Source organism: Ptychodera flava, chromosome 5 (genome assembly GCF_041260155.1).
Source record: "Ptychodera flava strain L36383 chromosome 5, AS_Pfla_20210202, whole genome shotgun sequence".
Classification (NCBI taxonomy): Eukaryota; Metazoa; Hemichordata; class Enteropneusta; family Ptychoderidae; genus Ptychodera; species Ptychodera flava.
The window spans coordinates 41,451,992-41,596,170 of NC_091932.1; the positions used below are offsets into that span (position 1 = coordinate 41,451,992).

Sequence of the window (144,179 nt, forward strand, 5' to 3'; positions counted from 1 at the left end):
TTTGTACAGGAACTGATCATCTGCATTGAATACCTGGATGCGGTTATTCTCACAGTCTGCAACAAATAACAGCCCTCGTTTGTCATGAACCATCATCCATGATCCTTTGAATTCACCATTCTCTTCACCAAATTTACCAAATGATTTGATGTACTGGCCATCCTGTGTGTACTTCCTGATACAGTGTCCTTCCTTGTCAGTTTCATCTCCCAAAATTCCATCCCAGTCTGACACATAAACAGTGCCATTTAGTGGGCTGATGCTGATACCAAGTGGGCATTGCAGTTCATTTTGTCCAAAGGTTGTGATGACCTTCCCATCCTCATTACTTACAACCACTTGATTGTTGTACCAATCTGTTGTGAAGTAAGTTAAACTGTCATCTGCTGATATTGCTACATCAACCGGAGAAAAGTTCTTAAACTCTTTAAATCCAAAAGCTTTCTTCAAATTTCCATCAATGTCAATAACTTGTATTCTGTTGTTCATGAAGTCAGTAACAACCAAATCTCCTTTTTTGTTTATTACTAAACTATATGGTTGGTTAAACTCTCCTTCATTGTTTCCTTGCTTTCCCAATGTTTTCACCAATCCTTTGATGACAGGAATTTCAAATGGTGATCTTGGTACTTCCTGATCTCCTATTGTCATGGCAACTTGATATTTACCATCCATGTCAGTGTTAGCAGTCACAGTGTGTGTGCCATCTCTGTTGTCTGTCACATTAAGGTTTGTCTTTGATCCTTTGGGTTTTGTCAATATCACTTCCACTGCTTGTTTTGGAATCACTGGTTTTCCAGATCTATCCTTGGTTGTGATCTGTAGATTTATGGATTCACCTTTCAGCAGACACTTTGGAATGTTGTCAACTGTACACTGTGAGATACAGACATCAGATCTCAGCAAACCCAGGATTCCATCTGTTGTGATGTCATCAGAAGGGAAGAATTCTATTACTTCATGTTCCATACTTGGTTTGGTATCTATGAAATCCATCTTTACCAGTTTAGGCATCACACTGGTACTTTTGGACACAAGCTGAACTGGATTCCCATGATGCATCAGTGTTTCAGTGTAACTACAAATACTGATAAGATTTTCGTATTTCAACTCAAGGTCACCGATGTCACTTTCAAGACCTTTGATCTGCAGACTACAGTGAGTGTCTAACTTTTCTATCAGCTTTCTTTCTTCTTTCTCTATCTTGTCAATGAGGGCGTCTTTCTGTTTCCTGACTTTCTGTTTGTTCACTATACACTGTTCTGTCACTTTCTTACATGCATCCTTGACCTCTGCTCTGCTTTGGTCCACTTCTCTTGCTTTCACTTTCAACTTCCCAACCAGCACTGACAACTCCTTGTCACATTCATCTGCCACTTCTTGAAGATATCGATGACTATGGTCAGGAATGCGATGGTCAATGATGGTACACTCGCTGCAGATAGGAATCCTGCACGTATCACAGTAATATTTCATTTCGTTGTTTGGATGAACTTTGCACTTTTCAGTTCCTTTTGCAGATTGTCTTTTGCTTTTACCTTTCTCATATTCTTGTACAGTCAATATTTCATGCATGGCTGCTCTTTTCATTTTCTTGTGAATTTTTTCACTGCACACCTCACAGTAATACTGCTCACAATCCACACAAAACACTGAAGCTTCAGTTTCTTCACAAAACTCACATTTTCTGTCACTTTGGTCCGAGACCTTTCCTGTTCTCTTCTTCACAACTTCTAACATTGAGTTCATAAAGAAATTATTATCAAGACCAGCCACTCCATTACTAGGAAGTTGTACTGACTTCTGACAATTAGGACAGTTCAAAGTCCCTGTTTTGCTCACCAGTTTTTCCAAACACAGTTGACAGAAGGAATGGTGACACGGCAAAACTTTCGGATTTTGATATTCCTCCAGACAGATAGGACAAGTTAAAAAATCCTCACCGATTTCATCGAGAATATCTTCGGGTGTTGCTAGTGTCGGAGTCGCCATAGTTTGTTGCTTTTTGTCGGACTCGGCCGTACAGAGACTATCGATGTCAGGTGATACAATGCATGTAAAGGCATGGCTGGTTAGACCTGAAACGCAGTCCATATATGGTCAAGTCACATGATACGCAATTCGTAGAAAAGCTTAACCCGACCCTCATTCCCTCCGTAGCTGGCATGATAGTACTTTCATGACCCGACCCATATGAATGAGAGCATCTGAACCCTGAACCCTAAACTCATTGTAGGCCTAAGGCTGCGTTCGTAAAAAAGGGTGGGGTGGGGGAGGGGTGAAAAATGTTTGGTGTAGAAGGGGAGGACTTGAGAGTTTTGCTCTACCAGTCGGGGAACCTTACATTTTTTTTTACTTTTAACATTTTCCGATTCCAAGTTTTGGTAGGTAATTCAATGCAAAATTACTAACATTTTAATGTCATCCGATTTTTCTAATGTTAATAATAATTTTAACAACAATTTTTGTCACATTTCATGAACTTTATCTCAAAAAATCTAAACGTGTATGATTTTTTGTAAGAAATCAAACATGTGGGCCTAGTAACGGTGCAGAAGCTGAAACTGTTAATAATTTTTTCGACATATCTATACAGTATATCATATACATAAAGCTCCATCACTTTTTGATAAAGCTCTATCACTTAAACACCACAAAGTTATAACTGGTTTAATGAAAACAAATTTAACAAACAATTATGAAGTCTTTTGGAAAAATTTGATCACTGATGAAAATAGTAAACTAAGAATGTATGCCAAAATAAAACGTAATTTTAGATGAGAACCCTACTTAACACAGTTACAAGGTGAGAAAAGAAAATTGCTCACCAAACTTCGCATTAGCAATCATGATCTAGCAATTGAAAAGGGAGACACACTATTCCAAAAACCCCAATTACTGAAAGATACTGCAATCAGTGTAACACCAACAGTATTGAAGATGAAACACACTTTTTATTAGTCTGTCAGAAATACAAAGTCCAAAGAAAGTACTTTTTCAGTAAAATCAATTTCCCAAACGACGATACTGAAAATCAGCTTATTTCTCTACTAACAAAACAAGAGTTATCTTTTAATGAACAACTTGCAGATTATATTTTTACTTTATATAAACAAAGAAATACCTAGTTATATTTATTATTAGCTACTATTATTATACTGTAATACTTTATCTTTATTGAAGAAAATTTAAACTTATTTTTGTATCATACATTTATTGCCACAAATGTGATGTAAATCCTATATTTACAAGCAAGCAATAAAAATATTATTATTATTATTATTATTATTATTATTATTATTATACAGTTATTCAGTTTCTCGCTGTCTCCCTACAGAATGCTGAAACATACCATTCAGTTTGTCAACATAGCCTTTATATATGAATTTGTATTGGATGGTAATTGAATTAGAGTCCAGACTGAAATTCATGTTATTGTAAATGATATAAATGCATGGGAATGATATACAGGCAGTGTCGGCAAGCTGAATACTGGGCAATTTAACATGCTGTAGGGAGTAAAACAAAACGCAGTTGTATAAACTGAACAAAAATATTGTCAGATTATCAAAGTCAATAAGCTCACAGCTGCACTGCTACTGCAGTGTCACTGACACTGCACACCGGCAGTGACAGAGATAGCTCTGACTCTGATCAGTGATATAGTTGAAGAAAACTTTTAGTCAGATGACGCAAATGACAGTGAAATATTCTTGTACGCAAGATCAGGCCAGAGAGCAACGCATAAGCCTATATGGAAGAACAGGAGACTTGGAGTATCGGGAATATTTGAATTCTAGCATATGAGAATGATCAAATATTAGAGAAAAGATGGGGTCACCATGCTTGACTTTCTAAATTTTCATATTCTCATCGTAAATTAACACAAAAGTAAAAATTTGAACAGTAAAGATTCTGATTAAAATGAAAAAAATGTGCGACTAAATGGAATTATTTATTTTTTACCGAATTTGCCAAAGTAAAACCAAAATTTAAGAGATTAAAACGTTTATTTTATGGAATATTTTAACCTTCCCCTGAGTATTGTCAATTTTGAGCACCATCTAAGTCATATATGCCTTGTACTTTTGAAAAAAATATTTTTTTGTTAAGTCACTGTGATCAGTTTTTCACGATTTGGCAAAATGTACCCAGGAATTCACAATTTGCATACTCTCTCATGGTCGTCATTTTGTATGCTCTTCAGCAGGTGTCATTGACCTGGCAGGAGTTGGATGAACTCAAATCGACTTAGACTGATAATTCAAAAATGTCCACTGATGCGTTTAAAAATGAATCAATTTAAGAACTTGCCTTAGGAATATGGCTCTCCAAACTGCTAATAACAAGTAGTGTTGAACATCTGCAAGTAGGACTTCCCAATACATGTTTATTTTTACTTTGCGTGCATCCTTAATAAATATGCGGCTATATGATATTTGGAGGGGGGACTTCGAAAATTTTGATCATATAGACGGGGAGACTTAAAATCTTTTGAGGGTATTTGAGGGATAGACGTCTGTATATGGAGTTTTGTCGAACGCACTGAAATTACTTCTTTGAAAACTCTGCTTCAGTAAGCTTTTGAATTTTTACATGCAATGAAATAGAGGTTATACATCTAAAACTGGTAGTTGTGTATTGTGACCCATAAACCGAGGAACCTGATACCGTAACATTGATCAGCCGAAGTACAAAACAAAACAAATATTCATCATTATTTTTCCTCGCATGGTAGTTTTTTTAACAAAATTAAGTCTAATCTGACCTGACAGCATGGATTTATGCTTTAAAACGTCACGGGCGTTTACATGCAGAAATTGCATTTTCCTATCGTATTCATGGCAAGTTTACAATTTCGGAGGGAAAGTTGAAAACTGTTCGCCCTTCAGTTATTTTTTGGGAAAAAGCCATCCGACATATAAGGTTTCTCCATCCCCATCTCAACCTGGAAAACACAGCTGAATCGCTTCTCTTGAAAGCTTTCCACTGCTCCCTCCCACCTCTACCTCCTCCTCTGCAAACTACTCAAAACAACGGACAAATACATGACCCCTTGAAGTAGAAAAAGAAATCTTTTCATAACCTGTGCTAAGGGAACGAGCACAATTAATGGCAGAGGGTCTGGAATAGAAAATTTTTCGTCATTTTTTTCCGTGGTACCCCAAAACACCGGCAAGCACTTTACGAGCCCCCACTGCCCACACAAAAGTTGTTGAGGCCCCCCAAATATAAATTCATAAAAATGGGTGCTGACTGATTCCAGAAGCTTCAACGGAGACAGTCTGTGTTCATTTTCTATTCATCCATCAACCTGTGTACACTATCTTTAATATATGAACACACACACAGACACAGACACATACAGACACACACACACATATATTCATTGACAGATACACAAACACATACACACAGACACGTGTAGACAATTGTTTGCACACACAGAGGAAGCTATTATTAAGAGGCTATACAAGTCATGAAATTTCTTTACATATATTGTGAAAAACTAAAATTTAAAATGTAATCACTAAAGTTGTTGTAGATAAATAACAAAAACATATAATAAAATATCAGGTATCATAAATATTGCCTTCATCCCTGCAACACTGATGACTGGATGTTAAGTGAATATTGCTGTGAGAATTGCCATTATAAATATGTAAATATGTATTGTGTCATTGGGGAGAGAGTAAATGTTTCACTGTAGAACAATTAAGAAAGCGTGGTTGCCCTGTGAAAAATCATCAGAAGTTGAGACTGAATGTGTTTCTGAAAAATTGAGCCTTTTGAGACTGAATGTTTTGATATGTTTTCAATGGAATATCAAGGCTTTAGTAGATACAAAAGAGAAACACTAAAAAGAAACGCGAAAAAAGAAACGCTAAAAACATATCAAAATTATGCTACTACCCTATTGCATATTCTAAGATGTGAACTCTATTCAGATTCACTATCTGATATTCACTGTTGTGTGTTTTGCTTTCATCCTTTCATCCTTTGTGCTTACAAGCACAAGCTGTTGTCAATGAGAACATTGACTCATGCAAAGATGAAGTGATGCCCCATCATTGAATACTTCTGCTCGTCAGTCATTGTTAACTATAGAAAACAGGTTTCTGAAAACAAAACAAAACAGAAAACTATTATCTGTCCAATTAACATCAATATGATTTGCACACAACTTTAAGAACTTGGAGCTCCCTCACTGTTCCCTAGAATTTTCAAGGTCGATCCCCTTGAACACTCACATTTTTTTCGTGCCCCCACCCCGTTTCTCTTCCGGCCCTCTGCCGTTTACTTTGCTCGTTTACTGAGATAAGACCAGGACACCCAAGGTTGGTAGTGTAATGCTTTGTTAGCAATATCATCTTCCGAAGTATTAAAATAAAAAATAGTAACAAGAAACCTGTGCCGAGACCAAGACACCTCTACCCCCGCCTATCCCTTGGAACGGACGTGTAAGCGTTTCCCTATGATAAAACCTCAGTTCCCTGAATATTAGGCCACAATGGTCAGGGGGAAAAATACAGACTATTTTCCGTTAGGGTTACGATGGCTTGTTATATCCCTGTCACTTGTATTCCAAGAAGATCACAATGTCAACTAAAAGGAAATATAATTTACCCATTATAGGCAACAAAAAATCCTCTGTGTTTTTGGTTTTTCATATCATCACAAAATTACACTATCGCTGTAATTATGTTGTCACCAGACTGATATCTTTAACAGCCCAGATCACAAACAAATGCTCGAGATCGAACTATCAAATGACCACGCAATTTTTCAAAACAACTTTAAACAGTCATGAAAAACTAGCCATCATAAATATCCGACAAAGATGGCGCTTTGGTCAAGCCTCGTTTCCAAGTATTGGATTTTGCATTCTGAATTTTTGATTAAGAAGAACTCTCTTTACTATCATTACAAACGTTTTCTGTGGACTCATTGGCTGCTAGTGGAATAACACATCGTGTACAAGATACTTCTTGTAGTACGTGCAAGCTCTCTTTGTTCATGGTTTCAGTGGAGTACAGGTGTGCATTCTCTATTGTGCATCAGGTGTTTGCCTTTTGTGCAGGTGTTCGGCTGAATGTTCAAGTTGCTTCTTCCTTTATTTAGCAGAGTTTGAATTTTGGCAATGACACAGTTCAGTTCAACTCTATAAACTTGCTTGTATGACCGTCTCTGTTGTACACTGTGTACGGTGTCCAAGATTTCAGTTTTTTGCTGTTCTAGCACAAATGGTTATCGTCCCCTGAAAGTGTCACAATCCGAGGTAAGTATTTTTTTTCCGTGTATCAAAACTTTTCTTCGTCAAGTGTGCAGATCAACGGACATTGTTGCATGTTCTGTTCGATCACGTGATATATATGTACACTCAGTGTGACAGTTTTCGGACGACCTCAGTTTTCGGACGTTTTATAGTGACATGCTGTCAGTTACACTCGCTTCGCTCGATAGCGTTTTACAGGTCTTGTGACCTCGTATTAAGTCAGGTGACAATGTTGTCCCGTTTTCGATAGTTTTTTTTTTGGTAGAAGCTATTGAGGACGCTACGAGCGGCGGTCACAAATTGTCGTCTCACACCGCGTCGGTGATACTGTGTACATACTGCCGTCAGGTCGAAGTAACGGAAATTTTGACTAAAGTCCTGCTTTAGCATTGAATTTTGAATGTGGGGGAGAATAATGATTTTGAAAATATTCTTTCCATTGTTCGCTACCATTGCATGTAGTTTTAACGAAAACTGCGCAGTTGTTTCGAGAAAAAAAGTACATTTAATGAACGTAAGAAGTGTACAAGTTTTCGGACAGACAATATTTAGCATAATCGTGTGAACGTAGTAAGTGACTTACCGCGTAAAAACTTGACAGGTAAATACTTCCATATGATGAAATATACTCGCTATTTTTATTAAATAATGCCTGTGTGATTCTAACACAAACAAAATATGCAATGGAAACAATTATAAGTACTACTCACTAAACAAACTTAGCGAAGTTAGCCACACCGTACGATACAAGGTGCTGAATACACCACGCACAGACAGCCCATGCACCGTACAGTAAAGTAAGCGCCACACACGTCCAAATATGGTCGAGTCGTCGATGGATTAAATTTAAACATAACTAATTATCAAGAAATATTCTTATATACAGCTTTCTAAACACATCGAAATTAAAAATCGGCGGTTTGAAGTATCAAATTATCAATAGCTCCTAATCGCATTCCAAACACGACGTCCGATTTCTGGGATTGCAGTCCGATTACTACGCCCTCAACATGGGGTCAAAACTTTGGCAACTTTGACCCCGAAATACCACTCCTGTCGTGTCAATTGAGTTTGAGGATAACCATAATAAAGTTTCGAAAAGTATGGTAATAAGATTTCGTATTGCTGGTCATTTACGAAACGACCTTGGGCGAAATTCACTACCCTGTCTAAAAACTGTCACACTGAGTGTACTTAAAAAATGGCCCGGCCAATTGATTAGCCACAAGGAATTTAACAAGGGGAACGAATTCAACATAAGGAATATTCTGTTCTGCTACGGAACCTGCTTAAGACGTAATGTCAATCCACCGCCCCGTAAAAGTTCATTCCCGGACATATTGAAGATCGAACTCGATCTAATTCTACATCTGTGACAAATTCCCTGGATAACTACACTCACATTCACGTCGTACTAAACATCCATCGTTGTACAACAGATTGTGATCTCATTATAAGCTGCTCTCAGAAAGTTTAATCACAAAATAGTTCCAGGAACAAAATGTCCCATTGGCATGTTACATTACGGAAAAATCGACAATAGTAAACAATGCCAGCAGGCTAAATAAGTTGCAATGCTGTACATGAATTGCAAATTTATGAAATTTCCAGCGGCATGAAAGACTATATAGGTAGCAGATGAATACAGTTAGTCAATCATTAGTCGGCGATGAGGATCCGAGTCCACAGCTTTGTCAGGAAAAAAGCAAATTAATACAAAGTGCTCTGCAACAAGTATCATCATGACCAACGAATGACAGAAACCTGGAATATGGCAAGTAAAAGGCGATAGGACTAGACAGAGGAAGTTCAAAGAAAGGAAGAAAGAAAATCCAATCACATGCAAACTAAAAAAGCACCCAGCTAAAAAAGACATACTTCTCTCTAAAATGTTAATTCTGCGGCAAAACCAAATTGACAGAAATAGTTGATGATGATGTGCTTTCATTAATACTTTCCAAGGAAAATTTATGTATTCTCAGCCTTGAGATCCGCAAATGCAATCAATTTTAGAGGTTATTTGTGATATTTTCGTTATGAATTTGATTTCAAGATGATGTATTTCACACAACCAATGCTTATCCAGTTACTTTAATACCACATTTCCTGTCGAACCCACGGTAACATTAACGTAGGACTACTTGCTGAGTCGGTCTAAAAGGCTAGTCGGCGGGAAAATCATTGTCCATTAATATACCGTGTATCGATCCCACAGACACAACACGTACTTATTTTTATGGCATCCCACACATACTTTTGTTTCGTCTTCGACCAAACCAAAGCCTTGGTCCAGGACTTTTTTTCCATGCATCGTGAAGAAAACCTGAAGAAAAAGAGGAGTTATAATAAGAGTGGAGTCTATTCCCATTTTCAAGGGCAAGTAGCCGTGACTTTAACTTTATCAAGTTCTTGTTCTACTTCCCGGAACATGCTAAAACACTAGCTGCAGTAACTGTAACCCTGGGGCCAGCGTAACAACAGCCAACACGAATGAAGCCGACGCATGGCCAGAGGGCTACAATTATTGCAACTAGTTGAAGCACCAACTATTTACCTTGTAAACATTGCGTCTATATGTGTTAAATACACTATTATTTAATATGTTTGAATTCTTGTCCTGACCGGAATTCACTCGTTAACAATAACAATTCGGTTTACACATGTACAGGCGTAGTTGACAAGCTGTATACTGTGTCTCTCAATGTGCTTTAGGGAGAAGAAAAAATGTGAAGAATAAAAATAGAGAAAAGAAATCATAAAAAGTTACAGCTAGTGGCTCTTTAATCCTCAATCCGAATATCAATTACAAAGGATCATAGCATTTAACAATTGTCTTGTGACCTCGCGCAATTTTTGTTATGCTCCTTTTGTTATGGGTACGAATAAGTTTTTATATAAAAATTGAACAGATAATAAAATTTTTAGTTTTTCAAAGAAATCACAGATTTCATGAGTATTCTACACAACAACTGGCTGTTATCTCATTTGCCATAAGAAATTATTCTACTCCAGTTATAATTGAAAGCTAGCTTACATGTACTAGTTTTGTAATTGCTTGTTCTATCACGAGTATTTGCCAGTGAAGCGAAGCGTGAAGCGTATGCAACGTTGCCCACTGGTGATGGCTGTCCCTCGGGCGGCCCTCTGGAGGTAGAGTAATCAAGGTTACCTCGGCGAGACGTGTCATACTCTCGCGACAATTCCGATCACACCTCTACTGGACTCCAAAGGAAAAGGAGGAAAAGCCGTGCGAATACTCACGTGCTATCGATACCAGAACAGGATACAGATCTGAGACCACCGCGTTCACACTCCGTGATGTAGAACTTTTGGCCAGGCTGTTTCAGTTTGACTTCCTCGCCTCTCATATTAATTCCAGAGGCTATCTCTCTGACCTCGGGCACCTTACTTCTGCACACTGTGTGGAATGGGGGATCACGTTTATTCTGATGGAAAACAAAATATTAAACGAACCAAAAATTCAATGAATAACTAGAGTGGATAATTATTGAAGCAACAATATAATATTTCTTATAAATGTTATTTATCACCGATATTCTTGCAACTTCCATAAGGCCTTGCACATTCACAGGTGAATAGGAAGTCAAAATAGTAATTCTCTTCCAGCATTTAAATTGCTAGTTTAATTTTGTTGTCATCTACAGTTTCTTGTTCTATTACGAAAAAAAAAAATTAGATACATGTGTTTTGAGCTTGTCAACTTGGCCTGTACACATTTAGACTTCATTCTTTTGTTGATAAGCGAACTCTGGCCTGGATTAGAATTCAAATGTAAACAACAACCACAAATGTATTTTACTTATATATAGATGCGGTGCTGACAAGATATACAGTGGGTATTTCAATATGCTTTTAGGGAGTAGAACAAGAACTTGCAATTGACATAGGGAACAAAAATTATGAAAAAATCATCAAAATTTACACAGTTACAGGCCCGATAGAAAGAAATGCTTTATCAGAATTCTAGTAGATAAGTGATTCAATTTACAAATCTTCAACTCTGATCACTAATATTGCCTGATGACATTAATTTGCTCTCTATTCCGGTTTGTATAATTATTTCCTCATTGGACTCGGTTTGTTTCATAGCGATTGTTGTGCGCACGCGTCAGAATATCAACGTCATATTTCATCATCCGCAAGATAGGCGCGATCACACTTACCATGTTGAATTCTTCACTACTGTCGATGACGTCACTCTGGTCTTCATCAAACACACCAGATTTGAGATTTTCTGGTTCGAAGTCAGATTTCTTTGAAGAAAATACAACGCGATCTGACAGTATGGCAGGATGCTCCTCGAGGGTGTCATAGAAGCCGTTAATACTACGCCTCATGTCTTCGGTTTGCATGTCAGTTGACTTTGTATTTCTGCTACTTGTCATGTCTTTGATCACACGTTCAGTTAAATCTGTGCAGATGAAAGAGTAAACGGCCAGAAAACACACAAGAATATTTATTGTCTGTGTCCATATATTGTTCTGCTTAGTACTTAAAGGGAAACCGTCGTCGGAACTGCGCCTGTGCGAGTTTCTTGTTTACAAACAATGTATTTCTCACACGATATCTAGATGCACCTCATCATCATAGCTGCAACATTTAAATTATACCATGTAGATTATGACAGACATGTTCGAACTTTCATCAAACACCATTTTTCCTTGGATACAGTATTTAATTTGGTCGTATGGGTCCCATACGACATTTGAGCGAAGTTCCGACGACTGTATCCCTTTAATACATAATTTCAAAAGTAAACTAACGGCTTTTTTTTACTGTGAAAGCGTACAGTACTAAAAATAGCCTCCCCCCGCCCATGTGCCCGAGGGCAGGTGAATTTGTCATACATTATTGCCTTCCTTGAGGTTACACTGTTCCTTTTGAGGGCAATAATATCTTTTTACATGCCTCTCCTACATAATTTCATTCTTTTTGTTTTACACCCAATTCAGTCATATGCTTGATTTCCATGACAGAAGAAACTGTACTATAGTCGTTGAACGACGTATGGGTACATTTGAATCTTGGTTATTACGCGTTTTATGGACGTTTTCTTGCATAGTTTTGTAAAACCGGATTTCTCATGTAAAAGATCTAATTTGATCAATTTAAACCCTGAACTCGCCAAGTTGAAAACGGTTTCGGGTCATTTTCAGTCAAATGATGACTATACGGCCAGCTACATCATCAACTAGTTACCATTACATTAGTACATTCGTACGTACAGCCAGACATAGATACACATGCATACATACATACATACATACATACATACATACATACATACATACATACATACATACATACAGACAGACATACATACATACATACATACATACAGACAGACAGACAGACAGACAGACAGACAGACAGACAGGCAGGCAGGCAGGCAGATAGACAGACAGACAGACAGACAGACAGACAGACAGATATGCAAAGGCGCCATTAGACTTACCGTGAAGTACCAACTTTAGCATGCCATTGTCCAACGTAGAACGTCGATTCATGTTGGTCGAAGACACAGATTGGTTTTGAAAACCGACATCTGTGACGAAGTGTAGTTAACGGAAAATTGAATGGTCAGCAAAAATCGAAACGATGTGACACACCACATATATTCACAATTAAAAGACATCCTTGCTTAGAGCTGTTAGATTACTGAAATCTTTTATATCAGTATTTGAAATGACAGTTCTATAGCGTTGACCATCCAAACACTTTTTCGAGTGTCTCTGATCGAATTCGTTAATTTGTTGGAGGTAACATGCGCGTTGAAATGAAAGAAAACCTTAGCCCAATTTCCTATGGGAAACTTTCAATCATTCTCCTCTAGGGTCAAGAATAACAACCGGAGGTCACGGTTCAAATTTCGGTACTATGGAAACAAATTACCTTGTATAACTTTACGATATTTGAAATTCAAAATGGCCGCCATCCTCATGTTAACTCCATCGTGAAAAGATTAGTTTTGGATTGTCACAAAAATAAGACTTCGAAAATGTTATTTACTTAAATAAGGGTTTTACAATGACCCTGTACAATTGGTAGATCAGAGAAGTCTTTGTAGGAAATTCAGAGTCAGAGTATCTGTCCCCAGGACGCATTCTACCTTAAACACGATTGGAACTAATTTGGGATAATTTGATAGTGAATAAGGTCATTTTAATCTACAAACGTAAGCTCGTCTGGTTTTATTTGTAGGTAACACACTTGTTTTTATGAGTAATTTTACGACTGATTGGACCACTCTTTTTGAGAGTGGGGATTTGGCCGAGCGGTTCTGTCTGTTGCTTCTCCGCTAGGTGACTGGGTGCCGTATGTTGTGAGTTCGAACCCCGAATGAAGACACTGTATGGCACCTAACAGTATCCAAAAATTTGAAAAATATGAAAATCCAATTGTCCCAAATTAGTTCCAATTGTGTTCTTAACAGAATTGGTACAGTCAATCACTTAATTGATGCGATCATACAACTCCTATAAATGTAATAGGCATTGGAATCTATCATGGAAATGTGTTGAAACATACAATAAAGTAATTCTATTTATTCCAAAAGGTGTTTGATGTCCGGGTGAATAAAAAAATTAAGAGACAAACAAAGTCTTACCGTATTCAGTTGGTGCTGTGAATACCACATCTAAAAAGTGAGAAAAATCATAAAATTAAGGCATGAAAGAGAAAGTATTTTTAAAGTTTCAGGAAAATTTGTTTCTTATCGGGAACAGAGTACAAAGTGTGATGTTACGAACTTTATTGCTAGCAGAAAGAAAGAAAGAAAGAATGCAACTTTTCGTTTTGCACCTTGGTAATCTTTAAAAATGTGTCAAAAGTTGATCCTCAATTGCAATTTTTTCTCCGGAGTAACTCCCGAATATGCTCATTTTGGGTTGTATTAAAATTAGAAACACTGTTCCTCTGATCTTTAAATATAGACATCACATGACACAGTTGAAGGTGACATTGTATCGTTAATTAAACCAATATTGGCTCCGAGTCATCGCATGATAGCTATCAAATGTTAATGTTTTCAGGCAGTTTATTGATTAATGATTATTATCATGAAGTCAACAGGAAATTAACAGTGAAATCAATCGTAATAAATTCAGTATTCCGAAAGAGAATCAGTCAAAGTAAAAGTGAAGTTGTCAATGGAGCGTGAGAGGCCACTATAAAACTAATCATATTAGTTGGTGAAGAAAAAACGTCGATGGCAATCGAAAGCTTAAATTTCAAAACTTTATCGATAAAATGCTGAAGTTTCGGCAACTCACATGGTTGCCTTCTTAAGAGTGACAGCTGGTTGAAAAGGTACTGAGAAACTGAATAAACATAGCTGAAAAATTAACAAGGAAAGACAATACTTGAACATGAGTGAAAAAGACCTCTCCCTTTGTCTAAAACGAGTGTTACTACTTTGTCATGAGAAAGTACAAACTTAGTTGAAAAAGTTGAAAGTAGTGTCAGAAAACAGGTTGAATCTAGTGAGCTGTAAAAAAAAAAAAACGTGGAAGGGGAACCAACTGTTATAACTGCAACTTACAATGTTAGTTATATAGCCTGTAGATAGTGGATATATATATCAATGCTAATAGTGCTTCCCCTAGGTAAGGGACAAATGAGGCGAAAAGACACCCCTAGGCGCGAAGAGAAAAGTTAAATGTAAATGACGAGAACAGGAAGATACATGGAGGACAGACAACGTGAGAGAAAAAAAAAAACACAGGAAGGAGAGAATAATAACCATGCCGTTTGTTTATACAGTGGATTGTAAGTTTGTTAACAGTGTTTAAGTTCACAAAGTCATCTTTTGCGGGTACTGTTTCTTGTAGATACCACTATATCGAACCACTGTATCGATAGCATGTCGGTTGGTGAAGTGTTGTGAGACAGGGGTTGGTTTGTGACTACGAAAGGTGTGTATATGTTCATATGATCCGCTTTTGTTTCACGTTTGGTTTTTCCAACATATTGTTCGGAGCGCTTTTTACAGTCTATGATGTAGATTAGATTACAGGTGTGAGATGAAATATTACCGATGATATTATGTGCATTTCCAATGGATGAACCTGTTATTGCGTAATATTGTCTGTGATGAATCAACTGCTGTTGCCATAGCAACCATTGACTTGCCGTACCTTCGGTATCCTATCAAAAAGTTTGGAAGTTTGAGCTCCCGGTTGCAGCCGCCTTTTGTCCTACACCCACAGTAATAAACTGTCAAAATTGGGATTTCTTCAGATCAACTTTGCTCTCTGAACATTCATAGTTTTTATCGATTTTTTTTTAATTTTGGACCGTTGAATGCCAACGAGAGCGTTTTGTGACGTTTACTCGGCATTTGTATCTGGGTATCTGAAGCTGCGAACTTTTACGAATACGCGAACAAATCATGTTGATATGGCCAACGACATACTGTGAACACTGACTGAACCGTATTTTTGCTTCAGGCGATTGGAAATTAAAGCTGATGGTGGCATTAGAATGTCACGTGACACGTGTGTATTCTCAAGGCACACCGTTCAGTCAACTCTGAAGCCAAGATAATCATTACGAGCGAAAGGACATGCGTCTGAACGGAAGCAAAGGAAGTCCTATCGATGAAAATTATAATGCAGGTTCCAGACGTTATCATTCCATGTCTGCTGGGCCTAGATACGAATAAGTCGGGATAGTTGAATGGCAGTATCGAGGCAAAATGCTCGGCTCAAGCTTATTTGTAGATTATAAATAATGTATTTCTTAGAATCAACAAACACAATTTTTACCGGCAAATTGGTGCACAAATATCATAGTCTAAACATATTCAAAATTGTGAGTTCTAGAAATGGGCATTTATACATATGATTGACTTATGTCGAATTCCTTCCTCGAACAGGAATTTCTCGAAAAACTTGTGGCATCTCTTGCTCAATATATTGGTTGTTACCTTTCAGATGACATCATGTAGCGCTTTATATCGTGAATGTCTGACAACTCTTGTTGATTTTATTCCTATAGTTAAGAAGCTCCACATGTGCATGTCTTAGTTTAGTTTCGACATAATTTTGATCAGATAAATCCATGCCTAATCCCGACGAAACATCCCGAACATTGTCGAGTTTATCGGTTTTCCATTTTGAATACTACGATGGGAAGATTATATTTCTATCTATGCAGGGATACTAAGGATTTAAGTTCACATTAAAATATAACACTTTTTTCAATGTATATTTTCTGAAGAAGGAGTTCATAAAGTGAGATAATAATAACAGAATTGTGATCGCCTCTACTTTTGAAATTTTTTTCCGAAATGGCGTCCCCTTGCAATTTCTCATCTAAACACTATTGGAACTAATTTGGGATAACTGAATTTTCATATTTTTCAAAATTCTCAAGAGTGTTAGGTGCCCTATAGCTGAATGTTGCAATATTACAAATTACTCATAAAAACAAGTATTTAACTTAAAAAGGAAAACAGATGAGATTACATTTGTACATTAAATAGACATTACTTCACCATCCAATTATCCCAAATTAGTTCCAATCGTGTTTCTAGTTCATTCAGCACTAATACTTGATTTCGTTTCCAAAATTTCGTTCTGTCTGTAAGACACAGTTCATGCATCGTCTCAAGAAGTCGTGTCTGAATGTTTATCTGTTCAGCTTGACAGCACAGTCCGTATATGCGTTGCATGGTAAGAGTTATTGTTGACAACTGAATTCTAGTCCGGACTAGAAATCATGAATAACGTTTTATTGTATACAATGCATTGTTTTGGCAAGACTAATACTCGGTCTAGCTAGAAGAAAAATATAATTTACCCATTTCTTGGAACACAAACAATAAAAGTGTTATCAAAAGTTACAGCTAGATTAAACATTGGACTCTTATTGCTAAAGCATCTTCAAAATGTGGATTCGTGGATTCGAAAAATTGTAGTTTACGGCGAACTTTTGGTTCAGATTGTGCTAACGCAATTGACTAACAGTCTTCAAATCGGTACACGCTGATATGAGCACAGACTTCAGCAGAATTGTCCATTTATCAACTGTTGAAGAACACAGATCAACAGACATGTTTATAATTGCCAGGTGACACAGACGGTTCTTGCGTTTCAAATATTTCGGAATGGTAGTCGCAGAAACGTTCTAAAAACTGGTTAAATGATTTGAAAACCTCATGTTGTTAGTATGGGAAGGCAAATAATACTTAGCTGTATAATCTGCCATCGTCATTGTGAAATTGTTTGTATATGCAAGGAAAAAGAAATCATTATCATACTGGGAGGTAGAGTCTCTTATTTTGAATCGAACATTTACATGCGTTTTGCATCCATTCAAACGTCTCTTCCGTGACAGGGAAATAGAAAACGTGACACAGTTGCTTAGTAGGACAAAAAGGTAGTAAAGGGTTATTCAATATTGTTACCTTCTTCAGAAGACAGGGACCAACATACTTCTGTTTCAAGAAGACACACTCTATTTAACATGATCGCTCTTTCTACTCCGTAAAGAAGTTTACTTCAGTCACGTCAATTGCAAACTAAAGATTTACGTTTTTTCTGAAGCAGAAAAAATGTCCGACTACACAAAGAAATCGAAGTTATTACGAAATCGGGTGTAAAACGATGATTATAAAGAACAAAAGAACAGAGTGGATATTTTAGGTAAAGATTATCATCGATGATTTTGTTAACGCAGGAGACTGCCACACATCATTCGCAAGACAAGAATGTTGTCATGTCGCTAACGTCTTGAAAATAAAATGTCTTGTCGGGAATATAAGGTTGTATTGACAGTGTTTTAAATTAATGCAGTATGATTTATTTTAGGATGCAACGAAAAAACTCCATCCCGTTCTCTGCAGTTTTTCACAGTATTATTTTGTCTTCCAAACTCAATGACCAACTCATTGGTAACCAGCCTATAGTTTTTCCTTATTTGAAAGACACTCGTGGAGGAACGTTCCAGAACTTTCCGCTAGGAAGAAGAGACAGTATTTCATTATTTGTGAGCTCGCCACTTCGCTGAATCCTGAGATTTGTCGTAATCTCACATGAGCTGCATAAATATGAGATACGTACGTTTGGAAGAACAGTACTTTCATCACTTTTATTGCCAGTTCACTTTTACCTACTCATTAGCAGTCACAGAAAATTACCATACTTCTCGATTTTTGTTAGCTCGCCATGTAATCGATCGAATGTAACTTACCTCTTTCAAGGATGAAAATATATGGCCGTATATATGACTTGGTGAACAGCTTATTGGTGACGAATACATGAAAAGTGTATCAGGTAATTAAAGTACCTTACCTATATGTAAAGTCAGAACAACTGTACAGGATGCCAGTAAAACGCAACTTCGCCAACAGTCCATACTCAGCAAGACAAAATGAAATGCGATCCACTGTGAACCAAGTCTGACTTAAATACCGTCGCCGTGTTCTCAGGAAGTCGTATTTGCATACAGTTTGATTTTCTATGCGATCACTTCTCGTACATGTAAGTTGACTGGGACTTCAATGTTAATTTATTGCCAGCAGTAACTCTTCCTCTGAAGATCACGTTCGCTCCAAAAGCCATCGATAAGAAGTGATGCTTTCACTTTTACAAGAACAAATTGATTTTAATTAGAGATTGCAATCGGAGATTGTGGTAAGATAGAAGAGGTGTCCTTACCGCTGCCCTTGAGTGATATCACGTGACTGCAAAGCGTGTGGCATTATTAATGTTTTTTCACATCTGTTTCCTTCTTTTTGTGATTGACACATGTCCATCATCTGTTGGAGTTTGGACTTTTTCCCCTGCAGAATTATATTAAAACAAAAGTTAAAGCATAAGTATGTAATGACGTGAATGTAAAATATTGCTTTTCTGATAAAAATGCTAACTCTTTAATTTTGGAGTGGGGGTTATCCCCAAAAAGGTTTTCCATCCTACGGAACGATATTCTACTTCGGTTTAGTAAAGATTTCTTTAAAATGGTGTAATAATTACGTGTTTTCGCTCCCTTTATGCCAAAGTCGATCGAGACCCGGAACAACTGTAAACGAGGTCGTGTGCCAAAGAGCGCATGCCATTTGTTAACGAGATTGTTTTTAACAGTTGGTCGAAAAGGGCATCTTAACAGTTGGTCGAAAAGGGCATCGCAGCCAGTAGGTACAGTGCGACTGAAATTCCACCATGATTCTCCTAACACTGTATAAAAATCCTTCATAGTGAGTTACTTTAACTTACCATCGAAAATGTCGCCCCATAATGCATATGTAATGAGTGAAGCCGAGGTACGTGAACAACCGCTATCCTTCAGAAAGCACCTCGAGGACAGATATTTAAACTATCAAACTTCTACTATTCTTTTCTGATCTACCACTTGTGGGGGTTCATTTTAAAGCTCTTGTTGTGAACAAAACTTTTTACCGTCTTAGTTTTTCGAAAATCGAACATTTTATCTTTCTCCATAGTGTTAACACAGGAATGGCGACCATTTTGTATTTCAGATATCGGTAAATCTTGGGTAATTTGTTTCTCTAGTACCAAACTTTGGACGGTGACCCCCGATTTTTATTCTTGAATTTGAAAGCGAATGGTGGAAATATTCCTTGAGAAAAGTTTGAGCGTTGAAGTTTTTTTCACTTTCGGGGCGCATACTACTCTAATATCGAATGACGTTGGCGGACGATCGGCGACAAGCACACGGCTTGCCATGGCTGTTATTACAACTAAGAAAGTTGTTTTGTTGTTGTTCGAAGGCGATATCATATTATTAGTGTTTATATTTATAGTGCCCGCTATCTTACCAATAGCAGACATAAATATTTTTCATATGAATATTATTGTTATCTACAATTTCTCACATTCCTGGCCGCTGGGAGTTGGGATCGACGGTGTGGGAAAAATCTATCTCACACTCTCAGAAATCATCCCACACTCTGCAGTAAATATTACATGATTGACTGATTGATTGATTGATAAGCACCCTTTCGTTCCACGCGCAAAATATTATCCAATGGCACGATGAGTAACACAAGGACGGGAAATACAAAGAATCAGACTATAACAATAGTTTGGGGTAAGGGAGCAAAACTTAAATAACTAAACTTAAATAAACTAAGTTTTCTATCACACATTAAACCTTTGACGTCGCCCCTTATGCATTCAGGGTTACAGGAAAACTAATCCCATGTTGCTATAGACTGATTATATGCTGAACGGACTATGTGTCCTTATTTTTCGGAGACATCACAAATATGTTCAAAATATCAGTCAGGTATTATAAAAATTAGAAATGATTTGTCAGGTCCGGAAGAAGTTTCTGGAAAGCAGTCACACGTTTGTCGAGTCTTTGATGTTTCAAATATATACCCTTGTACGTGCGCATCGATATATTGTTCAAAGATGAGACGCATAAAGTTACGATACTTTGAGTTGTTAATCTTATTATTCATATTCACGGGCATGTGTATTTGTGGTCAGTCACGTGGTTCAGCTCGACCAATCAAAATGCGACGGGCAGGGCATGGTAATATAATAAATAATAATATGAATGAGTAAAATGACATCATCATTACGTAAAACATATTTCACGTCGGGTACTTAGTTCAACGATAAATAATGAACGTTCCGCAAATTATCAACATCATTTGTTTTCAAACAAAAGGAAAAAATGTTTATTCTGTGCCGCAAACGAAATTTTACTGATCAGTCTGAATGAATGAATGGAGTGAGTCATGACAAGACCGGCGACGATCATTATCTCGATGATGACCTTTATGATAGTGATGGTAAATGGTAAAATAAAAAAGTGAGATGTGGTCTGTGTGTAATCACTACAAATGCACCTGGGGGACACATAGTCGGACTCTCAAATTTCTACAATTCTTTTCTGATCTACCACTTGTGGTGGCTCATTTTAAAGCTCTTGGAGAAAGAAAAACTTTCACCGGGTTAGTTTTTCGAAAATCAAAAATTGAATTTTACCTCACACAGGGATGGCGGCCGTTTTGAATTTCAAATATCGCAAAATGTTGAGTAATTTGTTTCGCTAGTTCCAAACTTTACACGGTGATCCCGATTTTTATTGGCGATTTATTAAGTGAATGGTTGAAAGTTTCATTAAGGAAAGTTTGAGCAAAAGTTAAAAGTCTCACTTTTGAGGCGCATATTACCTTAAGCAACCCTACCATGTCCCTCCGTTTTGTCACAGACAAACATAGACAGTCTATATTTTGTACACAGCAAAAAATGTCGCCCCTTTCTCTTGCCTTGTGCAGACTCCGGCACAAACCAGTCGTGCAGATCTCTGTCAGGAAAGACATTGCATTGCTGTGCGGGTGGTTGATATATAGATTTTTATCCAGCCCAGCGAGGGACATGACAGCATACAGTGTTGTAATTTAAGTAATGTGATAAGGTCTGATACATACATACATACATACATACATACATACATACATACATACTACATACATACATACATACATACATACACACACACACACACACACACACACGGTACACAAATAGTAACATACCTAAAGTATCATGTTGAATTCATATGTGAAGAGTCAAAATACCAAACATTCTTCAGGAAATTACAACAATCAGAAATCAGATTTATATTGGAGAATGGCACAAAATCAATTGCCATTTACAATTTTTCTCTCTGGGCTTTTAAAGTTTGGCAGCCGTTGATATGCATCGAAATCCTACGAAACCATAAATTGTACAATCGAAGGTAAACGAACATTCTCTTTGATAGAAGTCCATGACAAGGCCGCGGCTTTTCATACAAAGGCCTGGATCCTTTATATAAAAAGCCCAAGGGCTAGAATATTAAAATCATTCAAATGAACCCGGATATTCAAATTGGAGACAAAAGAGTTTTTTATTTTAAAATTCACGACCTTCATTTTTCGACTCGCGGTTGAAGCCTTAATCTTAAACGTGCATCTTTTCGTCATTCCATCGAAAATTCGCAAACTTGTAGTGAAAGCCGTCTAAAGAAGAAATTAGAACCCCCAAATCGTCTCGTAAATGCCGTAAGAGTCCACATGCCTTGTGGAAAGTGCATTAGGACACATTTCGATGGACCAAGGCAAAGTAAGAAACTGTTGCAATTGGCACACACAAAGTTTACAACAACATGCGGCCAGGTACATCAAAATTAGTGATAAAATCTACCACACTAAAGTGATATGACATTAAAACAAATCCAATAATCCAAATAGTACGTACGAGTTAATATAAAATTACCAGGTCGCAGAAGCACAAATATTTACAATTTCAGAACGGACCATCTTGAACCAGGTGTCCTGTTGAAAAGGTTTCCTCTTGCAATATTGCATTGCATGTAATCAATATTTGGTAATTCATCAGCCAGTAATATTTAGAAAACATCTATTTCTGCCTCGGAGGCCTTTGGATGTTTTTCTATACAAATCATCACCAACATGTAATATGCAATCTAAGTCTTAAGATGTCAGTGTGTCATCTCTATTTTAGATATACATAGGTAAGCAAGTCTATGTTTAAGATGTGCACTGCCTTAGTGGATGCTACCTTAACCCTTGCACAATACTATTTAATCTGTATCTTTCCCAGTTTAAAGTCTGCCGTTATTTACGACACACAGTACATAATACTGATTCTCATTACTGTTTTGGAGCCTGTAGCATCAGATATGTACATCTATTTTACGGGCCTGCTACCAAATTTAAATGCATTAAACTAGAGCTTTCTAAAAAAGAAATTTTGTCATTTTTTGTCCTCTTTCGTTTGGTATTTGAATTATATTACATCAAATTGTACAACCAAGGCAACCCCTAGGAATATGCATAACCAAGTTTCAAAATAATTCAATACACGGTTTCAGAGGTGATTTTTTGACCAAAAATGGGGAAAAATTGCCCCTCCATACAAATATGAAAATTTCACCATAGGTGAACAAACCTGGGTAAAGAAAACCCTAGGATCATGCATACCAAGTTTCAAATCAGTTGAACAAGTAGTGTTAGAGTAGAAGACTTTATCGTCTAGGAAAAAATGCCCCAAAAGTATACAAAAATGAAAATTTCACCACAATTTGAACAAATCTAACAAAATTCACCTGAAGAAACCTGTATACAAAATTTCAACCAAATCTGGTCTGTAATTACAGTACTTTAGCAATTTGAAGGATTTTACGTTTTTTTAACCCATATGCATATTTTTGACAAAAACATTTTCATTTGAACAAATTCACATCTCCACTCCTTGGTGCAGCTGAAAACCTAATACTAAGACGGTTGGTGCTGTGGTTTTTGAGTTTTGATGTAGACAGACATACATGCTTACATACATACAGATGCAACCAACTTACCATGTAGCTCTCTATGTGGACTTGTTCCGAGTCATTTGGCATATAAATATCAAAACAGAATAAATTGAAGGGATAAACTTCAGCAGGCTGTCCTGCTAATTGGTAGGCTGTTGCATACATCAATGGATGAACGTCCCAGCCAGATACTGCTGCCGACAAAAACCAAGCTACTGGGGGCCAGTCTACTCTCTATGGTATATACACATATACCTACCGTGAGCCAAAAATAGAACCCAATTGCACGCAATGACTCCGTGAAATAAGGGGGTTAGCGCCCTCAACAATGGACATTTGATGCCTTTGTTTTCATTGTAGACGTGCTGATTACTACTGAGGGGTTTCATGGAAATCGTTTCCTCGAGATGTTTGAGGGAAAGTGACAGTTAACAAAAAGAGTGAGGTTAAAAAGGACCCTGCACCATCTGCAACAAAATCTCTTACCATGCGTGCAACAGATATCAATGTATACTACATGTAAATAAAGTTATCGCTCATTGTCCATGTAAAAGTGAGGACCTCAGAATCACAGTTATTTATTGGCTACAAGTCCGCTGTGCGCCTACGTGGCTTATAAACGAGTGTATATACACATCAAATGTTTATGAGCAGCGTAGGGGCAGAGCGGACTTGCAGCCAACAAGTAACTGTGCTCAGAATGTATATAATCTAAGTCACCGGTACTACACTACAATGGAGCAGTAATCATTTGATACAATTCCACCAATGACTACCAGTAGTAAGAAAGTCTTTCAACAACAAAAATTTGACCTGAACTATCTCAACATTGTCCTTGAAGATATCAATATTCATTTGTGGAAAATTGTAAACTGGGGAAATATCACAGAAATATACAGCAAACTTTTGCTCAATTTCATTAGAAGACTGTTCGATTTGATTGCTGATTACAATACAGGTTTTCAAGATTTTAAAAATGTAACCATGGAGGTAGGAGCAAGAATTTGCCCATTTCTGTATGAAGACCGCCACAATGATTGCGAACGATGGATCGACGATGTGAATTACAGTTGAGGAGTCTTTGTTGGTATTTGCGGCCTCTAAAGAACATTTGTCAGGCACTGTCAACTGATAAATTCAGTCAATTTTATGAAGTCATCATAAAACATGTTGATTTTGTATATTTTTGACCTTGACATTATTTGGCGGGGAAATTGAAGCTGTTCATAGCCGAATTCTTCAGAAAACCACATACCTACAATCTACTCTTACCCTTGTCACATATGTCAAGTACATAGTCATTATTATTGAACATTTCTATCAACATTAGATAAGTCTTGATACATCATTACGAAATGTATATGTACACAAAGTACAATTCTTGTTTGTCGTTACACAGAGTGAAGTAAATCTTGAATGATCTTGACATTGCAATCACAATGAAAAAAATACATTTATTCAGTATTGTTACTATTGTGCTTTCATAATGATAGATTTTTATTATTACCTGATTAAATTAAATTTACTTTCTTTCCAAACGGAGTGATAGATGCCAAATGTCTTGTCATTTTTCTGTGATTACCTTACAGAACAAGAATAGATACTGCTGAGCCATGCAAAACTAAAAAGTTTTGTTAAAAGAATGCTTTCCCCTTTCAAATGAAAAAATCTGAAAAAGGCCTAGATTATAAGACAGGTTGATTTTCATACAGTATGGAGTCAAACCTTCAAAATGTCTCAACTGCTAACAGGTTGACCCTTGTACTAAAAGAGGAGCAAAATCCACCTGTAAGAATAACATGATATTACATAGAGACTAAAGACTCTCATTGCACTGCCATGGCATTTCTCCAAGACAATAGGGTCCGTGAATTCTCAGACTAGGGTGGCCAAGCCATTTTTTCTCTTGTTTATACACACAGTTTAAATGGATTTTTAGCAAGAATGGGGTAAAAGAAGAAAAATAAAAAAAAATTATGCAAATAGCTGTATCCAATCAAAAGTTATGAATTTTTAAAGCAATAAAAATGCCATTTTTTCGCGGACAATTTTCGGCAAATTTTAAAATTATTTCAATGAATGCCTATTCCTTCAAGTTTGGAAACCCATAATTTTTTATTTACTTCACATGGAATCATTAAACTATGTGTCTTGTGCACAGATTTACCCAATATTACGGAAAAATCAAGATTTGATTGATGCACAGTCTTGGATTTTGAAACTGTGAGTGTTGAAAATTAAAAATATTTTGTCTGACTTAGTCAAAATTGCGGCGGCACCGTACCATCGAAAAATGGATTTTTATGTTTTTATGAATTTTGAATTCACATAACTTAAAACCTAGAGCTCACAATACTATGAAATTTTGTCACAATGTTATTTAATAACACTCAATTCTAAAAAATCAATTTAAACTGCCAATTGTCTTTTAATGCAGTTCATTTTCAGCCATGAAATTGTAAGAAATAGCTGTCCCTAACTTCAGCCTCAGGCAGGCTGTAAATGGTGTGTCAGTGTGACTGCCTTCCGCCGCCATCTTGAGTCACACTGTACTGAGGTCTATGAATGAACACGATTTTGTTTTTATGATTCGTACTTGTGCTCGTGGACAGATTTTCGTCATATTTCACAGAAATGTTGGAATGATGTTTAAAAAGAGCATGCTACAAGTTTTATGGCAAAAATATGTATCTAAATGGGAAAAATCTACACCAAATTTACCGTACTCACTTTACCTCGTGTTTGCTGGCTAAAATTCCCAGAATATAACAAAAACTCACCACTACATGTAAATGGGATGGTCTGCCACTTCCTGGCCAAGTTTCACAGTTCTATGACAGCGTGCACAGGGCCCGAAAGCAGTTCCGTTGCGAAATAGGTATTGACTGGATTTAGAAGTGCGTGCCATGAGCGGCGACCGCTCGAGCGCTGTGGCCAGTCAGTACAAAGTGGCATTTTTGGAGAGGAAAAACACTATTTTTCTATCGTTTTTTCTTCAGTTTTTAATGAAATCTGCCTCATACATCGATTTTAATTGGAAATATCCATTTTTTCAGTAACTGAGCTACTTATTTTCAGAAAAAATGGCGTTTAAAATTTCACGAAAATCAAATTTCACTTTCAGTGTGCGTGAGTTGCGTATAATGTCGCAACATTTTAGCTTAACTTTGGCCACCCTACTCAGACCTATAATCATCCATATAAGAGGGCACTAGCTTAAAATTTTGAAGGGAAGTTTTATTCCATCATTGATAAACTGTTTCAAGCTATGCTTTCAAACTTTACCTCTCTAAAAACATACACATGAGATTGTACTAATGTCATTGGAGGCCAAACCATAAGATGTTATTGGCCTTTCTTTTGGATGTGTACACTGCATGTCATATACATCACCTAAGCAGAATGACAAGCAAAATTTTTGTTTCCCTGAGAGAGTTATATCATTTGAAACATCAGCAAATTCAAAAGTCCACACACTTGAGTCACTGTCACATACATGGACAGGTACTTTTGCTGCCATATTGTTACTCTGTGTTCAGGGTCTATACCAGGTTCAGTATGCAATTACGGTAACTTTTTCGGGGCAGATTTCAGCTTCAAAGGCACATTTTGCGCAATCGTGCAGTTGAGAGAAAACATTGTCAAATGCAAATGGCAAATGGGATTGTTCGAAAGTGTACTTCTGAAATCAAACGGCAACCACAGGAATCTACTCACACTCCTAGTGGACTTGGCTCCCAATGGGATATGATTGTAAAGAAAATGCTATTAAGATTATCAACATTGGGTAAAATCCTGTATTCAGTACATTGAGAAATAATTATTTAAACAACTGTATTTGACCAAATATATATCTCTGCTAACGTACCGTATAAGCCCCTCTAGTGCGGTTTTGTCTTATATTTTGTTTTTGTCTTATACAAGTCCCTTGTCACAAGAAGCACAAATAAAGAAATCTAAATTCTGCGATGATACAATGGAGATGATTGGTCAGGCAGAGTTTGTCAGAAGAAATCAAATGCAGAGTCTGAAGATGTTATTTGCTTGGGCCGTGTTCTAGGATAATTTCACAACCATGAGTGAATGAAAGTCAATGTTGTGGACGGTGATCAATACAATGAGTATACATGGTTTTGTTCCAGTATTTTCACCCATAGAAATCAAGTGTCAATAAACTCTATCCAATAGACGTAGATGCTGATATGTTTTACTTCAATGGTCTATTACATCTCGGTTCATCCTCCAAAGTTGTGAGGTGGGACTCCTTTCACTCCAAGATTAGTCACTTTGAACACCGAACCCGCCAGAGGTTCTTGTTTTAATTGTTCCTCTGTGAAATATTGATGTGTTGATGTGATGTACAGTTCATCATAGTCAGGTCCACCGAAGCAACATGAAGTTGGACATGACACAGGTAACTCCAGGAGCTTTAGTATGTCACCTGTAACAAATAAAAATACCAAAACTTGTATTTATTTAAATCAAATAGTTCGACCTTAACCAAGAGGAGATATATATTTTTGGTGTCTTTCAATTGTACTAATAATGTCAGCATATCCATAATATAACCTCTGGTCACCAAATATTTCATTAGGGAATTTTTCAACAAATGGCCTTTCTGTTGTTTTACTAAATTTTCTATGTTGAAGAAATTATATTGATCTGGAAATCCTATTGCATTGTGATGACTGAACTGAATGATCTTTAAACCCTTTCACCGCAATGGTTTGGTCCAAACTCAATGGTGACTCTGGACCTGTTTGCAGGGCGTTTGGGTATATACTGTAGGTTAAGAAGAACATGATGTTAGTTATTTCAACCAAAAGATATTCGTGTAGACTATTTGTCTGAACCCATAGAAAGCACTATACTTGTCAAAAATATTTTTCTATCATATATGTGTGAGTGTACATAGCAGAGAGAGAGAGAGAGAGAGAGAGAGAGAGAATAATATGTAATATTGTACCCATACATTATCAATTTTGTGGTTTAGTGATCCATTTTAAGATTAAAACTCAGAATTTTTTTCCCAAACTTCTCGTACTCCTGACAAATTTGTTCCCATTCATGAAGAAAGATGACATATTGGTGAAGCAAAGAACAGAAATTCATTCTTTATTGTAGATCATACATTCATCTCATACTCTTTGATCAGCAAATTTCTTGATCAATCTAGTCTGCCTACTGATTTCCAACAGTGCGCCCTCTCAGCCCATTGGACCAAGTCATTGACTCTAGAATGTTCTCGTGGACTCAAGATAATTGTATAGCTGTAGATGTTGAGTCAACAAAATTTGACGAAATTTCTCAGTTCACGAGAAGAGTTCAGAAATCTTTCAAGTCAACAAGCACACTGGCATACCAAGATTAAATCTTAGTGAATGCTTCACAGCTTTATTCAAATTGCTCACCTGTTTGTGGATCAACTCTGACTACGCTTGTACCAAAATACAATGCAATCCATAGTTTACCTTCTTCATCAATACACATACCATCTGCATATCCTTTGTTTTCAGGCACTTTAAATATCGACCTGCGATTACCTGTATGGGATTGAATTACAGTTGGCTTAAAAAGAAGTTTCAATGGCTTAAACTTTATACTTTTATGTTCGAAAAAAACAAACAGAAAAATTATATATCTGGTGGTTGCCAATTGAGATATTTTATAGGATACCCTAAATATTTTGACAACTGTGTCAGGCACTTCCCTTAATCATCAAAGCATAGTAAGCTGGTAATTAAATTCTTATGTGGTGCACTGTGTTGAGCATAGGAAAAATACTTTGATGGTCTCAATAGAAATATCAGTGGCCACTACTAATTACTGATTAGGATCATAATCTGTTACCTGTAAACATTACTTTTACAGTCAGACTTGTTATTAACTTTGAAAATATTTGCCGATTTAGCTTATTGCCGATTAGCTAAATTGAAATTGAATTCAGTTTTAATGATCAAGGTTTTCCTAAGTAGTGATAGCATGGATAGGGACTTTAGTTCAATTGTCCGCTGTGAACATTCTGTGACATGGGCCACAGACATTTGGATTTGATGGTAAATAATAAAACTGTTTTCAGATTAAAAAAGTGCATCAACTTCAAACCCTGTTCTCCCTTTCAATATGAAGATTACAGTATTCCACTGACTGAACAAATCAAAATTTTGAAAATGACCACCATCAACACAACTGATCTTCAGAAGTTCAAGTTGAATCAAAGATTCTACACAGACAGTTAACTAAACACTTACTAATCCGGCCACCTTCTAAATCAAAGTCAAAGGCATCAACTTGTTTGGTTACAGTATCAATGTAGTACATCGTTCTGTTATCAGAAGACCAAGCCATGCCATTGGAAATACCAATTTTACTCAGGTGACAGATAACATTACAATCTTTATCAAGTGAATACAAGGTTCCAAGCTCTGGCTCTACTTTGGTGGGAACTTTCTCTGGACCCATGGTGCCTGAAAGACAAGACAATACCCTGAGAAGATTAAAGCACAGCTACCAGTTTTTAAATAGATATGCAATTATGCAGAGTCTTTATGTTTTGGAGGAAATTTAGTAGGTCCAAATTAACTAAAAATATGGTTTTAAATCACAGGAGTGGACCTACGGTATGTACATGGAAATGGGGATCAAAGGGTAAAATAAAAGTTTTCCAATTAACAACTCACCTGCCCAATATCTGCCCATTGCATCACATTTCCCATCATTCATTCTTGTTTCAGGATTATGTCTATCAACTTTGGCAAGTGACTTCAGCTCTCCACTTTCAAAATCAAGAGTTGCATATTCTTGGTCCACGGTCACAGCAAGCCCTCCTTGTTTCCTACCTACCACAGATGTCACTGTCTTCACTGAAACAAAACATAAAGTGAAGTAAACCATTAGCAAATTTTGTTTCAAAAGTATGCTGTGTACAGCGCTGGGCATGTTTGCTTACTAAATTTGTGTCTTGCTCTGGATTTTAATTGCCTGTATTCTCAACAAACTGTTGTAGCCAAGTTTCATCTTTGGCGTTTGATGTCTATGATTTGCCCTCTGCAAAAGACAATGGTCCAGTCCTGGGAGCTGAATTTCCATATAACATTGGTTACTCAATTTAACCCTTTCGCCCCCAGTTCCCTGTATACAGGTCCAACTTTACCATAGAAAACAATGGATTTGGGACAAACCATGGTGGTGAAAGGTTAAAAAACTGCTTTCTTCATTTTAAATGCTAAAATTAAAGACAAAATTACTTTTAAACTCAGAAAGAAAAATGTTAATATAATAGAATCTGAATACATTGACCACCTCTGATTTAAGGCAGGTGTATTTCCTCACAATTTGCTCCACATAGCACTCACTTTATAATAATAATAATGGTTTATTTGCCTCAAAATGGTGACCTTTAGGTCAAATTATAAGAGGTACAATTCTAAGATTTATAAAAATACAGAGTCGTACTCTAGCAAAAAATAAACGCATCATCAACAATGACAAACAACAATTGATAAAACGCATTCAATTACGTAATAAATTACCGTACTCGTCCGAGTATAAGCCCCTGCTCGTGTATAAGCCCCCCCCCTACTGATTTTAGAGGATTTTAGAAAATGCATTACATCCGTGTATAAGCCCCTACCCTAGTGTAACTCAAATACAGAAAGGTTAGGAGAGTATATTTGGTCATTTAACTTGGTAAAATTAATTTTAGATAATAAAGAAACCATTAAAAGATGTTAAAACAATGGGAATCTGGAGTTCCCTTGACAATATCGTAAGGAAAATGACACGTTTTTCCAGTACTATCTTGATTCTTTGACCCTACTCACCCCCGTCGCCTAAATAGAATAGTCTCACTCACGTCCGCCATTGTTTATTTTCATTCACGGCCACGATGTTTTCATGCTTGAAACATGCAGTTTCTTTTGTTTGAAGCAATTATCCTTTCATTTGTGAAGACTTTTCCTGGTGACTATTACAATTTTCACTGCTATGTTGTTGTTTTCACAAGATGTAGACAGTTTGATATTGGAATATTGAGTTGCCTTTCCGTGTGGGCAATGCATGCCTGTTCACATTACTGTTGATCAGCAGCATACATGACGTCTTTGTTTCAAGTTTGGGTTTTTTTTCGACGCTGAAATTTCACCAAAATGTCACTTCTGTATTCAGAGATTGTACAATCAATTTCTTTGGATGTGTAAGTCGATTTTGAAAGCGATAGAAAGATCGAGTGGTGTTGAAAAAAATCGTGCATAAAATTAGCATAAATTAAGCGTCCATGCCAGATAACATGGGGTTGCTCGAGTATAAGCCCCTCCCCTAGTTTTACCGCTGTTTAGTGTTGCCGAACCGGGGGCTTATACTCGGACGAGTACGGTAACACTATAAACAACTGGGCTGGAATCTTTACGCTTGGTTTTTGATTGAAAACTTCTAATGCTACAGTTTCTCGTTGGATATCTATGGTTAATTTTAGGTTGAACAAGGTGATTTAATTTGTGGTCTGGCTTTAGAATACTCTCACCAAATTTCTTACAAATATCTTGTCTTCTTTCTTCTAATGATTTTAGTTGAAGCATATTTTGTGCTTCCCTATATGAAGCAAATGGGTAAATAATTTTGAAGGCCCTCTTCTGAAGTTTTTCTAACTGTTGTTTTTGTTTTTCCGTTAACCCTCCCTGCCAGACCACACAAGCATATTCTAATGTTGACCTTACAAGTGAGACATAAATGCTTTTCAGATCTTGCACAGATGCACCGAATCTACTTAATACACGTAAGATATGCAACCTTTGTGAGGCCTTGCTAATCAATTCGCTGACATGTCTATCCCACTTCAACTTATTATTTATAGTCAACCCTAGACATTTAAAATTGTCAACTTCACCCAGCTCAATATTAGATAATGTGAGGGGCTGAGGTTTGGTGAACTGTTTTGCGAAACATATCATGATTTCTTTGCATTTTTTTGGATTTAATTTCATATTATTTTTATCTGCCCATGTACTTACATCATCTAAAACTGATTGCATAGAAGAATGAATAGGTGTTCTTGAATGAAAACTCTCAGACAATGTAGTATCATCCATAAAAATATAGTGAGAGCATTTGATACTCTCTTGGATGTCATTAATCATTATTGTAAAAAGTAGGGGTCCTAATTTTGTACCCTGGGGAACACCCGCCCGAATACCTTGCCAGCTAGACAAACAGTCACCAACCTTAACCCGTTGGTTACGATTGTACAAGAAGTGTGCTACCCATTTAACTAAGTTGGTATTTATGCCAAGTTTCAGTAGTTTTGACATCAAGATATTATGATCTATTTTGTCAAATGCTTTACTAAAGTCTAAAAAGCACACTCTAACCAAATTTCCCTGCCCTTCTAATTCTTCTATCCAATTTTGCAACATATCTACAAGCGCAAATGATGATGATGATCTTTTTACCGATGCATATTGTTTTTCATCAATTTTACCTTTTATTTCATATTTTATCCACTTCCCAATGATGCATTCAAATACCTTTGCGATACTGTTTGTTAGTGAAATTGGCCTAAAGTCATCCAGCGATGTTGGGTTACTGGTCTTTGGAAGGGGGATTATGATTGCTTCCTTCAGTTGTTATGGCTGGTGTTGTTGCACTATACGCTAATCTCAATGGACCTGCCTGCAGCAAGGGTTATTGCTTAATTGACTACACTGTGATTAATTTTTGTCAATACCTATGTAGTGCTGCCTAACCAGCTGGTCCAATTGCTTGAATCTCATGTAGAGCAATTCTCATTGCTGTGAACTGATACAATAAATGCATAAAATGAACTGTATTTTTAATTCTTGTCTGTGATAACTTGCCTCGGCAGGTAATTTTCAAAGAATATTTTATATAATCAGATACAAAGCAGGTTATATTGTACTCATAGTTATGTGGATAAAGTGTTTAAGCATTGTCAAACCGACAATTTGTTTAAATAATGACAACAGTTTACTGGGAGTGAAATCTTAATTTTCATCAAGAGATAAGTACTCTAGTAACCCAGAATGAGTATTAGATAAAGTGTGTATGTGCGATGTATGATAGTGAGCATGCGTGCGTGAGTGCTTCACGAACTCTACAACGTGTTGAAAGGTCTCAGTCAGAAAAATGTAACAACTTAGCCGGCTATTGAACCACTCTTTTTGGGAGTGGAGATTTAGCCGACTGGTTCTGTCTCAGGCCTCTCAGCTAGGCGACTGATGCCGTATGTTGTGGGTTCGAATCCGATTGAAAACTATCCGTATTCACAAATTGTTGATCAATGTATGGAAATATAAACTTTGTTAATCAATGGTGAAATTCATCACAGGAATGCGTTTACCGTTTTGTAACACGACCTTCTTGTGTTCATCAGTGGTTCGATTCCATTGGTGTACAACAGGTGTCTTGATATCGATGAAGTATAAGCACTGAGATTTTTCATCCCAGTGAGGACCTTCCAACAGCTCACCAACTCTCTGCAGTACCACAGATACTGACATCTTGACTGTTGTGACTGTATGGATAGGAAAGTGGAATGCTCTGTTATGGTTTAACATTTCAATGGTCCAGATTATTGAATTATAACAAGAATTGTACATTGAAGTTAGAATGTCCCTCGGGCACAGCTATTTGGTTCTGTTGGGGTGATGGCAACTTGGAAAGTCTTGATATAATAATGATGAAAAGAACGGGATTTGGTTGATAATAGGAGAGTGGGCAGCTCTTTTTGTGAGTCCAAGAGGGGCAGTGGGAAAGTTATAATTTTCTAATGGAGGGAGGACCATAGGGTGTATTCCGTTGGGGGGGGGGGGGGTTAATGATAGGGAGGACCATAGGGTGTATTCCAGTGGGGGGGGGGGGTTTAATGATAGGGAGGACCATAGGATGTATTCTGTGGGGTGGGGGTGGACAATGATAGGGTCAGCAGGATAATTTTAAAAACTGAGCTGAAGGAAAGTTTCAAACAGCTTTCACTTTCCTCTCTAAATTTTGATTTTAGTTCAAAATATCCATAAATAGTATAAATAAACCACCTGTCGTGTGCGACTCTCTTACAAAACACTCTCATGAAATGGACAAGTAAAAGCTCCCTCTGCACACTGGATCATTGATATTACCATATTTTAATACTGGTTCTCAAGAGCACCACCATGCAAAAAATGCATTAACCATCGGATAGACCATTCGATTTGGGAGGGGTGATCAGAATGCTATGCTGCAATGCTTTTCCCACTCAAAAATGTGACGTCATTTTTTTTTTTGCATTTGCCAAAATTTACAAAATTTATTGCCCAACATTCACGTGGACATTTTTTTCCAAAATCACTATGAATGGAAAAAAAATTCCGCAATTTTTTGTGATGCAGATTTTCTCCTCTCCTCTTTTGACAATACCCCCTAAAATGTAATGGTCTCTCCCTAACCCCTTGTATATATGCCTGAAATTGCAATATGCTGTAAAATTGTTATGGAAGGACTGCGGTGTGTACCATACACTTGAGCACAGTCAGTTCGGTAATGCTTGTTGTAAAAAAATATTGAATTCCATTGTCCTGGAAATCAACCAATTTTTGTGTTACTCTGGTGAACCTTTAAAAAGAGATCTATTCTTCAGTGTAGATCATTTGAACAAATGTTTTATACACATATACTCCAAGCAGTGGATAAAATAATAAAATGGTCATGTTGCTATTTTGACAGCTCTCATCGACAAACCAGCTAACTATAATTACAACGAGATAAAAGAAAGTTTTTGTTTTAAAGTGAAAATTACTGGTGCCCAACAGAGAGATGAACCAAGTGCCTGTGGTCTTAAGAATACCAAGACTACATTGTAATGCTGGCTTATTGGTGGTACCTGCTTTGCTTCATGGAAAAATCTATGATAATAAGGGACTGGTCAGTTTCTTCGGCCTGGGGGGGGCCGGTGGATTATTTTTTGCCGACGTCAAAAAGTGGCTGACCCCCCCTATTCCAAATTTTTAAAACAGGGTGACCCCCCTATTCCAAATTTTGAAAACAGGGTGACCCCCCCCCCCCGCACGCAACAACTGTAATATGATAATATATATATATATATATATATATATATATATATATATATATATATATATATATATATATATATATATATATATATATATATATATATATATATGTAATATTAATATATATATATTATATATATATATATATATATATATATATATATATATATATATATATATATTATATTTTACATACATTTATATTTTAACTGTCATTCTGTGTTTTAATGAAATTGTTGGCATGTCAGTTGTAAGATAGGAATTTCAAAGTGTCAATCTTAAAGTTTGAATACAGTACATTTTGAATGAGCTGTGAATGTATTTCACACTTTCTATGCTTAACCAGATGTCCTGAACTGTTGTACAGAAATGGATGTCAATCATTAATATCAAACAGGAAAAGCAGTAAATCAAAAACTTTGATGGGTGTTAAGACTTGCCAGCCATCCAATTATATCTCCTGAGGAACCATAGAGAGGCATTTTAGCCAAATCTGATGTGTGCAGAGTCTGGGATGACCTTTTCTTGTAACATTGATATTTGTGCATGTTGCTTTTTCATACTGAATTCTCAAAGAGAGAACAGAAAAGTTTTCAGGAATTTGTCATGCTTTTCATATGAAATGCAGATTTCATAATAGTACACTTTCACTTAGCAAACATCAAGATATCTCTGGCATATATCTCTGATTTACTAAAGTATGGCACCTGAAGGGCGCGGAGAAAAATATGAAACATCCTGATATCTCTGATATATATGTCTGATATATTAAAGTAATGCGCTCGAAGAGCATGCTGAAAAATATTGAACATACATATATCTCTGATATATGTATGCCTGATATGTTAAAGTTGGGCGTGACGAAAAATATGTCTGATTATTAAAGTTACGCGCCCAAAGGGCGCGCCGAAAATGCAACTGGATGAAATTTGTGGCTGACACGATGCATTTTAGGCAATGATGAGCCTGTGTCGAATTCAAAAACACACTGACCCCCCGTATTGGGCATTTCAAAAACATGGTGACCCCCCCTATCACCAAAGTCAAAACAGGGTGACCCCCCACATGAATCCACCGCCCCCCCCCCCCCCAGGCCGAAGAAACTGACCAGTCCCTTAGGTTGACAAGGTTCACCTCGATCACCAGTCCCAGAATACAACTACAACAACAGTCTAGACTATAGGCAAGGTCACAAACTGTAACCTTTGTCTGATCATCACATACGAGTAGTGATCGAGTTTGACAACAAAACATGAGTCCACTTTCAAGATATCTCAGTATTTCCCAGCAAAACGTCCTTGAGGCCATCCCCTCCAATCCCCAAAACCTGAAATCAGTTCGAGGTTTATATGACAATATGCCAATAAAAACATAATTTGTAATCTTATCCAAAAACAGGTGGAGGCCAGGAGAAACCTTAGGAAAGTCTTTCCTGTTAGTATAGGTTATCCTTCTGACATTTGGTGGATGTTAGATTTTAAATATCATTACGTCATGTGCAGTGTCTGCATGGTTGATATATGAACAAAGTGGGTTCAGTTTGTGTGCTCTGCCGTCAACTTGAAATGCAACTGCGTAAAAGCAAACACACAGGACGATTACATGTTTGGATCCCTACAAAACCCCTGTATGAACAGTTCTGTACATACATATCCATTTAAATAAAAAGTCTTTGAAAATAATCTACGAAGAAGCACAAAGCGAATCAGTTTACTTTGTGTCATGCTCGCGCGGGGCATCATGAGCCTGGGGTCGTTTGATGCGGTATTCGCCCACCGTACGGGCACGGGAAAAGTTCAATCGTTTCCTAGCTTCAGACGAGTGGTCGGAAAGTACTGGGAAAGTTATATCGTGGCGGTAGACTCGGGTATATTTCAGGTAGCGGTTGATATGGCACGTACCTTACTGCAACACCGTCCAACTGAGGATTAGCTGTATGAGGTTGGCGTCTTCCAAAACGATGAGGTAGAACTAGAAAGGGGCGTTTTTGTGTACCAGAAATTCATGAACTTGCATAAACAACAATCATCCACTATGCAAACCAGACACAATTAACGCAACCTGACCGGCCAAAGTATTCTCCAGGAAGAATTCGTGATCGTTGTAACGTTTCTAGACTACGTTTGTCCAGCTGACGGCAGCTTTTGGCTGTGCCAGCAGTGCGAGGTCATATCGGGTCATGGGTCATTACGAGGTCACACTCGCCAGTACTGCAATGGTGATACTGCCCCCAGGAGGACGATCCGTGCACCGTAACAGATGTGGTAGGGATAGGATCACTTCATCTTGGGAAGGGGTGGTCATAAGGAAGATTAAGGTAAGCAGAATTATTCATTTTTTAATTCAAGTTCACCATGCGAACGTTTTTCAAGATTTCTCACATTTTTCTTTTTTGCTTTGTAAGTATTTCAGCAATGCCAGAAATATTTTCTTTATTTCACCTCAATCACTCTCAAGTTACAAGAGCTGGATCAATAACAACTCACACAGAGGGCGCTGCCACAATGCACCACCTGTAAAATATCCATGAGAAGATGAGGGCTGTTAGTCCGACTGATTGTCTGCTGGCAGCCCGACTTGCAGAATCGGCATTCTTTAAGGAATGTGTTTGCACCCATGGGACTATGATACCGTTCATTGAAAGAAAGTTACCAGATTTTTACTCTAAAATGTAGTTTTTTACAATCTTCAACTTTTCATATTTCTCAACATTTTTATATTTGTTGCATATATTGATACTTGCTTGTTGTAAATCATATTGATGAAAAAAAAATTAGGGGTCAGTAACATACTACTTTCTGCTAAAAAACATGTTAAGAGGTATACACCAATGTGTATAACCCTGCCCATTGTTTTCTTCATTTGAGCAATATAAATTAGCAGTGATTTTTCTTAATTTTAAACCAGAATAACTTTTATTTGATACTGTACTAATCCTATAAGCTGCATATATCATTCTTAAGTCCCAAGAAGATAAATCGCAGAATCGCATTGTCTAAACATACTTTTCCTTCGTACCAGCATAGAAAATTCCCATGATGCATTGCAACATGCTATATATTTCCTATGAGAAATACTGCTGTTCACTCTAACAAAGGAAAATAGGAACATGTTGCTTTCCACTATATGTAAATGTTTATCTAAGCATCTAAATCTCGATTGCCACAAGATTGCATATTATTTTTCCGATGACTTATCACTTGTATATTTTTTCTAATATTTTTGTTGATCAAAATGCTTTTCTCTTTCTGTTGTATCTGTGCTTGTTGAACATTAAGCAATTGCATTCTTTGTACTCATGTGATGATCAACATATGTTGTCTCCCATGGAATAGCAATGACACAACGGTGGTTGTCATGTCTGGAAAGATGTTTGAAAAATTTGCTCCCTATCTCTGATACCACTATACCCTCTCTTCAGGGATGAAATAGTTTTGTCAAGGAGTTCACTGTTTATCTTTTTTCTCTTAGTTTCAAAGTGTTTGCTTGCATTTTGAAATTTCCTTTATGGAAAAAGTGTGACACAGGGCCTCCATTTTCGATCACAATCTACTGATATTAATTATGAAATGTATCCAACTCATATCATACTGGTCTTCTAAAAAGTTCTAATTTTGTTTCTCTTATCATAATCTGAAAAGTACATGTAATTGTACCTACTATTCCAAGGAATCTTCATGCCAAGTTTAAAAGGGGGAGGGAAGTAGTTCTTGTAAAAAGAATTTTACAAACTTGACCTAAAAAAAATTCATTATGATTTGAATATATGTTGAGAACATCTGTTGGAACTGCAAACTAAATTTCCAATTGATGTGGTAAACTATTTTGACAAAATAACATTTTTCCCAAAAATTGAATAAAGAAGAAAAAATTCACAAAATAAACAAAATTGAATATACACATTTGAAAATTTTGAAATTTTCATAACCCTACTATGGGTAGCTACAAACTAAAATGAGAGAAATTTAAACAGTACTTTCTGAGTTCTAAGCTTTTAACCATTTTCACCTTTTTTCCTTCTAATTTGCATATTTTTGACTCGAACATGTTCATTTGAATGAATTCACATGTCTGCCTCATGATACATCAGCACACCAAATAGTAAGATGGTTGGTGCTGAGCTGCAGTTCTGAAGTTTTTTATATGGACGGACTTTCATACAGACAAAGATATATACATACATACAGATCAGATCAAAAGTTTTAATATTCTGTAACATTCATATTAATAATTTATTAATATTCATAATTATTTTTTATGACAATAATAGGAAAAAATCATCACAAATTATGCCTACTGACCTGTGAGCAAGCATGTACAATGAAATGTTAATGATGTTCCTAGTGTTTATGTAACTACATGTACAAGTGAGAACAACTGGCAGGCAAATCAAGACTTTTTGTCCGTCAGACTTGCTTTTATCAAAATATCTCAATTTGAAAGGTCAACTTTCATAGGAAATTGTTTGAATTCCAAAAGCTGGCTTATCTGTTAGTGAAGAACCCATGAATTAAGATTTGCTCCAAGTCTGTGGGCATATAAGTATCAAAATGTATAATAAATTGAAGGACTATAAACATCAGCAGACCGTCGCGCTAATGGTAGGCTGTTGCATAGATCGTGGGGTGAATGCCTTCGCCAGTAACTCTGCTGCCAAGAAAAGCCAGGCGACTGGGGGCCAGTCTACCATGAATTGTGAAATCAAACATTCCACCAAACAGGTCATAGGTCAATGGAAACAAGGGCTTTTGGACAGAGAGAAAGAAACTCTGTTGAGGCACTGTTAGTGGGTAGGGTAACCATGGTTGAGCCATAAATATTTACCTCCTAGATGCATGAGCACTAAGGCTTGTGATTTTTGATTTTTGATATATCTATTAAACGATTTACCTTGTTAGTGTGACAGGTTATAATGAGTGAAATCCAAATCCAAAGTGTATCATACTTCATGCTCAGTCAGATTGCATATTATAAACTCAACAAAACAACACAAGGATGTTGCACACAGAATTATTTATTTAGTATTTGTTCAATTGCAGTATTCAAGATCACAGGAGTCAAGGTCTTACTGAAAGTAAGAGTCCCGTATCAAAATCTCCTGGCATGTGAATTATTCAAAAGACTGCCATGGATGTCAGAAAAAGTTATTGTAGAACTTTTATCATCATTATTAATTTACAAAGTGTTATGTAAGGCCAGTGAGGGCAGTGTTGCACATGTGTCAAGGAGATAGCAATAAAACTATTACAAGATATTGCTATGCTTATGTATTTTATTTTATTTTATTGTTGGAGAGAATAAATTAAATTACTAGTGTGTGATATTGTATATGTTGGTGATGAAATTTTCACAAACTAATGAATGGTGTTTGCCTGTGTATCGACCACTGGCTGAGTCATGGGATGTGTCAATGTGAAAATACATGTACAAACATGCATCAAATGCTGAATTCTTTCACATTTGCTCAACATTCATCACCAATTTCTGGGGAGATGCAATCTTTATCAACAAGGAAGTTGTGCAGCTGAAGATGGGACGACAATCTTTGTGCCGTCATGAAACATAAATAGTCTGTCTGTGTATATCATCGCATTCAAAAGTCCTAATGTGAACACAAAATTGACATTTTAGTTGGTGTCCATAGGTCAAAAAATTTAAATTTTATCTGTTAATCAATATTTATATATTTATGACATCAATTTTTGAAGCCAATACAAGCAGCAAACTTTCTAAAAATTTTATGGTAAAAAGCAAAGTCACATACCGGTATGTCACACACCGAAACTCCCAATAATCAAGGAACAGTGAGAATATAAAATATGATATTGGTCATGATAAAGCCTATTTCAAATATCTTGTTAAACTGATCTGCATTTCCAATTATTCAGGGAAAAGACATTTTGACACCCGAGAATTGTTTTTCAAATAAATTGTAGACATATTTTGGGGAAAATTCAATGAAGGACAGTAACATTGAGTAAACACCTCTATGCCAAGACAGCAAAAAAGTACCATTTCATAACATTGAGTTTTGCATGGATTTTGATATCTTAACTTACACTCAAATAGAATGACAAAGGTAGAATCCAGCCTAAAAAACAACTGTAAAAGCTATCTCTCTCTTGATCTCCGTGTCCTATAATTTCCCATTATATCCATCAAATCTAGTCATAATGATACAATTTTGTTCCTACATTTTCCCTCTAACCATATAATATTCGAAAACTGAAAAGTACGCTTCGTTACAATGTATTATTGCAGATTATCAATACGGCATTGATAAAAAAGCCTGTATATAGGGCTTTTCATCCAAAACGAAAGTAGTTATAAAAACTTAACTCTAGAGGGCGGTAATCACAACAAAATACTGACACGATTTCAACGTCTGAGACTTCGCGCAGTACGCTCATGAATGCGAGCATGAATATTATTCTAGTTGCTTTACTGTAGATTAATTTTAACAAATCTTCCACATACTGTACAGCGAAAGATAAAAAAGACGGCCACTAAAACACAAGAAGACAGACAAAATTAGAAAAACACATGTAATGCAACCGTGACAGATCGCCAGTGACATTGTAGGCCTAACCCAGAAAAGTAAATGTCGGACACACATAACGCATTTTTAATACAGTTCTGTTAATAACAACTCGTTTTCTGTGTTTAAGCTTCAGTCGGTTAAAAAAGGCAACAAACAGCCCTTCTTCTTAAGACTGGAAAATATTGACACTGATTAAGACAAATGAAGATGTAATAGGTCTACAGGCCTACTCATAATTCGTGAAAGCCCGCCCTAACAATCTGCCGAGTGCATCATGATATCTTAGTAAATTTGCACCATAATTGTACACCTTACCTAATTCTAAAACTCTGTCTAATTTACTACTCTGATGCATGGTAAGAGTATTATAGGTGTATGAATCTCTTCTATCGATTATTTATTGTGACAATACTTTTTCAGAAAAGCGGGCACTTTCTGGCTTTCAACAAAAATTCACCTTACAACTTTCAGAAGAGGGATTCGGACTTAAGATTTCAAAACAAGATTAGTTCTAGACTAGGAACCTACTGACAAGACGTTACGCAAAAAAACACATGTATTGAGTCATTCAGATGGATGGCTATGCACTTTTCTTCATTAGTATTAGGCCCATATGTAAAGGCTAGACACGGTCCCTCTGGAGGGACCGTGGCGTGGGCTAGAAAATTTGGCGAAACGTTCACCGAACTATAGTAAACACCTATTGCCTGGTCATGAGGGCTATAGCGCCCGCCTATTACCCCGAGGGGCCGTGCGTTACCAGAAACACATCGCTATTCCGGAGGCCGTAGGCCGAGGGGTATAGCGATGTGTTTCTGGTAACACACGGCCACGAGGGTTAATAGACGAGCGCAATATAGCCCGGATAAAGACCAGGCTATAGGTGTTTTATAACACACCACATGCTCATGTTGTATTGTTATATAGTTTTTAATGTGTTTTGATATTTTGCACGGCAACAATCCATTGTGACAAGTTTACCGGGCGATGTTTCCACAGCGGTTTCAGTTGTACGTACGTGGTACCACTATCTTTCAAAAAATATTCTAAGCATACCTAGCGACATCCTTAGTTGCACTTTAATCTTTTGCATTGATGAGCTGTTCAAGTTCCTACGCTGTTGGAATGTTGGAAAATGTTGGAAAATCTGTTTCAGAGAATGTGTCGTCACCTATCCCGGACGCACATCACGTTCTAGTCACCCGCCATTGTTGCAAAAGCTGCAGACGACACTACGGTCACGTGACCGGGCACTTTTCCAAATTTGGGCAGCAGAACTATTTCCCTAGGGTAATAGCTTTTCAAAAAATGCCCTCTGACGTCACTTTTGTCGATCGGATGGGGACTAGCCGTATCTATTTTCTCGTCACGTGACGTATTCTGGCGAATCGCGACATGGAATGAGCATGTGGTGTGTTATAATAAACACCTATTGCCTGGTCATGAGGGCTATAGTGCCCGTCTATTACCCCGAGGGGCCGTGTGTTACCAGAAACACATCGCTATTCCCCGAAGCCGTAGGCCGAGGGGTATAGCGATGTGTTTCTGGTAACACACGGCCACGAGGGGTAATAGACGAGCGCTATAGCCCGAATAAAGACCAGGCTATAGGTGTTTTATAACACACCACATGCTCATGTTGTATTGTTATATAGTTTTTAATGTGTTTTGATATTTTGCACCGCAACAATCCATTGTGACAAGTTTACCGGGCGATGTTTCCACAGCGGTTTCAGTTGTACATACGTGGTACCACTATCTTTCAAAAAATATTCTAAGCATACCTAGCGACATCCTTAGTTGCACTTTAATCTTTTCCGTCGATGAGCTGTTCAAGTTCCTACGCTGTTGGAGTGTTGGAAAACGTTGGAAAATCTGTTTCAGAGAATGTGTCGTCACCTATCCCGGACGCACATCACGTTCTAGTCACCCGCCATTGTTGCAAAGCTGCAGACGACACTACGGTCACCGTGACCGGGCACTTTCCAAAATTCCAAAACTGAATTCGAACTACCTTACCCACAATTCAATGCGAAGTCCAATTACGTCAGTATGGCGGATACAGGGCAAGTGTGCGGAATCCCCAGGAAGTGAATATTACCAAATTTCGGCACATGTAACGTTTCTAGGCCGGCCATACTGGAGCAATAAACATTTGAGGTATTTGCGATAGTCGAGGATCATTTATTTGACGCCAGATTGTTTCTTTTGTTTCTTTCTGGCTGCTTGTCTGAAATCGGTGTCTGACCTTTCTTTTTTTTCCAAGTAAACGGCGACCTGCGGCCGCCCGCCTCGAACGACTATCCAAGCAACGTTACGATAACCTGTGGTTTCACACTGTTTCATTGTACGCCATCGCATCGCGCTGGCTGTCCAGTGGGCTATGGTTGCAACTTGTGTGAGACCCTTTTGTCAAAGTTCCTAAATTTTCTGAATGAAAATTGTCAAAAAACAACTTCATTTGGGTTGATGTTTACTCTAGACATGAGGCGACATCAACATTGAATAATATTTTCCGAAAACTATCTTTCTAAATTTGAGAAAAAGATGGTTTTTGGAATGTAAACAACATGTAAACGGTACGATTCGTTCGTCGTCACGCTTGAGTGATAATCGGAAATTGAGTTCGCGCCGAAAGTTTTGACAAAAATCCAATATTTTGATGAAATTTAGACATACACATCATCTTGGTGTTTCAGTCTACTTAGAAAATACATAGATTTCATTGGTGGATGGTCCATTAACAGCAATTCTATCACCGTCGGTGGTCACTGCCATGAAGTAGGGGCAGCTCATTTGACGATGGAAAAGATGACCAATCCAAGTCCCATCTCGACTCCAAATCGTAATCCTATCATTGCCGTGATCACAAACATAAACATGATCAGCGCCATCAACGGCAATGCTGCCTGGGTGGTACAGCTGACTATCGCCAGTACCGCGGTGACCGTATTTGTACAAGTAATTCAAGTCGGTGTCAAAACACTTGATGCAGTGATTGAAATGGTCAGACACCATGATGACATCCTTACTGTTGACAGCGACAAAGTAGGGGTAGCTGAAAGGTCTTTTGCCACCAACTTGGTCATTAACTTCTGCAATGTATTGACCAGTTACAGTGTACTTGAGTAACCTATGACCCTTGACATCAGTGACCAAAACAAACCCTTTCAAGAGAGCTATGCAGTAGGGATTTATATTTGCAGGTAAAGTAATTATTCTGATAACTTTATTATTTTGATCACAAACAATAATTTGTTTATTATTGACATCAAGTATGAAGTAATGGTTGTCCTTAGAGACAGCTACGGACTGTGGCTTGAATGGCTTGGCAAACTGACCGCTGAAACTTCCTAGCACCTTTCCACATGTGTAGTCTTGGTTCAGTATCTGAACAATGTTGTTGTCCTTGTCACACACCAGAAGTCGATCATTGTGGAAGGTCAAACCACATGGATCCTTGAACTTCTGTCCTGGACTAGGACCTTGACCCTCCAGTATGAATTTTGACCAGCCACCTGAAAGGTCAAAGGTTAAAACAAGCACATCAATAGCATGGAATTTCAATACATTTGCCGTGTAACAAGTTGTTCTCACAAACACAGCTTGAAATTGAGACTAGATATCGATACCAATCAAACTTCATCAAAATTACAATTAATCAGAGTAAATTCTCAACTTTTTTCATTTTTGTAATTTCACATTTTAATGTCCTTTTACCATGGTAACCTTGTAAATTTTGCTTCATAAAACTTGCTTTTCACATGTATTGTTGGTCTAGGAATATATAGAAATGATGTAGTTCTATAGCTTGTATTAGTGATGGATTTGTTCCATATTTTGTGGAATTCTAAACCAGTTGGAATTTTTTTGTCCTGAATTTGGACCTTGACCCAACAAACCCAATTAATCCAACTGACCACAAGTCAGAGAGGTCAAAGGTCAAACAAGCAAATAAGTGATTTAAAGTGTAATTTTCACCTAACATGAAGCTATGTCTGCTGATATAGCTTGAAATTGGAAATAGATATTGACGAACATCAAAGTGCATCAAAATGACAGTTCATCAGAGTGAAGTCTTTTATATTTATTTCATATTTTATTGTTCCTTTACCATTTCTATTAAATATCTTTTTTCAAAATGTATTGTTTTTGTATAGAAATGCTCAGTGGTCTTCATATACATGTAAAGATTTTTGTAAAACACATGCACCATGCATGACCTCATTTGACATGTTGTAGAATTAAGGCTAAACCTTTTACACCTCTTTAAATTCTTTCCAGAATTTAACTGACATGCAAAACTAAATTTTTGACCAGCTGACCACAGGGGTGCAAAGGTCAAAGGTCAAAAGTAAATAAATGGTATGAAATTGAAATGTTGTAACAGCTGTTTGTCGATGTAGCTCAAAATTGAGAACAGTTATTGATATAAATCAAACAGCCACACAATGACCATTCAATAGGGCATTTTTTAAAAGTATGCTATTTTTGTAATTTTGATATTTTAATGTCATTTTACCATGGCAACAGTAAAAATCTTTAGTAAAACTAACTTTACAAAGCATAAGAAATGGTTTTAGACTTCATTTGTTTTTTTAAACTATACTAACGTAAATACATGTGTTATGCAAACATTTGTTTACTTTAGTGAAGGCTGTTACCATGGCAACACTTTTGTAGATTTCAGTTCAAAATTCATCGTTTGCTCATATTTCTCTCGTTTGCAGTGATCAAGTCAAAATTCTTTCATTAACCTTTATGAATGACAGCAAACACTGGATTTCATGAACAGATTCATGCATTTGCTAACAACAAAATTGAATAGGAACAATATTTCAAAACATTCTGTAAAAATGTCTTTTCTGGTATGCTGGCCAATAAACTGGTAAAAATTCAAGATATGGTAGTGTGACAATGTGAATTTATCAGGTCAGCTTTTACTGTCATGAATAAAATAAACCTTTCTTTAAGTAATCAGAATCACAACACCAAAAGAATAGTGGCAGTTCAACATTTTCATTTAATGATTTACTGTGAAATACTTTATTTTCGCTGGAATTTATTTTCGCCTAATTGAAAGAAGTGACAGCTTCACGGGAATGTTTTCATACATTGATCATATCATAGCTGTCTATGACCACTGATACCATTGGTCAACCCCTTGAAAGCCATAGTACATCCTATCAATCTTGGGATCGCCTTCTCTTTTGTATGCACTGTTCTCGGCAACCAATGCTACAGCTAACAAACTTCCCCAGAATAATAGTGAATGTAAAACCGAACAAATCGTGAGTTTGATGCATGTTTTTTTTTTCAAAATATAATAATGGTAATCAGACATACGGTGTGAATAACATTTGTGGTATTTTTTTTCAGGGGTCACTAGTTTGTCGGTACAAACAGAATGATGACAAAGCTGATAAAGTGTTAATTTCTGCTGCAGGTATGGTGAACAAGCGGTACAATGTTTTGTGAAAACTATAATAAAGCCCAAGAGTTTACCATTGAATTCATTGGAAACAAATCACAGCTTGCCGCCAAGATCAAAGGATTTGAAGCCACATGTTAAGCGTGGAATGAATTTTCACAGAAAATTTGCCCCTGCAAAAATAGCGAAAATAAATTCCACATGAAAATAAAGTACTCCACAGTATTTACTAAGGATTTATTATGGTATATTTTCTGTGGACTTGCTAAAAGTTCAACTCAATTTGACTAGATAGACCCTTTGAGTGCCAAGGTCAACTTTTGTCAGCTTTATAAAATGTACCCAGCCAAATGTTTTCAGAGTTTTGCCCAAATTTTGATGAAAACTGTAGGCAATGAAATGTGATGTTCGTATGGTCCAAAATAATAAAAAATACAGAAAAATTTATAAAAATTGGTAAAATGTTGCACTAAAATTTGGTGGGAAAGATTTCAGCACGCAAAGGGTTAAATTTAGCTAGGGTCAAAATTAACTGTACATAGATCCCAATAGAAATGGTATCAGTCATTCACAAAGCATCATTAAGTCCAGTGATTCAATCATCTGTTCAATCTATATGTCAATGACTTGTAAACAAATCTAGACAAAGTAAATACTGAACCACCAGTGTTGAATAATACTCCAATTAACTCATTATTTTACGCTGTGTCCTTGTCTTAATCTCTACTTCAAAAGAAGGTTTGTGGAGGTAGTTAAATACACTACACACATTTTGCTCAAATTGGAAACTTGATGTTAATTTACAGAAAACCCAAGCAATTAATTTTAGTAAATCTCCTTTGATAGATAAACACTTATTTAACTATGGTAATACATGCATCAAATCTGTTATGAGCTATACATACTTAGGACTGACAATTAAATCAAATGGTAGTTTCAGTGACACAATTACAAATTTGGCTGATAAAGCAGCAAAATCTTTGTATAGTTTAAAAAGGGCTTTATTGCACAACAGAAAGATAAAATTTCCCCATACTTATTCAATGTTCAATTATTAAACCTGTTTTACTGTGTGGCTCAGAGATTTGGGGAAAAGATTTCATGGATTACAAGAAGTGGGATACATCAGCAATTGAAAAAAACGCACCTCAAATATTGTAAGAACATTTTACAGTGTAATAGACAAGCTTGTAATGCCACTGTGAGGGGTGAACTAGGACAATTTCCACTTCTACTTGAGGTCAAACTTAACATTGTTAAATACTGGCTTCATATTGTACAACTACCACATTATAATCTTGCTAAAGAAGCTTTTCTGGAGCAAATGGTAAACAACACTAACAATAGATACTGGTTTAACTGTTTAAGTGCTTTAATTAAAGACAATGGAATGGACTTTCTCCTTGATAAAGCTCCATCACTTAAACACCACAAAGTTATAACTGGATTAATGAAACAAATTTAACAAATAATTATGAAGTCTTTTGGAAAAATTTGATCACTGATGAAAATGGTAAACTAAGAATGTACGCCAAAATAAAACATATTTTAGATTAGAACCCTACTTTAATAACACAGTTACAAGGTGAGAAAAGAAAATTACTCACCAAACTTCGCATTAGCAATCATGATCTAGCAATTGAAAAAGGGAGACACACTGTTCCAAAAACCCCAATTACTGAAAGATACTGCAATCAGTGTAACACCAACAGTATTGAAGATGAAACACACTTTTTATTAGTCTGTCAGAAATACAAAGTCCAAAGAAAGAACTTTTTCAGTAAAATCAATTTCCCAAACGATACAAATGAAAATCAGCTTATTTCTCTACTAACAAAACAAGAGTTGCCATAAATGTGATGTAAATCCTATATTTACAAGCAAGCGATAAAATATTATTATTATTGTTATTATCATCATGTCAGTAAAATATTTATATGACTTAACTGAACAAATCATGGATGTGACAATGTTAATTTCTACTGAAAAGAATTCATAGTTTTGGTACCAGTAGGGTCTTCAAGTTGGTTTTGACATTCTCACAGTTGAGTGTACGAATTAGGGGTCATGTAGAGCCAAATTTTAACCCCAAAGTTTCAAAGTAAAAACCTTACTTTTGCATACTGTACAGGTCTCACAAATGAGGTAATGTGTGTTAAGAAGTTTTTTTGTTCAAACTCTTTGATTTTCAGACAAACAAAGAAATATTTATTTTATTGTCATTTGAGATTTACTGAGCTTACTGAAGGAAACAAAATATATAAATTGCATGAGAAAATATTTTATTATTTTGTCCAGTTTGAGGATCATAGTTTGTGTGATATCAAAAATATCACGTGATTTATAGGGTAGATTTGCATTTTAGTAAATTTGTATAGAGGTGATGTAGTGTATAAAAATGGACAAAAATGTCAAACTTTATCCAACTCAGTGTCTTAGGATTGACGCATCATATGAATGCAAGGATTTGGATTGTTTTTGCTGCTACACGTTTCTAATTGTACAAGTTTCCACTTCACAGTCTGACTTTGGTCATGATCAACTTAAAATGAATTAAACCTACACTTGTTTTATGCCATTTGGTTTAATCTGTATAGCTAATCTGCTTCTGCACAATAAATTTTCAGCTAGTGATGGTATTGTCAACTTCTATTTTAGAATACCATATACACAGCAGAACAACAAATGTAACGAGTTAATTCCATAACTTTAAAGGCCTGTGTCAGGCGTCAGATTGACTGGCCAGGAAATTTACTGACTAGATTACAATTTCAATTGAAAACAAAAAGCTATGACACCCCATAATTCTCTTACAGACAAGAACAAACTTAATCCTGGAGACCTGGCCTGTAAGTGAGAGACAGTTTCTTTCAGTCTGTTCAATTTTATCTTTATGAATCCCAGAACAAACTTCATCCCGGAGATCTGGCCTTTAGATGAGAAACATTTTTCTTCCAGTCTGTTCAATTTTATCCTTATGAATCCCAGAGATGAACATTCAATATGCCTTTTCAAAGTACAAAATATTAAAAAGCCTGTCAAAGTATCAAAATTTAGGTCTTGTACCGAATAATTGTTTACTTAAGACAGTTCACTCACCTGATGAACCTTTCATAGCACAAGGTCTGAGATTTGATTGCTTGGTTTTAGTAGCCTTTGTAGTATCTCTTCTGTTAACTGGACTGCTTTTGTCAGCTGATCTTGTTTGGCTTTCACTACCAGAGGCTCAGGCTTTGTCTGTTTCTTTTCAACATCACCAAGTTCACTTCCTTCAATCACTTCAAGTCCAGTGTTACTAGTCTGCTTTGTCATATTTTCCCCTTTTCTCTCCACCTGGAGTTGTGTATGTGTGATTGTCTCCATCCTATCTCCATCTTTCTTCCCTACTTCAGACTGTATTGGTTTACCTGCAGACACATTTATAAGGAAGTTTTGAATTTCATTAATTTGCATAGATGTCATGTAGGGAGTAAAAATAAACAAAAATGTCAAACTAAATAAAGTGTCCAACATTGAACAGAACACTTTGCTAAAGGTGAAGTGTGCATATTATGTCTTGACCCAATTATGTGTGTCAGCATTGACCATATTCAAGGTTGTGAATAACATAAACATGGTTACTCTGAACAATAGCCTGTGTATTATGCTAGAGTTTTGGTTATTTTTACTGCTACTCTCTGTTTCTAATGCATTACTTAAGGCACAAGTTTACACTTCACTTTTAGTCTAACTTTGATGATGATGGACTTAAAATGAGTTACAAACATACATGTACACTTGTTTTTGGTTTGACTCAACCAAGAAAATTATAATTGGCGTCAATACATTTCCAGTTAGTGATCATGGTGTTGTCAACTTCTATTTTAGAATGCCATACACACAGCAGAACAACAAATGTAACTTCATGGAAACAAACTCATCAAAATATATAAGCAATGTACATTTTTCTTCCAGTTTGTTCAATTTTTAGTTTATAAATCTCAGAGATGAATATTCAGCAGGCCCTATCAAATTGTTTCAAGGTACAGTCAAAGTATCAAAATTTAGGTCTGAATAAATGTACTGAATAAATTATAATTGTTTACTTAAGACAGTTCACTCACCTGATGAATCTTCCCTTTCACATGTTGTAAGATTTGATCGCTTGGTTTTAGTAGACTTTGTAGTATCTCCTTCTGTCAACTGGACTGCTTTTATTGGCTGATCTTGTTTGGCTTTCACTACCAGAGGCTCAGGCTGTGTCTGTTTCTTTTCAACATCACCAAGTTCATTTCCTTCGATCACTTCAAGTCCAGTGTTACTAGTCTGCTTTGTCATATTTTCCTCTTTCCTCTGCACCTGGAGTTGTGTATGTGTGATTGTCTCCATCCTATCTCCATCTTTCTTCCCTACTTCAGACTGTATTGGTTTACCTGCACACATACATCAAATTAATTCATTCCTACAACAGATCATGTAGACAGCTTTAAAGTTTAGCTGCTTGTATGTCACATTAAACAATTTAAAACTATGCTTAACGTTGTTCACCTGTGGCAATTATTGTATGCGTAAATTTCTTATTATTCAAGAAAAACACACCTTCGAAAGAATCTCTGTTTTCAGAGGTCTTCAAATTTTCACTTTTTTGTTAAAATACACCATATGGGACATGTTGTGCTTCATTTAAGTTTTAGCCAATGTGACATGATGGTGAAATATGAACTTTGTCGAATAAGGGTTAACAACATACCTGGTTTAGTCAGATTTTTTCCTTTGACAACACCAAGATTAATCCGTAAACACTCAGAATTTTCTGTAAATACCAGGTCACTGTCAATGTCAGCATAAGGTACATTGGTCAAATTATCATAGTGCTGCTGTTGATCTTTCATCTGTTTTTGTGCCGTCATGATGTCCACAGCTCCACCAAAAGTCAAGAGATGGTTCAGATATGAAAGCATACTTTCTGCACTGGCAATTTTATGTTCCAGAAGTTCTATATTGGCATCACTTTGTTTACATTTTGATATGTAGATATCATCAACTTGACCCAACATTTTCATTTGTTGCTGTTTAATTTCATCAATTAACTTTTGATACAGTGTGTTAATTTGTTGGTCAGCTGTAGACCTGTTTGCATCCAAGTCTTTTCGAAGATCATGTGCTCCGTCCTTCCTGAGTTTTAAATTGGTGACTTTCTGAGCAATATTCTGGGAGTGTGCTTTCATTTCTGGCATGTACTTCTCCATCGCTGACTCTAGTGACAACATCTTATGATCAGGTGCTGGGTGGTCAACCACTGTACATTTATAACATATTGGCACTTGACAAGTATCACAGTAGAATTCTAATTTAGTACTGTGGTGTGTAGGACAGAATCTGGCTTTAGTCATTCTGAAGTGTTGTGTTGACATCTTTTCATTGTATTCTTTCATTGTCATTGGTTCATGATCTTGACAGACTTTCATTGCTGTATGAGTTTTTATGCAGGCTTCACAATAAAATTGTCCTCCGCAGTCACCACACCAATACTTAGCCTCTTTCTTACATCCATCACAGACTGCCTCATTGACCCTTCCAGGATTGACATCACCGATAACCTCCAAAAGGTCATTCAAAAATCGATTGCTGGTGATAGCTGGTACCCCTCCAGAGGGTAAAGGCCATTGATTCTTACATGTTGGACATATCAGCTGACCGTTGTTTGCTTTGACCCATTTTGTGAGACAATGTTCACAAAATGTGTGATGACAAGGCAGTATTTTCGGTGACTTGAAACGCTCCATACAAATGGCACACAGCAATACCTTGTCATCAATGTCAGTCAGCAGTTTTTCACCAAAGTCAGATGATGAATTCGAAGCCATGCCTCTATTCAGTCACAGTTCACTGAAAGTAACCAGATATGAACTGTAAATGCTCACGTGTTTCATTATATATTGAAGTTATGTGTAAATTTGAACCTTTGCCACATGTTTGCAACTTCATTGAAATTATTATGATCAACATAATGAACAATAATCACCGCCGATTAATTCTAAAAGGTCATGAAGTATACAAATATGTAATTAGCTGAAATAAAAATATTAAAGTAATTTTACTGCTCTTATTGTATCACCACTTTATCTAGCAAGTGTAATTACCGTTGGCCAAGTCCTTCAAGCCATATATGCCGAGCTGTGAAAGCTCATTAGATATGCAAATTATAAATAAGCTGACATGAAAATGTGAAATGACTTTCGATATTGTTTTGATCTAGTACCTGGTATAATCATCAATGTACATAGCATGTTTTGCCAACTTTGATCAAGTAAATCCCGGTATATATCCCTAATAAGCAAAGTTAATTAAATATGTAAATTAGGAAGTGGCTTTAGTAAAAATGCTTAGTGATTGTCAGTAATGTTGTATCATGGTATCTGCAATAAGTGTAGCAAATTTTGTCAACTTTGGTCAAGTCAATGCAAGTTTCATCAACTTTGGTCCAGTCATTTCAAATATATATCCCTAATTAACAAAGTTCATGAAATATGCAAATTAGGAATTGGCTGAAGTTAAAACGCTTAATGACTTTCAATAATGTTAAATCATAGTATCTTTAATATACATACCAAGTTTGGTTAATTTTGATCAAGTCAAATCAGACATATATTCCTTGTTAGGAAAGTTCATTAAATATGCAAATTAGCATTTATCTTTCATGTCACCCCTTAATGGTTCCCACTGCTGATATATCTTGGTGTGATCAACATTTGTAGCAAATCTCATCAAATTGTGTGTAGTCGTTTTATTACCTCGCGTGCGCATGCGCGCAGCGAGGTTATGTCGCAGCGATGTCTGTCTGTCTGTCTGTCTGTCTGTCTGTCTGTTGGTCCATTTTCTCAAAAACGGCTGAACGTATTTCAGTCAAATTTGGTAGACATCTTCAGAATTCAAATGGCTAGAACTGAAAAGGTTTTGGTGGGCGTGGCTTGGATATTAATGAAGTTATGAAAGTTTTAATTTTTCTGTTACGCCGCGTATGACAAGTGAAAACAATCGACTGTTTGAGGGCGCTGTGAAATGTGCTTGTCCAGGTTGGCTACAGCTGGATAGCTCTGGTTTCAACCACGGTCCCTCCGTGTTTCAACCTCGTATTGAACATTAAAAATATGATATTTTATTACTCATTCAACTCACTATTCAAGATAAAATATCGTTTAGCAAATTAGCTTCATCCTTGGTAATTGATTGTTTCCCTCGCTGCTCGATCGCCAGAAATGAGTACATACGTTCTTAGCCCTGCGTACGATGCTGTGTGTTCCGCTACAGCTATTAATAGCCCCGCTCACCACAGCCCTGCAAAGACCCGTACGTAGAGTTGGTGACTTCAAATCCATTTTTGGACTTGACGTAAAAAGCCAAATTACTGCCGAAATTCAGCGTTCTTGGGCCCAAGTCGTATCCCTGCCTACCGCAGCTACTCGATCGCTTCCAAAAATGCCAGTCTTTTATTCTTTTTTCGTAAATAACCGTCGATGTCGGCAACTCTCTCGCTAGCCCTGCGTACGTACGCAGTGTACGCTGTGCATTCCCTGTGTGCGTTCCTAACACACAGCGTACACTGCGTACGTAATACGTTCTCTACCTAGCCTCATGGCATGGAAGTGCTGATGAATAATAACTTTGGGTCAAAGGTATTGAAGTGTCCAATCAGGTTCGTGCACAGAGTCCAAGGCCATGACCTACTTCATGTACTGCTGCACTGTTTTGATTTTGCTTCGCCAAGAAACGTATTCGTCATTGTCCATAGAAGTATGTTTGCTCTCCTTTGAGGTTGTTTGTGAAACAAATTCCGGGATAGGCCTTGGAATGCATACGATCGGCATCGCGGCAGTGCATGTAGCTAGCCGTACGAGTATGGCGAGAGTGTCCGGCTTTGGCCACGCCGCCTCCCACCTCCGGTAGGCGGCGTAGCCCCGGCGTAGCCAAAGCCGGACACTGTCGCCATACTCGTAGGGCTATGCATGTAGCGTACCATGCTTGTGTAACTGCCGAGCTCAACGTGCATTCACGGTTGATAACTCGTGTACAATCATGATGTGTTCAATTCTGATGAAGATTCATAAGTCTTAGTTTTGCAGTCTTTTTTCCGTACGATAATCCTGACAATACGTGTTACTGTTAGACGAGGTGGCCATTTATGATAAGTTTCAATACTGCACAGCTACATAGCGTCACTATCGTGTGATCGAGGTACAGCGTTGTTGAACGGGATACAGAAACTCTGCAGAGGGAGAAACGATCGTTGACATGAACAGTCAATGTACTTCAGCACGTAGTCCGCAGATAGCGGATCGAGAAAATAAACGTGTCCCAGTAATAACGGAATATTTATGTACATTAACTCGATATTAATCAAATTTCCAGCTCATCGCAAAAAAATGTATTGCAAAGATTAATTTGTCACTGACAAATACTGCACTGTATGGAAAAAACAGTCTGTAGAATAGTTCAACTTCAACTGGTAGGCATAGTATTACCCGAGACAAACACTTGTGTTGTCAATTTGATTTCATTTCATAAACTTCATACTTCATCGAGTATCGTGTATTTCAGCCTTTGTGAAGCCATTTTATTGATATTTTCAATTTTTGTCTTGGCTTTGTTGTTGAACATGTTGAATCGTCTCCGTGGACATGTACGCAAAAGTGTGACGGGGTCGAAGTGACTTGGGTACCTGGGGCCGACCAAAACCAGTGTGAATTACTGGGGTCAAAGCGGACAGCGGCCGGGATGACGTGTTCCCCAAGCGAGCTACCTTCAGAAGTCTGTTTCATCGCAACTTTAAAACCCGTCATTTATTTACTGATGTTATTCTCAGCATCACAAACATATACGCCTCTGCTATGTATCACAGCAAATAGTTATATTTGAGCGCCCCGTAAATGGGATCCTCGTTTTTTTGCGAACCCGGAAGTGTGTCTTGCTCAATGCATTTCCTACCCATAGCGAGGGAAACTGCCCGCGTTCCCATGCTCCCATGCACCCTTTTTCAATGCCAGTGCAACGCCATCTGTGCAAAATTTGCGGCTGACTCGCAGCGTGTTTGCAAGGTTATATCTGATTGGTCGATTGTCACTATTCACAGCCACTTAGGGAGTCTATTTGTATTGTTTTCATTATATTGGTAAGATTCAGCCACCCAATTGGATAACAGCTTCGAAATCGCTGCGAGTCGGCCCAAAATTTGTGGTGGTATGGTCCCGTTTGATGGAAAACCTCTCTTATTCTAACAATGACGTAGTTGACTTTGGACTTCGATTTCGTAAATGTGATGTCCATGCAGTGAGTTTGGGTTGGCGCGCTTATAATGTAGCTCTGCATGGCAGGGCTGTGTGTTACCGGCGTTACACGGCCTCCCACCATGTTACCGGCGTTACACGGCCTCCCACCACAGGTGGGAGGCCGTGTAACGCCGGTAACACACAGCCCTGCCATGCAGAGCTAGCTTATAATGCAATCTTCGCCCGCCTGCGGTCCGATATCCCGCATTTATTAGCGATATTTATCTGTTTTGACTTGACCAAAGTTGGCAAAACTTGCTATGTACGTTAAAGATACTATGATACAAGATTATTGAAAGTCATTTGACATTTTTTTCAGCCAATTCCCAATATGCCTATTTAATGAACCTTCCAAATTAGGGATATATACTGGCATTTACTTGATAAAATTTGGCGAAACATGCTGTGTACATTGATCATTATACCAGGTTATAACAGTATTGAAAGTCATTTTGCATTTTCATGTCAGCTAATTCATAATTTGCATAAATAGCTAACAAGCTTTCACGGTTTGGCATATAGAGCTTGAAGGACTTGACCAAAGGTAATTACACAGGTAATTACACATGCTATATTGTGATACAATGACAGTACTCAAAGAAATTAATTATTTTTATTTCAGCTAATTACATATTTGAATACTTAATGACCTTTAGAATTGATCTGTGGTGAAATTCATTGTGTTGATCATAACACTTTAAATGTAGCAAAGCATGTAGCAAGGTTCAAACTTGCACATAAATGCAATATATAATGAAACACGTGAGCATTTTCAGTTCATATCTGGTTGTATAATAGCGTGTAGAACAAAGATGTTATCTGTAGTACAATGGTTCTTTCTGAAGCCAGCCTGACAATCTGAAATGATATTTACGTTATCAGACCACTTAGTTAATCTGTCATTCAGGATCGCAGTAAATATTTTTCCTAATGCGTTGAGAAGAGAAATACCCCTATAATTGTTCACATCTTTTCTGTCACCCTTTTTAAAGAGCGGGATAACAATAGCGATAGTCCATTCTGACGGGAAAATTCCAGACTCAAAATACAATTAAAAAGCTCAACAAGTAAAGGTAGAATAATGTCTGAGGCATACTTGTAGAACTCATTTGGAAGGCCATCTGGACCTGGGGCTTTACCTGATTTTAATTTTTTCAGACATTTTAACACTCATTTTTACCTCGCGTGCGCATGCGCGCAGCGAGGTTATGGTTTAGGCATTTCTGTGTGTGTGTCTGTCTGTCTGTCTGTTAGCACGATATCTCAAAACGGCTTGGCAGATTCCGATCACATTTCGCACACAATTTGTTCTTCAAATTTGCAACAACTGATTAGTTTTTGGTGGTTGTGCTTTGCGAATTTATCAAGTTATGAGTAAAAGAAAATTTGTGGCCTGTATAAGTCTATCGGAGGCTAAATAAATATGTTTGAGGGCGCTATACTAAAACATTTTACACAAAGTGATTTCTGAATTCAGTCACTCGGCCGCGCTGATCGCTAATCTTGAGTTTTGACTGTTGATGTCGTCGTGTCGACGTTTGACTTTAAGAATCGTGTGGGTTACTCTGGACATAGCGAACCAAAAGCTAGATTATCGAAGGTTAGCGTCATAATATTTGATCAATGCATTTTTCTCTGAGAATGAGATGTAGAGTGACACTTTTCAATCTTGTGTGTGTGTCAGCGAATTTATATTCCGGCATGGTTCCGCTGAGATCAGCATAATATTATGGCGACGTATTGACAGTCTGTGTCTTTTAAGTTGCTTTTCAAGATTGTATTAGCTACAGAACCAACAATGACAAATTTTTCATGAGATTTCCATGTTGGCATTGATGTTAAATCAGGAGCAGTAGGCTAGCTCCTGCCATGCTCCTGCGTACAATAGGTCTGCGTTTCCCGGCGGTACGGTGGTAGGCCGACGGCTTGTACCACACTGTCCACAGGACAGCACGTGGTAGAGGCCGTGTGCACAACCTGTACGCAGAGCTTCGAATACACTAGACAGAGTTCGTGTTTCCGTAAATTAGGCATTGAACTTGACAATATAGGCAATAACCAGAATCATCGACCATCGCCTGACAAGTGCACCATAGTCAGCTGTACATGAGTTGCGTGGCGTGGTGAGCAGGTTCCCATGGGTATTTATTTTTTGAAATGCGTACTTCAAAGGTCACGAACTCATTTTGCTGCTACACGGCGCGGCACAGATGATTGTATCGTTTTTGGGCGCATTGAGATACTGTGAAGTAGGTCAACTCGTTCTACATGGCAATTATATGTGAAATATGCAGAATTTATACGCAAACGCGACCTCTGCCAGTTAAGAGCCTGCTCAGCCATTTGCACTTGCATCGACAGATATTGTTGGATCATAATTTTTCAAATGGTTTCTTTTCTTTTTTTTCATTGCGTAATACAGTGGGGATAATGTCAAATTTAGATAGATTGGATTAATTTCGGGAATAAAAACAATGTAATGTCATAAAAGCCAATACCCCAAGAAGTACTTTACAAAATGTGCACGCGAGGCAATTCAGTTCATATCTGGTTAATGTATATCTGTTTTTTCTAAAATCATTAATTATGCAAATGAGCAAAAAGTATGCAAGTCACACCCACCAAAAACTAATCAGTTCTTGCCATTTGCTTACTGAATATATGTACCACATTTGATTTTAATCTGATGAGCCGTTTTTGAGATATCGGACCAACAGACAGACAGACAGACAGGCAGACGGACAGACAGACAGACAGACATCGCTGCTGTAGTGACCTGTACATTCTATACATATGTTAATTTGTTGCATCTAGTCCCCTTATGAAAATTGTCTGTAGAAATTCTATTGAAATTGATGACAAAATTCAATTTAAGTGATATAGAACTTCTACAGAAATTCTACTGAAGCTATATCGAAATTAACGGAGTTTAATGGAGTTTTGGCCCCCTTTTTCTGTAGAAATTCAACAGAATTTCTGTATCCTTTCTGTAGAATTTACAGAATTTCTATGTAAATTCAATACACGTTCTACAGTTTATCTGTAGCACTATATTGAATTTGTACCACATTCTACAGAATTTTTATGTAGAATTTCTGTAAAACTATACTTAATTTCTGCACTCTTTTACAGAAGTTTGTTTGTCTTATACGAGTTCAAACTCTTAGAAAGTATGACAACAATATGTGTTAAACGTTTATTCAGTAAGGAATACCACCTTATGATATTGCCATAGATACCAATGCAATGAATTACTGCAAAACTCACAAAAAATCAGTCAGCAAGTAAATTATAAACATGTAGTTTATTTCTAAAAGAATTATGATTAACAATCGATCAAAACTTGATGAAACATACAGGGACTACAAAATATAAAGCAACCTACACATATGAATGCATGAATGCAAGGCCTACCTCTCCAGTCTAGCAGTTTTGACCGCAGCCAACTTGCATAATTAAAGTGTTGTGTACGTATCTCAGTTGATGCTGCAATGTGGATCCTTACAGATGTGACATATTAGTGAGCTCCTTTCTCCATAACACTGTTAGAATCTTGCTAATGGACCTTGGATCCTCATATTCCATGCAATTTGGAGTTGAACTTTAGTACTTTTCATAACAGCCATGTGCACTGTGGACTGCCTCAAGTCCAAATGAATAATGCGTGGCTACACTATTATATAATCAGCCCATTGTAAAGGCAGGAAACTATTTGCATAACAAAGCAATGGCACAGGTCAGCTCACTTGACCTAGGATCGAACAAAGATAGTCTGGTTGGTCTGTGTACAGTCATGAAATGTACAAAAGCAATGGCAAAAGGAAATTGTACAATTGAAACTTTATACATTTTCCTGGCATGTGTGTGTAAATGAAAATAGCTTTTAAGAAAGGGTATACGAAAATGTGTTAATTCTCCATAGGTAAATGTCACTGACTTTTCCATATTGAAACCAGCTATATATATGTCACTGAGTTCTTATCAAAGCTCATGCCAACATGCAAAAACATGAACTTAAGTCTGAAACATTGTAAACTGTGGGGAAAAACAGAAAAAAATTTCCACAAAAGCTATGGAACCGAAAAATTCCATAAAAAATATGTTTAATTTCTGCAGATTTTCTACAGAAAATTATCAGCAAACTTCAATAGAATTTAAAGTTTCTATACATATTAAAATTCTATAAAATTTAAATTTTTCTACAGAATTGTATTGAAAATTTTCAATTGAATTTCAATGGAAGCATATTTCCATCAGATTTCCATAAAATATATAGAATTTCTATAGAATATCAGAGTTCAATAGAATATCTACAGACTATTTTCGTAAGGGTATTGGCACTGCACCTGTGTATTTTGCACCTGCATCTGTATTTTGTGTATTTAAAAGAGAAAATGAATAAATCGGACAGTCAGTGCTCTGTCATCGTCGTGTTAGCTCCCGTTACTGTATGTATGATGGGTGTATGCCTTTCAACTTGGCCATTCTGAACATTACATTGGCGACGAGGATTTTGCCGAGTCATAGCAAGACTCCAACCCTATAGTTTATGAAGTAGACACTCTCGTTAGTTCAAAATGGCAGGTGCGAGGCTAGTTTTCTTTTTCACAAATGTCTCTGTTGGATATCCACACTGACTCTGCTACATTAGCACCAAGATGGAAGCGTTGGTTGGCCCGTTTTGAAAAAGCTGCACTGCATGGAAGATTACGGACCCTGACCAAAAGAAAGCATTACTTCTAGACAGAGGTGGTGAAGATTATTCGATATTTCTGAAACCCTTGTAATGCCTACTGATGCCCAATATGATGATAACTATAAAAAGATAGTGAAGGCTTTGGATGACTACTTTCTACCTAAAAAGAATACTGAATACGAAATTTTTCAATTTCGACGCACTGTACAACATGACACTGAAACCATTGACCAATTTGTGACTCGTGTGAAGAAACTGGCTGTTAATTGTAGCTTCACTTAAACCAAGCTATGACGGATGCTGAAATAAAGCACCAAATTATCCAAGGGGGAAGAAACAAGAAGGTTTGCAGAAAAGCTCTACAACAAGACATGACTCTCGACCAAATTGTATCACTGGCAAGGTCATTGGAAATCTCTGAACGGGAAGCACATGGTATAGAACATTTGCAATTGCCGGACACTGCCCACACTCCATCCAGCCGACAACGTCAGACACAACGTGGTGGTTATAAGAAAAATCGACAAGCTCAAGATTTGAAAAAAACCTCTTCAAGTTGTTACTTTTGTGGCGGTAAATATCCACATCAAGGTGTCTGCCCAGCAAAGGGTAAGCAATGCCACTATTGTCATAAGAGTGGACATTTCAAATCTTGTTGCCGTAAACTGAAAAACATTAATGAAAAGAAAAGTAGTAAGCTTCCATACAAGCGAAATGTTGTCGATACAGTGTGTGTTAAAAATGTCAAAGATGATAGTTCAGATACCAGTAGTGATTTCCTGTTTAATATCCAAGTTTATGAAAGATATGGTGGCAAGCTTCCATTTGCAAATCTTTCCATAAATGGTAAATGTATAGATTTGATGTTAGATTCAGGTGCTACTTGTAATGTTTTGAATAAGAGTGATTTTCAAGCATTAAGTAATTCTGTAATCTTGAACCAATCAATAAGAATTTATTCACCTATGGCAAACAACAAAAGGTTAATGTAATGGGTCTTGTAAAAGCCAAGATTGACATGGGAAATCGTTTCGAAACTTTGGATTTCATTGTTGCCGATACTAAAGACTCGATTTTAGGATATCCTTCCGCAAGTCTTCTTGGTTTTATACAAATTAACTCCCATCAGTCGAATAGTGTTTCAGTATCTGAGAGGGTTCCAAACACAAGTCACACACAACCACACGAACAAACCAATTTATCAGACACAGACCAGTCAGCTGTTATGAAAGATTCAAAATCGGCTGCTCTAGAAATGCCAAATTGTCCAGAAACTGTACAAAAAATAGTACGTGATCACGCCCAAGTTTTCACAGGTATGGGAAAATATAATGGCAACCAAATTAAACTTTATATTGATGAAAATGTCAAACCTATTGCCCAGAATCATAGACGTGTTCCATACCATTTGCGCAAAAAAGTTGAAGCAGAGATAAAATCATTGGAAGATTCTGATATTTTGGAAAAAATTGATGGCCCAACACCCTGGGTGAGTCCCATTGTTATCGTTCCAAAATCTGGCACTGATAAAGTAAGAATATGCTGTGATTATCGAGCTCCAAATATGGCTATCCAAAGGGAACGCCATGTTACTCCAACTGTACAAGAAATTCGTACAAAACTTCATGGTTCCACTGTATTCAGTAAATTGGATGCTAATAAGCACTATTTACAATTTGTACTTGATCAAGAATCTCGGAATATTACGACAATCAGTACTCATGTTGGGCTTCGACGATATAAACGTCTTCCCTTTGGTATCAATTTGGCAGCTGAAATTTGCCAAAACGAAATGTCACTAATTTTACAAGACATTCCAGGTGTTGAAAGTATTGCTGATGACATAATTATTCATGGTGTAGATCAGGAGGCGCATGACAAAGCACTCCATGCATGTTTGTCTCGTTTGGCTGAATATGGCTTGACTCTTGGTTTGTCAAAATGCATGTTTTCAGTTCCAGAAATAGAGTTCTTTGGATTCACATTCGATAGAAACTGGAATGCATTGTAATGAAAAACGAATCAAAACAATCCGTGAACTAAAACGCCCCGAGAACGTTTCCGAAGTTCGTTCATTTCTGGGTATGTTGGGTTTGCCTTCTATGATGGTGCCCCAATTTAGCACTCTGTCAGAGCCAATTAGACGCCTTACAAAAAAAGGTGTTCCATTCATTTGGGTGATGCTCAAGAAACTTCGTTTGGAAAGTATAAAGAATGCAATATGCTCTGACACAACCTTAGGTTATTTTGATATAAATAAACCCACAACTCTTACCGTTGATGCAAGTCCTGTCGGTATTAGTGCTATTTTGCATCAGGGTGATACGCTTATCAGTTGTGCTAGTAGGTCATTATCAGAAACCGAAAAACGTTATAGCCAACTGGAACGAGAAGCCTTAGCAATTTCCTGGGGTTTAGATTATCATCGTTTATATTTGGATGGATCGCCTGAATTTGTTGTGGAAACAGATCACAAACCACTTGTTCGAATATTTAATAGTCAAGAATACCATAAAATGTCAACGCGTATTGAAAGGTGGGTAATTAAAGCCCAAAGATTTAGATTCAAAGTTTCAATATATAGAGGGAATGAAAAATCCTAGTGATTATCTATCTCGCCACCCTGGTGAATTTAAATCTCGTGACGCAACCTATACTGATCAGTATATTTCGTTTGTGAAACATCACTCAAACCTCGTGCTGTAACCTTAGATGAAATACGTAACGCTACTCAGAATGATGAAATACTAATGTTTGTTGCCCAATGTTTGCAAAATAATGCTTGGCACAAAATACCCCTTACCGAAAATTATTTCTACTGCAAATTTGCCGTAAGTTTGCAGCAAATATGCAGGAAGCATATAGCTTGCAGGAAGGAGTTGCAGAAGTTTGCAGGTAGATGTGACCCTCCTGCAAACCCTTAAGTCAGTTTGCAGCAAATTTGCGGTAAACGACTAAGTTGCTGCAAATTTGCGGCAAACCAGATTATTGCTGCAAATATGCAGCAACACATGATTGACATATTTCCCACTATTTCATTACCAGGGAGTACACACTACACACTGAGTACTGTTGCACTTCGTGACCAGTCATGTGTAAGCAACATAAAATTGATCTTTAATTTATATTTTTTGTTCCTTTATTTCATAACAGACAATCCACTTTTTAAATTATAATAACTGGTAATGCTAGATAATGAACAGCTTCAGTTATGCTGGTGAAAGCATTGCATGGATATAGAGTGCATCTATAGTATATGCTGTAGTGACATGATGTAATAAAAGTGCCCTTTGACAATCTGGTTGGGTAAATTATGGTTGGATCGAAAACTGAATTTTTAGGGAAACAAATTTTTGAAACAGGGACTTGTCTGTCTTGCAAGTTACACCCTGTATTTTCTGCGAATGATACCAACATGCAAACAGTTTCGAACGAAATGTGCGTTTGATGATGGTCTGTAAGGACACATCGTAGACTTTTGTTACTGCAAATCTGTACAGTAATGTTTCCGCTACTACCTCCAAGCAGAGTAGTGGCTGTGCTCCAAGCTATTCATCCCATCAATATAGTACATGTATACGGTACGTACAATGCACTGCAGCTTACAGTCTGTCCCATCGATGCCGCTGACAAAATCTCGCCTTCTGATAACATGGGTCGAGGTAAAAGGCTTTTGTCCATGTTTCAGCGTTAGAGTTGAATTGCCGAGCACAAATTTGAGATTTAGGATTACACTCCATCCCGAGTCGCTGTACGAAAATTCAAAGCGCCGCTGCACCAACGTCCAACACGTCCTGTGTATCAGCTGCGAACAGCCGACATGTTTACACTCTCCGGTCACGGTTCATCAAGGTCAATTCGCGCATTGATATTGATTCTTCGTGCTGAAAGAATTTTTACTCTCTTTTTAGTCTTTCTATGATAAAAATAACCATTTTCATTAAACTAATAAATCAAATGCTATATAAGTATGAAATATAACGGATTGGTGCAGATGTAGAGTCAATTCCAGCATTTAAAAACGGGACTACATTATCAATCGCGTAATGATTTATAGATCGCACTTCCGTTATCGTCATGAGGCTTGATCGGCGCGAAGTTAGATTTTAGTACAGCCATTGTCGGCTGCGTACTTGTGAGCAGGGAGTTTTCTAGTGGACAATTTCGTGATCTTTCTATGGAATCGCCAGCCAAATGATATAACATAGTTGCAAAAACGTGTATACAGTACCAGGGACAGGCGGAGTTCTAAATTTGTGAACGCGAGCGGCAGTAAAGATGCCGACTATATTTTCTGAGTACGGTATTTACACACAGCACGGTGAGACCTGCAACCGGACCGAGAATCGTCCAGCGTCTGCGAGCCGTTCAGAAATGTAAGTCAATGTACCGTTCGTCTGTACATCGATCGCTATAATTATGTTCTGTAATCGTTGTATTGCAATCTTTACCTAAAGATAAATTTTCGTTGAGTACTGATTCATACTGAATTCACTTTCGTTTCACAACAGTTACTTACAGTAAGTGCTGAGATTTTTGCAGATTGTCGCCGTCGTGTATGTAAACAACATACGGCGAGTTGTCCGCTGTCGGACATTTTAATCATTATTAATTTAATTTCGATCATGAATATTTATGCATTTTCTGCTTCAATTTTTCAACTTGATTTTGTCTCATTTTCAAATAATTATCGATTTCTTTCATGAAATTTACAATGTTTGGTCAAACGGTAAAGACTTACACTCTTCCCTGAACGATTTATATTTTTCAGAATCCATTGCTGGTACACTAAAGGGACAAGAAATTCAGAGAACAGAAAGCCAAATTGCAGCCTTTGACAGTAATGTAAATGTTACATGAAACTTCTCAAGTCAAAAGAAAATCTTGACATGATCATGACACTTATGTGGCATGAAATGAACATTGCATATAAAATAAATTGTACCACAATTGAATTTAACCCTTTTTTCTCTGTCATCTTTTTGTTATATAATAACTTTATTTGCGCTGACCATTGTTTCTCGTGAAACTGGTATTTCAGAGTTAAGTTGGATAAATAATATTTATATATTGGCCGACTGTGGACAGCACAAGATGTGTTTTATCCAACTAAACTCTGAAATACCAGTTTCACGAGAAACAATGGTCAGCGCAAATAAATAATTTGCTGTATGGAGTTTGCGGCAAATTTTCAGTAACATTCAAATTAATTTGCCGCAAGTTTGCTGCAAGGATTGTGGCCGCAAATTTGCTGCAAAGAGTTTGCAGCAACGTTGCGGCAGGGAGTTTGCTGCATATTTTGCAGCAAGTTCACAAGAAACCTAATTTGCATCTGAAAAATGAACCACCCGCATATTTGCGGCAAATAGTTTGCTGCAAATTTACTGCAAAGCTTGCGGCAAATTTGCAGTAACAGTTTGCGGGAGGCCTAAAATTTCGGTAAGCGACCTGCTAATGTAAATAAAGAATCTGTGACGATATATAAACAGATCAAAGATGAGCTATCTTTTTCCGACGGAATACTTTTGAGGGGATCTAAAATTGTTGTCCCTTTATCACTTCAATCTCAAATGGTTTCAACTGCGCATGAAGGCCATTTAGGATCATCTAAAACTACAGCACTTATGAGAGAAAAAGTTTGGTTTCCCGCAATGAAATCTCTTGTAAAATCGGTGATATCTGATTGCTATGCTTGCCAACTTAATGTTGACACAACTATACAAGAACCATTGAAACCAACAAAACTACCAAGCGAAGTTTGGTCATCTCTTGCTACAGATATGTATGGTCCTTTACCCAACGGCGAATATCTTGTTGTAGTTATAGATGAGTATTCACGTTTTCCTGAAGTTGAAGTTACTAACTCGACAAGTTCCGCGTCAGTCATACCAAAACTTGACCGTATTTTCACATCTTACGGATACCCTTCTAAACTCAAAAGTGACAATGGGCCCCCTTTCAATTCGAATGAATTTGCGTCTTACTCCAAAAATTCTGGTTTCAAACATCAGAAAATTACCCCTGAATATGCAAGGGCAAATGGTCTAGCAGAAAACTTCATGAAAAATTTGGGCAAGGTAATTCGTTGTTCTCTAATTGAACGGAAAAATTGGAAGATTGAAATGCGGAAATTCCTACTTAATTACCGTTCAACTCCTCATCCCTCAACTGGCAGAAACCCTGCTGAGGTAATGTTCAGTCGTAAAATTAAGAGCAAATTACCTTTTATTGATAACTCAGAACATAAACATGATGCAATTATCCAAAACAAACATAATCGCAGCATGGATAAAAACAAACTGTATCATGATAAACAAGGCAGAGTGAAACACAGATCGTTTTCAGAAGGGGAGAAGGTGTTAGTGAGAAACTCGAAACGTACAAAATATGCACCAAGGTACAGGAAAGATGTATTTCGTGTTTCACGTTCTAAAGGTAGTATGGTGACAGCTACAAATAAGCATGGCAAAAGTGTAACTAGAGATAAATCTTTCTTCAAAGTGTACCATGGTCCAGAAATTGAAAATTCTGATACAAACGAATATGACGAAGATGAAGAATTAGAAATGCTCATGAATGAAATGAAAATGAAGCAACACACACAGACACTTCACAAAGTGATACACACAGTGTTGACACAGATTCTTCACAAACTGCACACAGCAAGCAACCACAGACACTGAGGAGATCAACACGTACGAGGAAACCTAATATCAGAGAAGATTTCCTCTATTATTAAAATGCCCGAATATGAACTGATATGTTGATTAGAGTATGAATTTGTGTCTGTTTATTCAAATCTTGGATTGCAATGGCATCTGCTGATTGTTTGTTAGGTCATATATAATTTAAGCTGGATTGTTTTGTATGTTTTATTCTAAGGTAGGAAGGAATGTAGTGACCTGTACATTCTATACATATGTTAATTTGTTGCATCTAGTATTGGCACTGCACCTGTGTATTTTGCACCTGCATCTGTATTTTGTGTATTTAAAAGAGAAAATGAATAAATCGGACAGTCAGTGCTCTGTCATCGTCGTGTTAGCTCCCGTTACTGTATGTATGGGTGTATGCCTTTCAACTTGGCCATTCTGAACATTACAGCTGCGACATATGCCCACGTGTGTAAACACGTGAGCAAATAAAACATAAAATAATTTGTTTCATATCATATATAAACTATGTTGCATTTACCATTATATCTAAGAGTTTGTTTTGCTGAACAATTTTTTCATGCCACTTGTACTGCTAAATATTTCTCTATCAACATTCAGCTGCTGGTTTCCAACACGCTGTGGCTATCAACTATAAGCATACCTAGATTACACAAAACTCCAGTAATGGTTACCCTGCATCATCAATCTGATTAAAATCAGATGTAGAGACTACGGCGACGTCTGTACTTGCGCGGTATTCTCTTGCTGTCGCCTCTATCTGCAGGCGACAGCAAGAGAATACCGCGTAAGTATAAAAGACGCTGCCATACTCTACATCTGATTTTTTGCTCACGTGTTCACACACGTGAGCACATGTCGCAGCGATGTCTGTCTGTCTGTGTGTCCGTGTGTCTGTCTGTCTGTCTGTCTGTCTGTCTGTCTGTTGGTCCGATATCTCAAAAACGGCCGATCAGATCAGAATCAAATCTGGTACATAGATTGAGTTTGCAAATGGCAAGAACTGATTAGTTTTTGGTGGGTCTGGCTTGCATACTTTTTGCTCATTTGCATAATTAATGATTTTAGAAAAAACGAATATACATTAAAAACGACTGCACACAATTTGATGAGATTTGCTACAAATGTTGATCACACCAAGATATATCAGCAGTGGGAAGCATTAAGGGGTGACATGAAAGATAGTTGCTAATTTGCATATTTAATGAACTTTCCTAATCAGGGATATATATCTGATTTGACTGGATCAAAATTGACCAAACTTGGTATGTACATTGAAGATACTATGATTTAACATTATTGAAAGTCGTTAAGCATTTTAACTTCACCCAATTCCCAATTTGCATATTTAATGAACTTTGCTAATTAGGGATATATATTTGAATTGACTGGACCATTGTTGATGAAACTTGCTACATGTATTGAAGCTACTATGATACAACATTCTTGAAAGTCATTAAGCATTTTTACTTCAGCCAATTCCGAATTTGCATATTTAATGAACTTTCCTAATTAGGGATATATATCTGAATTAACTTGATTTTAGTTATTGAAACTTGCTATATACATCAAAGATACTGTGATATAACATTATTGAAAGTCAAAAGACATTTTTACTTCAGCCAATTCCTAATTTGCATATTAAAGGAATTTTCATAATTAGGGATATATATCTGAATTGACTAGATCAAAATTGATGAAACTTGCTATGTACATTAAAGACACTATAATACAATATTAATAAGACACAAATACAATATTATTGAAAGTCATTAAAGCATTTTCTCTTCAGCCAATTCCTAATTTGCATATTTAATGAACTTTCCTAATTAGGGATATATATCTGAATTGACTTGACCAAAGTTGACAAAACTTGCTACATGTATTGAAGATACTATGATACAACATTATTGAAAGTCATTAAGCATTTTTACTTCAGCCAATTCCTTATTTACATATTTAATGAACTTTGCTAATTAGGGATATATATCTGCATTGACCGACCAAAGTCGATGAACCTTGCTATATACATTAAGTTACTATGATACAATATTATTGAAAGTCATTTCAGAAATGTTAAAAATCTTTTCAATTTTAGCTCTGTTTTTTGTCTCTATAGCATGCATTTACTGGTCCGTTTAGTGAGAATTTTTTCAATCTATTTCCTGGTACCTGTGCCTGGCAAAGTTGGCATACACACCGTAACAACAAAGCATCCTGTATAGTTTACTTACTGTACCGTATACCCATATCTCTGCTTTAAAACACTCATAATGAAAGTTCAGTTTAAGATCTGTTGAAAGTCTTTTCATGTTTTAGTGTTCCAATATGGCTTGGTCTTTACAGGTGATTATAGTCATTACAGAGGTATACCTCTCTCCCCATGTAACACCACTGTAACATATCTCTTCAGTAGGGCATTGTCGCTCTGACAAAGGCAAAACATGTGTGGCCTTTTCTGTATATGCTTTTCTAGAGACGAAGTTACGTAACTGAGGAAGCTAATAGCGTGGAGGAGGCAAAAGTGACGTCACTTCCGTCAACAGCTTCCGTAAAACTATTTTGTCACACCACGTGATCACACTGTCAACAGCTTCCGTAAAACTATTTTGTCACACCACGTGATCACACTGTGCTACGTATATTTATTGCCACCACGAAATTACCTCGAGAAGGAAACGCGAGAGTGTTGTGTACATGAAATAATAATAAAATGAAAGTTAGAGCGTACGTGTGTGTGTGTATTGGCCTACATGGAAATGCGATAGACAATAATGCATTCACGTTAGAACGTCTATGCTCGATCAATTTTGAAGTGTTTTTGTCGTCAGTGTAGTGGACCTGTGAAAACTATCGATCTTGCGTTTGTGGTGAGGAAGTCCTCTCGGGGATACAGATACCGTGCACTGTGCAGGTTGAACCCGGAGGTCGAAGCAAATGCGATAGACAATGCTCGATCAATTTTGAAGCTTTTTGAACTGTCAGTGTAAAAAACTACTGATCTTGCGTTTGTGGTGAGAATGCCTTCTCGGTGATATAGTTACCGTGCACCGTGGAGGTAGAACCCGGAAGTCGATGCCCCACCGGCCTGCCGACTGCGTACCGTTACGCTGTTTGCAAGAAGACGCGATAGACTATCGGCTAGACCCTCCACAGAATGGTGCATTTACGTTAGAACGTCCATGCCATATCAATTTTGAAGTTTTTTGTCCCGTCAGTGTAAATTACGACATTGCTGGACATGTGAAAACTATTGATCTTGCGTTTTTAAGGACTGTGGTTTGTTGTTAGAATACCGTCTCGAGGATATAGATACCGTGCACTGCACCGTGCAGGTCGAAGCCCCACCGGCCGGCCAACTGCTGAGTAGGTTATGCTGCTACAATCGTAAAATCGTGGATAAATTGTTTCCAAATTTAGGATGATATTGTTGAACGATGTCAAAGTTTGGTGGATATCTTGAGGTGGGCGTGTAATGCTTTTTGCCTTCGTGTACGGAAGGGCAGTGATATACGCGGGTGTCGATCGACGCTCATAAGCTGATAATGTCATTGTGAAATCGGGCCGGTTTGACTTTTAAATAGGGGTCGTGTTTTTCTGGTGGTTGGAAAGGCGAGGCTGAAGTTGTGTTATACGCAGAAAGAAAACCAAAGATAGCATAATATTATTATAATATGATGAATTTAATCATTGAGTATGCCTTGTTATAATAATAGAGGTATGGACAATTTGTTTTTTGTCCTGTCAGTGTAAATTACGAGATTGGTGGACGGACATGTGAAAACTATTGGGTTTGTTTGTGGTCTTTGTCTAACAAGCCGTTCCGATCTCCTTTATACTGTGCAGGGGAGAATGAATTATGTTCCTCATGGGTTTACATGTGTCAAAAATACGAATTTTTGAGTGGATTTACAATTTTTTAATGCCAGTTAGTAAAATTACGAGCGAAAATTTCAGCTTCCCATTTCATCGGCGCGATCGTGCAAGAAACCTCAGTCTGTATGCTGAAAACGCTCAGTGTGTAAGCGTGTGGGAATTTTCGTAGTGTTTTTTCTCGCTTAATTTGGCAAATTATCAGCAAATACCTCAATAATTCAAGGTAACCCTTTCTTCTCAGTCGTTTCCTGGAGTTTCAAAGTCATACGAACGAAAATGAATGAAAAATTGCGATGCAAAAATCGTGCATCGGCGAGAGTGGCCGCCGTGTTTTTACCTCGCTATTTTTAGCCCACTGGGCCTGTGTATACACAGCGTACACGTTCCTTCAAGTTCGCATTAGAGTGTAAGTGTAAAGAGACTGAGAGTATTCATACAGAAATAGCCCATGATTCGAGCGTGGTTTTCGTGTTTTTCGTTTGAATTTTGGCCAAATAGTCGCTTTTTAGCGGGTTTTGAATTTTTTTAAAGCATCTAAAAACATTAAAATGACTTTTAATTAACAAACGAAATAAAAAATAAGAAATGTAATTAATTTATCTACAAAAGAAAAATATTTTTGACAAGCTGAATCAATGTTTTGGACGAGTGTGAGCTATTTTCGCGGGGATTCCCCGGACCTATCATTCATAGCTGTAGCGCTCGAAAACGCAGTCAGTTTCTGTGAAACGGGATGAAATTTTCTTTCAGGCGAGGCGTTTCAAGTTACTCTTGAGGAAAGTTACTTATTTATCAGTTACGGTGGCCCAAACTACCTGTTCTCCGCATTCAAAGTCTGCGTCCCATTCAATTTTTTTCTCTCACATATGTCTCCGCATTCAAAGTCTGCGTCGCATTCAATTTTTTTTCTCTCACATATGTCTCCGCATTCAAAGTCTGCGTCGCATTCATTTTTTTTTTCTCTCACATAAGCTTATGTCTCCGCATTCAAAGTCTGCGTCGCAATCAAATGTTTTTCTCTCACATATGTCTCCGCATTCAAAGTCTGCGTCGCAATCAAATGTTTTTCTCTCACATATGTCTCCGCATTCAAAGTCTGCGTCGCAATCAAATGTTTTTCTCTCACATATGTCTCCGCATTCAAAGTCTGCGTCGCAATCAAATGTTTTTCTCTCACATATGTCTCCGCATTCAAAGTCTGCGTCGCAATCAAATTTTTTTCTCTCACATATGTCTCCGCATTCAAAGTCTGCGTCGCAATCAAATGATTTTCTCTCACATATGTCTCCGCATTCAAGTCTGCGTCGCAATCAAATGTTTTTCTCTCACATATGTCTCCGCATTCAAAGTCTGCTTCGCAATCAAATGTTTTTCTCTCACATATGTCTCCGCATTCAAAGTCTGCGTCGCAATCAAATGATTTTTTCTCACATATGTCTCCGCATTCAAAGTCTGCGTCGCAATCAAATGTTTTTCTCTCACATATGTCTCCGCATTCAAAGTCTGCGTCGCAATCAAATGTTTTTCTCTCACATATGTCTCCGCATTCAAAGTCTGCGTCGCAATCAAATGTTTTTCTCTCACATATGTCTCCGCATTCAAAGTCTGCGTCGCAATCAAATGTTTTTCTCTCACATATGTCTCCGCATTCAAAGTCTGCGTCGCATTCAATTGTTTTTCTCTCACATATGTCTCGGCATTCAAAGTCTGCGTCGCATTCAATTGTTTCTCTCCTAGATGGGCGTCGCAGTCAGTGATTTTGTCACCAACACATGAGGGCGCTGGCAAGTTTTTGTGAGCATGACCCTCGCTCCATGACCCATGATTGCATCCGGAAAAAGTATCACTCTTTCAGTGTTCGTGATCGCGAAAAGCTCATTGATTTCGAAGGTAAGTGACAAAGTTATTCATTGTATTGTAAGCTTATGGGGTTAATGATCTAGCCACCGTCTAGCCCTGGATGTATTGGCAGTTGTGGGACGGGCTGCCGTTTTACATTCGGACGCTCATGTGGGACCCATTATGATGCGCCCATACTGGTGAGCAGCGTACCCCCTTGGCTAGATCATTAACCCCATAAGCTTTAATACAATACAATAAATTACTTTGTCACTTACCTTCAAAAATGATCTTTTCGCGATCACGAACACTGAAAGAGTGATACTTTTTCCGGATGCAATCATGGGTCATGGAGCTAGGGTCACGCTCACCAAAACTTGCCAACGCCTTCATGTGTTGGTGACAAAATCATTGACTGCGACGACCATCCACAGGCGGCCCAATCACTATTAATAAAGCTTATTATTGAGTTTTTCTCAGTTTTCTCTGTCACTATCAGTCCCTCTCCTTTTCTTCATGCTCTGACTGATCGTAGTAAATAAAATAAATGACTATATAGCCTAACCTAGCCTCTTGACTCGTTATTTTACACCCCAATACAAGGATGTTTATCTCTCATATACACATCTTGTAATTAATTAGTCAACACAACTAATTATGCTAATCGGTGGACTTATCAAGGGTTGGTCAACGTTGGAAAGATAGAGATGTAAATGAAAAAGGAGTTTTAGTAACCTTTCCTATCTTTCGCGATGTTGACTAACCTATAAAATCCCTGATAAGTCCACGGATTAGCATAATTAGTCATGTTGACTAATTAATTACAAGATGTGTGTATATGAGAGATAAACGTCCTTGTAATGGGGTGTAAAATAAATAAAGAGTCAAGAGGCTAGGTTAGGCTATAAAGTAATTTCTTTTTATTTCCTACGATCAGTCAGAGCGTGAAGAAAGGGAGAAGAACTGATAGAGAAAACTGAGAAAAACTCAATAATAAGCTTATTAATAGTGTTTGGGCCGCCTGTGGCCCATCTAGGAGAGGAACAATTAACTGCGACGCAGACTTTGAATGCGGAGACATATGTGAGAGAAAAACAGTTGAATGCGACGCAGACTTTGAATGCGGAGACATATGTGAGAGAAAAACATTTGATTGCGACGCAGACTTTGAATGCGGAGACATATGTGAGAGAAAAACATTTGATTGCGACGCAGACTTTGAATGCGGAGACATAGCTTATGTGAGAGAAAAACATTTGATTGCGACGCAGACTTTGAATGCGGAGACATATGTGAAAAAAAAACATTTGATTGCGACGCAGACTTTGAATGCGGAGACATAAGCTTATGTGAGAGAAAAAAATTTGATTGCGACGCAGACTTTGAATGCGGAGACATATGTGAGAGAAAAACAATTGAATGCGACGCAGACTTTGAATGCGGAGAACAGGTAGTTTTGGGCCACCGTAATCAGTTGTTGCTTACCATTTCGTGACACATTTTTTTATTCAATCACTTGTTGACCTGAAAAACAACGATATTTAGCACTCTTTTTCAACAGATATTTAGTAAGTAGCCGCGGTACGGCTGTCAAAATACTACACTCAGTGTGACAGTTTTCGGACGACTTCAGTTTTCGGACAAACTTACAGTATATGAGCCATGTAAGACCCCCTAGACTCAGCCACGATAGAAAATTGCCATTGTTTCGTAACATCAAATTTGATTGGTCAGGAGTGGATTTCTTGAAGTATTTTGGCCAATAGAAAATGCCCAAACAAAACTACTATTCCTCAGTAAGTTTTATCAAGCATGCAAGTACATAAGGATCGGCTGGCCATTTTCTGTTGGAATTTTCCAAACGTAGACGGACTACAACTGTGTATACCAAGTAAGACGAGAGTGGAAAGAAAGCAGATAGCTTAGAAAACAAGATAACAGACACAAAGAAGCCCTAAGAGGATACAGAAACGGAACTGAACATTGAAGGTCAGTACACAAAGTTGTACCTATATGCATACTGTACATGTCAGCAGCGACTTTGAAAATCAAGCGGCTCAAATAGGTCACTCATCAAAGGTATCTGGGACATATAGTGAGCTATGTTATGAGACTGTGTAACGTGAACACCATGGTTGAACTAACACCGAGTATATAGTATTGAAAGTGCATTGTAAATCAAAGTATGATAGGAACACGAAATCATTTCTGACAAAGTCAATCAAAATTTTATTTATAATTTGTACCATAATTTGGCGATGTCAGTGAATTCATATGAAACTTCTGCAGTCATCCATATTTAGTAATAGTAAATACAGTATTTTTTGGCTTGGCATATTACTACTTATCACTGTTTATGACCACTGTAAATGTTCACTTATTACTTCTGAATGTTCGTGAGAGTGTGGGACAAGACTGGCACTTTCTACAACGAATAACTTTAATGAGTTTGCTAATTCATCTCTACAAGCTTTGTATTTCTATGTCTCATATTTTCAAGACTGTTGACTTGAATTGATAAAGTTTATTTTGACATGTCATGTCTACTTTTCATGTTATATTGTTTGCTAAAATCAGATTTAATTTCTCTTTCAGATAACTCTAATGTGGCATTAGCATGACAGAGAACGACATGTCATGATGTATGAATGGTGCAAAAGGAGAGACATGATTATATAGGTTGCACCTCTATCGCAAAAGACAACAGTTAGTGTTGAAACATGCTCAAATGAAGGAGAATGGCAACTGCTGTCTTGCTTCAGCTAGAGACAGTGCACATTTGTAGATTTGTCTGAAACTTGTGAAAGCTCTGTTTGAACCTGAGATCTGATCGAAGGATGACAATAAAGGTGTTATTAAATGAAGTATTAATTTGTGTTTGTACCATCATTCAATGTAGTCCATATAAAATAGATGTTGCTTTTTGCTTGTACAGTGTCTCACTTTGCAAATTCCCAGTTTACTAACAAATTTAGAAATTTACTTAAGCTTTTGAGACTGAATTTGTAAATTTACTAAGTTTCGGAAGCCAGAGGGGAAACAGGCATACCAGTGTGATGGGCGACCAGAAAGTCCATGGAAATCAAGCAGGTTCTTACATGAATATCGCTGTTTGGTGTGTTGATTTGTGACACACTATGCTAACATGTTTCAACATCCAAAGAAACATTTGGAACTTTATAGCAACATATTAATCAATATTTTAATTTTGTATCGGGATATCACAAAACAATGTTGTGATCATCGCGGTCCAGCTGTTATGAGTAAGCATGTGTACTTGGCTGGACCGATCAAGTTTCTGCAAAAAATCAATTCACTGTCATTGACAAGCTAAAGTGACGTCTTTAATAAATGTGTCCATTCAATATCCAAAGAAAATCAAGGCTATCAATGACACGAAGAAAGTATATTTTGTTTGTTTTAAACTACAGTTCTAGTGCTGTCGTCCAATCATCCATCATCACGGCAGATGTAGTGCATGCAATACACAGTCCACTTGTCCAGTTATGCGTGCATGTTTTCCTGTTATAATTCAATCGGGTCAGAATTTTGTAGTAAAACATACCAAATCTTGCAGATAAATCAATTTGGATGATCTATGTTGATCTATGCAAATTCCAAGTTTGGTGGACATGTGAAAATTATGTTTTTTGCCTTCATGTACGAGATGGCACGTTTACCAAGCTAGACGCTCACTGCTAAAAAACAATAGGTTTTATTAGTTTCACATATTCAACCCTTTCTTTGCATCTTTCTCAGCAACATTCCCAAATTCTCTCTCCTTGCATTCCTGCTGCTAAATGCACGAGGAGCACAGTGTCATCATTGACGCTATTTTTCTATAGTGGAAGACTGAGTTATGACTGGAATGCAGGTATGTCATACAACTGGGTTATATGCTGTCTTCCTATAGGTGACCCTTATAAGACATATCTTTCTCTGTCTTCAGTGAACCTTATTCAATGTACAAAGAATGTAATTGTAAAATTTACCTGAATTTTTCCAATTTAAGTCACACTTACGTATGAAAAAGACCAAGTTTTGGAATAGCACAAGTGACCACCCAATCTTCCACAGTGTCAGAAGTCTGCAGTGACTGGCACAGACGTGAATGTACCAGCAGAACCTGTATGACCTTAACTGACCTTTACATTATATATTCTTTTCATGACAACTTCCCTGGCAACAATAGATAAGCTAGCCGGCAACTGCCAGCTGTACTAACCTTACTGTATGCTATATCCTCAACCCTTACACCACAATGGTTTGACCCAAACCGATTGTTATCAATGGTAAGCATGGACCTGCTTACAGGAAATCAGGGGTGAGCAGGTAACATTTTCGGAAATTTGCAATCTTCAAGTTTTCTATGATAGATATATAATACCAGTACTTTAGCCTGTCTTTTTAATGAGCAAATATATAAATGTTTGATATAAATATTTTCACAAATAACAGAATATCATTATATAAGCCATTTTCAATCATAATGGTATGGTAAGTTTGACATTTTGAGTTTCAAATTGCAAAATAATAGACTCTAATTATTTGAAAACTATTCTATGGCACCAAAGTGGAAGTCTAGTGAGAAGGGGTTCATAAATTGCTATTGAAGTTTCACAGGTTTGGCACAATTCCAATAATAGACAAATAAGTGAGGCTGCGTTCAAAATCAAAGTGAGACTTGAGTGGACACCGTGGGTCACCAGTATGTATTAGGGAGATGGTGCAGTGGCAAAGAATGTGAAATTTTCAGAAGAGTTGCTTTCAGAATGTGCTTAGGAATACAATTCAGAATAACATTCAGACACTATGTGAGATAATATTCTGTATATTCCAGAAGAGTCCTTTCAGAATGTGCTTTGGAATACAATTCAGAATAATATTCAGACACTCACTATGTGAGATAATATTCTGTATAGAAGTAACAAGTCATTGACATTGACATAGTCCCCACTTGTAATAGGAGTATTAGTCTTGATGGGGCAGGGAAATGAGGTCATTAAGAAGTATCACTGGAGTGTATATGTTTAGATCTATGAAGTTATGCATATATATGCATATTCAAGGTCAAAGGTCATCAAGGTCACGTGACATTTTGAAAAAAAACCCCATTGTATTGCTAATTAATCCATATATGCCAAATTCAGACCTCTAGCTCTATTGGCTTGCCCACAATTATATATGGGCATAATTAACGAGGTAAAGCATGTGTTGTCATAAGGTCTCCCATCCTACTAAATATAAAGGACATAGCACTTGTGGTTACTTATTTATTAACATAATCGTGTATTTTACGTAAAAGGTTATCGAGGTCACATGACATTTTGTCAAAAAATTCTATCCTATAGTCTGTCCCTATATACTAAAAATCATACATTACCTCTATTGGCTTGCTCAAAATTAGATATGCACATAATTAATGAGGTACAATATGTGGCGTCATAAGGTGTCCCATCATACCAAATATGAAGGGTGTAGCACTTGTGGTTCCTGAGTTATGGACAAATATGTATATTTGAGGTCAAAGGTCATTGAGGTCACGTGACATTTTGTCAAAAAAAATTGTATTGCTAAGTTATCCCTACATACCAAAAATCAGACCTCTTGCTCTATTAGCTCGCTCAAAATTAGATATGTGCATAATTAATGAGGTACAATATGTGGCGTCATAAGGTGTCCCATCATACCAAATATGAAGGGTGTAGCATTAGTGATTACTGAGTTATGGACAAATATGTATATTTGAGGTCAAAGGTCACCAAGGTCACATGACATTTTTGTCAAAAAAAATTGTTTTGCTAAGTTATCCATATATACCAAAAATCAGACCTCTAGCTCTATTGGCTTGCTCAAAATAGATATGCACATAATTATGAGGTACAATATGTGGCATCATAGGGTGTCCCATCATACCATATATGAAAGGTTTAGCACTTGTGGTTACCGAGTTATGGACAAATATGTATATTTGAGGTCAAAGGTCATGTGACATTTTGTCAAAGCGTCTGAGATATCTGCGTGAACGGATGGACTCACATGGATGGACTGACGGACTGACATGACCCAATCTATGAGCCCCCTGGACTTTATCTGTGGGGACTAAAAACTGTGTCACTGCATCCTTTTTGCAATATGAATACGATGAGAAACTAAATTTTTATTTTTCTTGGCCTTATACATGGGAGTCTATGGACTGCCTTATACATGGGAGTCTATGGACTGCCTTATACATGGGAGTCTATGGACTGCCTTATACATGGGAGTCTATGGACTGCCTTATACATGGGAGTCTATGGACTGCCTTATACATGGGAGTCTATGGACTGCCTTATACATGGGAGTCTATGGACTGCCTTATATACATGGGAGTCTATGGACTGCCTTATACATGGGAGTCTATGGATTGCCTTATACATGGAGTCTATGGATTGCCTTATACATGGGAGTCTATGTATTGCCTTATACAGGGGAGTCTATGGAGGCGAAAACTAAAAAGTCCTTTAACACGGCCAAATTTGATCGCATTGTGAAACAAATCAACATGCATCTGTATGAGGTAGAGTACTATCCTTTTACCAAGTTTGAACGAAATCGCTCCAGGCGTCTCTGAGATATCTGCGTGAACGAAAAAAAGTCATAAAATATGCAAATGAGCAATTAATTAATAAGCCACACCCACCAAAATCTAATCAGATCTAAGTCTCATCATGATAATACCAAATACCAAATTGCATGACATTGGACCTAAGGGTTCTTAAGTTATGAGTGGAACAAAATCTGTCTACAGACGGACGGACGGACAGACGGACACACACACAGACATTGTGGCGACATAGGACACCTTTGGTGCTTCGCACCACGGTGTCCAAAAAAATGGGGGGCTGGAGGAATTCAGGGGGATTTTCGAAAATTCTTGGGGTAGTCGAGGCAGGGGGACTTGAAAGTTTTACTCTACCTATAGGGGGACCTGAAAATATTTTGGCTCACAGCATTTTGATGTAGTCCAATGGTTAAGGCAATACGAAAGGATTCAAAGCGTGCATTGGTTGCTATCGCTGGCAACGTTCCAACGTGCACTTTTGCACGTGCAAAGTTTTACCGTTCTGTTGTTTTCTATGGATTTTTGATTCCTGATAATTTGAAAATACTGATAATCTTTCAACTCTCTCAATTGTAAGCGAACTTAGCTGACTTTTGGTAGGATTATTGAAGTCATAGTTGAGAATATAGATAAGCATGCGTTTCTAAAAATTCCGGACCATTTATGAGATATCACTGTCAAACCGTCCAAAATTTCACAAAATGACACAGTAGATATTTTCCGGTTTAAAAATCGTTTGTACTTGAACAAATAACCTAATCCATGCTAGGGGCTCTAAATAGGTATCTCCTGTACGTGTTACATTCTGAAATTTTTGAAAATTTCGTGCAAATTTGTAGGAGCTGAAAAGTTTTAAAATAGAGCTGTGAAAATTTGTATATGTGTGACGTCACTGACCAATCGCATGACAAAGCTGCGTCTTTTGGAATTGTATGGTTCTGAAAATCTTTATTATGCAAAGAGACCATGAAAACTTTGCATTTTGATTGATTTTGGAAATTACCCTTAGCAACTGTTGCCTAGCAATTTGAATTCTTCAGTATCGCCTTAAATATTAGTAATAATTAAATAAATTCTAGAACTGTTTTGTAGCTCTTTGAGACTTTAATCTTGAAAATTTCTAAAAATGAGTAAATGCCATAAAATATTCGTAAAAACAACAAGTTGGCTTGCAACGGGACAGGAGCTGCAACTGTTGATAATGTTTTCAATATTTCTATGCAATGTATCAAATGCAGTTTCTTGATGTCTCTCTACAGCATTCTGAAAAACACAATATTCAGTTTGTCAACAAAGCCCGTTTGTCTAAATATTGGTGATAATTGAATTAGAGTTCAGACTGAAAGTTATTTGTCAATGATACAAATGCACGGTACACGTAGGCTGTGTTGGCAAGCTGAATACTGGACAGCTCAACATGCTGTAGGGAGTAGAACAAGAACGCAGTTGTATAAACTGAACAAAAATATTGACAAAATACAAAGTTAATACAGCTACTGCCCTGCTACTGCCTAAGGGCAGTGTCACTGTCACTGCATACCGGCAGTGACAGTGATAGCTCTGATGTCTGATGTAGTTTAAGAAGAGTTTGGGTCATAGGACACTCAATTGACAGTGATATATACGTATCTTGTACACAAGATCAGACCAGAAAGCAACACCTAGAAGACTAGAAGACTTAACAGTAACCTTGGATTTTTGGTATATGAGAATAATCAAATATTAGAGAAAAAAAATGGGGTCACCATGCTTGATTTTATACGAATGTAGGATGATAAGTCACATTTTCTCAAAAATCACTGAAAATTAATATATAAAACCATTCATTTCAAGTTCATGCAGTGAATGTTATTTTCACATCTCATTATACAATAACACAAAAGTAAAATTTTGAACAGTAAAGACTCTAATTTAAATGAAAAAATGTGTGACTAAATGGAATCATTTATTTTTTACAAAATTTGCCATTATAAAACCTAAAATTTCTTAGATTAAAACATTTATTTGATTGAATATTTTAACCTTCCAGTATTGTAAATTTTGTAAAATATTTATATGTAGCATCTAAATTGTATATGTCTTGTACTTTTGAAAAAAAATATATTTTTGCTGGGTCACTGTGCTCAGTCTTTACAATTTAGCAAAATGTAGCCAGGAATTCACAATTTGTACACTCTCTCAGTGATTGTCATGTTGTTCAGCTGATATGCCGTTGACCTGACCAGAGTTGGATAACCTCAAGTGGGCTCAGACTGATAAATCCAAAAAGTCCACGGATGCATTTAAAAAACTTGCCCTAGGAATAATGTTCATAAGCGATTTGAGTTTAAACTTTTATGTTTAACCTACAAAGTTTTACATGACATTGCTCCTCTGTATTTGAAAGAACTTTTAAATATCCGTGTTCCTGGTCGCACCCTTCGGTCGACTGCTGAGGGTGCACTAAGTTTGCATCAGCCATTTGGTAAAACCTCTTTTTATGGTTATAGGTCATTTGCTATTTCAGCGCCACGGTTGTGGAATAAGCTTCCATCTGAGTTCCGCTGTTTTAACGACTATGATGTTTTTAAATCTCATGTTAAAACTTACCTTTTTAAAGATTATTTTTATTAGTATTTTAAATCTGTAACTTTTTAAACTGTAGCTTGGTATGTTCTGCGCCTTGAGGTGTTGTTTTTTACATGGAAGGCGTTTTTTAAGAAAAATAATATTATTATTATTATTATTATGGCTCTAAAACCTGCTGATAAGAGGTAGTGTCAAACATCTGCGTGCAGAATTATTTTTACTCTGTGTGCATTCCTGATAGATATGCGGCTATATGATAATAGGGCCGGGGCTTGAAAATTTTTGATCATATAGACGGGGACTTGTAAATTTTTGAGGGTATTGAGGAGGGGATCTGGAAAAAAAAAGATTTCAATTGCAAGTCCTGAGCCCCCCCCCCCATTTTTTTTTGTGAACGCAGCCTAAATTCTTTGTCTTGCATCAACATAGGTTTTCAAAGTGTTATTAAAAATGATTCACACAGTGTGTAAACCAAAGTAGACAGCATTCTGAAATGACTGATTGGTGATTGTTTGATGAAGGGGCGTATTAATCACTATAAACAGACTCTGAGGAAAATTCAACTAATGTACCAGATGCTAAAGTCTGCTCTGCAACCTCTGACCCACTGCACCACATACAGGGTGTATTTTTAAGAACATCAGTACTTGAGTGCCAGGGTGCGTATACACAGTTTAATCTATCAGTCACATAAATCATGTACCTGCGGGACCATAAAATTTGTTTGATTGTAATCAAAATTTCACTTTGAACCTTTCTGCTACACATATTGCATGTATTGTGTTTGATTTCCAGATCTTCCAAGGAGAAGTACACTATCAGACCTGGAATATATCAAAGTCTAAGACTTGATCAATTGAATTAGAACAAAGTCTAAGACTTGATCAAATCATCATAGAACAATGGCAGAGACTGACAAACTGAAGCATTGAGACACTGCTTGAGGAGCTATGGCCAGTAGTTGGTAAAAATGCACGTTTCACATTGTTGAAGCTATCGTGCTATGGGGAGTTGTATGCCATTGTACATTATAGAACCCAAACGTGTAAGGCAAACGTGCATGACTAAACACTGTAAAAGTCTGCACGTTAGACATTTTAGACACGTTAGGTCCGTACACGTTAGGTCTGCACGATACAAGATAGGTCGCATGATTGGCATACACCGACATGCACATTAGACATTTTAGACACGTTAGGTTGCGTACACGTTAGGTCTGCACGATACAAGATAGGTTTGCACGATTGGCATGATAGAGTTAGACCTTACCGTGTTTGTAGGCCATCACGTGAATCTTGAGAAATATCGTATAACGTGCCGACCTAAGATTCACGGAGCTAACGTGTCTAAAATGTCTAACGTGTATGTCATTTTAGGTTGTCCACGAGTCAAAATCTATCATGGCAATCATGCAAAGCTATCGTGTATCGTGCAAACCTAACGGGTACGGATCTAACGTGTCTAAAATGTCTAACAAGTATGTCATTTTAGGGTCTCCAGATAAGTTGAATGGTACAGTCATGATATACACGTTAGACATTTTAGACACGTTAGGTCCGTACACGTTAGGTTTGCACGATACACGATAGGTTTGCACGATTGGCATGATAGATTTTGACCCATGTCGAGAACCTAAAATGACATACACGTTAGACATTTTAGACACGTTAGGTGCGTACACGTTAGGTTTGCACGATAGGTTTGCACGATTGGCATAGATAGATTTTGACTCATGTGGAGAACCTAAAATGACATGCACGTTAGACATTTTAGACACGTTAGGTGCGTACACGTTAGGTCGGCACGTTACACGATAGGTTTGCACGATTGGCATGATAGAGTTAGACCTTACCGTGTTTGTAGGCCATCACGTGAATCTTGAGACATATCGTATAACGTGCCGACCTAAGATTTACGGAGCTAACGTGTCTAAAATGTCTAACGTGTATGTCATTTTAGGTTGTCCAAGAGTCAAAATCTATCATGCCAATCGTGCAAATTTATCGTGTAAGTCGTGCTGACCCAACGTGTACGGACCTAACGTGTCTAAAATGTCTAACGTGTATGTCCAGATAAGTCGAATGGTATGGCACCATATGTCAATCGTGCAGTCATGATATACACGTTAGACACTTTAGACACGATAGGTGCATCCATGTTTGGCGTGCACGATACACGATAGGTTTGCACGATTGGCATGATAGAATAGGACTTATTTGTACGCCCTAAAATGCAATACATGTTAGACATAGGTTCTTTAACGTTAGGTCTGCACGATACACGATAGGTTTTGCACGTTTGGCATTTTAGGCACGTTAGTTCCAACCTGGCATACACGTTAGACATTTTAGAAACGATAGGTGCGGATATGTTGGGTCTGCACGATACACGATAGGTTTGCAAGTTTGGCTTTTTTGGTCACGTTAGTTCGGCGGTTAGTTCCGACCCTAACATGTCAAACATGCACTACTAAAATGTAAAAATGTCTAAAATGAAAAAATCCCGACTTCTGGCCATGGGATGTGCTTGAGAAGACATGACTTTCATAAAATGATAGAGAACAACTTAAAGAAGAGAAGTATGTGCCACCATAATTTTATGCTTATTTTACATACAGTGTATAAGATAATACCATTAATTTTACATAAATGTAATTTTATCAGAAAGATAGCAAGCCGTACAAAGAAATTTATTAGTTTGAACATATAAGTGTCCATTGTCTACATGTACATTTACAGGTGATTTCATTATGCTTGTTGCATAAAGACTTTAAGTGCCCCGGGTAAGTGCTTCGTTTGTCAAACTTATTTTCATTAAAATGTCACAATTTGAAATGTCTGATTTCAGGGGAAAGCTTTTAGTTTCAAAACTGATGGCTGTGTTGATACAACAGAACAGATCACATTTTGTGCAGTAGTTCCTGTGATGTATTTAATGGAATCCTGTAATCCTCAAAGAAACCTTTGACCCAAGAGGTCATGGGTCAATGATAACTGTTGCTGTTGACCAGACCAAATGAAACTTCATCAAGGCAAAGATATTCATATCATGGACTCTATTCCAATAGATTTGAGCAAATTTGGTTTTTAGAAAAGTTTGAGTAAAAGTTCAACAAAAAAGTGTTATTGAAATGTCAGTTATTTGACTGAAGGCTGTTTTGCACAAAAAGTCTCATCATCATTTCCTTCCAGGTAAATCTTTTCCATGAGGTCTGTATATGATAGTGTCATTTAGAGTAGTTGAGTTCAGAGTTTGAATAATGGGTGACACAGTCATCAAATATATAGGGAAGTTTCTAGGCTTGCATAACAGTAGTTTTTCTTCTCTATGATTTGATGTTTTTTGTGCCGCATTCAGCATTTCAGGAGTAGCATATTCAGTATTTCAGGAGTAGATTTACAGATTGCCCTTGGAAATTTAAAAGATGCAGTAAAACCACAAAAACAACTGTTTATCCGGATAACGTCTCTCAAGTTTAATTCACCAATTTGTTAAGACATGTTACTATTAAGTTTGATGCATCACATGCTCTCAGCAAAGTTTTTGACTGAGATCAGTGGAACTATTACTGGTTGATGTGAGTAGTACGGTAGTATGAGTGAAATCCAAAACATACAATTTACCTGCACTTAATTCTCATCAAGATCTTTCATTGAAACCTATACCATAGGTCAGTGATATTGTTCACAGAATATAAAACTTCCAAGGTTTGTTGAGTGTTGGCTTATTGCAGTAGGAAAGAGTAACCATGTCCCTGAACTCACAATAAAACAAGCGACCTAGCGGCCGATATAGCTCCGCTGTGTTTATGTAGAGAATAACTATTTTTTACACATGTTGATGAAGAAGGGTGGAAATCTTTGATAGCTCGATGCAGTGGCCAGAAAAAAGTGGCTAAAATAAGCTGCAAAAATACGCAATTGAAGATTTCATCATACTTTGAATATATCACATAGGATCATCCCTAAGAACATGTCAACCAAAGCTATCTGATGAGTAGTTTTTGAGAATAAATTTTTTGACCAAAAATGGCAACAATTGCCTCCAAAAGTAAAAATTGCAGATTTCATCATAATTTCAAAAGATCAAATTTAGTTCATCTATAGAAACCTGTATACCAAATTTCAAAGCTGTTAGACAAGTACTTTTTGAGAAACACATTTTTTGACCAAAAATAGGAAAAATTGCCCCAAAAATTCAAAATTGCAGATTTCATCATTATTTCAATAAATATCATTTAGTTCATCTATGGAAACCTGTATACCAAATTTCAAAGCTATCAGATGAGTAGTTTTGAATATACACATTTTTTGACCAAAAATGGCAAAAATTGCCCCAAAAATACAAAATTACAGATTTCATCAGAAATTCAATATATATTACTTAGCTCATCTGTAGAAACCTGTATACCAAATTTCAAAGCTATCAGACCAGTACTTTTTGAGAAACACATGTTTTGACCAAAAATGGCAAAAATTGCCCCAAAATTACAAAATTGCAGATTTCATCATAATTTCAATATATTACATTTAGTTCATCTGTTGGAACCTGTACACCAAATTTCAAAGCTATCGGATGAGTAGTTTTGGAAATACACATTTTTGACCAAAATGGTAAAAATTGCCCCAAAATTACAAAATTGTAGATTTCATCATAATTTCAATAACTATCATTTAGTTAATCTGTAGGAACCTGTATACCAATTTCAAAGCTATCGGATGAGTAGTTTTGGAAATACACATTTTTTGACCAAAAATGGCAAAAATTGCCCCAAAAATACAAAATTACAGTTTTCATCAGAAATTCAATACATATTACTTAGTTCATCGATAGAAACCTGTACACCAAATTTCAAAACTATCGGACCAGTACTTTTTGAGAAAGAAATTTTTTGACCAAAAATGGCAAAAATTGCCTTAAAAATGCAAATTTGCATATTTCTGCACAATTTGAACAAATCTGAAATAGATCATCCCTAGGGACCTATGTACCAAATATCAAAGCTATCTGACTGGCAGTTTGAAGAAGAAGATTTTTAAAGATTTTTTACCAGAAATGACAAAAATTGCCTTAAAAATACAAATATGCAAATTCGCCACGATTTGAACAAATCTGACTGAAGTCACCCTAAGCAAACTGCATATCAAATTTCAAAGCAATCGGACAAGCGGTTTCAGAGAAGAAGATTTTTTTACCAAAAACACCAAAAATGCCCCCAAAATACAAATATGCAAATTTCACCACGATTTGAACAAACTGAAGTGAGGTCACCTTAAGTGAACTGCATATAAATTTCAAAGCAATTGGACTTGCGGTTTCAGAGGAGAAGGCAATTGTTGACAAGACGACGACGGACGATGACGGACGACGACGGAAAATCAACCTATTTGATAAGCTCCGCGTCGCTGCACAGCGGAGCTAAAAACTGGATTGTTACAATTCCTGCTCATTGGTGTGTATGTATTTTATCAATTGATATCAGAAATGTCATCTGAGAACTTTTGTTGTCATTAATTATAAGTGCCTTGTATAAGAATTGTTTGGTCAAGAGATCATGGAAAATTTGTCAAGCCCTGAAATGAATCGGTAGATCACAGAATGTGAGGTATAGCAAAAACATTTCTTTAAAAGTTTGCTGAGGGCAGTATTACACATGTCAAGCAGAATGCAATCAAACTTTTACAAAATATTGCTGCCTGGTGTTTTTTTATTTCATTGGTAGAGAGACTAATGAATTAAAACACAGAGAGTGTTATATTGTTTATTTTGGTGATGAAATCATCACAAACAAATAAATGATGGGGAAATTTTGCCTGTGTATCAACTACTAACTGAGCCATTGTGAAGATGAAAATACATGAGGGAGCTTACAAATACATTGGTTCAAGTAGCGCAGAACTTGGCAGATGGACAACATATTATTTTACACATGTCTGTTTCTCCATGCATCAGTTTTTATAAGTAAAAATATATTCGTCAAAAAAATCATTTAACTTAAGGCATTATTTTCCAAAGGGTTTGGAGTCAGAAAGATTTACAATGGATCATTACAATGGTGTGATCAATGTCAAAACTAAGAGAGATGACATATAGAATTCCCCAAATGCATGTTCTGCAAATGCCAACTATTTTCATGTAAAAATAAACTGTATCTTGGTACATGTGAGCAGGTTGGTAATCATCCCTAAAAGACTATCTACCTCTCATGGTAAGAACATCAATGGAAACATGACACAGTCCCTTTTGTACTTTAAGTCAGTCCTCAATTAAAATTTCAGAATACTCTATCAGTAGTGGCAGAAAATACAATCTATATAACACACTCAAACACTTCTCTGATGGACTTGAAGACATTTTATGTGTAATATCATTAGGCTGTGCCTAGACATGGAGCCCAGTGGAAAGAATGGATGTGTTGTAGAAGAATCCTTCATAACTAAGATATAACTATGCATAGATATACATACTATCTCAGGTTGAACAAGGTCAGAGGAAATGGTAATCTTAGCAGGTAGCTGTAATGTCTACTTTGAGTAGAAATTGGAGACTATTAATATCAGAGTTATAGGGAATGTAAATATGGCAGTTGACAAACCAGAAGGACTCAAATATCAACAACATTGAAATTGTATCAGAGATACAAATATGCACATACCAAGGATTTTTCAATATTGTTGCACTTATACCCAACACTCTGTTTTCAAATCAATATTTTTTATCAAAGATGACATGAAAACTGCATCATACTATATATTTTCAAAAAGCTGAGAATCTTAAGTTTAGTATGGTAGCAATAGTGTACTCATAGGATGAAGGGGTATATATTTGGGGTAGATAACCTCGATTGTGGTATTATGATAAAAAATCAAAAACTTAATACAATTTCATGAAATTTTCCATTGGAAACTGTTGTATATGTAGTTTTGCATGATCTATTCTCATTCTTAAATAGCAGGGGTTGGAAGACTTGCATTCAAATAGTGATTGAAATCATGGTGGAGGGAAAAAACTGAAAGAGCCCGTAATGCTAACTTTCAATGATTTTTTACTATTTTGTTATTAAAATCAACCATAATTTCTTGTTCTACTCCCCAAATGCTTGTTGAGACATTCAGCTTATCAACTAAGTCTGTAAATCTGTAAACTGTTGCTGTTGTTGATAAGTGAATTCTAGTCTGGACTAGAATTCAGATGTATACAATAACAATACATTTTACACATATAGACACTATGTTGAGAAAATAGAGGGTGTTTCAACATTCTCTTCAGGGAGTAGAATAAGAACTTGCTTTTGGCATATAAAACAAAAATAATGAAAAAAATCATCAAAAGTCAGCATTACTGGCCCTTGGAGTGAGTCTTACTCAAAATGTAAGAACTTATTGCCAAACAAAGTTGTTTTGTTATATTTGAAAGGAAGCCAGGAAAGTGGGAAATTTGCATAAATTTGCTAAATTACACTTCTTTCTCAATCAACTTATCACTGTTTGTCATGCTACACGTGAGCCCAGCCAACATTTTAATCTTTGGTTAACAAATTAATGAAAATTGAATGAATCTTTGAAAAAGAGTGATTTTGAGCAAAATACACAGTGTTATGTGCAATGCTACCTAAACAAGACCAGATATGAATGTAAATGCTCACGTGTTTCATTATATATTGCAGTTATGTGTAAATTTTGAACCTTTGCCACATGTTTGCAACTTCATTGAAAGTATTATGATCAACATAATGAACAATATTCACCACAGATTAACTCTATCGGTCATTAAGTATTCAAATATGTAATTAGCTGAAATAAAAATAATTAATTTCTTTGACTGCTGTCATTGTATCACCACTTTATATTTCATTGTCAAGTCCTTCAACCTTCAAACTATATATTCGGAACTTTGAAAGCTCATTATATATGCAAACTATAAATTAGCTGACATGAAAACTTAAGTGCGAAATGCCTTCCAATATTGGTATAACCTGGTATAATCATCAATGTACATAGCATGTTATGCCAACTTTGATCAAATAAATCCAAGTATATATCCCTAATTAGGAAAGTTCATTAAATAAACAAGTAGGAATTGGCTGAGCAAAAATGCTTAATGCCTTTCAATGTTAGCCTACATAATAATCTAGTATCTTTAATGTACATAGCAAGCTTCATCAATTTTGGTCATAAATTCAAATATATATCCCTAATTTCAAAACGTCATTAAATATGCAAATTAGGAGCTGGATGAAGTAAAATGCTTAATGACTTTCAATAATGTTCTATCATAGTATCTTTAATGTACATAGCAAGTTTCGTCAACTTTGGTCTGGTCAATACAGATAAATATCCCTGATTATGAAAGTTCATTAAATATGCAAATAAGGAATTGGCTAAAGTTCAAATGCTTAATGACTCTCAATAATGTTCTATCATAGTATCTTTAATGTATATAGCCAGTTTCATCAACTTTGGTCTCGTCAATTCAGATAAATACCCCTAATTAGGAAAGTTCATAAAATATGCAAATTAGGAATTGGCTGATGTAAAAATGCTTAATGACTTTCAATAATGTTCTATCATAGTATCTTTAATGTACATAGCAAGTTTCGTCAACTTTGTCTAGTCGAATACAGATAAATATCCCTGATTATGAAAGTTCATTAAATATGCAAATAAGGATTGGCTAAAGTTCAAATGCTTAAAGGCCCTGTAGCTGTAACTCGGTGAAATTTGTGACCTGAAAAAGGCTTTCTATATTCTGTGGTTTTATTCAAATGTTTACAAATTTACAGGATACAGCCTTTTACAACTGAAAATTTGACAAATAAATTATATTTTAACCGTTATTTTGATTTCCCGCCATTTTTAAAATTGGTAATACAACAAAGAAAACAAAGCACTTGATGTCCCAGTGGAAAACATTCAGCACTATGAATTATATTGACTACTCTGTTGTTTCTGTGGAGATTCCAATGCATATATGCACACCGTACAGTGTTTTTTTTGCTTTATTTGCATGAGGGCGCCTTTTTGTTTGGGCAAACATTTATTATTTATCTTGCTCAAACTTGCACATGCAGTCCCAGTGGAGAGTTTCTTATACTTGTATATACACCCCTCAATAAGTACATTCCCACGGACTTGTTTTAGTTTGGAAATAAAATCACAAAAATAATGCTAAAAGACACAGCTATTGTGGCTTAATGACTTTCAATAATATTGTATCATAGTAACTTCAATGTACATAGCATGTTTTGCCAACTTTGGAAAAGTTAATCCAGGTGCATTTCCCTAATAAGGAAAGTTCATTAAATATGCAAATAAGGTTTTGGCTGAAGTAAAATTGCCTAATGACTTTCAATGATGTTGTATCATAGTATCTTTCATGTACCTAGCAAGTTTCATCAACTTTGGTCAAGTCAATACAGATAAATATCCCTGATTATGAAAGTTCATTAAATATGCAAATAAGGAATTGGCTAAAGTTCAAATGCTTAATGACTGTCAATAATGTTCTATCATAGTATCTTTAATGTACATAGCCAGTTTCATCAACTTTGGTCTCGTCAATTCAGATAAATACCCCTAATTAGGAAAGTTCATAAAATATGCAAATTAGGAATTGGCTGATGTAAAAATGCTTAATGACATTTATTATGTTCTATCATAGTATCTTTAATGTACATAGCAAGTTTCATCAATTTTGGTCATGTAACTTCAAATATATATCCTTAATTTCAAAAGATCATTAAATATGCAAATTAGGATTTGGATGAAGTAAAAATGCTTAATGACTTTCAATAATGTTAAATCATAGTATCTTCAATATGCATACCAAGTTTCGTCAATTTTGATCCAGTAAATTCAGATATATACTCCTAATTAGGAAATTTCATTAAACATGCAAATTAGTAATTATCTTTCACGTCACCCCTTAATATTGTAACCGTTTGGGCTTCAGCTTTTATCCCCGTCAACGGTCACAAGAAATTGTCAGCAATGGCGGCACAGTGGTAGCGCCTAGTCCCGCCGACTCTGACTTACAGACTTACGGATCTTGGTCTCACGAAAGGCTTCCAATCTGCCCAGCCGTCAATTTGTCAGTCTTGAGGCGTCCAGCTGACCTACCTGTGATGGTACTAGGCACCAAGGATGCAGTTTAGGGAGATAAAACGACAGCCAGATAGCTGGGTCAAACACAACGTCTTTATTCGACTAGAACACAACGTGGTCTACTCAAGCACATGAAGGCGCGTACCTTTTCATGTTGCTAAGCAACTACAGATTTCGAACAAAAGGTATCAAAGTTTCTAAAGGCAATGTTCAAGTACAGCCACGGGGGCGCTATTCAATGTCCGTGAACAGCTCTGTCACATTCCCCCCTTCCAAGGCCTCCAACTCTCCTGATGGAGAGCTTGCTATAGTCCTATGATCAAAAATCTTAACACATGTCATTACTTGAAGAAAACCTGTAAGAGAAGGTAAATTGTATAGAAACGCACAATAACCATAACACATAAACTTGAATAAAATTCATCAAATGTCAATAACACAATGTCCTGTATCATATCAACAGTTAATGAATCGCCGATATCCATCCATATCGCTGTAAAGGGCGCCGTTTTCTTCTTGGGTACTCCTTCCTACCATCCGTAGTTTCTGGCTCAACAGCCACATCTGGTGAAATGTCTATTGGTCCAGTGTCCAAGATGGTGTCCTCTGACACTTCCGATGGTACTGGTGAGGTTCTTAAGGTCTCATTTGGGCATACCTTCTCCTTGGTAGGATTAATTTCAGGAGGATTCACCACATCCAGGTCCTCAAACTTAGTTAACTCGGGTGTCACAGAAGTTTCGCCTTCACCTTTATCAGGAACATTTATCTCGTCAGCAGCCTCGTCCTGTTTACTTGGCTCTTGTCGTAATCCCTCAACATCTGTCAGTGGTTGCAGAGCATCGCCTGGCTTGTTCAGAAAGTTCTTTTCACCATTGGGCAACCGGATTCTGTGTAGCCATCCATCCAGCAGTTGACCTGTGTAGCGTTTCAACTTTTCAAAGTGGACTACCTTGAACTTCGACTTAGGACTTCGTTGGAGGCGGTAGACAAGATCAGTCACCCTAGACACTACCATATATGGTCCCTCGTAGGTTTGTTGTAGTTTTGGACTAACCCCTTTCTTGCGCCTCTCTTCACGGAGCCACACAAAATCTCCTGGTTGATAGCTCTTTCTCATGGCATTCCGGTCGTAGTACCGTTTCTGCTTTCTACTACTTAGTTTCAATCTTTCCCTGGCTCTTGAATGAGCATTCTGCATTCTCCGACGTAGTTGTATTGCATAGTCGGTAGACAGCCCTTCCATTTCCATTGGGGATGTCATTTCAAACATTAGATCTACAGGCATAGTGGTCTCTCGTCCAAGCATAAGGATATTTGGTGTCTCTCCGGTTGAAGCATGTACTGATGAACGGTACGCCATGGTAGCCACTGCTAAATGTTCATCCCAGTCTTTCTGGTGTAGCATCGGGTCCATCAGGGTCTTGATGGTTGCCACCAGAGTTTTATTATACCTCTCTATCATGCCGTCACTTTGCGGGTGTCTAGGTGTTGTAAACGTCCGATCAATCTCCATCAACTTACAAACCTCAGAAAAAACAGCAGAGATAAAATTTCTCCCTCTATCACTATGGACCTCATATGGTAAGCCAAATCTACAGAAAAACTCGTTAACCAGTACTCTAGCGACTGTAGTGGCTTCCTCATTTGGAATGGCAAACGCCTCAATCCACTTCGTAAAATAGTCGCCAATTACGAGGATCTTACGATTTCCATTCTGTGACTCTGGAAATGGCCCTACAACATCCAGGGCAATTCTCTCCATTGGCCCGCCTACCACATAGGTCTGCATAGGTCCTTTTACCTTTTGACCAGGTGCTCTGTTTCGAGCACATGCATTACACATCCGCAACCATGCTCTCACATCCATTGTCAAACCCCACCAGTGATATCTCAACCGTATTTTACTTATAGTCTTATCTATTCCGAGGTGACCGCCTGTCCGAGAAGAATGAAGACTGTTTATGACTGCCCCGCGATAGGCCCTAGGCAGTATCAGTTGCCAACGATTAGAACCTCCGTCAGGTGACTGCCACATACGATAAAGTAATCCCTGATTGATTGCTAATTGATCAAACATTGACCAATAACTTTTAGTGGCAGGAGAATGAGGTGAAATGTCATTCCAATCAGGGCGAACATCAGAATTTTCCTTGGCTGACAATATAACTGCGATTTCAGGGTCACTAAGTTGTGATTTTCTGACCTCCTCCTTAGTCCATACAGGATCAAAGGAGAGATGTTCTACACTTCTTACAGTAGCTTCACTTATCTGAGACTGTTCAGGTTGGTCATCTTTCATGCGGTCATGGGATAGTGGGTCCCTAGTTTGATTTGGCTCTACAGTTATTTCCCCAGAATCCTCACAGGTGTTCATAGACAATGCTTTGCTTAGGGTTTGTGGCAGGAATTCCCTTGCCTCAGCATTGAGAAACGTGTCAGCAGAGCATGGAACAGAGTTATCAACAACCTTCGAAAAATGTTTCATTCCACACTGTTTACAGTTATTTGCTGGGTACCTTGACAATGCATCAGCATTTAAGTGCTTTACACCAGGTCTATGTACAACATGGTAGTTAAACTGACCTAACATTTCTAGCCACCGTGCAATTTGCCCTTCGGGTGACTTAAAATTTAGCAGCCATGTCAATGATGCATGGTCAGTTCTCAAGGTGAAGTATCGTCCCAACAAATAATGTCTAAAATATTTCATGTAATAAACGACAGCCAACATCTCCTTTCGTGTCACACAGTAGCTCTTTTCAGGTTTCGTCAATACTCGTCCTGCATAGCTTAATGGTCTTTCTGTTCCATCCTGTATTTGGCTGAGTACAGCACCTATGCCTTGCCCACTAGCATCAGTGTCAAGGATGAAATCACCATGCTCAGAAGGAAATGCCAATACTGGCGCAGTGACTAACTTTTCCTTCAAGGAAACAAATGCTTTCTGGCAAGCATCTGACCAAAGAAAGACTGAATTCTTCTTGGTCAAGTTGTGTAATGGTTTTGCGACATCAGCGTAGTTTTTAATAAAACGCCTGTAGTAGGATGTCAATCCTACAAACCTCCGTACGTCAGTAACACTTTCAGGTACTGGCCAGCATTTGATTACATTGACCTTTGCAGGATCAGTAGATACACCTTCTTTGTTTACCCTGTGGCCAAGAAATTCAACATCCATGGCAAACAAAACACACTTCCTCGGTTTTAATTTAAGATTGGCCTCCCTAACACGATCAAACACCTTACACAGCCTTTGCAGTTCCTCCTCAAACGATTTGCCAAATACAATTATGTCATCCAAATATAAAAGTAGGATTTCCCATTGCATGCCTGCGAATATCTTCTCCATCAGTCTCTCAAACACACTAGGTCCATTACAAAGACCAAATGGGAGAACATTCCACTGATACAGACCATTCCTGGTAACAAAAGCAGTTTTCTCCTTTGAGCTTTCCTCAAGCTCCACTTGCCAATACCCACTGTGTAAGTCTAGGGTTGAAAACCATACAGCACCATGTAGGGCATCAAGAGAATCATTAATCCTGGGAATCGGGTACGCATCTTTTATTGAGACAGAGTTTAGTTTGCGATAGTCAACGCATAGGCGTTGTGATCCATCCTTTTTACCCACAAGCACACACGGGGCAGCCCATGGACTGACTGACTCCTCAATAAGACCCCTTTCCAACAGACCCTTGACCTGCCTATCAATTTCATCTCTTTTCCAAATAGGTGTACGGTAAGGTGCTTGTCTAATAGGTGGCGCATTACCCGTAACAATCTTGTGTTGAATGATGTTTGTACGACCAATATCATGGTCACTACTACTGAATACGTCCTGATACTCTTTTAACATTGTTGCCACCTTTACCTGTTGATAATGATTAAGGTGTTTGCAGCTTTGTTTATACAGTTCCGTCAAGTGCTCAGGAACATGTTGACTTTCATTATTGATCACCTTACAATCGTCCTTAACATGAAGGATATCAGAAAATGCTGGTTCAGATGGAGCAGTTTTATCTCACTACCCTTTCCACTTTCTACTCTTAGCAATCCAATAACTTCCCAGAATGCACTTTTACTGGTGCTTCACTAACATTGAACACTCTAACTGGTAGGCAAGATTCCCTAGGGTTGACTAGGGTCTTACAGGCAACCACTCCTTTCTCCAACAATGCAGTCCTTTTAACCGGCTCAACAACAGCAAGTACTTTTGATTCATTTACTGTACCTGAGGTATCCCGGACTTCAAAACAGGTAGAATGTATGACAGACATGCGGGTCTTGACTGCAGAGTCAGCCCCTTCAGTGTAACCAGCTTGACCCTTGCCAGGTTTACGGGACATACGGGTAGGAATAATCATTTCACATCCTGGTGGAATCTCAGTTGCCCTCTTGACAACTAACCGACAAATAAACGGTTTCGCCACCCTCAAATGACAGTCAAATGTATCCTCCCCGATTATGAGTTTCCCATTTTAGTGTCAATAAGACAATTGATTAAGGACAGGAAACTCATACCCAAGATTCCAGCATGTGATAGTGTTGCCACAAGGACAGGGGCAATTGCCTCATGCTCTCCAATACGTACACTCATATCTGCAATACCATGAACATTCAAGGGGGTACCATCTGCCTGTCTCACTACAGAATTTACAACATCCAATTTGGGTTACTTTGTGAATTGATCTGATCATAGAACTGAGCTGAAATAATTGAATCTGTGGCTCCAGTGTCAACAAGGAAACTACCTTTTCTGCCCCCCACAACAGCATTTACATAGAGGGCATTAGCGGGACAGTCAGATAAGTTATCATCTGGGTGTTTCCCCTAGACTCTGATAAGAATTCGGAATTTGCATTTATCGTTTGTGTACAACTTGAGATCAGTTCTACGGGCCTGTCAGATCCGGCTGGTCGCTGGCCCTCTCGACCAGACGGTGATCGTTTCCCGAATTACCACCTTCCAACGGGCAATTTTTACGGACATGACCCTTTCGTCCACATCGCCAGCAGATAATACCACCAGACCTCCTACCAACAGCATCATAGTCTCTTGCATTCTGACCTGTGTTAACACTTTTCAGTGTTGACTGCAACTCCGCCAATTTCTGAACAACCGAATCAGTCATTTCTTTCATGGTTTTGTTTAGGTTAGAAATTGAATCTAGAGTTAGTTTATCAGTGTTTGGGTAATTACCATCAACTGCAGAGACTGTCAACTCATGAGCATGTTTCTGGGATATTCTTTTTGTTTGCTCGCTGCAGAGATTACTGGCCGTTTCTGACTGCTGAAAACTTTCCTCACAGACACTGGCCCTAACAACATCATCAAAATTTGCCTCCTTACAACGACCAGTTTCATTGACTTTGCGACGCAAGTTAGTGTCACTTAGTGCATTGAAGAAAGATTCGATACACAGCCGATTAAACATGGGACCTTCAGCATATGGGTAACCCAAAGTGACCAACTCCCTAATATCTTGAGCTAAACTTTTCAAAGACTCACCAGGGTTACGAGTGCGTTGGCGCAACTTAAGACGGTGAATGTCATCTTGACCTTCAGTGCCAAACCTATGTTCAAGCATATCACAAAGGGACTTGTATGTCAAACTGTCATGTTTGACCGATGTTAAAAGTTTATGTGCTGCTCCCTTTAGAGAAATTTGTAGGTACTGAAGTTTTTCATGGTCATTCCATTTGTTAAGTTGGGCACAAATTTCAAAATGCATTTTATAATCTCCCCAGATATCAGAACCATCATAGCGGTCTGGTTTTGCCAGTGGTTTACTTGGTTTATCGATCATATGCACCAGGCTACCACTAGAGGGCATGCTACTCATGGGGGTATACCTATCAAATTTATGCAAATTAGCAGGGGTTTTAGTGATGTCTCTGGGTTTTGGAAGTGACCAATCCCCATCAGCAAGCTTGGACTTGACATCCGTACTACCAACCAGGGATGTCACCTTACTATTTGACATATCCCCTCCAGTATAACTACTTCCAATGGCACCAACGCTTGATGGCGCCAGTGGCGTGCTGCTGGTGAACCCACCAAGGTTGACTTTACTAGGTGTCGGTAAAGTGTAAATCTCACTATCTACAGCATTTTGTATGGTAGTATTACTAACTCCTTTGTTATAGTCAGATGGGCGTCTTGCAGTTTCCTTCTGTTCAAACAAAGACTTAGAATGCTCTAACTTTTCCTGTATTCTCAGCGTTTTTGCCTTCTCCTTTTCCAAGAGAGATTTCAATTTAGTAATTTCACTCAATAGCTCGGCATTTGAAATGGCCTCGCCACCTGTAGCTTGATCAACCTGCATCGTATTACTCTCCACTGACATCTTTCCATCACAGTCACGTGACTTGCTAGCCTCACCACTGATATCAGCTTCGTTTCTGAATGTTACAATGCCACTATCAACTGAATTGTCCACCATGATTACCAGAGGGCAATTTAATACGAGTATTCACAACAAAGTTTCTCAAGTTAGTGAAACTGCATACCACGCCACGTCTATAGAACTAAGTAGATGGGTAAATTACTCAATGAGCCGCACAGAGTACTGCAATTTTGAGCGCGGACACATCGACTGTCGCCCGACTGCCTTAACACACAAATTAAATTCAAAAAAACGCTAAACAAAAACAACTATCGCATGCAAGACAGCCCTGTGAGGTGTACAGTGCCCAGGAGCGCCAGCCGATAGTCTCGCTACGAATTTTCGAAATTTGATGCCAAAATCGTGTTGTCGGAGTGGGGAGTAACGTCAACACAGCAAGCCTTATATGTATGGCTGCTACGTGCATGCGGGTCGATTGAGAGACACTCAATTTTCTGAAATTTTCTCAGACAGTGTAATCTTTCCCATCTATTCCATTCACAACCCCGCTTAACAGTTTGATCAGAGTTATATGGCACGATAATCGATCCCGACGCTGCCTCCAATGTAACCGTTTGGGCTTCAGCTTTTATCCCCGTCAACGGTCACAAGAAATTGTCAGCAATGGCGGCACAGTGGTAGCGCCTAGTCCCGCCGACTCTGACTTACAGACTTACGGATCTTGGTCTCACGAAAGGCTTCCAATCTGCCCAGCCGTCAATTTGTCAGTCTTGAGGCGTCCAGCTGACCTACCTGTGATGGTACTAGGCACCAAGGATGCAGTTTAGGGAGATAAAACGACAGCCAGATAGCTGGGTCAAACACAACGTCTTTATTCGACTAGAACACAACGTGGTCTACTCAAGCACATGAAGGCGCGTACCTTTTCATGTTGCTAAGCAACTACAGATTTCGAACAAAAGGTATCAAAGTTTCTAAAGGCAATGTTCAAGTACAGCCACGGGGGCGCTATTCAATGTCCGTGAACAGCTCTGTCACAATATCTTTCAAAGCTGATATATCTTGGTGTGATCAACATTTGTAGCGAATCTCATCAAATTGTGTGCAGTCGTTGCCAATATATATCAGTTTTTTCTAAAATCATTAATTATGCAAATGAGCTAAAAGTAAGCAAGCCACACCCACCAAAAACTAATCAGTTCTTGCCATTTGCAAACTGAATCTACGTACCAGATTTGATTCTGATCTGATCAGCCGTTTTTGAGATATTGAGTACACAGACAGACAGACAGACAGACAGACAGACACACAGATACACAGACAGACAGACATCGCTGCGACATATGCTCACGTGTGTCAACACGTTAACAAGAAAACCATGCAGCTGGATAAATTGTGAGATGACATTTCCGCAAACATTATTTTACGTCATACAATGTGGTGAAAATTTATTCATTTGTCTCGCTGACACTTTCTATCTTCAGTTGGAACTATTTCCTCTACTGGTATTGATCATAATTAGTCCCCACGGACGAAGTCCGGGGAACTTATAGATTGGGTCATGTCCGTGCGTCCGTCCGTCCGTTCATGCAGATATCTCAGACATGCCCGGGTCAATTTTTTTCAAACTTTGCACAAGGATAGTACCCTACCCCATACAGATGCATGTCGATTTGTTTCACAATGCGATAAAATTTGGTCGTGTTAGAGGACTTTTTAGTTTACACCCCCATAGACTCCCATGTATAAGGCAGTTCTCCATAGACTTCCATGTATAAGGCAGTTCTCCATAGACTCCCATGTATAAGGCAGTTCTCCATAGACTCCCATGTATAAGTCAGTTCTCCGTAGACTCCCATGTATAAGGCCAAGAAAAACAAAAATTTAGTTTCTCATCGTATTCATATTGCAAAAAGGATGCAGTGACACAGTTTTTAGTCCCCACGGATGAAGTCCAGGGGGCTTATAGATTGGGTCATGTCCGTCCGTTTGTCCATCCGTGAGTCCATCAGTTCACGCAGATATCTCAGACATTTTGACAAAATGTCAGGTGACCTCGGTGACCTTTGACCTCAAATATACATATTTGTCCATAACTCAGTAACCACAAGTGCTACACCCTTCATATATGGTATGATGAGAGACCTTATGACGCCACATATTTATACCTCATTAATTATGTGCATATCTAATTTTGAGCGAGTGAATAGAGCTAGAGGTCTGATTTTTGGTATATAGGGATAACTTAGCAATACAATTTTTTTGACAAAATACCACGAGACCTCAATGACCTTTGACCTCAAATATACATATTTGTCCATAACTCAGTAACCACAAGTGCCACATCCTTCATATTTGGTATGATGGGAGACCTTATGACGCCACATACTGTACCTCATTAATTATGCACATATCTAATTCTGAGCAAGCCAATAGAGCTGGATGTCTGATTTTTGGTATATAGGGATAACTATAGGATAGAAATTTTTTGACAAAATGTCATGTGAACTCGATGACCTTTTACCTAAAATATACGTTTATGTCAATAAATAAGTAACCACAAGTGCTATGTCCTTTATATTTAGTAGGACGGGAGACCTTATTAAAACACACGCTTTACCTCATTAATTATGCACATATCTAATTCTGGGCAAGCGAATAGAGCTAGAGGTCTGATTTTTGGCATATAGGGATTTATTAGCAATACAATTTTTTTTCAAAATGTCATGTGACCTCGATGACCTTTGACCTTGATTATACATATATATGCATACCTTCAATTTTGATAGGATATTAGACCTTAAGATGTCACATCTTGTACCTCATTTATTATGCGCATATGTATTTCTTGGCTGGCCATACAGCTAGAGGCTGATCTTTTTCCCGATTTAGAACCATAACTTAGACATGCCTCATGTGTTTAGAATGCCTCATGTGTTTCAAATTGGGAACAACGACATAGACCTATGTGCCCATAGATCTCAACATATACACTCCAGTGATACTTCTTAATGACCACATTTCCCTGCCCCATCAAGACTTAAATACTCCTATTACAAGTGGGGACTATGTCATTGTCAATGACTTTTCATTCAAAGGTCTAGTGCCTTTATATAAAAAGCCCAAGGGCTGGAATATTATAATCATTCAAATGCAGCCGGATATTCAAATTGGAGACAAAAGAATTTTATTTAAAAATTCACGCCCTTCATTTTTTGACCCGCGGTTGAAGCCTTAACCTTCAACGTGTGTCAATTTCGCTATACCATCGAAAATTCGCCAACTTGTGGTGAAAGCTGACAAAGAAATTAGAGCTCCCAAAATCGTCTCGTAAATGCCGTAAGAGTCCACATGCCTAGTGGAAAGTGCATTTCAACACATTTCGAAGGACCAAGCTAAAGTACGTAATAGTTAACAACTGTTGCAATTGGCACACATACAAAAACATGCGGCCTGGTAAAATAAACTTAGTGATAAAATCTACCACACTAAAGTGATATGATACATTAAAACAAATCCAATAATCCAAATGGTACGAGGTAATAAAATTATCAGGTCGCATGAACACAAATATTTACAATTTTAGGACGGACCATCTTGAACAAGGTGTCGTCTTGATAAGGTATCCTCTTGCAATATTGTATTGCATGTAATCAATATTCAGTAATATCATGCAGTAACATTTTAGAAAACAAATAATGTGTTTCTGGCTCGGGGCCTTTGGATGTTTTTCTCTACAAATCACCACCAACATGTAACATGTAATCTAAGTCTTCAGATGTCAATGTGTCATCTCTATTTTGAGACATACAAAGTCAAGCAAGTCTAAGTTAAAGATGTTACTGCTTGGGTGGATGCTTCCATGCACAACACTATTCATTTATTATCTTTACCAGTTTAAAGCCTGCCGTTATTTATGACATACACAGTGTTCTGCCGAGGCCGCGGCCTTGCGCCATTGCCGCAAAAATAAAATTGAAGACCCCCAAAAAATCAATCATCGGGTCCGGCAGGCGCAGCACGCCGTCAGTCCCACTAAACTTTCGGTAAAAAAAAAAACTTATTTACGTACTATACGCGAAAGGCCAAACGCGGAAGTAGACATTCCACGCTGCTCATGCGTGCATGCTGCTCGTGAGAACATGAGAGTGTTGCTTCCATAGCAACCTTCAGTGATTTTTTATTTGCATAATCGTGAACTAGGTTTTCATCGGCTAGATTCAAGTCAGCCAGTCAGCGTCTCTGTTAAATTCAAGCCTCACAGTACTCTCTGGCAGTGGAAAGGAAAATTGCTTCCGTGAATAAATCAAAACATAGAGGCAGAACAATTCTTAGTTTTTTTGGACCAATTCCGCCCTAAAAAGACAAATCCAACAACCGAACGAGTGAAGACAATACGATCGAACATGACATCGTATGGTGTCCAATCCATGCCAAAATTACTACTTTGATTTTACAACACAACATGCTATTTCACAACTCAACATGCTATTTGACAACACATCATGCACTTCCAAATCCTATTTTACAACTCAACATGCTCTTCCCAATTTCATTTGACAACACATCATGCACTTCCAAATCCTATTTTACAACTCAACATGCTCTTCCCAATTTCATTTGACAATTCAACATGCTATTTCACAACTCAACATGCTATTTGACAACACATCATGGACTTCCAAATCCTATTTTACAACTCAACATGCTCTTCCCAATTTCATTTGACAATTCAACATGCTATTTCACAACTCAACATGCTATTTGACAACACATCATGGACTTCCAAATCCTATTTTACAACTCAACATGCTCTTCCCAATTTCATTTGACAACACATCATGGACTTCCAAATCCTATTTTACAACTCAACATGCTCTTCCCAATTTCGTTTGACAACACATCATGGACTTCCAAATCCTATTTTACAACTCAACATGCTCTTCCCAATTTCATTTGACAACACATCATGCACTTCCAAATCCTATTTCACAATTCAACATCCCATTTTAAAGCTAGCTCTGGGGAGCAGGGCAGTGTTACTGGCTATCGAACAAGATTCAAAATGGCGGACGCGAAATGGTCCCCTCGCACAGAGAGAGAAATGCGAACTTTGCACAAGTCTAAAAACGCAGCTTAGTACGTTGTGTATCTAAACAAAATGAGCGTGCTCGAAAACTAGGATCGATCACGATTATAAATTAAAAATTGGCTGTTTTTGGAAAAGAAACTGCGCGCTGCAATCAGCAGTTTTGTCTATTGTGCACCGTGCGTGGGAGGCTTATCGTGAAAGACCGAGATTTACTATATGGCGCATCTGATACGGATATGGTCCCATCGCATAGAGAGATGAAAATAGGCTTTGTCTAAGTTCAAAAGCACAGCTTAGCTCATCGTGCATCTAGACAAGTTGAGCGTGCTCAAAATAGGAGATCGATCACGATTTTGGGTGAAAAAAACCGATTGTTTTCGGTGGAGAAACTGCGCGTTGCAACCAGTGGTTGGTTTTGCCTATGGCGGTCAGCAAGGCTGTGGTGGGAGGCCTTTAGCCGGCAAGGGGTGGACCATTGGGGAGTGGAAAATTTTTGAAAAAAAAATTCCCCACAAATTTCAATAAAAATAATCAGCCAAAGAAACTTGAGAAAAACAGATGACGCACTTAGGTAAAAGGAAAAAAAATCCGTCAAAAGTTACTTTCTGAAACATTTTTATTTTAGTCTGCATCAGATATACTATGATTCTTTGGCCAAGAAGGGGGGGGGGGGGAGGGGAGATCTGAAAGGTATGATCGTGGCCAGTAAATGAAGTAACTTTTTTATTTTATAACTTTTTGTTCTGTTTATCATATTTTTTCTTTCACTGAAGTTTGGCATCGTAAAGTAATTCGAGATATATGATAATGTAAAATCATATCTGTGATATCGATTGTTAACAGCCATGACAACTGACAACTAAGCCTCAGCAAGCGGAGATGTAAAATACGAATATGGGGCCAGACAAGGGTCAAAGCTCTGTTGGAACGGACTTCGCGAGAAAGACTGTGTGGATAACAACCAATAGAGGTCGCTGTAATGTCGCTATCCGTATTCTTCTGCACTATTGCATTTCACACGCACGGTATTCAACCGTCAAGACAAGTGTACAAATGAAATTTTGAAAAGAAAAATACGGATTTGTAATGTTTAATTGTAAAATAAAGTTTAGAACATTACAATGGAAATCAGTTTCGTTGAATAGTGAAATACAAAGAAAGTGATTGTTTGTCATATGGTTGGTGAATATTTCCCATTTTATGTACCGATGCAAGCTGCCTGAATTGTTGAATTCTTGTTAATTAATCATAGTGTAAAGACCCACATACAGTTGTTAACAATCGATATCACAGATATGATTTTTACATTATCTTATATCTCGAATTACTTTATGATGCCAAACTTCAGTGAAAGAAAAAATATGAAAAACAGAACAAAAAGTTATAAAATAAAAAAGTTACTTCATTTACTGGTCACGATTATACCCTTCAGATCTCCCCCCCCCCCCTTGGCCAAAGAATCATAGTATAGGCCTATCTGATGCAGACTAAAATAAAAATGTTTCAGAAAGTAACTTTTGACGGATTTTTTTCCTTTTACCTAAGTGCGTCATCTGTTTTTCTCAAGTTTCTTTGGCTGATTATTTTTATTGAAATTTGTGGGGAATTTTTTTTTTCAAAAATTTTCCACTCCCCAATGGTCCACCCCTTGCCGGCTAAAGGCCTCCTACCACAGCCCTGCTGACCGCCATAGGCAAAACCAACCACTGGTTGCAACGCGCAGTTTCTCCACCGAAAACAATCGGTTTTTTTCACCCAAAATCGTGATCGATCTCCTATTTTGAGCACGCTCAACTTGTCTAGATGCACGATGAGCTAAGCTGTGCTTTTGAACTTACACAAAGCCCACTGTCATCTCTCTATGCGATGGGACCATATCCGTATCAGATGCGCCATATAGTAAATCTCGGTCTTTCACGATAAGCCTCCCACGCACGGTGCACAATAGACAAAACTGCTGATTGCAGCGCGCAGTTTCTTTTCCAAAAACAGCCAATTTTTAATTTATAATCGTGATCGATCCTAGTTTTCGAGCACGCTCATTTTGTTTAGATACACAATGTACTAAGCTGCGTTTTTAGACTTGTGCAAAGTCGCATTTCTCTCTCTGTGCGAGGGGACCATTTCGCGTCCGCCATTTTGAATCTTGTTCGATAGCCAGTAACACTGCCTGCTCCGCAGAGCTAGCTTTAGAATGGGATGTTGAGTTGTAAAATAGGATTTGGAAGTCCATGATGTGTTGTCAAATGAAATTGGGAAGAGCATGTTGAGTTGTAAAATAGGATTTGGAAGTCCATGATGTGTTGTCAAATGAAATTGGGAAGAGCATGTTGAGTTGTAAAATAGGATTTGGAAGTGCATGATGTGTTGTCAAATAGCATGTTGAGTTGTGAAATAGCATGTTGAATTGTCAAATGAAATTGGGAAGAGCATGTTGAGTTGTAAAATAGGATTTGGAAGTGCATGATGTGTTGTCAAATGAAATTGGGAAGAGCATGTTGAGTTGTAAAATAGGATTTGGAAGTGCATGATGTGTTGTCAAATGAAATTGGGAAGAGCATGTTGAGTTGTAAAATAGGATTTGGAAGTGCATGATGTGTTGTCAAATAGCATGTTGAGTTGTGAAATAGCATGTTGAATTGTAAAATAGAATTCGGAATGGCATGTTGTGTTGTAAAATCAAAGTAGTAATTTTGGCATGGATTGGACACCATAGACATCGTGTCTCAGCTGTTAACATCCTCGGAAACTGAAAACCAATGCACGCGGCTGCCATCCACATTGGAAACGCATCAGTCAGAAAACAGAGCAGTCTCAAAACATTGAGCAGCCATGCATCGGAAACTCAGCCTTCATTGAGGCAGGCCAGTGTTTCCATTAATGCAAAATCCTGCGTATTTTACGTAAAATTGTTCTGAAATACGCAAAATAAATCATGACTGCGTAAACTAATACGCATTGAGAAATGCCCCATGACACGACGTACTGCCGCACTGCATGTACGTATTGCATTGTATTGCCTGAATGTGGTTCAATGCAGGACAAAATTAGAACATATGCACCTGCTTGCAAGTGACATTTATCATGATATTGCAACATTTTAGATTTTAGCAGACCGCAGCACTTTATGCAACATTGTATTTCATCATCACAAAACGTCACGTCAATCAGTTCTGTACAGACAATGGCACTACAGATGCAAAAAATTCGAGAATCGATCGAGTCTACGTTGTTGGTAACACAATACAGTTAATGGTCATTACGTCGCATGTTGCATTCTTGAGAGGTCCCGCTGGACTTTGAACAGTATCTGCTTTTTGTTGGCCCTTTGAAAACACTAATTTCACAGTCAGAAGGTCTTTTCTTTGAACATGAACTCATTGGGCTGCTCAACGATCATATACGGGACTTGCATCACGGCATGGCAAGCATTCAGCTACACCTTGAAGCCCCCCAGGTTGTTGTTTTTATTAATAGAGCATGCGCATTACAGGAAACCCTCCAAGTTCTACAGAAAAGACTGCCCAACTCACATCAGATACGGATTCCTTAGCCGTACGCATTTTGAATACATTTTACGCAAATAAAAACTCAGTTGCGTAAAATCATACGCAAGTTTTGAAATTGTCACGCAGGCATGTTCGAGGTCTTCATGAAAATTTGTTACTTGATTTCAGCTGGCTCCACTACGATGCCAAAAACAACCAAATGACTTGCAAAGTATGCATAAAGCATAATAATAATCGAAATACGATGACCCGAGACAACATGAATTTCCGAACGAGTACACTTACTCGCCTTGTAGACTGTAGGTAGGACCATAAAACCGCAGCACTCATGGAATCTGCGAGTTCGAACTTCGAAACAACAACACGGGTATGGCATGTAATAAAGTGAGAATGACCCCCTTTTTTCAACAGCGACCCACTTTTTGAGCTTCCATGGGCCCTCAGACCCCACTGATGCAAAAGCTTGGCAGAACACTGCATACATTACATATACTGATTCTCATTACTGTTTTAGAGCCTGTAGCATCAGATATGTACATCTATTTTAAGGCCCTGCTAACCAAATTTTTAATGCATCAAACTGGGGCTCTCTGAAAAAAAAATTGTGTCATTTTCTGTCCTGTCTTTCGTATGGTATTTAAATTATATTACATCAAATTGTACAACCAAGGCAACCCCTAGGAATATGCATACCAAGTTTCAAAATAATTCAATACATGGTTTCAGAGGTGATTATTTGACCAAAAACGAGAAAAATTGCCCCCCCCCCAATACAAATATGAAAATTTCACCATAGGTGAACAAACCTGAGTAAAGAAAACCCTAGGATCATGCATACCAAGTTTCAAATCAGCTGAACGAGTAGTTTTAGAGAAGAAGACTTTATTGTCTGGGAAAAATTTCCCCAAAAGTATACAAAAATGAAAATTTCACCACAATTTGAACAAATATAAGTAAGCTCACCTAAAGAAACCTTCTTACAAATTTTCAACCAAATCTGGCCTGTAATTACAGAACTTTAGCAATTTGAAGGATTTTACGTTTTTTTTAACTCATATGCATATTTTTGACAAAAACATTTTCATTTGAACAAATTCACATCTCAACTCCTTGATGCAGCTGAACACCCATTACTAAGATGGTTGGTGTTGTGGTTTTTGAGTTTTTTATGTAGACATACATACATAATCACATACATACAGATGCAAACCACTTACCATGTAGCTCTCTATGTGGACTTGTTCCGAGTCAGTTGGCATATAAATATCAAAACAATAAATTGAAGGGATAAACTTCAGCAGACTGTCCTGCTAAGTGGTAGGCTGTTGCATACATCAATGGGTGAACGTCCCAGCCAGTAACTGCTGCCGACAAAACCTATGTGACTGGGGCCATTCTACACTCTATGGTATAGACACATATACCTAACGTGAGCTTAGCGCCCTCAACGATGGACATTTGATGCCTTTGTTTTCATTCTAGAAGTCCTGATCACTGATGAGCAGTTTAGCAGATACCACTTCCTCGAGATGTTTGAGGGAAAGTTTTTGTTGAGTCATGACAGTTCACAAAAAGAGTGAGGTTAAAAAGGGTGCCCTGCACCATCTGCAACAAAATCTCTTACCATGTGTGCAACAGATATCAATGTACACAGACTGCATTTAAATAAAGTTAATCGCTCATTGTCCATGTAAAAGTGAGGACCTCAGAATCAAAGTTATTTATTGGCTACAAGTCCACTGTGCGCATACGTGGCCTATAGACGAATGTATATACACGTCAAATGTTTATGAGCGGCATAGGGGCAGAGTGGACTTGCAGCCAACAAGAAACTGTGCTCAGAATGTATGTAATCTAAATTGCTGGTACTACACTACAATGGAGCAGTAATCATTCAATGAAATCAACGATGACCAATAAGATAATCTTTCACTGACAAAAATTTCAGATGAACCATCTCAACAGGCACCACTGCACCGTCCTTGAAGATATCAGCATTCATTTGCGAAAGATTGTGAACTGGGGAACAATCATAGAAATATGCAACAAAATTTTGCCTAATTTCATTGACTGTTCTATTTGATTGCTGATTACAATACAGGTGTTCATGATTCTAAAAATGTAACCATGGAGGTAGGAGCAAGAATTTGCCCATTTCTACGGTGGCCCCTACACGCACGGAACTCTATTACTTTTGAATATAAACTCTTATTTTTCTTGACAATATCTTTAATATTTGTAAGAGATTTTATTTCTCCACCGCAAACTTTTAATTTGTACGGGCAACATTATCTTAACATTATCTTAACTTTAACTTCTCAAAGTAGTTTTAGTTTTAACAATAAAGAAAATATGTTTCTCAAAAGTATTTTTTATTTTGTAAAACAAACGTAAAATTTTTTCAAGATAACAAACTCCCATACACGTCATGGACATTTATTACTTTTGAACATAAACTCATTTTTTTGGCAATATATTTAATATTTGTAAGAAATTTTATTTCTCCACAGCAAACTTTTATTTCTGAACGGGGAAACTTTATTTTTGGGGTAAACTGTTTTTAAAAACTTTTAACAAAAACACTTTAACTTTTAAATTTAACTTCAACTTTGAACAAAATATTTGTTTCTCAAAAACGTTTTTTATTCGAAAAGAAGTAAAAATTGTTCACAGCAAGAGTTGAAGATTTTTGCTGAGCGCGAACTGAGTTACTTAAATGACATAACCTTATGTTTTTAGAGCAGAAAACTTAAATTCTTAAAGAAAATTTTTATTTTTCAAGAGTAAAATTAATTTCTTTATGGAAAAAAGATTTTCTCAGAGCAGCAAATTGAAATATAGTGAATAAAACTTTTTTCTCAATGGAGAGAAATTATTTTCTGAAGACAACAAAACTAATTCATTCAAGATATATTTTCTACATATGAGTGTGGTTTAAGAATTTGGTAAAACTGAACTGAGAAAGAACGAAAAAGGGATGAAAAAGTCAAACTTACTTTTCTTCAGAGCGAAATTTATTTCTGAGAGGAGAAATATTTCATGTGAGGGCGCAATTACCTATAATGCATAGCAAACTCTTTCTAGCGAGAGTAAAAATATTTTTGGAAGAGTAAAACATTTTTCCGACGAGCAAAACTATTTTAACGGCGGCGGAAGTTAAAGTATCCCACCATGCAACACCCAAGTTTGATGACCCAGATCTCCGAGTTGGTAGCCGGTATCAGACAGTTCGTGTTTGTGTCGGCTACATGGACGATCTGCTCTCCGAGACAACCATGACTGACTTAATCGGCGATACGGGCACGCCAGCCCGGCCCTACCCTGCCTGCGTACGATGCTGTGTGTTTGGGCCGTATAACGCCGGGAACTCACAACATCGTACGCAGGGCTACGGGCATGCAAACGGGTCAGTTGCCACTTGTCTGAGTCCCCGAAGAACGGTTTTATGTTTGATTGACTCGTCCTGTCGGCAGACGGTGTGCGACGGGACCGCATTGGGGTTCTTCATTAGCTCTGCATGGCATAGGTCTGTGTGTTCCCGGTGTACGCAGGGCTATGCATGGCAGGGTGATTAGGCGACGGAAGAGAACGTCGGAACGTAGCATAAACTACACTCATACAGTCATAGAAACTACCCAGAAAACATCACACCTGTGGTCTGCAGTCAGGACGAATCACTCAAACACAAAACCGTTCTTCGGGGACTCAGACAAGTGGCAACTGTTGAACTGACTCGTTTGCGTGCCCGTGCCCATAGCCCTGCGTACGATGCTGTGTGTTCCCGGCGTTATACGGCCCCAACACACAGCATCGTACGCAGGCAGGGTAGGGCCGGGCTAGCTGCAGTACAGTACGGCAAACAGTCCGACCCAAATACCCAGGTAAAACCTCGAGGTACTGTACTGCAGCTAGGGCCGGGCTAGCGTGCCTGTTTCGCCGATGAAGTCAGTCAAGGTTGTCTCGGAGACTCTGGGTCATCAAACTTGGGTGTTGCATGGTGGGATACTTTAACTTCTGCCGCCGTTAAAATAGTTTTGCTCGTCGGAAAAATATTTTACTCTTCCCCAAAATATGTTTACTCTCGCTAGAAAGAGTTTGCTATGCATTATAGGTAATTGCGCCCTCACATGAAATATTTCTCCTCTCAGAAATAAATTTCGCTCTGAAGAAAAGTAAGTTTGACTTCATCCTTCCTTTTTCGTTCTTTCTCAGTTCAGTTTTACCAAATTCTTAAACCACACTCATATGTAGAAAATATATCTTGAATGAATTAGTTTTGTTGTCTTCAGAAAATAATTTCTCGCCATTGAGAAAAAAGTTTTATTCTCTGCATTTCAATTTGCTGCTCTGAGAAAATCTTTTTTCCATAAAGAAATTAATTTTACTCTTGGAAAAATAAAACTTTTCTTTAAGAATTTAAGTTTTCTGCTCTAAAGACATAAGGTTATGTCATTTAAGTAACTCAGTTCGCGCTTAGCAAAAATCTTCAACTCTTGCTGTGAACAATTTTTACTTCTTTTCGAATAAAAAACGCTTTTGAGAAATAAATATTTTGTTCAAAGTTAAAGTTAAAGTTAAATTTAAAAGTTAAAGTTTTTTTTGTTGAAAGTTTTTAAAAACAGTTTACCCCAAAAATAAAGTTTCCCCGTTCAGAAATAAAAGTTTGCTGTGGAGAAATAAAACTTCTTAGAAATATTAAATATATTGTCAAGAAATATGAGTTTATGTTCAAAAGTAATAAATTTCCATGACGTGTAGGGTGTTTGTTATCTTGAAAAATTTTTACTTTTGTTTTACAAAATAAAAAATACTTTTGAGAAACATATTTTCTTTATTGTTAAAACTAAAACTACTTTCGAGAAGTTAAAGTTAAGATAATGTTAAGATAAAGTTGCCCATACAAAATTAAAAGTTTGCGGTGGAGAAATAAAATCTCTTACAAATATTAAAGATATTGTCAAGAAAAATAAGAGTTTATATTCAAAAGTAATAGAGTTCCGTGGCGTGTAGGGGCCACCGTACATTTCTGTATGAAGACCGCAACAATGATTGAGGGAAAATTGAAGCTGTCCACAGCCAATTCTTCATAAAACCACATACCTACAATCTACTCTTACCCTTGTCACATATGTGGGGTACATAGTAATTATTATTGAACATTTCTATCAACATTAAATAAGTCTTGATACATCATTGCAAAATGTATATGTACACAAAGTATTATTCCTGTTTGTAGCAACTCAAAGTGAAGTAAATCTTTAATGATCTTGTCATTGCAATCACAATGAAAACAAGTCATCGTGATGACACAGTCCCCACTTGTTAATGGGTACTTTGATTACAGGTCCTCAGAGAGGATAGAGTCCTCTTCATTAGGTCTGTGATAAAAATACTTTTGAATGTCTGAGCTGTAGTTCAGGACATGAAAAAATCATAATAAAATGGCCACATGGCGGCCTTATTGGATCGTATCACAGAACAAATCTATGTGCATATGTATGACAGACATCCAGCTCTATGGGTTTGCTCAGAATTAGATATATGCATAATTAATGAGGTATAGTATGAAGCATCATAAGGTCTCCCATCATACCATATATGAAGGGTGTACCACTTGTGGTTCCTGAGTTATGGACAAATATGTATATTTGAGGTCAAAGGTCATCGAGGTCATGTGACATTTTGTCAAAATAATTGTATTGCTAAGTTATCCCTATATACCAAAAATCAGACCTCTAGCTCTATTGACTCGCTCAAAATTAGATATGCACATAACTAATGAGGTACAATATGTGGCGTCATAAGGTGTCCCATCATACCATATATGAAGGGTGTAGCAGTTGTGGTTACTGAGTTATGGACAAATATGTATATTTGAGGTCAAAGGTCACCGAGGTCACATGACATTTTGTCAAAAAAATTGTATTGCTAAGTTATCCCTATATACCAAAAATCAGACCTCTAGCTCTATTGGCTCGCTCAAAATTAGATATGTGCATAATTAATGAGGTACAATATGTGGCGTCATAAGCTGTTCCATCATACCATATATGAAGGGTGTAGCACTTGTGGTTACTGAGTTATGGACAAATATGTATATTTGAGGTCAAAGGTCACCGAGGTCACGTGACATTTTGTCAAAAAAATTTTATTGCTAAGTTATCTCTATATACCAAAAATCAGACCTCTAGCTCTATTGGCTTGCTCAAAATTAGATATGCACATAATTAATGAGGTACAATATGTGGCGTTATAAGCTGTGCCACCATACCATACATGAAGGGTGTAGCGCTTGTTGATACTGAGTTATGGACAAATATGTATATTTTAGGTCAAAGGTCACCGAGGTCACGTGACATTTTGAAAAAAAAATAGTATTGCTAAGTTATCCCTATATACCAAAAAACAGACCTCTAGCTCTATTGGCTTGCTCAAAATTAGATATGTGCATAATTAATGAGGTACAATATGTGGCGTCATAAGCTGTCCCATCATACCATATATGAAGGGTGTAGCACTTGTGGTTACCAAGTTATGGACATATATATATATTTGAGGTCAAAGGTCACCAAGGTCACGTGACATTTTGTCAAAATATCTGAGATATCTGCGTGAAAGGATGGACTCACGGATGGACTCATGGACGGACATGACCCAATCTATAAGCCCCCTGGACTTCATCCGTTGGGACTAAAAACTGTGTCACTGCATCCTTTTTCCAATATGAATACGATGAGAAACTAAATTTTTATTTTTCTCGGCCTTATACATGGGAGTCTATGGACTGCCTTATACATGGGAGTCTATGGACTGCCTTATACATGGGAGTCTATGGAGGTGAAAACTAAAAAGTCCTCTAACACGACCAAATTTGATCGCATTGTGAAACAAATCGACGTGCATCTGTATGGGGTAGGGTACTATCCTTGTGCAAAGTTTGAAAGAAATTGACCTGGGCATCTCTGAGATATCTGCGTGAACGGACGGACGCACGGACGGACGCACACACGCACGCACGCACGCACGGACATGACCAAACCTATAAGTCCCCCCGGACGGTGTCCGTGGGGACTAAAAATACAGTTATTCAGTATTGTAACTATTGTGCTTTCATAATGATAAATTTTTATTATTACCTGATTAAATTCAATTTACTTTCTTTCCAAATGGAGTGATAGATGCCAAATGTCTTGTCATTTTTCTGTGATTACCTTACAGAACAAGAATAGATACTGCCGAGCCATGAAAAACTGAAAAGTTTTGTTAAATTTAATGCTTTCCCTTTCAAATGAAAAAAATCTGAAAAAGGCCTAGATTATAAGACAGTTTGATTTTCATTCAGTATAAGCCAAACCTTCAAAATGTCTCAACTGCTCAAGGTTGACCCTTGTACTAAAGACGAGCAAAATCCACCTGTAGGAATAACATGATATTACATAGAGACTAAAGACTCTCATTACCATGGCATTTCTCCAAGACAATTGGGTCCGTGAATTCTCTGATCTACATGTATAATCATCCATATAAGAGATTATGAGGCTTAAAATTTTGAAGGGAAGTTTTATTCCATCATTGATAAACTGTTTCAATCTATGCTTTCAAACTTTACCGCTTTAAAAACATACACATGAGATTGTACTAATGTCCATGGAGGCCAAACCACAAGATGTTATTGGCTTTTGTTTTGGATGTGTACACTGCATGTCATACACATCACCTAAGCAGAATGACAAACACAATTTTTGCTTTCCTGAAAGAGTGATATCATTTGAAACAACAGCAAATTCGAAAGTTCATACACTTGAGTCACTGTCACATACATGGACAGATGCTTTTGCTGCCATATTGTTTAGTCTGTGTTGAGGGTCTATACCAGGTTTAGTGTGCAATTAGGGTAATTTTTGCGGGCAGACTTCAGCTTGAAAGGGAGGACCATAGGATGTATTCCGTGGGGGGGGGGGGTGGTTAATGATAGGGAGGGCCATAGACCATAGGATGTATTCTGTGGGGGGGGGGGTTAATGATAGGGTCAACAGGATAATTTTAAAAACTGAGCTGAAAGACAGTTTCAAACAGCTTTAACTTCCTCTCTAAATTTTGATTTTAGTATAGTATACAAATAGTATACTTACAAATAAGCCACCTGTTGTGTGCAACTCTCTTATAAAACACTCTCATGAAATGGACCAGTAAAAGCTCCCTCTGTACACTGGATCATTGATATGACCATATTTTAATACTGGTTCTCAAGAGCACCACCATTGCAAAAAATACCATTAAGCATTGGATAGGGTGATCAGAATGCTATGCTGCAATGTGATGTAATTTTTTATTGCAAAGCATGCATTTGCCAAAATTTACAAAATTTATGGCCCAACATTCACGTGGACATTTTTTTCCAAAATCACTATGAATGGAAAAAAATTCAGCAATTTTTTGTGATGCAGATTTTTTCCTCTCCGCTTTTCACAATACCCCCTAAAATGTAATGGTCTCTCCCTAACCCTTGTATATATGCCTGAAAATTGCAATATGCTGTAAAATTGTTATGGAAGGACTGCGGTGTACCATACACTTGAGGACAGTCAGTTATCAGCAATGCTTGTAGTAAAAAAATATTGAATTCCATTGTCCTGGAAATCAACCAATTTTTGTGTTACTCTGGTGAAGCTGTAAAAGAGATCTATTCTTCAGTGGAGATCATTTGAACAAATGTTTTATACACATATACTCCCAGCAGTGGATATAATAATAAAATGGTCATGTTGGTATTTTGACAGCTCTCATCGACAAACCAGCTACATATAATTACAATAAGGTAAAAGAAAGTTTTTAGTTGTAATGTGAAAATTACTGGTGCCAAACAGAGAGATGTACCAAGTGCCTGTATACCAATACTACATTGTTATGCTGGTGATACCTGCTTTGCTTCATGGCAAAATCTGTGACAATATCTTGCCTACAAACCAATGTTGCTAGCAAGTATTGACAAGCACATTGCCTCCTACAGGCTGTATGAACGAGTAAATTGTTATGCTGGAAATCTTACTGTTGTAATTATTAGTCAAAACTGTTGGTGGTGAATGGGTTACGTTATGTTACAACAGCTGAGGTTGATACGGTTCACCTTGATCACAGTCCCAGAATACAACTACAACAACAGTCTAGACTATAGGCAAGGTCACAAACTGTAACCTTTGTCTGATCATCACATACGAGTAGGGATCGAGTTTGACAACAAAACATGAGTCCACTTTCAAGATATCTCAGTATTTCCCAGCAAAACGTCCTTGAGGCCATCCCCTCCAATCCCCAAAACCTGAAATCAGTTTGAGGTTTATATGACAATATGCCAATAAAAACATAATTTGTAATCTTATCCAAAAACAGGTGGAGGCCAGGAGAAGCCTTAGGAAAGTCTTTCCTGTTAGGTTATCCTTCTGACATTTGGTGGATGTTAGATTTTAAATATCATTACGTCATGTGCAGTGTCTGCATGGTTGATATATGAACAAAGTGGCATCAGTTTGTTGCTGTCGTCACCTTGAAATGCAACTGCGTAAAAAGCAAACACACACGATAAAATGTTTGGATCCCTGCAAATCCTGTATGAATAATCTGTATATACATGTCCACACATATGTAAAGTGAAAGTCTTTGAAAATCTACGAAGAAGCACAAAGCGAATCAGTTTACGGACTACTATATTGAGCTCGCGCGGGGCATTCATGAGCCTGGGGTTGTTTGATGCGATTCGATAATAATTGACTTCAGATTCCGAACGGTATTCGCCCACAGTACGGGCTCGGGAAAAGTTCAATCGTTTCCTAGCTTCAGACGAGTGGTCGGAAAGTACTGGGAAAGTTACATCGTGGCGGTAGACTCGGGTATATTTCAGGTAGCGGTTGATATGGCACGTACCTTACTGCAACACCATCCAACTGAGGATTAGCTGTATGTGTATGAGGTTGGCGTCTTCTTCAAAACGATGATGTAGAACCAGAAAGGGGCGTATTTGTGTACCAGAAATTCATGAACTTGCATAAACAACAATCATCCGCTACGCAAACCAGACACAATTAACGCAACCTGACTGGCCAAAGTATAGTCCAGGAAGAATTCGTGATCGATGTAACGTTATAGCCCACGTTTGTCCAGCTGACGGCAGCTTTTGGCTGTGCCAGCAGTGCGAGGTCATATCGGGTCACGGGTCATTATGAGGTCACATACGCTATGATACTGCCCCCAGGAGGACGATCCGTGCACCGTAACAGATGTAGTATAGGGATAGGATCACTTCATCTTGGGAAGGGGTGGTCATAAGGAAGATTAAGATAAGCAGAATTATTCACTTTTTAATGCAAGTTCACCATGCGAACGTTTTTCAAGATTTCTCGCATTTTTCTTTTTGCTTTGTATTTCAGCAATGCCAGAAATATTTTCTTTATTTCACCTCAATCACTCTCAAGTTATATAATAGCTGGATCCATAACAACTCACACAGAGGGCGCTGCCACAATGCACCACCTGTAAAATATCCATGAGAAGATGAGGGCTGGTTGTCCTACTGATTGTCTGCTGCCAGCCCGACTTGCAGAATCGGCATTCATTTAAAGAAATGTGTTTACACCCATGGGACTATGATACCGTGCATTGAAAGAAAGTTACCAGATTTTTACTCTAAAATGTAGTTTTTACAAACTTCCAACTTTTCATATTTCTCAACATTTTATATTTGTTGCATATATTGATACTTGCTTGTTGTAAATCACATGTGATGAAAAAATTAGGGGTCAGTAACATACTACTTACTGCTTAACATGTTAAGAGGTATACACCAATGTGTATACCCTGCCCATTGTTTTCTTCATTTGAGCGATATAAATTAGTAGTGATTTTTTTAATTTTAAACCAGAATAACTTTTATTTGATACTGTACTAATTCTATAAGCTGCATATATCATTCTTAGTCCCAAGAAGATAAAAAAAACCCAGCAAAATTTGAATCACATTGTCCGAATATGTTTCCTTCATACCAGCATAGAGAATTCCCATGGTGCATTGCAACATGCTATATATTTCCTATGAGAAATACTGCTGTTCACTCTAACAGAGGAAAATATGAACATGTTGCTTTCCACTATATGTGAATGTTTACATCTAAGCATCTAAATCTCGATTACCACAAGATTGCACATTATTTTTCTGATGACTTACCGCTTGTATATTTTTTCTAATATTTTCGCTGATCAAATGCTTTTTTCTTTCTGTTGTATCTGTGCTTGTTGAACATTAAGCAATTGCATCCTTTGTACTCATGTGATGATCAACATATGTGTCTCCCATGGAATAGCAATGACACAATGGTGGTTGTCATGTCCGGAAAGATGTTTGAAAAATGTGTTCCATATCTCTGATACCACTATACCCTCTCTTCAGGGATGAAATTGTTTTGTCAAGGAGGTCACTGTTATTCTTTCTTCTCTTAGTTTCAAAATGTTTGTATGCATTTTGAAATTTCCTTTATGGAAAAGTGTGCATGTCCCCACAATCAAAACTTTTACAACTCATGGAAATTTAAGCTAATACCTCGTCACAGCAGGCATTTTGTATCATTTCCTTTTGACAAAAACCAAACGAAAAATCTTGAAGATGACAAATATTGAAAAATAGCGTCAGTGTAATTCAGTGGCACAGGGCCTCCATTTTTGATCACAATCTACTGATATTAATTATGAAATGCATCCAACTCATATCATACTGGTCTTCTAAAAAGTTCTAATTTTGTTTATGTTATTATAATCTGAAAAGTACATGTAATTGTACTACTATTCCAAGGAATCTTCATGCAAAGTTTAAAAGGGGAGGGAAGTAGTTCTTGTAAAAGAATTTTACAAAATTGACCTACAAAAAAATTCATTATGATTTGAATATATGTATGAGAACATCTGTTGGAACTGCAAACTAAATTTCCAATGATGGGGGTAAACTATTTTGACAAAATAACACTTTTCCCAAAAATTGAATAAAGAAAAAATATTCACAAATATACAAAATTGAAGATACACATTTTAAAATTTTGAAATTTTCATAACGCTACTATGGGTAGCTACAAACTAAAATCTAAAATGAGAGGAATTTAAAAAGTACTTTCTGAGTTCTAAGCTTTTATCATTTTCACCTTTTTTCTTTCTAATTTGCATATTTTTGACTCGAACATGTTCATTTGAATCAGCACACCAAATAGTAAGATGGTTGGTGCTGAGCTGCAGTTCTGAAGTTTTTTTATGGATGGACTTTCATACAGACAAAGATACATACATACATACAGATCAGACAATTTTCTAGCCTCTAGAAAGAACTTCCATAGCCATATGTACATATGGCAAAATGGAAGCTCAAATTAAAAGAAGCACAAAAACACAAGTTTTCCACATAAAGTGTCACCTTTATATTACTCTCCCATTCAAAGTTGCAATATTGATTTCATAAATCTAAATGAATGTAGTTTCAAAGTTTCAGATTATTACAGTTTCTTTCATAAAATATGTAATATTATAACAAGTTTATACAGTAATGGAAGACAGTCATTTACAATATTCATTTTCTCTTGATTCAGAGGCTCTTTAGTTGATACTTTTGATGTGTTCTCTTTATTGAACATTCCTTGAAATCAGCCATGAACTCAAACGATCATATGCTCAATTACAAATAAAAATGATACTCTCATTAACTATTTACCAGAGGTTTGTACTCTTTGATATCCCCTTTCAGCACTGGGACCAGAAGAAAAGAAACAAGAATTTCTATAAACTATGCATTTGTTACAAATGTCTCTTTCTCATATCAATTTTAACCCATGTCACTTGGCTACACTGCAGTCTGCACGTAAACATTGCCTGAGCGATGACCTAATGGCTTGACCATATCAAGAGATATTATCAATCTGTCATCATCACGTGAGATATTACAGTTTAGAAAAGAGAACCTGATATGATGCTGACAGATTGATAAGATAAGCACATCAGGGCAGTGTTAGTGGGTAAATCACAGTGGGTGTGAATATGAGATCAAGTGTAACTGCATATGAATTTAAAGACAGACATTTTGCTGCTAGGAAATACGTTGACATTCACTGTTTGTGTGACATAATCTTGGTTCTCCCTTAAATATATGTAGATAAACAAATTACTTCAAGTACAAAGTAAGAAATCTATTACTTAAGTTGTATGAATCCTGCAATCCTCAGATAGAAGTGAAAGGACAAAGGACATCTATACTTCAATATATATATATATATATATATTATATATATATATATATATATATATATATATAATATCATATAATCAATTTCTATTCTTATTTCTGTAAAATTCTCATTGCATTTTCTTCTTGCTAGGACTGTAAACAATGATACACACAACCAAGCCTGCATTCAACAATGCTGCAACAGTGTAGTTGATGATTACTGCAAGAAAAAAAAAACAAAACAAATATTTCAAAACATATTGTGATACTACTTACTCTAGCTGGTAACACAATAACATGCAATTTGACCTCAAAATATAGTATTTATATCAGCATTATGGCACATTATAAATTCTTACAACAATAACAATATTGTTCATGGTATCCTGATCTATAGCCTGAAAGATCCATCACTTGAGGTTGCTCTCTATGCTCACCCATAGAAAGTGCTCTGAACAATGGATCTTTCAAACTACCTGATCTACTTCACTTCAAATCTCACTACTTTGTACAACTTTTCAACACTATGAGTAAAGTCCTGTTGTGTGGGGTACATTTTATCAAGTGATACATTGTCTCATAGGTCATAAAAAAGAAACAAGATAAATATTGAGAATAAAATATATTGCCATAATATTTACTCTTACTGTACTTTTAATAGCATACATAATACTTTAATCAATCAAATAAAAAGTGACCCACTGCATCCATTACTTCCAGAAGACATGTTATAGAAAATGGCTGGACATTATCACCAACTTTCAAAAAACATTAAGTTTCCACATGCAGTCATGTGAATGGGACACTTTATTTCTCAAGCATGAAATGATCTGCCAAAAGATTTTTCTAGCCTTCAGTATAGAAATAAATGAACATGTCAATCTAGGCTGTGCAACTGTACCTCCTGGAAGTGTGAACAACAATGTCACAATGTTATTAGACTACTTAGGTGACATGTAGACAACCAATTCAACTTTAATAATCAGAAAATTGTGTGTATAAACACACCTTCACTGAATACATATTTGTCTTGTTGAAGAGAATCTTTTGGCATCACCTGGCATGAAAGATATAAGTTACAATGACATTTTATGTTCTAGAGGTGTACTTACATGGGATATCTCCTGTCTGTATGTATGTTGTTATCACACGACCTATGAAAGAAAATGAAAGAGTTTATCTAAATTGTAATTTTTTAATACAATCCTTCTTCCAACAGGTAAATGCCCATTTACAGGATGAGGTACACACTACCCATTTACAGGATGAGATACACACTACCCATTTATAGGATGAGGTACACACTACCCATTTATAGGATGAGGTACACACTACCCACTTACAGAATGGTACCCACTACCTATTGCACAGTGGATGGATGAGGAATAAGAGCCTTTCTCAAGACAACAACAGCATTTGTAAGTCTCAAAATCACCATCTCTGACTACAAGTTCATTACTCAGTGTACCTACAGGGTCTCAAACTCGCCATCCTCTGATAGTGAGTCTGGAACTGCAACCACTGCCCCGTTTTGCCTTCTTATAGTTATACATTATTAATTCCCTTTGAATTGATGGAGAAAGTAACATACTAACAAATGTTGTAACAGGACTTTGTCTTGATAGGTTTAATGTAGAAACAAATTTCTGAATAACTTTTGCCCCAGCCAAGGCATAGATGTTTAAGCAGCCATTGGAATTTACATCTTATTGTTTTTCATGGAATATGCTCTGAGATCAATGATTTTATAATCAATGTTGACAAAGGCATTTTTATCAAGTTCCTCATAAATTTATTCACTTTGTCATAATTTTCATGAAAATGATATACAACATGTGTTTTTCCATGTTTTCAAAATGCTTTCACTGCAGAACCAGGGTACTGAGTGCGTTCATACTTTTTGGCGGGTCTGTACATATCTTGTTTTTTAACATATTAATTCAAAAGTAGGTTTTTGTCAGGCTTCTATATTAGATAGATTCAGTTTCCAAAATATTATAGCTTGAGGAGATGACAGTTACTGACAGTACAAATTTATATTTACTGAACTTTAAACGTTATCCACTTACCAGCTGCAACATAGGTAGATGCCAGCCAGGTCATCAAACTGACTGAGCCAGAATCTTGGCTTGATATAATCTTTTGAATCTGCAACACCTTACTACTGGCAGAACATGGAGTAATAAAACTCTGATAAAATGAAAGAAGAAATTTGCCATGATTACACCATTGTGGTTACAAATTATCACATTACACATTACATCGCTTTAGGGACTGGTCAGTTTCTTTGGCCTGTGGGGCTGGGGGATTATTTCTTGCAGATGTTAATAAGTGGTTGACCCTATTCCAAATTTCAAAGACAGGGTGACCTCCCCTATTTCAACTTAAAACAACAGGGTGACCCCTTTTGCAAAACAGACTTTCAAATTGCAGACATCAAGATATCTCTAACATATGTCTTTGATATATTAAAGTCAAGCACCTGAAAGGTGTGTTGAAAAGTATGTCTGATATATAAAGTTGTGTGCCCAAGCCATTTTTTCTCTTGTTTATACACACAGTTTAAATGGATTTTTAGCAAGAATGGGGTAAAAGAAGAAAAATAAAAAAAAATTATGCAAATAGCTGTATCCAATCAAAAGTTATGAATTTTTAAAGCAATAAAAGTGCCATTTTTTCGCGGACAATTTTCGGCAAATTTTAAAATTATTTCAAAGTATGCCGATTCCTTCAAGTTTGGCAACCCATAATTTTTATTTACTTCACATGGAATCATTAAACTATGTGTCTTGTGCACAGATTTACCCAATATTACGGAAAAATCAGATTTGACTGATGCACAGTCTTGGATTTTGAAACTGTGAGTGTTGAAAATTGCAAATATTTTGTCTGACTTAGTCAAAATTGCGGCGGCACCGTACCATCGAAAAATGGATGGATTTTATGTTTTTATGAATTTTGAATTCACATAACTTAAAAACTAGAGCTCACAATACAATGAAATTTTGTCACAATGTTATTTAATAACACTCAATTCTAACAAATCAATTTAAACTGCCAATTGTCTTTTAATGCAGTTCATTTTCAGCCATGAAATTGTAAGAAATAGCTGTCCCTAACTTCAGCCTCAGGCAGGCTGTCAATGGTGTGTCAGTGTGACTGCCTTCCGCCGCCATCTTGAATCACACTGTACTGAGGTCTATGAATGAACACGATTTTGATTTTATGATTCGTACTTGTGCTCGTGGACAGATTTTCGTCATATTTCACAGAAATGTTGGAATGATGTAAAAAAAGAGCATGCTACAAGTTTTATGGCAAAAATATGTATCTAAATGGGAAAAAATCTACACCGAATTTACCGTACTCACATTACCTCGTGTTTGCTGGCTAAAATTCCCAGAATATAACAAAAACTCACCACTACATGTAAATGGGATGGTCTGCCACTTCCTGGCCAAGTTTCACAGTTCTATGACAGCGTGCACAGGGCCCGAAAGCAGTTCCGTTGCGAAATAGGTATTGACTGGATTCAGCAGTGCGTGCCATGAGCGGCGACGCTCGAGCGCTGTGGCCGGTCAGTACGAAGTGGCAATTTTGGAGAGGAAAAACAACTATTTTTCTATCGTTTTTTCTTCAGTTTTTTAATGAAACCTGCCTCATACATCGATTTTAGTTGGAAATATCCATTTTTTCGGTAACTGAGCTACTTATTTTCAGAAAAAAATGGCGTTTAAAATTTCACGAAAATCAAATTTCACTTTCAGTGTGCGTGAGTTGCATATAATGTCGCAACATTTTAGCTAAACTTTGGCCACCCTAATATAAAGTTGTGTGCCCAAAAGGCATGACGAAAAAATGCAACGGAATGATGAAATTCATGGCTGGTATGATGTATTTTAGGCAAGTATGAGCCTGTCTTAAAATTTAAAAACACACTGACCCCCCAAACCAAAGGGGCATTTCAAAACCATGGTGACCCCATCACCAAAGTCAAAAACAGGGTGACCCTAATCCCCCTGCCATGAATCCACTGCCCTGCAGGTCGAAGAAACTGACTATTCCCTATTGTTGAGAGAAAAGAAGGGGCTTCAGACACATTTGTTACGTGCAGCAGACAAGAGTTGTCCACACCAAAATCTTTCACTACTTTTTTGGATGACCTTTGACCTACGTTTAACATACCTCAGCAACAGCAGGGGCTAGAGGTTTGGTTTTTTTTGGATCTTAGCATAATTTGGGAACCTTGACACTTATTAACTTGGTACCCTAAACAAAATATTCATACAAGTTGCTTCAAATAACTTGTGTGAGCGTTTTTTGATAATAAATTGAATCAGTTAAGGTTCTATTATTTAATTTTACTCAGGACCTTTAAATCTCTTGCATCCTTAAAATAAAATCACAACCAACGCTAACATATCAATGACCACTTTATTATCAACTTGCCTTGCTTTGAACAAAACTTTCATACAAGATGACTGCAAAAAGAAAATTGAGTGGTTACCATTGTTTTTTCAAAATCAGTGTTTAATTTTCTCCTTACAGAATGGTCGTTTTGAATTGGTAAATTTTGGCAGTTTGGTTTTCTGATTAAACAAACTCAACAGTGACAATTTCTCTTGATTTTAAAAGGAAATAGTCCAAAATATCGGTGAAAAATTTGCAAGTGGCTAAGGCAAAAAATACGTTTCTTTTGACCCTACTTTAAGTGAGAAAAACATAAGACAATAAAAATAAATTTTACAAACAGACCTATCGGTACCTATTTTTTTTAGCTATATGTTTAGACATACTCTCTACTGTCTCTAGTTCTGACTATTTTCAAGGGTAAACATCAGAATGAAGCTATTTCAAAAAAGTCTTATTGCTCAGTTAATAACATCACTCTGAAAACTAAGAAGTTTTGAAGAGTTTTAAATAGTTACCATCATTCCGGCTAAGATCCACATTGGTATCACATCCAAAGCAGATGAGATAGAGTATGCCATGTATCTGTAGACAGAAGACCATGCTAAGGAAATCAACATTTTATCTTCTGAGATTTGAGAATCCAAGATACAGTACTTTCAAATGGACTGAATGTTACGTTTACAAGATACTTCGAGAACGTTGTTTAATTAATGCAAGACATTTGTCTTGGACAAAAATTATCATATTGCAATTTTATAAAGACATATTTGACATGAAAATACTGGTGTGTGATATTGATAGCAATTCAATGATATTCAAAAAGGAAGACATTATACAAACATTTGCATTGATAAATCTCACACCTTTATTTTTAAACCAGTCACTTTGTCAGACCATTGGCCAAAAATGTAGACAAGTCAGTAGAGAGCAGGTGAATTTGATAAATTGAAAGAACAAGATAAAAAAGTTTCAAAGTAAACTCTTCCAATAAAAAATTCAGCCACTGTCAGTAAAAAGGCAATGGAAATGAATTTAAGGTAAAATATTCTTCTTGCATTTTGTGAAATTAAAAAGCCTCTATGGCGACATGAGACTTGAAGATCTGCCATTCAAAGGCAGTCTTCTCTTATTAGTAAAGAAATCTACCAAACACTCAGTTTTTCATTGCAGCCATGCCTCTCTTATCTTAGGATATGAAATGGTCCATTCCTAATTTTCTTTCCATGAAAAGGAAATTCTCAAAATTCCTTGAAGTGACAAGTAAAACAAGGAAGATTTCCTTTCTGAAATGTAATGACTTGGAACAGAATGACCAAAAGGACGCCCTCTAGGCAATGAGAATGTAAAATTACATGGGAATAACTGACACAATCATAATCACTACATCCAGCACATTAATAAGTAATTATATTCATATCAATAAGTAATTATTTGCATATCTCGAAAATTATGAATGTATATTTTTGCAGTATTTTAACCAAATAAAGAAAGATATCAGATCAAAAGATAATTTTTAGAATGTTATGTGGAATTACTGTGAGAGAGAAATTGAAAAAACGTGTTTCGGTTTTGAAAATTATTTATGATCAATTTTACATCTCCTAGCTTTATGTCATTGCATGCATTGGTGAAAGAATAATTGCAATTTGGATTGAAATGGGGTAATGTCATCTGAAAATAGTTAAGAGCGTATACTGTGTTGGATATCAATTTGTAATGAACATCTCTTGCTTCTATTTTGCCGGAGAATGAAGCATATAACACTCATAAAGAAATTTTTTTAAAACTATGTTTTACACATAAATTATTCAAGTATGGCTCGGCCTAGACTTGGTCCAAGTCTGTGAATAAAACCTTGTTAGTAAATGTGACGTTGTAGAGTAATTGTGACTATTTTTCTGACTGTGATGTGGTTGAGTTATAGCAAAAGAATCTTACTACAGACTGTTTCTGCATGCATGCCCAAATGCACAACCCAGAGTTCATCTCTAACACATGCAGCAAACATTGGTATTTTGGCATCTCAGTGCTCATAAAAAACTGGAACATTTACATATTACTAGATGCAATTACTTTATTTTCCACAATTACCGACTTGAACCAGGAGGCTAAGGATTGACCTTCCAATGATGTAAACTCAGCCAGATTGATCAATGTCCATTAGGAACATTAATATTCTGAGAATATAAAATACTGGAGTACATTGGTTGGAATTAATATGTTCAGCCACATAGGGATCAATTCCGTTTCGTTGATTTCCTGATCAGATACACACAAAGATCAATGGTACTGTGCATTACAGCTATTTTAATTCTTTTTTTAGATTTGTATAAAGAGACAAAAATAACTACACCTTATTATTGATGGCGGTTCACATTTTGACCTGAAATGATTCTGTAGATCAATTTTGGACGTAACAACTGTGGTTTTTTCTGATCATACCATGTCTATTTCTGAAGTGGTTGGAAAAAAGCAACATCATCAGCATGACTCTCAAATAATCAATTAATATCTTTAAGACCTCTGTGCCCTCTTAGAGAAAACAGGTGGTGAGCTACATTGTAGTCTATGGCAAGTGATATTCTTTTCATAAATTTGACCAAATTAAGGTAGAATGCGCCTCAGGGACAGATATTCAGACTATAAAACTTTTATTCTTTTGGCCTACCACTTGTAGGCACTCATTTTGAAGCTTATGGAGTAAATAAAGTTTTTACTGGCTTAGTTTTGTGAATTGTGAATTTTACTTTTCCCCATAGAGATAACAAAGAGATGGCAGCCATTTTGAATTTCAAATATCGGTAAATATTGGGTAACTTGTTTGTCTATGTATTAACAAATTTGCACAGTGATCCCTGATTTTCAATCCTAATTCTGAAAGAGAATGGTTGAAAGTTTGCGAAAAAGTTTAAGTCTTCCATTTTTGAGGCACGAATTACCTTAACTTTGTCCATTACGCAATCCTATTCACTGTATGCAGAATAGGTATAACAGATAAGTGTAACCAAAAATGAACAGATAAAATTGTTCTTGATTAGCCAAATGCATATGATATTCTATGCAATAAAATAATTCTGATTGACATCAAAGGATACATCATACCCAAGATGAATATTTTGAAAATCGAAAAATTTTGGTAGAACATGACTAGCATCACCAGTATCAATTCTGAAAAGAGACAAAGAAAGGAAAAAACATTTTATCACACATTCAAATGTCATTCATTTATGTTTTCATACACATGATTTTACATGTTTTATTGAAAGATATGACTAAATACCTAAGTGTAACAAATCTTGGAAATGCAACATTGTCCAAATTATTTGATACAAGTTATGATAATAGATTCCTGAAAATTGTGAACATTTTAGCCGGTGAAAATCATTAACTTTGGTCATGTGATTAATGGCTGCTTGTGTCCTCTACAATTGCTTGTCAGATGTCAGACATTGTGAGCAACTAGTATACTGCTCTGGTGCCATTCATGCCCAAAGCTGTAAGTGCAATATTGCAAGCAGGCCAGGCAAGAAAGATGACCAGTCCTCTAAAAGAATATGCATGCATTCATAACAGATAGTACAATATGGAACAACATCTGAGTCTGTCTCAAAGTAAATTCATGTGAAAAGCAAGCAAGAGCATTGAGTTGTTGGTATGTGTGCTTTGTTATTAGACTTCAATCACTTTGTACATGTGATGCTGTAGACCAAAAATGCAAACCACAGCACCAAACCTATTAGCTCTGTGATAATTTTACTACAGAACTTAAAGCCTCTACCGAACGATTCAAACTTTCATCCAATAATGAGGTGGATCATACTGACAAGAACTAGGTAATGGATTGTATAGAGGTAGCTTGAAATTTCACAAAAAGGACCAAGACATACCTTGTATGTTGAGCAATATCCATTCTGCATAAGACTCAATAGGATAGCCATTGGCAAATTGGTATACCAATATAACAGCAAAGCTGAAATAAATCACAGTATTAGTATTAAAGAATGGAGAAAGAAATCTATCATTTTCATATCTTATAGTGTTCATAGCGGTGGTAGATACCACAAAATGCAAATAATCCCTTATTACTGAAGAAAATTCAACCAACTCTCATTTTTATACAGTAAGTTTATCAGCAAAAGATTGAAAATAATATTGGAACTGTTGCCTTCCCTTGCTTGGAAAGTAACAGATGGACACATAGATCTTGGTAGGGCGGTGACTCACAACTTTTTTAGTATACCTTCCAAAATTTGATTATTCTTTTTTTCAGATCTTGCACAGAATTTAATACTTTTGCCAAATTTGCATGTTTTTTTTCCTGCTGACCTTGCTGTGATATAAATAGTTCGTTTTCCCAATCAACACTGCTGCAAAAGAAGTTTTAGCAATGTTTGTTCAGCAGAATTTTTATGTCACTTTTGACCACCCCTCCTGAATCAAATGGTCTATCCCTAATAACATGTCAACCTCAGGGGGTCATTATTCTATTCTCTGGTATATTTGGCACTTTAATGAGATTTACCTGCCATTGAGAGTAAATCTGCCGGACTCAACTGTAAAGTAAATATGGTTTTGCACCCAGATAAGAGAATGGTCATTTTGTTTTGTTTTGATACAGCTATAATGGGACTTTAAACTATGGTTAAACGATAAAATTGAAAACAAATGTCTGTACTAAAACACTTTCTATTTTGGCTATCTTGTATCACAAGTGACTGGGAACAGGTGCCACCATGGATATCTTTACATCCATGGTGCCACGTACCGGTAGTACACCTGTATTTGTGAAATAAGGGGAGAACCATTTGATTTTGGGGAGGGATGGACATGAAAGGGAAAAATTGTCCACAGGTGAAAGACAGAAAAAATTAATGTGGTAACTACTTTGAGAAAAAATTGTTCCAACTATAAAACAAAATAAGAAAATGGTGCAGTCATGTGCCTGAAACTAGCAAAATTTTGAGAATCAGGTTCTCTCCATTCTTTGGAGGCATGCCACCATAATGGTTATACTGAATTAATATTTTATGATATAGGTAAATAACAAAAGTCTGGTAAAACATCATTGCACAAATAGCGGTTTGTTCAAATTGTTGCAATGACAGCCCCTTGAAAACATATTTCAGGTAATCTGTTGCAACATAAAAACATTGACAATTATGATCAATATTTTATGATAAGGGTTTACTTGGTGAATTGTTTGTGTAAATAGTGAAAATTCAAAACACATAACAGATTTTGTAAGTTTTTAAAGTCTTCAGTGAATTGAATGAAATGTCCCAAATATAGTAATGATGGAAAGGTTCTTTTCTCATCAATGACATTGTTTTATCCCAGATTTGATAAACTCAGTGAAAGGGAGTTTTCGTATATTTTAAGTTAAGATGATGAGTTGTCTCTCATGAAATTATATTACAAACACTTGCAGCAGCAGGTCAAGTCATTGATGAAAATGTTTAGTTTTGTTCTTGCTTTAATAGTACACTTTCTGAAGTGTGCACCATTGTTGCTTTTGTTACTGTGCTCTTAATATGTGTTAAGAGCCAGGAGTAAAATGCTTCAAAAATCAACCTACTCCTCATGTATTTTTTACCAGCTATAACTTGTTTATGAAATTGAGATACAACAGAAATGGTAAACTTCTAATCATAAATTGTACTTTCACAGAACACTGAAAGTTATATAATGGCACAGATGTTAACTAGTGACATTGCAGGTACAATTACGAAGCATATGTTACAGACTTGTTAGCTGAGAACAAATAATTGCATATTTTCTACATATGGAATTATTCGAAGTTGATGTAGGACTTTAAAAGAAATGGGAAATTTTGCAATTGCAGTCAACGGGAAAATGCTGACACGCCCCCCCCCCCCCCCGAAATCAAATGGTCTCCCCTAATCGGGCGCGAAGATTGACACCTTACCAAGCCCATTCGAGCAAAACACTTGTAATGCTGACTCCTTTTGTACTCTTCGTTTGCAAAATTCGCCATATTTGCGGAACTTTAAGCGCTATGCAAGGTAAAACACACGTAAAATTGAGAACTTGAAGAACAACGCCACCAACTTGTGAATCCACCATGACTGTAAATGAACTCTGACCTGTGATAGAAGTCACGCACCTTACGAGAATTTATGAGAAATCGGTATATGGCCTTTCAAACTCGCGGGATCTGCCTGTATGATACATCCAGTTACTTGCTGAGCCGTGGTCTGGTATCGACGGACGCCAACACGATCAACGAAGACACTGCTTAGGTAAGAAAATGATCATTTTTACGCAGCAATTTTTTGAATAATTATGTTGTGACGCCCGCTGCCAGCTACTTTGTTTCGTTTCCCGTCCTGACCGAAAATCAGTGAACATGTTTGCAATTCTAAATCAGTGAGAATGGAATAATATTGAAAGACTGGAGATGGATGAGTGGTTACATAATGTTACACGATCGACTTACGAGGCCTGTTTGAATTCGCGTTTCATTGACTCAACACAGTGAAATTATGAACAAATGTTTCCCCGTATTTTTTTAAAGACATAGGTGATTAGCTTCAGGTCCAGAGTATGCATTGATGTTCACCATGTTTAAGTGTTTTTCAGTGTATCTGATTGGATAGTGTACAACTCATTCATTGAAAACAAATTTATGTTTTGAAAATCGAGACAGCTATATTGTCGCAAAAGAGCCCTTGAAAGTATAACGCCATTGCAGAAATTAGACTAAACGATAAGATGTCTGTGAAATTTCTGTTTATTTTGCTAGTAAAGCTCTATGATCAGCATATGAAAGGCAATTACATTATTCGTGACGTGAGTAGTCAACATGCCGTAATATTCGTCGACGAACCGTCCAGAGCACAATGTGTAGAGTTGATGACCAAGGACGCAGTCCTTCTTGAGGTGCCGTGCCAAGTACCTCTTACAATGACTCAATAAAAAACCCGGCAGCCACCGCCAACAGATGTAAACGCTTCATTTAGATTGAATCCGACGATTGGCTTTTTAAATTTTCCATGCATTATTCTTCTTGCTACTTCAATATTTATACATAGACCCTAAGAATATATGTAATAGCACACATACATATATATATATATATATATATATATATATATATATATATATGTGTGTGTGTGTGTGTGTGTGTACGTGACAAAATGAAGACATTTGAATCTGTACATGTGTAGATATGTCTGTATATATACATATTTTTTACATAAGAAATATATGTATATATTTAATATATTAATATAATAGTATATATATTTATAACATCTATATAACAGTATACATGTACTGTCTGCATATAAGTGTTCTTTCTGACCCAATTTAATTATATATTAAATGATATACAATGTCCTCGGAGATTTAATAATATATACATGTATTAGTACTTTATACTTGAAGTACTTGATATATACATATATATATATATATATATATATATATATATATATATATATATATATATCATAATACAGTGTACATGTATGTGTTTCATTTAAAGTAATGTCATGTTTGTACTATTTCTACCTAACATTCAGCAGTTTTGTTGTATATGTAATTTACTTGTCATATCATTTCCATTGAACACAGTGAAAATGTCATGTTTCTTATGAACAAAAATCTGAACATTCTTCATTGCTTGATACATGATGATGAAGATCAGGGTTGACTTCAATTACCTAATTTATTTTGTGTGTAACATTTCATCATCAGTGACACACTGACAGCCTGCTTGAATTGAATGCTACTTGTATTGGCGACCCTCTCCTGGTTTAGCAGTCAGGATTTGAAAGCGGGAAGGATTGCAAAGCAGTGAACTGATCCTCCCTCTGATAAAATTTTGCTCAATTTCAGAAATCAATATTTGATACACGTACATGTATGTTATTCAGCCTTTGTTGATGGTCAGATTAGATTCGGATAAGGCGAGAACCTGGTTCTATGGTCATGTGTGGGATTTGGTCATAATGATGGCTACAATCTTGACTTTTTTAGTGAACAGCTCCAGGATCATCTCACAACATCTCATTACAGTGGGAGTTGCTATTTTTGCTGCTACCGTGAAAGCATTGGGGACTCTGAACTGTTGTAAAACTTGACCTTTTATTCCATTACTTCCACCTACTTCTAAAGGTTTTAAATTAAGAAAGATGGAAAACAAGTATTACCATATACATCATTTGTTAAATTCATGAAATGCTGTGTTGTTTGTTCCAGATGTTTTTTTTTCCGCACTTCCATGTTAGCATGTATTAGGCACATTCATTTTCATGCATTGTGGTCATGTGTGATCTATCAGACTAATTTTGCAGTTATTTAAAAAATTAGATACACAATTTAAAAAAAATATTTTCATGAATTAACTTGTTCAGTAATGTTTGTATTTATTTACAAATATCTTTCCCCAACATGAATTTTGGTTCAAAGAAAGAAATAAAAATGAGAAAATAAAATGAGAGGTTTGAATTGAAGGGCTATCCATAATGAGGAAGTCTGTGCTCTTTGAAGTGTTGAAACTGTATAATCAGCTCGTTGTTACAATAATCTCTTTCAAAAATAAAGAGATAGGTAGGGATATTTGAGAGTTGTGATGAATTGTATCACAAAAGGGGAAATGAGAGTTTGTGTTATTAGTGTGAGAGAGTTGACATCAGTCAGAAGGCTATTGACCTAGACTTCTGAAGAGATGATGCTAAATATTCAGTTTTATGTCTGTATAAAGCTATCAGTGAAAAGTACACTTGGAACTATTTTAGCAAATGTTATCGGCAATAATTTTACTATGGTCTTAAGCTAGTATAAATCATAAGTCATTCTTATCAGTGCAGGCATTGGAGAAACATTTCATACTAGCTAGTATTTTTGCTGGTTTTTGAGTGTGAACAATTGTACTCTCTACTACCATTTTTTCTATTTTTTTATTTCATGTCTATGGGCCTTGAGCCTGATTTAAATAAATAAATAAAAAAATAAGTGCCCTTTTTTCTGCAAATGAGAGTATATCTCGTCACCAAAGTCAGACCATCTCACCATATGAATAATCTTAATCTTTTTACTTCAGCATTTCAGAGAAATTTATCATAATCTAATCAGAAATTTTGCCAGATTCACGTGACTGTAGATTTAATCAAGCTTGAATTTTAGCGATCGTAGAGGAAATTTAACTCTTCCTCATTCAGGTTTTATTTAGGTCCTGCTTTAGGCAGTGAAGTTTGTCAATCATGACCTGCTGAGAAGGCAGTCTGTCCTCAAGGCTTGTCAATTACGGTATTTCTTCTTTTCTCCCTCTGGAATATTCCATGTGTCATGAGCCTACTGCAATTGGAGTTGTTTGGACACGCTGTCACCAAATCTGGGAAAAAAGTGCCTTCTTAACTTCATTACAACTGTACTGCAATTAACCAAGGCAGACAAAAAACAAAAAAAATATCCAAGTGGTGAGTGGGTTCATAATATAACAATATGAATTACAAAATGTTGGTTTCACATTTGGTTTGTTTTTTTTTGCCACATATGGAAATTTAGAATATTATAGGTGTCAGCTGATGCTCCAGGTTTTCAGTTTGTGCAAGGAAAATTGTCAGAGTTGAAAAGGATGTAGAAAAGAGCCAGTCAGATGACAACTGAGATGTGATTGATGTATTGCTGTAGTGGATATTATTTGTGACTTGAAAGATTAAATTATTTATCAATACTAGTGTGGTTTGGATTGAAATCCTGCTTTACACAATACAGTGCAGCACAACTGATGCACTGTAACACAGTGGTTTGGGGTAAAGATCAACTTTATTGTAGACTAGTTGACTGAAATGTGGCCAACTTGCACCAACAACAAGCTAGTACAAGAGAATACAAAAGTCAAAATGAGAAAAAAGAAAAACTATGAGCATACAAACTGCCAGCACTTCCAAGTATACAAATGTTGCAAGTGATGGGCAGAAACACTTTGTAATCTCTTCCCAGGGTAATACTAGAGGCATTATAAACCTGCCTCCTGGTTATTTAAATGACAGTAAAATCAGGGTTGTTGCTGCACACGATAATTAGCATTTTAAATTTAGTGTTTTAAATTTTCATAGAAAGGTATGTGATTGATGTAATCAAACTTCAGTCCGTCAAGTCCTACTTCTGGAAACAAAACAGCAGGAGGTTGATGATCCAATTGTTTTCTCTTTACATGTACCGGTAGTTGCAATGAAGCTAAGTAGTACCATATTACATTGTTGAAATTTAGATTTTCTGAGTTGATGACGTCCACTTCACTACATTGTCGGCTTGAGTACAGTAATAAAGAAGCTGATTTAGCCGTTTTATTTTCACAAACTTATATGTGTGAGAACTACCGGTATGTACATGTACAATGTATACACATGGTTATCTAGTCAAGGTATGGTAGGCTATTTACTCTCCTTCCCTCCAAAGGTTACCAAGCTAGGAAACACATGTGATGAAATAAAATTGACGGCAAAATGGCTGATAACAATTTTACTTTTGTCCAACGACCACCGGAGGTACACGTCAATTGCATTGGTGATGACACAACATTTAGGTTGTTGGCACCTGTAAAGGCCATATGTGAGTTTCCTATCTCACAGCTTGGGTGGACACTGTGGAGTCCCTAATGCCATAGCTGGTGGTATCAAATCTCTGTTGTCACACTGTGTGGTAATAACAGTGTTATCACTGCCTCCAGGGATTTCAGTCCTCTGCTGAGTGATTGCAAGTAACACTCTTAAACGGTATTGCATAGTGTGTAAATGCTGTATGGTCAAAACAACACTTGGAAAGAAGGCTAGGTTAATAGCATATGTATTACCAACTCATCTCTTGTAACTGTTCTGAGTGTTGAAAGAGAAACTTTCCAGGCTATTTTAAAGTAAAATAAATAAACGTAAATAAAAGAATAAAAAGGTAAATAAATAAGTAAATAAATAGATAAATAAAATTAATATATCATAAATATGTACAGAACAATTGACTTTTGTCAATTGTTCTGTACATAATTCTAATGTCCATGAAAAAACAAAGTACCAATATTTTAATTTCAAAACCTCTGATTCAAAACCACTGATATTTTGAAACATAATATAAAAGGGAGGGTGTTATCCTGTCTGTGGTTGTGTGTATACCATGTAGCCCATACAATGGGTCTATTACAACTACATGTATGCACAGCATACATGTATTTGACAAATCCTTGTGCATACCAAAAATGGTGACTTTGTGGCCAAAGAAGCTTAATAAAGGGACACAACCAAAGTTTATTTGAGGCTGTTTATTTGGCAAAGTCATGGAGTAAGATTAATTGGAAAGCTTCAAATCTGGTGAACTATGAACACATCAAATGCTGAATTTGCTCACATTTGCTTGACATTCATTGCCAATCTCTGAGAAGTTTTTTTATCAACAAGAAAGTCGTACAGTGGCACAACCCCCTCTGTTTAACTGGTTGGTGACACATGGATGATGATCGATGAAGCTGTCAAAGATAGCCTTAACTGCCAAAGTTTCCAGTGTTTGGCTTAATTTCAACTGAATTCAATAGGCATAAAACTGCTGTAAAATTGCGGAGAAAGTTAGCTCAGATGAGATTAACAATAAACAGGGATTGGTTAATACACAGTCCATCCACCCACCGACAGTGAATGCCACGTATGCTAGTCATATCTGCTACAGAGGAGATTTATCCAGAGTTGGTTAGAATCTGTATGAGAATCAGCTATAGACAATCAGAGGAATACTTTACCAAAAGGGGAGGAATATTTTACCAAAAGGGAAATATAATGCAAAGAGATGACGGGTAATGACCTGAGGAACATGGGGGCCAGGGATGATGGGTACTAGCCTGAGGAACATGGGGGCCAGGGATGATGGTACTAGCCTGAGGAACATGGGGGCCAGGGATGATGGTACTGTACTAGCCTGAGGAACATGGGGGCCAGGGATGATGGTACTAGCCTGAGGAACATGGGGGCCAGGGATGATGGTACTGTACTAGCCTGAGGAACATGGGGGCCAGGGATGATGGTACTAGCCTGAGGAACATGGGGCCAGGGATGATGGTACTAGCCTGAGGAACATGGGGGCCAGGGATGATGGTACGTACTAGCCTGAGGAACATGGGGGCCAGGGATGATGGTACTAGCCTGAGGAACATGGGGGCCAGGGATGATGGGTACTAGCCTGAGGAACATGGGGCCAGGGATGATGGTACTGTACTAGCCTGAGGAACATGGGGCCAGGGATGATGGTACTAGCCTGAGGAACATGGGGCCAGGGATGATGGTACTGTACTAGCCTGAGGAACATGGGGCCAGGGATGATGGTACTAGCCTGAGGAACATGGGGCCAGGGATGATGGGTACTAGCCTGAGGAATATGGGGGCCAGGATGATGGGTAATGACCTGAGGGAACATGGGGGCCAGGGATGATGGTACTAGCCTGAGGAACATGGGGGCCAGGGATGATGGTACTAGCCTGAGGAACATGGGGGCCAGGGATGATGGGTACTAGCCTGAGGAACATGGGGGCCAGGGATGATGGTACTAGCCTGAGGAACATGGGGGCCAGGGATGATGGGTACTAGCCTGAGGAACATGGGATCAGGGATGATGGTACTAGCCTGAGGAACATGGGGCCAGGGATGATGGTACTAGCCTGAGGAACATGGGGCCAGGGATGATGGTACTAGCCTGAGGAACATGGGGGCCAGGGATGATGGTACTAGCCTGAGGAACATGGGGACCAGGGATGATGGGTACTAGCCTGAGTATCATGGGGGCCAGGGATTATGGGTACTGGCCTGAGGAACATGGGGGCCAGGGATGATGGGTACTGGCCTGAGGGACATGGGGGCCAGGGATGATGGTACTGCACTGAGCCAAAGATGTACTAGAAATTTTGATTACAGGTGGCAAAATAAAAGTGTAGGTAGTGGATAGGTACTGCTGGTAGGTACATGAAGTTACTGTCTTGAGGTCAGTTGATGGGGCACTGAGGGACTGAGGGAAGACAGGGTCAGGGATGATTGGAATTAAGCTGCCCTTACGGAGCATGGGTCAGGGATGGGGATTGGTAGATGTGACATTGACAGGTTCTTCGTTTGTTAGGATAGATCATGAGCACAGTCACTGCAATGGAAAAAACACTTTTATTGTGATATGAAAACCCTACATTCCCCCTCCCTTGCCTGGCAAAATCTTCCAGACATCAATTAATGGAGCACGATGCGGATCCAGCAAAATTAATGTAGTTTGCGTTGAGACGTGTCTTCATGTTTTATGAAATAATACATGTACAATCCATCAATCTTTGAAATTAATCTCTGCCTCACGATATGGTAATGCATCCAGAGTGATTGATTAGAAAGTTTTCCGACATGACCAAAATTATCTGTATATCAAGATGTCATGTTGATTGGGTAGAATAGATATAGATTTTCATAAATTTTCAAATGTAGTAATTTATTATTCATGTATCTATCTATATATCTATCTATCTATTCTGTCAGTGGTAAAGCTGTACATAAATCTCAATGCTCTTTATTTGCAATATGTGTTGTTCCATTTCAACTTTGTTCACATGTAATTTTTTGCAAAGTTATCAAATTGTTGTTTTCCATTTCTGAATCCACTGTAAATTTTTCCGACCAAAATTTTAGTGCAACAGTTTACCAATTTTTATGAATTTTTCAGTAATTTTATCAATAATTTTGGACCAAATGGACATCAAAATTCAGTGCCTTCATTTTTTGATCAAAATTTTGGTACAAATCTGATAAAATTGACAGAAAATGACTTTAGCACTCAAAGGGTTATGGGATACATGAATTTGAATTAATCATTGAAGTGATTTTTTTGCCATAAAATTGAAGAAAGAAAGGTCGCTTACCCAAAGTGGTATGCAGCTTTGCATTTTACTTCATGAACCCTGTAAATAGATACCCAGGTAGTTGAAACTAACTTCTTTAACAAACGCCCCAGACATGTACAATATAGTACACCCAGTTGTTGAAAATCTCTCGAACACAAATATTCACAAATTTATAAATTCTGAGTTTATTCAAAAAACACTTGTTGTAATAACAGTTTATGTTTATGCATCATGGCAGAATGCACCATGGCTCCCGATATTTAGACTTGTAAATTTTTATAGTATTTAGCAGCTACAGTGTATTCTGCATGTGTAAATTGTTTTGAAAAATTGAGTAAATTTGTAAAATTAAAAATTTGTTTTGTTTTTTTTTATGATAGAATTAATGTAATAATAGTGACCAATTTATGAATTTCAAATGACAAATAAATTTTTAGACAATGTTTCTTTGGTACCTAATTCAAAATAAAAAGTTTAATTTTTCCCTTGTAGTCCTAACATATGGATAATGGCCGATTTGTTAATTTCAAATGACAAATACATTGGTAAATTTTGAGGTAAATTTTTTTCTATATACCTAATGTCGGTGACCCTTTCCATTATATTCTTGATTTTTAAAGGGAATGGAATAACGTTTCCTGTAGAAAAGTGTGAAGTCCCTTCAGTTTTGAGATACATAACTACAGACGCATGGCCATGATTTATTAGTTTTGTAGGCGTATGATATACATGCAACCTGCTTCTATTGGCAGTAAAACGTTTCTGTGTTTGTTTACTCGATGCAATGTAAAACATGTACCCTACTTCCTCTTGGTAGCCGCAATAAATCTACAAATTTTACGCTACTGTAAATTTAACTCCACTGGTGTAAATTTTTTATGGTACCGTCATTTTTTGTTTTTCTATTTCCTTCATCTTATTTAGGTCATTTTTGATAACTATGTGTTTTATATCAAGTATCAATTAAAATATTTTTGACAACAACATGTATACCAGATAGTATTAAATTAATTCCTGCGTTGGTACATATGCTTATGGAGAGATCATGTTTGCTGGCGATTTATTGTCGCTATTTTAAGATTGATTATTTTTTTTGATAAAGTACTGCTGTTTTTCAAGTCTAACTACCAAAATTGTCTTTTATAAGGTACAAATATATCTCACATGTTATCATGATATGACCTGTTCAATTTAAGAAATATAGATTGTATATGGGATCTCATAAATCTAGCTACCAGCAATTGTTCCAGATACCAATGTTAGTTTAATACTTTTTTGAAATGTTATATATCAAAATAATCAACATTTCACTTCTCAGTGATGTACTGGCATTAACAGCCACCTGTATTTTTGATAAAATTTTCTATTTCCCATGTTTTCATGAATAATTACTGCCATTGACCGGATATGAAGCTTCATCTTCTCAGGGGCTGTGATAAATGAAATTCATGTTATTTTTGATTGGATGGGGGCATTGTTTACCCTCAAAGTCAATTTAATATGCCACAGAACCAAGAAAATTTTACTTTATACATGAACAGCAGGCTCAAGGAAATTTCTAGGAATTGCCAAATTCAATTTAAGAGTTTAGAAATCTTCAAAGTAGTGGGGCAATATTTTGATTGGCGGGACGGTGTACAACCGAAACTATATGGTATACCCATTCTATGTATATGCAATATTAAGATTTTGTTTTGAAATGTTCATTGCTCAAAATATGTTGGTAGTTTCAACTTTAACAACCTATTTCAGCATTTTATAATGTTTTGAGAAAGTTCAGATCACAATTTGAACATCACATTTTTGTACTTCTGAACTTTTGTTCAGGGGAGGGTTAGGGCATTTAGGGCAAATGTAATGAATTTCATTTTCCATGCACATGCTTTATTATCTACCGTCAGATCTTCTCGCACATTGCAGCTACAGTCTAAATCTGTTTGATTTGTGAAAAATGAACTTGTGTATATTAATTCAGACACATAATACATTGAGTGAATGACACGTTAAATCAGACAAAACGTTTTCAAGATGTAAGAGGTACGTGTAGGTTGCACGGCAAGTTCACTGAATATCTGTCTTGTTCTCTTCCAAATTCACCAAAACAAGTTCTCCACAAGGGGATTTAAGGGGTGCGTCGATATTTTGATCAACCTAATGATATGGTAATAAACATACAAATAAATATATTCCATGACAAAAGAACATGCAAATTATGTATTGTTATGTAAATTGACCGTGGAATGTCTTCACAATTGAGAAAGATTTGGCTTGATAGTAATGTGTATCATTTTCATTGCACCTCAGCTGTCTAGGACTGGAGTACAGTGCACTGAATTTTTAGGAATTATTTTATTTCAGGTGTAGAAAAGAATTCAATATCATTTGTCTGGCAAATATGCCAGTGAAATGAAATTTGCTATTTTACGCTCTGTTGCACATGTACATGTACCTTCAACTAATCAATGAGGTATATTGTCGTACATAAATGTATTCTCTGACATACAATAGCTTCACTTATTTTCCAATATTTTTCCAACACAAAGGAGGTTGTTATTTAATTATCCCACAATCTCCCCTATAGCAAATTAGCTTTAATTTGCTGTACTGCATCCTGGTTCAGTTTCTGTGACCTTTACAGTCACAAAGGCTCTTAAAAAAGCATTTGGAAACTCTGAGTTTACAATGAAACAAGATTTGTCGAGTCACATATACAGATCTATGCATTTATCTCAGTGTTTGTTTGTTTGTTTGTTTGTTTCGGTCGTCTATTGATATTCATTTTAGAAGGCTCTGCTGTGTGTGTTAACTTTTTCTGATATTCTGTAAAATATGCCAAATAAAGCCAACACAAGTACATTATCACTCTAGGATTATTTTTCTGTTTTGAATATTGTGTTTGATGAAGTTCAGGATTCCCAAGTACCAGTTTTTTCTCAGACTTAGACAAATCAAGCACAAAAACTCCAGGAAACTGCCAAAGTCTACAAGCCCCAGGATGAAATGTTCTTTAATGGACTGGCAGAGACAATAATTTAAATAACATTTTTTAAAGACAAGCAGTTTAAATTAATGTCTTCTTTATTGGCAATATTCATTACATGGTGAAAAGCAGAATAAAAGAAACCTATCTTTGATGAGCTCTACAGCATTTTATGTCCACAGCTAAATTGTATATAATGATGTTCATTTCATGGAAAAATAAATGATTCTTTGCAAATGTCAGAGGCTTGGATATGATGAAACAATTTTCTCCAGTTCCAGTTCAATATAATAGACTTTTTTCCCCAAAGCAAAGCAACAGAGCACCAGCATTGTGAATTTTCAGCTGTAGTGATCATTCGGGGTCTTCTGGCACTCACTAATACTCATACCATTAAATATATACCTTTGTACCTTTGCCATTTCCTGAAGTCATATACATTCATTGAGATAAAAAAACGCTATTCAGGAAATTTTGGAATAGACCATTAAGGCATTATGAGTGCCGTGCCATTCACAATACTGACCTTGTATGCTATACCCAAGCCATCAATAACCATTGTGTCTCGACGGGTTTGTCATTTTGGATACATTCTCTATTCATTTCTTTTGCTTGATGGTTAAAGGGGCAGGTCTCTTATCAGCCATATTTCTATATACAATAGCACTGATCGCAAATGACGTCATGTTTTTCTCTCATTAATGCATAAATAAATGTTTGTCTTCATTTTCCGCATAAATGATGAAAATAAAACCTGCTAGTGTTACAATGGTTACTCAAAGTCACACTAGTTTGTAGTATTTTATGGCTCAGACTACAAGCTGTAACAACAGCCATGCATGCAACAAAGTTTGTTCGAATTTTGAGGCAGCGTTGTCCGAATGTCGCGCGCATGCAGCTATATTTAGTAACAAACTTGAAATTGCGATCAATGCTATTAAGCTTTTGAGTACTGTAATTTTTCCCACCAAAATTTTTGTACTACAGTTTATCAATTTTTATGAATTTATCCGTAATTTTAAAATAATTTTGGACCAGATGCCCAAACTTTGTGTTTGCCAGAGTTTTTTATCAAGATGTTTGAAAAAATGTGAAAAAAGTGTATGGAACTGAAAAAAAGTCTGTTATATTTTAGAAATGCATTGACCCTCCAAAACTGTCAGATAAGAACAAAGGATCAACATAGTCAATGTCAACAATAAAGACTGCCATGTTAAACGTGGTAAATAATTTACATGTTTACAATGCTGTTTTTAAATTTTTTCTTTCAGGAAATCATACTGTAATCAATATAATCTACTTTTTGCTATAAAAATTTTTGAAGTGAATGAATTGTAGTTTGTACACGAATTGTACCAAAGTTAGTCAAGAGAAACAAACTGATATCTGTGAATTTCTATGCCTGACTGCCGGT

The 144,179-nt window shown here is 37.0% G+C and overlaps 6 protein-coding genes and 1 long non-coding RNA gene across 8 annotated transcripts in view; 1 reads left to right on the forward strand and 6 right to left on the reverse strand.

Annotated features, from left to right (window-relative positions):
• Window positions 1–2,073, reverse strand: part of LOC139133970 (tripartite motif-containing protein 2-like) — a 4,882-nt gene extending 2,809 nt beyond the window's left edge. The window contains exon 1 of the mRNA XM_070700793.1: window positions 1–2,073. This exon is cut by the window's left edge and continues 2,809 nt beyond it. Within this exon, the coding sequence (XP_070556894.1) occupies window positions 1–1,992 (1,992 nt within the window). The 5' untranslated portion in view covers window positions 1,993–2,073.
• A 6,656-nt stretch (window positions 2,074–8,729) lies between these two features.
• LOC139133973 (neurotrophin-3-like) lies at window positions 8,730–12,837 on the reverse strand. The gene is made up of 4 exons (XM_070700798.1): window positions 12,753–12,837; window positions 11,461–11,708; window positions 10,538–10,722; window positions 8,730–9,599 (listed from the first exon to the last, which is right to left on the reverse strand). The coding sequence occupies exons 1-4, from the start codon at window positions 12,802–12,804 to the stop codon at window positions 9,455–9,457; spliced, it is 630 nt and encodes a 209-aa protein (XP_070556899.1). The 5' UTR covers window positions 12,805–12,837; the 3' UTR covers window positions 8,730–9,454.
• Window positions 12,838–24,879: 12,042 nt separating this feature from the next.
• LOC139133972 (regucalcin-like) lies at window positions 24,880–118,287 on the reverse strand. 2 transcript variants are annotated; one of them, XM_070700796.1, is made up of 6 exons: window positions 118,164–118,287; window positions 33,948–34,121; window positions 30,274–30,456; window positions 29,845–30,060; window positions 29,005–29,136; window positions 24,880–28,034 (listed from the first exon to the last, which is right to left on the reverse strand). In XM_070700796.1, exons 2-6 carry the CDS (start codon window positions 34,105–34,107, stop codon window positions 27,829–27,831), a joined length of 897 nt encoding a protein of 298 aa, XP_070556897.1. In that variant the 5' UTR covers window positions 34,108–34,121; window positions 118,164–118,287; the 3' UTR covers window positions 24,880–27,828. The 2 variants fall into 2 exon arrangements, with proteins under 2 accessions (XP_070556897.1, XP_070556898.1); XM_070700797.1 differs by lacking the exon at window positions 118,164–118,287 and adding an exon at window positions 37,557–37,816.
• On the reverse strand, window positions 44,577–53,491 carry LOC139133971 (E3 ubiquitin-protein ligase TRIM56-like). The gene is made up of 4 exons (XM_070700794.1): window positions 52,357–53,491; window positions 51,731–52,039; window positions 50,727–51,034; window positions 44,577–45,714 (listed from the first exon to the last, which is right to left on the reverse strand). Exons 1-3 carry the CDS (start codon window positions 53,471–53,473, stop codon window positions 50,739–50,741), a joined length of 1,722 nt encoding a protein of 573 aa, XP_070556895.1. The 5' UTR covers window positions 53,474–53,491; the 3' UTR covers window positions 44,577–45,714; window positions 50,727–50,738.
• LOC139133735 (tripartite motif-containing protein 2-like) lies at window positions 44,897–47,371 on the reverse strand. The gene is made up of 2 exons (XM_070700501.1): window positions 47,347–47,371; window positions 44,897–45,714 (listed from the first exon to the last, which is right to left on the reverse strand). The coding sequence occupies exons 1-2, from the start codon at window positions 47,369–47,371 to the stop codon at window positions 44,897–44,899; spliced, it is 843 nt and encodes a 280-aa protein (XP_070556602.1).
• On the forward strand, window positions 65,733–66,588 carry LOC139132623 (uncharacterized). Its single transcript, XR_011552379.1, has 2 exons — window positions 65,733–66,004; window positions 66,400–66,588. It is a non-coding gene; the product is annotated as an uncharacterized lncRNA (long non-coding RNA).
• A 2,403-nt stretch (window positions 118,288–120,690) lies between the features above and the next one.
• Window positions 120,691–132,337, reverse strand: LOC139133974 (solute carrier family 66 member 3-like). The gene is made up of 7 exons (XM_070700799.1): window positions 131,833–132,337; window positions 129,794–129,876; window positions 129,002–129,074; window positions 126,422–126,488; window positions 123,563–123,683; window positions 122,606–122,647; window positions 120,691–121,713 (listed from the first exon to the last, which is right to left on the reverse strand). The coding sequence occupies exons 1-7, from the start codon at window positions 131,988–131,990 to the stop codon at window positions 121,622–121,624; spliced, it is 636 nt and encodes a 211-aa protein (XP_070556900.1). The 5' UTR covers window positions 131,991–132,337; the 3' UTR covers window positions 120,691–121,621.
• Between the last annotated feature and the right edge of the window lie 11,842 nt (window positions 132,338–144,179).

Coding starts and splice junctions, on each gene's coding strand:
- LOC139133974 (XM_070700799.1), bottom strand. CDS start 131,990: ATGGTGGATTCACAAGTTGGTGGCGTTGTTCTTCAAGTTCTCAATTTT. Junction 126,489..129,001: donor ATATTCATCTTGGGTATGAT/GTATCCTTTGAT, acceptor TTCTGTCTACAG/ATACATGGCATACTCTATCT. Junction 121,714..122,605: donor ACAGACAGGAGATATCCCAT/GTAAGTACACCT, acceptor TTTTTCTTGCAG/TAATCATCAACTACACTGTT.
- LOC139133973 (XM_070700798.1), bottom strand. CDS start 12,804: ATGAATCGACGTTCTACGTTGGACAATGGCATGCTAAAGTTGGTACTT. Junction 11,709..12,752: donor GCTAAAGTTGGTACTTCACG/GTAAGTCTAATG, acceptor TCATCTGCACAG/ATTTAACTGAACGTGTGATC. Junction 10,723..11,460: donor GTAGTGAAGAATTCAACATG/GTAAGTGTGATC, acceptor GTTTTCCATCAG/AATAAACGTGATCCCCCATT.
- LOC139133735 (XM_070700501.1), bottom strand. CDS start 47,371: ATGGCTTTCAAGGGGTTGACCAATG. Junction 45,715..47,346: donor TTTCAAGGGGTTGACCAATG/GTATCAGTGGTC, acceptor TTGACCTTTCAG/GTGGCTGGTCAAAATTCATA.
- LOC139133971 (XM_070700794.1), bottom strand. CDS start 53,473: ATGGCTTCGAATTCATCATCTGACTTTGGTGAAAAACTGCTGACTGAC. Junction 52,040..52,356: donor AAAAAATCTGACTAAACCAG/GTATGTTGTTAA, acceptor GTATGTGTGCAG/GTAAACCAATACAGTCTGAA. Junction 51,035..51,730: donor TGAAAGGGAAGATTCATCAG/GTGAGTGAACTG, acceptor ATGTGTCTGCAG/GTAAACCAATACAGTCTGAA.
- LOC139133972 (XM_070700796.1), bottom strand. CDS start 34,107: ATGTCAGTATCTGTGGTACTGCAGAGAGTTGGTGAGCTGTTGGAAGGT. Junction 30,457..33,947: donor GAAGGTCGTGTTACAAAACG/GTAAACGCATTC, acceptor GTTTTGTTTCAG/TGAAGACAGTGACATCTGTG. Junction 30,061..30,273: donor AATGGGCAGATATTGGGCAG/GTGAGTTGTTAA, acceptor CTTGTCTTTCAG/GCACCATGGGTCCAGAGAAA.